Source organism: Eupeodes corollae, chromosome 3, assembly GCF_945859685.1.
Source record: "Eupeodes corollae chromosome 3, idEupCoro1.1, whole genome shotgun sequence".
Taxonomy (NCBI): Eukaryota; Metazoa; Arthropoda; class Insecta; order Diptera; family Syrphidae; genus Eupeodes; species Eupeodes corollae.
The window spans coordinates 62,160,830-62,305,008 of record NC_079149.1 but is presented as its reverse complement, the minus strand read 5'-3'; the positions used below and the strand labels follow the sequence as shown (position 1 = coordinate 62,305,008).

The 144,179-nt window shown below is 33.0% G+C and overlaps 11 protein-coding genes across 19 annotated transcripts in view; 6 read left to right on the top strand and 5 right to left on the bottom strand.

Annotated features, from left to right (window-relative positions):
• The window catches only part of LOC129951052 (sodium channel protein Nach), a 6,195-nt gene extending 3,357 nt beyond the window's left edge, over positions 1-2,838 (top strand). Inside the window, exons 7-10 of the mRNA XM_056063052.1 lie at positions 1,474-1,616; positions 1,946-2,084; positions 2,139-2,349; positions 2,420-2,838. Coding sequence (XP_055919027.1) covers positions 1,474-1,616; positions 1,946-2,084; positions 2,139-2,349; positions 2,420-2,662 — 736 coding nt within the window. The 3' untranslated portion in view covers positions 2,663-2,838. The remainder of the gene's footprint in view (positions 1-1,473; positions 1,617-1,945; positions 2,085-2,138; positions 2,350-2,419) is intronic.
• Positions 2,839-8,875: 6,037 nt separating this feature from the next.
• LOC129952283 (phosphatidylinositol glycan anchor biosynthesis class U protein) lies at positions 8,876-13,336 on the top strand. Its single transcript, XM_056064796.1, has 6 exons — positions 8,876-9,083; positions 9,146-9,345; positions 9,403-9,827; positions 9,901-10,172; positions 10,239-10,381; positions 13,073-13,336. The coding sequence occupies exons 1-6, from the start codon at positions 8,951-8,953 to the stop codon at positions 13,181-13,183; spliced, it is 1,284 nt and encodes a 427-aa protein (XP_055920771.1). The 5' UTR covers positions 8,876-8,950; the 3' UTR covers positions 13,184-13,336.
• Positions 13,337-25,910: 12,574 nt separating this feature from the next.
• LOC129949555 (uncharacterized) lies at positions 25,911-39,835 on the bottom strand. 8 transcript variants are annotated; one of them, XM_056061087.1, is made up of 4 exons: positions 39,712-39,835; positions 30,119-30,247; positions 28,209-28,701; positions 25,911-28,052 (listed from the first exon to the last, which is right to left on the bottom strand). In XM_056061087.1, the coding sequence occupies exons 2-4, from the start codon at positions 30,119-30,121 to the stop codon at positions 26,014-26,016; spliced, it is 2,535 nt and encodes an 844-aa protein (XP_055917062.1). In that variant the 5' UTR covers positions 30,122-30,247; positions 39,712-39,835; the 3' UTR covers positions 25,911-26,013. The 8 variants fall into 8 exon arrangements, with proteins under 8 accessions (XP_055917062.1, XP_055917061.1, XP_055917063.1 ...); XM_056061086.1 differs by having other exon boundaries at positions 39,665-39,775; XM_056061088.1 differs by having other exon boundaries at positions 30,119-30,259; positions 39,712-39,762.
• Positions 39,836-43,961: 4,126 nt separating this feature from the next.
• On the bottom strand, positions 43,962-49,373 carry LOC129951183 (sodium channel protein Nach). Its single transcript, XM_056063215.1, has 9 exons — positions 48,941-49,373; positions 48,677-48,874; positions 46,207-46,318; positions 45,821-46,141; positions 45,581-45,699; positions 44,938-45,152; positions 44,705-44,817; positions 44,534-44,648; positions 43,962-44,255 (listed from the first exon to the last, which is right to left on the bottom strand). Exons 1-9 carry the CDS (start codon positions 49,060-49,062, stop codon positions 44,140-44,142), a joined length of 1,431 nt encoding a protein of 476 aa, XP_055919190.1. The 5' UTR covers positions 49,063-49,373; the 3' UTR covers positions 43,962-44,139.
• A 6,085-nt stretch (positions 49,374-55,458) lies between these two features.
• LOC129951098 (anaphase-promoting complex subunit 11) lies at positions 55,459-55,967 on the top strand. The gene has a single exon (XM_056063110.1). The coding sequence runs from the start codon at positions 55,700-55,702 to the stop codon at positions 55,955-55,957; it is 258 nt and encodes an 85-aa protein (XP_055919085.1). The 5' UTR covers positions 55,459-55,699; the 3' UTR covers positions 55,958-55,967.
• Positions 55,968-56,104: 137 nt separating this feature from the next.
• Positions 56,105-58,109, top strand: LOC129951097 (uncharacterized). The gene has a single exon (XM_056063109.1). The coding sequence runs from the start codon at positions 56,123-56,125 to the stop codon at positions 57,134-57,136; it is 1,014 nt and encodes a 337-aa protein (XP_055919084.1). The 5' UTR covers positions 56,105-56,122; the 3' UTR covers positions 57,137-58,109.
• Positions 58,110-63,811: 5,702 nt separating this feature from the next.
• On the bottom strand, positions 63,812-64,875 carry LOC129949778 (uncharacterized). Its single transcript, XM_056061424.1, has one exon. It carries the CDS (start codon positions 64,660-64,662, stop codon positions 64,129-64,131), a length of 534 nt encoding a protein of 177 aa, XP_055917399.1. The 5' UTR covers positions 64,663-64,875; the 3' UTR covers positions 63,812-64,128.
• A 10,742-nt stretch (positions 64,876-75,617) lies between these two features.
• On the top strand, positions 75,618-92,932 carry LOC129951075 (insulin-like peptide receptor). The gene is made up of 9 exons (XM_056063084.1): positions 75,618-76,166; positions 76,244-76,388; positions 78,758-78,838; positions 78,919-79,076; positions 79,137-79,259; positions 90,362-90,709; positions 90,766-91,075; positions 91,187-91,317; positions 91,378-92,932. The coding sequence occupies exons 1-9, from the start codon at positions 75,931-75,933 to the stop codon at positions 92,603-92,605; spliced, it is 2,760 nt and encodes a 919-aa protein (XP_055919059.1). The 5' UTR covers positions 75,618-75,930; the 3' UTR covers positions 92,606-92,932.
• Positions 92,933-93,179: 247 nt separating this feature from the next.
• LOC129951076 (chymotrypsin-like protease CTRL-1) lies at positions 93,180-117,947 on the bottom strand. 2 transcript variants are annotated; one of them, XM_056063086.1, is made up of 8 exons: positions 117,893-117,909; positions 117,646-117,825; positions 104,559-104,888; positions 104,376-104,484; positions 103,377-103,561; positions 102,956-103,159; positions 93,543-93,640; positions 93,180-93,404 (listed from the first exon to the last, which is right to left on the bottom strand). In XM_056063086.1, exons 2-8 carry the CDS (start codon positions 117,731-117,733, stop codon positions 93,291-93,293), a joined length of 1,128 nt encoding a protein of 375 aa, XP_055919061.1. In that variant the 5' UTR covers positions 117,734-117,825; positions 117,893-117,909; the 3' UTR covers positions 93,180-93,290. The 2 variants fall into 2 exon arrangements, with proteins under 2 accessions (XP_055919061.1, XP_055919060.1); XM_056063085.1 differs by having other exon boundaries at positions 117,646-117,947.
• Positions 117,948-125,665: 7,718 nt separating this feature from the next.
• On the bottom strand, positions 125,666-127,018 carry LOC129952026 (geranylgeranyl transferase type-2 subunit beta). Its single transcript, XM_056064447.1, has one exon. It carries the CDS (start codon positions 126,824-126,826, stop codon positions 125,828-125,830), a length of 999 nt encoding a protein of 332 aa, XP_055920422.1. The 5' UTR covers positions 126,827-127,018; the 3' UTR covers positions 125,666-125,827.
• Positions 127,019-130,290: 3,272 nt separating this feature from the next.
• On the top strand, positions 130,291-140,951 carry LOC129951469 (SUZ domain-containing protein 1). The gene is made up of 3 exons (XM_056063619.1): positions 130,291-130,570; positions 138,798-139,147; positions 139,209-140,951. Exons 1-3 carry the CDS (start codon positions 130,517-130,519, stop codon positions 139,468-139,470), a joined length of 666 nt encoding a protein of 221 aa, XP_055919594.1. The 5' UTR covers positions 130,291-130,516; the 3' UTR covers positions 139,471-140,951.
• Positions 140,952-144,179: the final 3,228 nt, after the last annotated feature.

The window sequence follows — 144,179 nt, the reverse complement described above, 5'->3', positions numbered from 1 at the left end:
CCATCTTTTCATCGATTTCAAGACCGCATATGACATACAGGGACGAGCTGTATAGAGCCATGTCTAGTTTTGGCATCCTCGTCAAACTCTTCCGTTTGTGCAGGATGACCATAGAGAATTCACGCTGCTTCATAAAGGTTTTAGACAAGGTGATGCGCTGTCATGTGATTTTTTTAACATTGTACTTGAAAAAATAGTGCAGAGCTAACACGTCAACATTAGAGGCACTATCTTTCAAAAGTCTGTCCAATTACTAGCATATGCTGATGACATTGACATAATCGAAAGAACTCAGCGTGATGTCAATGGGGCTTTTGTGAGTATTGAGGCAAAGAAGGCAAAAATAGGTTTAACGGTTAATGAGGTCAAAACATAATACATGCTGTCGTCAAGAAAGGACATACAACACCGACGTCTTGGTCAAAACGTCACCATTGACAGACGTAACTTTGAGGATGTCAAGGACTTCGTCTATCTAGGCTCCGCTGTAAACGCAGAAAACAACACAAGCGCTGATATCAAACGAAGAATAACTCTTCTTAACCGCTGTTTCTTTGGACTAAGAAAGCAATTGAGTGATAAAATCATCTCTCGAGGGACCATAATGTTGCTATATAAGACCCTTATCATCCCGTCCTACCATACTGTTCAGAAGATTGGACTATGACAAAAGCGGATGAAAGCACCTTGGGTCAATTCGAGAGAAAAGTTCTTCGTGTGATCTACGGTCCCGTATGCATCGAACGGGAGTGGAGGAGAAGATGGAACGACGAGCTGTACGGGCTGTACAGTGACGTAGACTTAGCCAGAAGGGTAAAAGTCTAACGACTAAGATGGCTGGGTCACGTAGAGCACATGGAAACCAATGCTCCGGCCCGGAAAGCCTTCGAATCCACACCCACAGGACAGCACAGTAGAGGAAGACCACTTATCAGGTGGCACGCATAAGTGAAGTGACACCACCCAACTTGGAGCGCAAAACTGGAGACATCTAGCTAGGGACTGGCATGATGGTTAGTGCGTTCCGATTTGGCTTAAAACTGTAGGTCCCCTCCATCCCTGACAACAGTACTGGCACACAAGAATGGTTGAGAGTTGTAAGTCACAAGGCCCTAGTTCTCAATGGACTGTTGCGCCACCCAATTTATTTATTTATTTATAATTGGAAAGAAATTTTTTAGCAGCTGGCCAATCAGCTAATTGCATTTCTTTCAATTCTCTTATGTCGCCTGAACCTGCTGAATATTTGTTGAAAAATACAATTGAGAACTGTTGACTTTGACGTTCAATTTTGTTACTTTCAAAAACGGAACTGCCATTTTTCCCAAGTGAACACTTTGAGAAAAACTTAAAACCTTAAGTTTTGACAAGTTTTATATTCATGTTTCAAGGTTTCTTGCTTTTATTTGTACATGTACAAAGTAAATAAATATCAGTTTAATTGAATTAAAAATATTTTCTTTTTCTTTTTAGTCAAAGAAAATGTATCTTTTCGGATGAAGTTAAACTTTCATTTTTCCATGAAGAGTACACATTTACCGCTTGCATGAAAGATTGTCGAATGAAGAAGTCTATTAAACTTTGCAAATGTATCCCTTCATTTTATAGACCTGTGCGTAAGTATATGCTCTAGATTAATTTTGTATTATGCAATTTTTACCATGCAAATGAATAACATTGTTCTCAAATTTCATGAGAATGGTGAAGAAGGACATACATTTTGTTTTACTTAATACTTTTTTAATTTTCTTAAACAACAAAGACTTTGATAAGACTTAACTGAAGTTATACATTTATTTTCTAAAACAACAAAGACTTTGATTAAACTTAACTAAAGGTTATATGTTTGAATGGCAAAGTCTTCCAGTAAACACTATTATAATTATAACAATAAATTTATAACATAAAACAATGTTTGCTATTTAATTAAATAAACAATTTCTAGCTTACGTTCCCACTTGCAAAGTCAGTCAATTCCCTTGTCTACAAAGGTTTGCTGCAAATATAACAAACATCAAAGATTGCCTCCATTGTGAACTTGGATGCTCCCAAACAGTCTACAACATTGAAAAACTTAATAAGAAGTACGAACACTTATTTGTTATTAACATGAATCTAATAAATAAAATTTAACATAGCTATGGCAATCCAGAAGACCAGACAGTAATTGTAGAGTTCTTGACTTGGCCGATAATTTGCTTCAAACGAGAAGTACTCTTTGGATGGGTGGACTTGCTGGTATCTTTTGGAGGAATTGCCAGTCTTTTCTTGGGGTTCTCTCTTCTATCAGGGGTTGAAATATTGTATTACTTCACAATGAGAGCATGCTGCATGGTTTATAGAAACAAAGTATTTATTATATTATTAAATTTGCTTTTCACTCCTATGTATTTACAATTAAAAAATGTATTTATTACAGGAAGAGTTATATAAAATTGAAGAAGATATAAAGAAAAAACCTCCACCAATGATTCAAATGTCGTTGATACCGAAAGCGAGAAAAAGCATTCGAAACCAGAGTGCAGTTCTTCAACTTGACAAAATGAAAAAGCAGGCTGAAGATTCTAATTTAGCTGTAGTATCAAATCCTTTGAGTCGACGCCGACCAGATAAAGTAAATTGGACATCAAGGAACGTACATAACGGTCCCGGGTACATATAATTCTGTGGGACGGATTGTGTTACTATGAATGTTGAATGAATTTGGTGTGAAGAAACTTTTAAATGAATGGTTTATTTGTATGTCTACTAGCTAAAGGTGCGAAAGTGTTTGGAAGCGTTAGGTAAGGTTTACGATATGATTATAAATTATATGAACATTTATTGTACACAACAGAAAGGGGTTTATAAATAAAAATTAAGTTTTTGGTAAAATTTGGTTTTATGACATGGTTTCAAAACAAGTGAGTGGGTTTTTTGAACCTATTAATTAATTTAGGTTCGTTAACCAGGACTGTCAGATTGAAAAATTTGAATGGAGTACGGATATATTTCCTTATTTTTTGATACCAATTGGACTATGATAATACAATCACAATTAATAAATCTATTATTTTCTAATTCGTATTGTTCTTCTTTTCTAAAATCTTATAACTACTTAATATCTGCGTAAAATTGACAAATCTGCTTAGCTTATCTCGGTAGAAGCGAATTGAAAAATTGGTATGAGAGATAAATATATATCTCAAAATTGATGCAGAAAGTGGAATGATAACCACAGGAAAATTATTTCTGACTTTGATTTTATATTGTTCAACTAAAGAGAAAACAGTTTTCTTTTATTATTGAAATATGATAATTGAGGCTTATTTTTTTGAATCCTTCAATTGTGGACAGAAAAGTTTTTAAATTTTAAATCGATTCCTAGATGCTCAGTTAAATTTTTTGAAATATCAAATATTGCATAAAAACATAATATTATTGTCTGCCTATGGATAATATTGAATTGGTGAGTAATATATATGTATTTAAGAAAATCAAAACCCTTGTTTACTATACAATAAAAAAATATTTTAACAATAATAAATAATAAAACATTTAAAACCGAAGAAAATGAGAGAAAATTAATCTTAGAATGTGTTTAAAATCTATCATCTTTTAGGATATAAAGACCAAAGGACTGTAGCAATTTTGCAAACTAATGGGCCAAATACATAAACGATAGTAAATGCGTTTACTGGTAAATTTGCATAGTACAAAGTCATATGGCTAAAAACAAAGTAAATAAAAAATTGATCTAATAATTTTCACAACGCTCGACTTTTGTTTATAACTTTTTTATTTATGCAGATATTTCAACGATTTTAAAATAATAAAATAGTTTAATTAAAAAATTATGAATATCAAAATTCATATATGTACTTACTTTCATTTATTAAAAAATGAAAAAAGAGCACTTAATCAATTTGTTGACTCTGTGAAATTTAGGTTGCTTAATATTTTGTATGGCTTCCTTTTGCTTTGGGTTGCCAAGCAGTTTGAGTTCTTTGCCATAATGCTTGTAAATCGCACGTTTGCCATAATGCTTGTAAGTCGCACGTTTAACCTCAACCCATAGATATTCGATCGGGTTGAGGTCAGGAGATTGTGGTGGCCAATCAAGTGTCTCAAACTGATTGCTTTCCAGTCACGCTTTAGTAATTCTGGATGTGTGTTTCGGATCATTACCTTGCTAGAAGATGATGCCCGGCACACTTTTGTTCCATTTTTCAGGCTTCTTGGGAGTCCTTCTCCCAAAATGGTGATATATTGTTCCGCATTCCCCGACCCCTTCTGTGCACATGCACCCCCATATCATAACTTTTCCTCCTCCAACTTTGAGTGTTTGTTTCACGATCCAATAGCTTATTCGTTCACCAGGTTTCCTCTAAATCCATTGACGGCCATCAGATCCAAAACGGTTTATTTTTGTTTCCTCCGACCATATTACCCTTGCCCAATCAACAACACTATAATTTTTTTATTTTTTCGCAAAGTCCAACCTCAATTTCTTATGACGGTCTGCCAACAGTGGCTTCTTTATTTTAGCTCGTCCATGAAAACCGCTCTTGCGCAAAACTTTTCTCACAGCTTCAGTTGTTCCTTTAATCCCATCATTAAGGTTAAGTCCTTTATTGATCTGAACCTCATTACCATGTACGCCATACTTTATTTGCCTCACAATACGCCTTTGAAAGGTGGAATTCAAAATTGGTTTTCTTCTAAATTATTAAATTTTAATTAAAAACAATAATAAAATTTCGATTTTCACTACACTTGAGTCACATTTATAGTCAACCACAATAAGGTCAACAAATTAATCACATGCATTCCCTCAAAACTTTTCACTATACTCAGGAAATAACGGTGCATTTTAACTTTCCTTTTTACACTTATTCCTAATGACTCAATTTGTTTTGAGTACAAATTAAGTTGCTCTAACAGCTAAAACTATAAAGTTACAACAAAAAGATGTATTTTATATCGATCACTAGTACTTACTATAAGAAACAGTATTTACTAACTTCGGATGATTTTTTCCAGTAAATACTTAAAATGGTTTACTTCAAATTTTTCGAGGAAATATAAACTAACCTTGATATTTTATAGTAAAAAAAATGGCAGCATTTTTACATTTAGTTTAGAAAAAGTTTACAAAGAGCAAACATGGCCGGAAGTAAGTAAGTAATTTCAAAACGCTCTACCGTTTTGATAAAGAAAACGTTGACTTGAGATTAAGCAACGATTATATCGGTAAGCAATTTAATTTTAAAAATTATTGCAACCAATATTTATCAGTAGTGACTATATAAAACATTTAACAGGTAATTAACATTTCAAGTTAGCATTGACGAAGACGCAGGATTTCATCAGAGTACTGTGCTAAAAGAAACAGCTTTTGCGATAGCAAATTCTAGGTGGCACAACTTACCAACATGCGCAGCCACAAAACTCATATGGCCTTTACTGGACCTAAAGCGCTCTAAAGACTTGTTATCTCAAAGCAGACTTCATATTAGCTCCCTAATAGGTGTCCTTACAGGACACTGTCTTATAGGCAGACACGCAATACGACTAGGCGTAGCCTCAAATGACTTCTGTAGGAGCTGCATGGACGAAGAAGAAGAGGAAACAATCTCTCATCTCTTATGCACCTGCCCTGCTCTTTCACTCAAACGCAAACTTCATCTGGGGGACTACTCTTTTGATAATCCCAGCGAACTAGCTAAAAAGGATATTAAATATCTTCTTCGCTTTATAAAAAGTTCAAAATGGTTCTACTAGTTAGAAGTAATTCTCTAGATTCATGTGGTATCACAATGGGCCTTTCTCTTGGCCTAAGTGTGTGGATTATAAATCCACAGCCACGTTAACCTAACCTAACCTGTGTGTAGAACTATGTAGCAAAAATTATTTTCCAAAAATCTTTAATCTGGATAAAGTTCACTTTTAGTTATGAGGAACTTTTTGCTGCTAAATATGACTGGTTTTTAAAATACAGCACCCATGTAGAAAAAGAGAAACAACATTTACATTCTTAGGAATATATCAATTACTATATAATTTATTATTGGAATTATTATTGAATGGCTTTAACTCTTACAAAGTCAAAACTAAATTTGTTATAAAAAAGGAACGGAACAGTAAATTACATCTTACCAATTTACTTTAAAATATAGAGAATAAGAATAAATCGTTAGTATTACTATTCCAAAGTACGTAAACACATGCACTGGTGATTCTGAATGAATTTGTAGTTTTTACTTGGATAAATCCAGTATTTACTGGTAAGTAGTACGTACTTCAGTTTTATGCATATCACCCAATGTTGTGAGTTTGGCAATCCCTTAATGCAATCATGTCAACTTTGATCAGGGAAATACTGAATGAATCAATCTTCATACAAAATTTTAACAAGTTGTAGTTTAATAAAGTTTAAAGTGTAAAATTTATTTGTTTTTTATTCAAAAGAAATTAAAGAAGTTAACCGCGATCAACCTAATAATAGATGAGCTCATATAAGGAGTACCTATCGAGCTCTCTATTAGTATCTAAAGGCATTGTCAAGCTAGCAACTCTAAATATAGGATAGCTCTTCGTACCTTGATAAAGCTAATTTGCTTGCAGCACAGTTTGCTGTTAATTCGACGCTACCGGAAAATGAGACCTCCTGTTCTTGAGAGCGTAAATGATTCTATGGGACGAATCTTCTCTCGAACTCGTGCAGTTGGAAGAGTACTGAAAGACCTTGACATACACAGATTCACTAGCCCGCATAGTATCTCCCCAATTGTTCTGAAGAGGTGTTCTTCAACGCTAGCAAAACCACTGCGTAAACTTTTCCAACTTTCCTACTCTACGGGTCTCTTTCCGAGCGGATGGAAAAAAACATTTGTTCAGCCTGTCCCTAAAGAAGGCAAATCCTTCTCTCCCTCTAACGATCGTCCCTTCTTTGCAAGGTCATGGAAGCGCTGATTAATTATCAGCTCAAGAAATATCTTGAACAATGGATGCTTCTTTATGACCGACAGTATGACTTTCGTTGCAATAGGTCCACTGGTGATCTCATGGTTTATATCACCGAATAGTGGAACAAAATCTTTACATCGTTTTGGGGAATTAAGATTATTGCAATTGATATTTCAAAAGCATTTGATAGAGTTTGGCATCAAGCCTTCTTAACGAAATTGCGTGCTTTTGGTATTGATAAATCTCTTATTCGTTTGATTAGAAATTAATTTACTTTTTAACCATTCAATATAAGTTGTATTAGATGGTTTCAAGTCTTAAATTCATAAAATAAATGCTGGTGTTCCCCAGGGCTCCGTTTTGTCTTCGACTCTCTTACTTATATTCATAAATGATCTTTTATCTACCACTTCTAATCCATTAAACTGTTTCGCCGACGACAGTACCCTCAGCTTCTCATACCCGTTTCTAGATTCACATCCTTTTCTCTCGGATGTGGGATAAGCTTATTAAACTGATATTGACAGCATTGTCCAATGAGGAGTCAGAAACCGTGTTCAATTTAATGCTTCGAAAACTCAATTTTGTCTCCTGTCGTTAAAGCGTAACACACCCCCGATGCCGCTATCTATGAGTGGTACTTGCATCCAGGAAACTAATCAACTGTCAGTACTCGGTATGTGTATCACAGATCACCTCTTATGGAATGATCATATATTTGATATTGCCAAAAATGATGCCAGGTGCTTAGGATTTCTCCAACGGTTTAAGAAATTGTTCAATCTTTCTACTCTGGCTGTAATTTACAAAGCCTTCATCCGTTCGAAGTTTGAATATAATTCGCATATCTGGGCAGGTGTACCTAAAACAAGTTTAAATCTTTTGGATAGAGTACAAAAAAGGGCTTAAAAAATGATAGGAGATGCCTTTCGTTGTTTTGTCCATATTTTTACAAACAATGTTCTGTTGAATTAGCCAAATGCATTCCGCTCCTTTAACAATACAGTCGTAATACTCGCACTTCCAGGAATACTCATCAGTTTACCCTTGAGCTCAATTTCAAGCGTAAGTATAGAGATTCTTTCTTAAATCGCACATCAAGAATGTGGAATCCTTTGACCAACTCTGTTCTTCTGTCCCATTTTGATGTTAATAACTTTAAGACCAATGTCCCTTAAATCCTTCCCTATTTTCCAAATGCTCGCCCTGTGTTTAAATATAAACATATAAAGGGTACTAATAACCTCTTGAGTGCCTGTAAATTATATATAAAAAAAAATTCCCATAATATCTAAATATGCGTCAATTATGTGATGACATAAATTATGACAGCTAAAAAGAGTTTTGAGTGCATTCAATGTTCATTTGAAGAGAACTTTTCATCTGTGTGTGCATTTAAAGGACCTTTTTTAGAAAAGGATATTATTAATTTTAACCAACCTATTGTTAGGGGCTTAACATTTTACTTAACAGCAATTTTCTAAATACTTATCAATTTAGTAAGCGACTCCAAAATTTTAAACTCTTCATTAAGTTTTCTAACTAGTAAATTACTAAATTTCATTTTAAGAAATTGGCATCCGAACATATCTAAAAAGTGACAATTCGTCAAAATAAGTAAACCAAACACGCTTAAACGGACCTATTACTTAGAATTTATAAACTGGACCATTTCATCCAATTCTCTTATAAGATTAATTGTACAGATGTCATATGGATTTAGCAAATTGATAAATAGCTTTAATATTTTACTAAATCGTTTTGAATTTAACACACTTTGGAATGGTGGAATGATAAGACAGCACAATTTCACAGTTCCTAAAGTAATTATCTTCAGCTTGGCAACCCAGACATCAAAAAGATTAAGATAATATTACATCACGTTACGTTCTACGTTTTGACGTTTGGAAATGATGTTTTCTTCAGTTTTTGTTTATACCACTGTCGTAGAAGAACCATTGCTGGATTTTTTAAAGAAATACAATTTTAATAATCCGATAAAATGAAAAACAAAAAACTCCTAGCCCTTCTGGTTTTGGGAGGAACGATGAGATATATATTAATGTCATCAAAATATTCGTCGGCTATCAGTGGACGGGTTGAAATTTCAACTCCCCTAAACTCTCATAAAAGAGGTTTGCATTAAAATATTGATTCATCATTTTGCAGCCGGTGTTAATTTTTATAATTATTAAAGTTCAGGAAGGTGTTCATCTGTACAAAAATCAAATTGATCCCTATCTAGGAGATATGGTTCATGAAACGCCCCTCATACTAATTAGTCTAGCGTGGGCCTACTCCACCATTCCGCAATTAGTTCCTTGGATCTATATTATGATTGATCTCGCCGCAGCATTTATTCTTTTCAAAATGAGCAAAGAATTTATACATCAAATGGTAAGAAACAACTTTATGAGAATGTACTTGTTAAAATAGTAATTAATTTCGTTTCAGTTTTCCAAGCAAAGTAAAGAGAAAGGAGAATATGCGGATGAAACTGATGAATTGCATCTTAAATATCACGACACAATAGACATTCCAAAATTTGTGTTTATTGCTTATTTATTGAATCCCTTTTCGATACTTAACTGCGTCGCGCTTTCGTCGACTGTCTTCAGCAATTTCTTTTTAGCATCTAGCTTTTATTTTATGGCAAAGCAAAATTTGTGGCCTTGCATTGCATTTTTGTCTCTGGAAACCTTAAGAAGTCTCTATCCTGTTGTTTTTATTGCACCAGTTTTACTTGTGTTTGGAAAAAGCTGCAAGAAAGACTATGCCAGAGTCGCTGGGAGTTTCATACTCACATGTTTCGCATTTTGCTATATTAGCTATTCAATCATGGGATCTTGGACCTTTATTAATGGAACTCTAGGATTTGTGTAAGCAATAACATAAAGCTAAGGTATAAGAAAACAAATTCCAAACGTATTTCGTCGCTCTTTTTAATTCCAGGTTTTTCTGCCGTGAACTTCAGCCAAATATTGGATTGTTTTGGTATTTTTTCATGGAAATGTTCGATCATTTCCGCACTTTGTTCCTGATCACTTTTCAAATAAATGCAACGATTCTTTATTTGATTCCTTTGACATTCAAGCTGCATAAAGATCCCTTGATGCTTACGACAATTCTTATTTCGTTGACTTCAATATTCAGATCATATCCGTGTCTAGGTGATATTGCATTCTATTTAGCCTTTCTTCCTTTATGGCGGCGTTGTTGGAAGTGTAAGTAACAAACTGAGTTAACATAAAACTATGTCTTGATATTAATTATTATTAATTTGTTTACAGTTATGGCACACAACTTTGTTGTATTTTGTTTCTTTTTGATAACGTTGTTAATCATGCCTGCACTTTGGCATCTATGGATGTACGCGGGATCTGCCAATGCAAATTTCTATTTTGGAGCAACCTTAGCATTTTCCACTGGACAGGTAGGTGTACCAAAATATTAATAAATAATATTTCTACGTTAAAGGAAATTTTTTATTATTTCATACGCCATCTAATCAATGGTATTTTAGACCAAAAGTACTATGGTTCATTTAAGTACCACCAAATTATAGATTTAAACTAATTATTCTTAATTCAATAATCAAATTTTGATAAATTCAAAAACCTTTTTCAACACAATAATCTATTTGACGGTATTGTAAGCACCGGTTGTCATTAAAGCAAAAATATCTATGCAGAGGGTATGGTTGGCAGGCGTTGGTTGGGACGAGGAGATTCCAAATGAGCTCCTCCAAGAGTGGTCAGTTCTTCGGCATGACTTGTTCCAATTGGTAAATCTGACAATTCCACGACACATTGGAATGCATCCATCCAGAACTCTGCACGGGTTCTGTGCGGCAGCTATCTATGTGCGCATCGTCGATGAGTTTGGCCAGGTGACAGTCCTGTTATTCGCATCCAAAACCCGAGTAGCTCCGGTGAAGACGATCTCAATTCCTAGGCTCGATCTTTGTGGTGCTCAATTATTGGTGACAACAATAAACACGGTACGAGAGGCGATGGAAATGAAGAATGTGGAATATTTCTTGTGGACTTATTCAATAATCGTTTTGGCATGACTACGACAACTCCCAGTCAGATTCAAACCATACGTAGCGAACGGGGTGAATTACGTACAAAAGCATAGTAAACCGTCTACATGCCATCATATTCCTACTGCACATAACCTAGCAGATTGTGCTAGTCTAGGATTAACACCTTCGCAACTACAGGCTCATACACTCTGGTGGACGGGCCCTGGTTTTCTTCAACATGGCAATCTATACAGTACGTCAAGTGAACCATTATGCTCACAAGATGATCTCCAACACTTACGACAGGAAGAGAGGTTACCGGTTGTGACACATACCCTCATAGAACATACGGGCTTGCTCATGACGCGACGACGAGATGGTCTGGCGATTAATTTACTAGATCGAACGAATTCCCTCACGAAGATAAAACGGATTATGGCTCACAATCTTTACGCACTTTATGCTGGGAGCAAGAAGCAAATAACATACGGTTTCGACATATGTAAAGCAAGTATTGACACGTTTAGATCAAAGGCAATGGTACAAACGTGATATAGAATCATGCAATCAGGCGAAGAACTTACCAGGCTCCAGCACACTCAGTTCATTGAATCCATTTCTCAATGAAGGCAACATTTTGCGAGTTGGTGCCGAATCAAACGGTCTGCATTGGGTGCGAATCAAAAGTGTCCAATTATCCTATCGAGAGAAGGCAAACTAGCGTATATGATTGTTGCTGAAGTACATCGCACAACTTTACATGGTGGTGTGCAATTAATGTTGCAGATCATTCGACAAAGGCATTGGATCATAGGAGGCCGGGCACTTGTAAATCATATATTCACAAATGTGTCACGTGTCGCTTACAACGAAATAAGGTAGCAAGGCAGCGATTGGGTGATCTACTAAAGTATCGTGTTACTCGACATCGTCCATTTCTCATCACAAGCGTAGATTATTGTGGTCCATTCCTGCTACTTCTAGGCGCAAAACGATCAAGGACTCCAACTAAAAAATACTTTGTTATTTTTGTTTGTTTAGCGACTAAAGCGGTTCATATTGAACTAGCGACTAACTTGTCAACTGATACATTTTTAAACGCCTTCGCAAGATTCACAAGCAGAAGAGGGCCGTGTGAGCAACTCCATTCAGACAATGGCACAAATTTGAAGGGTGCAAATGCACGGGGAGCATGTGAAAGAAAAATTGACGCATCGTGGTACAACGTGGCTCTTCATACCACCATCAGTCCCCCATCAAGGTGGCATATGGGAGGCAGCTGTGAAGTCAGGAAAAAGGTGATGGTGGTGGTGGCATTAACACCATGCAATTTTCTTACGGGTGGTCCAATCATCGCTCTACCTGCACCCACAGTCATGGATTTACCATTGAATCGCATTTAGTTAAAATATGGACTGAAGATATATGGCAACGTTGGCAACAAAAATACCTAACAACCCTACAACAAAGAAGCAAGTAGCGCAAACCAGAAGAAAATGTTAAAGTGGATGATATTGTGGCAACTAAGCAAGATAATATACCACCGACGCATTGATGACTCGGTCGAGATACTGTGGTACATCCAAGCGAAGATCAGTGACGACTCAATATTATGACAAGGCAACGGGTCGAACTTTTACAAGACAACAGCCAATACAAAAAATCTGCATACTGCTCACAGAGGAAAATTCAGAAACTGGCGTTTCAGAGGAGGCCGGTGTGTTACGAAAAGAAGACACCAAATAAAGTTGGATTCTCCTATAAAGTTCCTAACATATAGTAATATAGTTTTCATATAAAAGGTTTTGCCGTTTTTTCTTTTTATTATTAATTCGAATGTTGTAAACGAGGCGACAACATAAATAAAGAAGAGTACAAGACACTTGTGGATCTTCAAGAAGTTGTTTGTAAATATTTAAATCTTTATATCTCTTCACTTGAAACTTTTTTAACGTCACAAATACAGTGGGGTTTATTTCTTTGATAGAGTTTTAGAACTGAAAAACATTTGAATAAATTATAAATAATACTTAACTCCTTACAAAGCTAAATAAATAAAAAAAATACATTACAATCTCATATTTTTACTACTTTCAGATATTTCTAGTCACTGATTTACTGTTTGCCTACGTAAAGCGCGAATTTTGCCTCAAGTACGGACAGAAAGTGTTTATCGATGGTAAAGAAGCCAAAATCATCCTTGAGTAGTTTCTAAGGACCCTTACAGTATAATAGAAACTATTTAATAAGCAATTGTATAAGTGTTTCTTTTTTTAATGGATTATCTTCTATAACAAAACAACGATATTGTTTCAAATAAAATTATTTAATATAATTATAAACAAAAGCATCAAAAACAAATTAGTGAACTTATTTATGAGGTAAGAAAATTAAATATTTTCTCTACGTGAAGAACTTGATCAAGAAAAACCAAAGCTTATTGAGAAAAATAAAAACTCATCATTATGTAATGTTAAAAAACTTTAAAGGATATGCATTTATGTGCATGAACATCAATATTGATAATAACAGATATCAATAGTATTTAAATTGAAGAACATTAAGATGAGCCCAATCTACCATTTGGTACATAATATTGTGAGAGTAATATCATTTTGGGTATGGCCCAAAAAAAATTGAAAGCAAGTATTAAATCATTGTATAGCGACAAGTCTCAAGACCACCGGAGAATTGAGATATGATTAATTGTTTTAAATTCTTTTTAAGATTTTCTCCTTAAGGTATTTAAAGAATTTGCATGATTTTAACACCAAATTCGAAAAGGCAAAAAAACAATTAGGTTAAAGAATCTATCCCTCAATGTTAGTAGCGGTTATTTATATTTTTATGATTTTCTTTTGCTTTCAGTTAATAGCTCTCTAATTGAATAGAGGTGGTATTTGTGGATATGAATTGTTGGTGAAAAACTGAAGTTTTAACTTACCGTTTAACGTAGAACTCAGTGGATCAGTTTAATTTCAAGCTAGAAATGTGAAATTCAATCCAGAGAGAAATGTAATCATTCGAAAAAAAAGTGATCTTAGAATACTTGTAGTTGATAAGTTTCCCAATGCTAACGTGCACGAGCTTATCATATACTGCATTTGGAGTTCCATATCCAAAAGAAAAGGTGGCAAGTCTATAAGTTAATCTAAAAAAAAAAACTGAGAGCACTTTCTTCAGGGAAATTATTCAATAGATTATAAATTTCAAACAAGATAGTTGAAACTTATAAATAAATTTTTTTGTTGAATTGCTGACTAAATACAATCTAATACGACTCGTTTTAAACGGTCAGAAAAAAAAAATGCATTAATATTTTCGTTACTGTTTTAACAAAGCGTTGGAATGTCTTTATGCGACATTCTAGCTGTATGCACAAAAATTGATTTGTGTCTTCATAAGAATTTAAATCGTCATCTATTTATTACTGATGCATCGTAGAATCTTAATAGTTCTTTGTTCTCCTGACAACGAGATCCCTGAGTTTTTTAATTTAAGGGTATGTCTCCCGCAGAAGCGAACTCAGAACTCATGTAAATGAATTTGAATGTATTAGTGAAAGATCGTTACTCTCTTCATTATCAAATTCAAAATTTGAATTTCCAATTACTCTATAATTGCCTCTTGATCTTTTTTGTCTCTCAGAGCGAGGGATATATTTCCGCACAAGCAGCCAATCAAAGAAATAAGAAATAGAACAACGTTGCATGATAAACCGGTTTTTTTTGGTATGTCTAGTTAGGTAGATTTGTTGTTTTCTTTTGCATATGGTTCGAATTTTATAAAGCAAGTGGATATTTTGCTATCGAAGGAGATGTTTTTTTCTTGAATTTCTTTTTTTGGTCGACATTTTCTAATTATTGAAACTATCTATTTTATTTTAATATTTTTTTACTTCCCATTGGAAATTATTGTAATGGGTCCGATTTGTCAAATTGAAAATTTTGACATTTCTCGACGTTTCAAGGTCCCTAGAGTCAAAATAAAAGGTTTTTAGAAACATGGTGGTGCGTGCGTGTGTACGTACGTTCGTACGTCCGAACTTTCGCGACGTTTTTTTCGTCGTCCATAGCTCAAGAACCAGAAGAGATATCGACTTCAAATAAATTTTGTTATACAGATAATAAGGCAGAAAAATGCAGAAAGGGCTCTCCAGAAAATTGCGTAGGTATTTTTTTTACCATAGCAGTTTAAAAAAAAGGTGAAAATTTTGGATAACCCTAAATATCTCGCGAACCAAAAACGCTAGAGACTTGAATTAAATTTTATATAATATATTGTAACGTGATATCAACCAAGTTTTTTTTTTGAAAAAAATCCATTTAACGGTTTTTTTATAAATCAAAAAACTGAAAAAAAATGTGTCACCTACCAAATTTTACGACTTAAATATGATTTCATCTCCAAAACAATTTTGTGCAACGAAAAATAATGTTTTTCAAATCTGATAAAATTTTGAGAAAAATCGAATTGACAGTTTTTTTATAAAAAATAAAAACCTAAACAAAAATTAATAAAAGTTGGTAAAAATTGACTTTCGACTCAAATATCTTTTCAAAACTTTGATATATTGGCTTTAATTTACTTTTATCTTTCAAAAAATATTGTTGTCAACATTTAATAAAATTTTGAGAAAAATCGAAATCACAGTTTGTTTACAAAAAATTAAAAACCGAAAAAAATTAACAAAAATTGGTAAAAATTGAATATCGATTCAAATATCTTTTCAAAAAGTTGAAATTTAGGCATCAAACTTTTTTTATCTTATAAGAAATATTGTTATCAACAATGTTGAGAAAATTGAATTGACAGTTTTTTTTATACAAAATAAAAATCTAAAAAACTTTACTCAAAGTTGGTAAAAATTGAATATCGATTCAAAACTCTTTTCATTTCATTTTTATATAAAAATCCAACAGTCCGTTTTGTCATAAAAAATAAAATCTACAAAAAATAGTACGCAAATTTGGTCAAAATTGATACGAGTACATATAGACAAACTTTTATGCAAGACAAATTGACAGACGGGATGGGAAGTTATAAGTGTGGGTCACATCCTAGCATCTTTTTTGAAATAGTTTGACAGGATTGTGCACACTGATAACTTCGTATCACGTCTGTCGATTTGTCTTGCTTAAAAGATTGTCTATCAATTTTTAGCAAATTTGCGTTTTATTTCTTGTAGATTTTATTTTTATGAAAAAACGGACTGATGGATTTTTATATAAAAATCACTAAATATCGAAAACAATATTTTCTGTGAAATAAAAAAAGGTTTGAAGCCAATATTTTTAATTTTTGAAAAGCTATTTGAGTCGAAAGTAAATGTTTACCAAGTTTTAGTATTGTTTTCTTTTTGAGTTTTATTTTTTGTAAAAAAAACTGTCAATGAGATTTTCTTCAAATTTCTATCAAATGTTGAAAACAATATTTCATATAAGATAAAATTAGTTTGAATCCAATATTTCAACTTTTTGAAAAGATATTTGAATCGATATTCAATTTTTACCAACTTTGAGTAAAGTTTTTTTAGATTTTTATTTTGTATAAAAAAAAACTGTCAATTCGATTTTTCTCAAAATTTTATCAAATTTCAAAAACATTATTTTTCGTTGCACAAAATTGTTTTTGGTTGATATCACGTTACAATATATTATATAAAATTTAATTCAAGTCTCTAGCGTTTTTGGTTCGTAAGATATTTAGGGTTAACCAAAATTTTCACCTTTTTTTCAAACTGCTATGGTAAAAAAAACACCTACGCAATTTTCTTGAGAGCCCTTTCTGCATTTTTCTGCCTTATTATCTGTATAGCAAAATTTATTTGAAGTCGATATCTCTTCTGGTTCTTGAGCTATGGACGACGAAAAAAACGTAGCGAACGTACGGACGTATGAACGTACGTACACACGCACGCACAGATATCTTTCTAAAAATCTTTTATTTCGACTCTAGGGACCTTGAAACGTCGAAAATTTTCAATTTGACAAATCGGACCCATTATAATAACTTCGTATGGGAAGTTAAAAAATGCAATACCCAGGAGTGATAGTACGCAAAAAAAATCAAGAAAACAAAATATATGACAGCGAATTCACGATACCTCTTTACCCTTTGTTATACCTACACTACAATGTGCAACAAAACTTGCCGAAAGTTGAACCAAAAATCAAATTCTGCTTTTACGATTGACTACGTAACACCCAAATCACGAGTCCATGACCTCACATCATACCACATACTAGAAATAAAAAAATATTTCTAAGAAAAGTCTTTTTTTGTTGTATTTTCTGTTATTGTATACCGCAAGCAAAACAAAGAATACAAAAACTAAATGAGCCATGAGACCAACAACAAAAAAAAAATCTGAGAGAGGATGGGCGGGCGAAATTCTTTTGCAAAGAATTCTCTTCTTGAGCGCTGAGATGCAGTGGCATTCTTGGGAACTGAAAACTTCATTGTGTGCGTTTACAAAGAAATTTGTTGTTAAAAAATGCAAAATAGACCTCTTTTATAAAAATTAAATTAAATAAACAGTAGACGCAAGAACTTTTTACTTTTTTAAATAGAATAAACAAAATGCCAAAAAAAAATAAAAAAAATATTTTGCAATTATATAAACTCCCAATCCCTCACAATTGCACCACAAATGTTGTTATATTGAAATGCATTTTTAATTATGTTGCGACAAATATTTTTTTTTTCAAAATCGATAGTAAGAGTAATATATATGGTCCTTTTTTTAAAAAAAAAAATTAAAACTAAAAAAATAAAAATCAGCTCGCCCCATGAATTCGCAAAAAATATTGGAAAAAAAAGAATGCATTTTGGATTTTTTGTCTAAAAAAGTTACTATAACTATTTTTAAAAAAAAAAAATTTAAAAGCAAATATCTGAACATATATTTAGAATTTGAAAAAAAGTTAAATTGACTTAGCTAGCTGTTATACTTTGGAAGTTTTATCAAATATTGCACCTATGCCACAATGCAAATTTGCCCTATTTTTCATAGTTTTCTACAATTTTTCTTGGAATAAATAAATAAATTAAAAAAAAAATAAAATCGATACTATTTATAAAAATTTATTGTTTTTTGGAAAAAAATATAAAAAAAATAAAAAATTATATTTTACACACTGCCCCATTGATTTTCGCAAGTAACTACCTGAATTTAATGATTTTTTAGTGATTCTAGTGCTGTTAACGAACAAACAATTTTTTTAAATTTTTTATTCCTTTATAAATATTTAGCCCAATATATTTTCAATCAAAACCCGTTTATTTCGTTTAAATATTTAAAAAAATGTGAACGCTACAAAGCTAAGCGCAAAGCACCAATCAATTTTTTTGCATGCGACATGCCCTTAACAAGACAACTTGAATATTATTTAGATCATGAAAGGTGACGCACACCAAAAGAAAATTGCGTTTGATCCACGTAAATTGACCTTCGTATTTGTTAAATATGTTTTTTTGTCATTTTGTTGGGTTTAATTTGCAAGTAATATTAAAGCAACATGGTTTTTGGTAATGAAATATAGTATTGTATATTGTGAGTAGAATAATGTAACGAAAGTTTGTCACAAGTTGGAAGAATATATGTACATACATATATCAATGGATAATATAGTAGGGTTCATTAACATCCGTCTATAAGAGTTTTTTTATTTTCGTTCTTTTAAATTACCAAAGAGTGGTTTTGAATATCTTGTACTTATATTCAATTGCTGCATTAAGTTTCAATACTTCCCTATATCCTGGGAAGTGGCTAAAGTTGTACCAGTTTTAAAACCCGGGAAACAATCAAATGACCCAAAGAGTTATAGACCTATAAGTCTCTTAAGTTGCACAAGCAAAGTATTTGAAAGACTTATCAAATTCAAATTAAATGATTTTATTTATGAAAATAATATTTATCCACCTCAACAATTTGGCCTTCGTGAACAGCATAGCACTGTTCAGCAAGTAAATCGAATAACTAAGCATGTTCGTTCTAATTTCAATTTTCAAAAATCAACTGGCCTAGTTCTCTTAGACGTGGAAAAAGCTTTTGATAGTGTTTGGCATAATGGTCTGATCTATAAAATGATAACATTTAATTTCCCATTATACATTATTAAAATAGTACAAAGTTTTTTGACAGATAGATATTTCGCCGTTTATGTAAGTGGTGATTTATCTCAAAAGCTATGTGTGCCAGCAAGAGTTCCACAAGGATCTGTTCTAGGCCCTCTCCTCTATAACATATATACTGCTGACTTTCCTCAGTTGCCCAATTGTGAATCGGCTATATATGCCGATGATACTGCCATTTTTTCATCTGATGTACTTAGTTTCTGTATTGAAACTAATCTACCATCAGCTTTGAACATTTTAGACAGCCAAATGGAAAATTCAAATTAATGCTTCAAAGACACAGGCAATCTTTTTTTCAAGAAAAAGGAAGTCCTGTTTTCTTCCCAGCAATAATCTGATGTTAAACAATACGAATATAATTTGGGGAACCTCGGTAAAATACTTGGGAATACACTTGGACAAAAGACTCACTTTCAATGAACATGTACAAAAAACAATATTAAAAGTTAATAAAACAATACAAATTTTGTATCCGCTAATTAACAGAAAATCTCTTTTGAACAATGACAATAAGTTGATAATCTTTAAAGTAATTTTTCAATCAATTATGCTATACGGGAGTCCAGTTTGGGGAGAGTGTGCAAAAACGCATATAAAAAAATTACAAATCGCTCAAAATAAAGTTTTGAAGTTAATGCTCAAACTTCCATGGCACTTTTCAACTAGCAAATTGCATAATCTTACCGATGTCGATTATGTTTCTGACAGAATTTTAAAGCTAAAAGAAAATTATGATATTCGATGTCAAATTTCAGATAATGTTCTTATTACAAGTTTAATTAATTCCTAGCTTCTACCATTGCTGTTTATTAATATTATGTACAGATTGTATTATTTTTTTTTAAATTTATTTATTATCTTATTCATTATTGCATATTTATGTTTTATTATTTATTTACTTATTTGTTTGTTTATTTATTATTTATTTATTTATTTATGTAATTATTTATTTATTTATGTAATTATTTATTAACTTATTTATTTATAAATTTATTATTTGTCAATTTATTGTTTTTATTTATTAATTCTCTTATTTATTATTAACTTACGAATTTATTATTTATTAACAACTTATTCAATTATTTATTTATTCACTTACTTATTTATTTAATTATTCATTCATCTGTCAATTTAAGTAATTCCATGTTCTTGTTTACTTCTTTTTCTCTTTAGTACCTATAAATTCTGTGATATTAATTCTAATTAAAAAAAAATATATATATCAATATATACACATAAATATAAATATTTTTACCTTATCTTTAGTGAAACTGATCACAGTACATACTTTTTTTTTTATATATAACTCTTAAATAGGAGGTTTTCATGACCTTTCCTCCTCAAACTAAACTATATCTTTAAAATTCAATAAATTGTGCGTTATTTATAATATTTTTCAGAAGTAAGGTAGTTCTAACCATAACTCTGTAAACTGGGCGATAGCAAAAATGTAATAATTGTATAATTGTATAATTGGTCAATAAACAAACCTACGTTCTTTTAAATTCAAGTCGAATTGTATTGCGTTAATGGATATGACCCCGTTGTAAATTAAATTATTTATTTATTATTTATACACAAATAAAATGTTTGTTTTAATTTTTTCCACTTTTTTGTTAAAAGTGCTAATTTTAACTGAGAACTGGACCAAGAACACAATATAAATCGGAAAATCTCACTGCTGAACATTGCTGATCTTTATAAAAGGAAGCAGAAGAAATTATACGCTTTCTTTATAGACTTCGGTGCAGCTTTTGACTCTGTCGACCGTCAAGCTCTCTTTTACAAGCTCTCTGTATCAGGTGTGTCAAGTAAAGTTATAAACGTGCTATGAGCGATGTACGACAACAACTTAGCTTACGTTTGGGATGGCGAGTCTATATCCGAGGAGTTTGCAACAGTAACTGGTCTTAAGCAAGGCTGTATTCTTAGCGCCCTCCTATTTATAATTTTCATAAATGATATTACTGATGAAGTGAGAGGTGGAATCACTGTAGAAGGATTGAATGTTCCAGCCCTTTTGTATGCAGATGACATCGTGCTATTCTCCGAAACAGTAGATGGCATGCAGCTGATTATAAACAGGCTTGCGATATATTGCAATCGATGGAATCTGGAAGTTAATTTGCAAAAATCGAAGATGATGATTTTCAGAGGTGGGGGTGACAGATATTCAAGAAATGAGCAGTGGAAATATAACGGACAGACAATCGACATTGTGCGCGAGTACAAATACCTAGGAGTTTTGGTAACCTCAACCCGGAATATGAGACAACATCTGGAGGGAAAATTGGCGGAGGCCAAGCGCGAAATCTCTTCGTTATGGGAAAGGTGCTTCAGAAACAGGTATGTTGAGCACAGTGCTAAGCAAAAGTTGTTAAGCTCTACAGCCCTGTCAATCCTGCTCTACGGAACGCAAGTTTGGGGATATTCCTCCTTTGAATCTGTGGAACAATTCCTAAGATATTTTGTGAAAAGAATACTTTGTCTACCAAAAACTACCCCAAACTACATGGTTTACCTAGAAACAGGTACACCACCTTTGATTATAGACACCCTCACAATACACTTCAACTATATTGTAAAGGTATTTGAAATGGATGGTAATCGGATACCAAAAAAGTTCTAAGAGCAGGACTAACCTCGCCGAAACATGTGGTACAACCATGAACATATCCTCAAGGGAACAACCGTCAATGCTAAGGAGAAAGTTCAATGAGATAATCGAAAAGTTTTTAAGCATCTTGTTTGAGAGATATGCATCGGAAGCCAGTTCTTCTCTGTCTAGATGCTACTATAATCGTCTTAACTATAACCTTCAACAGAACTCGTACCTTCTAAATAAGAACTCATTAAATAAAATAAATATTATTTTCTAAGCAAGAAATGCTCAGCATTCTCAACGGCGACCAGGGATGGGATGGACTTTACAACTATGTTATCACAGCACTGCGTTATAGAAAAGCTATTATTAAAGAAGATTTTTAATTATATAAAATAGTATACAAAACAAATTTTAACAATTTCTGTATTTTTTCAATGAATTCATATTATAATATGTCACTCTGGTAGACGGCCAAATAGGCCATACCAATTAGGCTTTACAAATTAATATTATGTAATGTTATTATTCTAAGAAATAAAGAAGTCAATTAAACTAAAAACTAAACTAAATCGGAAATCCACGTCTATTGAAATAAGATTTTTCCGGATTCCAAATTGATTTTCTATTAAATACCAAAAATTTAAGATCTTAATTAATTGAAGGAATGTATTTTTTGAAGGAATTTGCTTTGGATGCTCAAGACTTGAGAATTAAACATGAATTTTAAGAATATAAATATCTCGAAAGCAGCACAAGTAACACTTTGTTTAGACTAATGGCTAATTTAAATACATAATGGATGTTTCGTATCTATTTAAAAAAGAGGCAAGGAATCGACCCACATTTGTTTTTCTTAAAAGTTTGTAGGTTTTCGTGTTTTGTTAAAAAAGTTGTCAGTTAAATTATTTTTAAACATTTCATAACTACCAACTAATTTTGTATATAATGAAATAGTTTTATTTTTTTTATGAAATAACCGCCAATATTTCTGTAAGATAAAATAAGTTTGAAGCCAATGTTTTTCATTTTTGAAAAGATATTTAAGTCGAAAATCAATTTTTACTGACTTTTATTATTTTTTTTTGTTAGGTTTTTATTTTTTGTTAAAAAAAAACTGTCAATTCGATTTTTCTCAAAATTTTACTGAATGTCGAAAACAATATTTCTTATAACATAAAATTAGTTGGAAGCCATAACACCAAAGTTTTGAACAAATATTTGTGTCGAAAATTATTTTTGACCAACTTTGAGTAATGTTTTTTTTTAGTTTTTATTTTGTATAAAAAAAACTGTCAACATTTTATCAGATGTTAAAAACATTATTATTCCTTACCATTTGGTATCGAGTTAAAATATATAATATAAAATTCAAGTCTCTAGGGTTATTGGTTCGTTAGATATTTGGGGTTAACTTAAATGTTGACCTTTGTTTAAAATTGCCATGGTATAAAAACCACCAACGCAATTTTGTTCATAGTCCTTTCATTAAAGACATCTCTCTTTTATTTCGACTCTAGGGACCTTGTAACGTCAAGAAATGTCAAAATTTTCAATTTGACAATTTGGACCCAATACAATAAATTATTATTCTCTTTTAAGAGCTATAATACTGCATTGTTTAGTGGGATAAGTTAGCATTGGGCAAGTTCAGAAAACATAAGGGACTTCATCAGCAGTCAACTGCATTCTTTTAACATACATTTTGACCGAGGCAAATATTCAGTTTTTCAAGTGTCATAAACTTCAAACTCGGAACTTTACTCCAGATGATCTTGCAAAAACTACCAAAAACATAATTGTCAACAAAAAACTCCTCAGACAAGGTCCAATTCAATCTCGACTTTTTTTGAATTTTGAGTGAATATTACTTATTACCTTTTCAATTTGTCAAGGAAGCCTTTTACATAAAACATCAAAAAGAAATATGCAGAAAATAAATAAATCACGATGTTATTTTAGCTTGAAAAATGAAAAATTACGATTAGTTGTTATTTTGACATATGTAAGTGAAACTGACTTGATAGTTTGGGAGATTTTTCTTGACTTATGTACTTTCCAGTCCGTAGTACCCGTAACGTGATGGGAAGTGCGTTTGACTGTCATGCAAGAGGTCTTGGGTTCGATCCCTGCCTATGCCATCTAAAGTTTTTTTTCATGGGTACTTCCTTTTGCGAGGAATTGACAAATTACTGTTTTTTTCTTTCTACTTTTTTGTTTATTTCTTTTTACTTTTCAGTCAACTTTGACAGCTGGCCAATCAGATGCTAGAAGCTTGCCTTACTTTCAAGTCACTTAAGTCGTCAGAACCAGCATCGTCGGTCGCTTAAAAAACTGGTTTGTACTTCACTATTGACCTAAAAACATTTAGATATGTACGAGTACATAAATTTCAGATTAGAAATTCTTTGTGGTGATTTGGTTATACCCAAATTGTTAAAACCATAATGTGCTTCAAATGTTTTATATGACAGAACTACTTATTAGGTGGACTATACTTTTTTAATTGTTCGTTAAGTTTAGTATTTTTTTAATTTATGGTTTATTGATCATTTCTTTCCTCAAACATTTTATTGATACAAATTAAAAGAAACCGTTGACATTTTTGGACTTCAAACACTTATTCATAATAGGTCTGTTGCAGATATTTCTCGAACTTAAAGTTGGTCAAATTTCAAGTTTTTGAGGAGTGGATATGAAATGCTCTCAGAGAGAACGCAAACTTTAAGAATCTCTGAAACGATTTTTGCACCATTTTGCAGGTGTTTGGACTATGACTAGTTTTTTTTTCTCAAATATCACTACAATTTTCAATAAATATTGACAATACTACAAATTTCTTCTTCAGTAACAGTTTTAAAAAAAAATTTAAGTTTTATGAAAATTATTTAATTAATTAAAGGAAATAGAAAATATTATCAATATTCACATTTACCAAAACTAAAATGAAAAAAAAAAAAGAATTACTTGGGCTACCCTTGGTTAATAGTTTTTTTTTTCTGTCATTACTTTCCGAATTTGACAGCCAGCCCAGAAATCGGCGGAAGAAATTTCTCGGACTAAGGGGGCAGTTAGGCGCCAGTTAAAGCTATCATTGAAATTGAAACGAATCGTTCCACTGATTTGTGTCAGTTTCACACAATTTAAATGACAGATTTTTGTCAGTAAAAGTTTTTTGGTGGATTTCAATCAGGACATTTTTTTCAATGACAGAAACTGAAATGATGGCTATAAACGACCTGTCAAGAAAATTCTAATTTTTATTTTCAATGATGAAAACCAATGATAGCTTTAACTGGCGCCTAAATCTGGCAAAAAGGGGAAATGTTTTACTTCTCGTGCACGCTCTCTTTTGTAAGATAAAATAACTAAAACTTTCAATAAGAAACTGTTTGAAACTAGATGTGGAACACACTGAATATCATTGCATACTTGCATGTGAATATATGCTCATGCATTTCAAAAGTGAGCACAGTTTTTTTAAACCTGCAGGACTTCATGACGGTTTAAGACCGATTTAAGACCTTTCCTAAAAGTTTTTCATGTAAATTTCAAGTGACATTTTTTCTTGTCGCCAAACTTATTTTCACTCCTTCCTCAATTTCTGTTTTGTAAATTTAGTTTTGTTTGGAAATATTAACTTAACTTAGTAGATTTTTTTAATTTGCACAAATAAATTTGTTGTAATGACAGATTTTATTCCTGAGAAAACGGGCAGGTTCGGGCGACATAAGGGACTTGAAAGTAAGGCAAGTTTCTAGCATCTGATTGGCCAGCTTCCAAAAAATTGCCTTCCAATTAAGGCAACTTTATTGGAAACTTGACTGGAAAGTTAGTCAAAAAAAATATCCCTAACTATCAAGTTAAGTCAACTTATGTCAGAATGACAATCGATCATATTTTTTTAATTAACTGAAAGTTGAACTTCATTCCTCTACGATTTGTTTAATGTTTTGGTTTTTTCTGTACGGTAAACTGAAGGTAGAAGTTAGGGAAGTAAAGTTCTGAGTTTTAAGTTTATGACAATTGAAAAACAAAGTAGTTGTACGTAGTTGCAGAACTTACCCAAAATTAAAAAAATAGATGATCTCAATCTCTATCAAGCCGAGTATATTTAAATAAAATTACCTTTTCAAGTAAATAAAGTTATTTACTTTTGACAGCATATAATTTTCTTAATAAATGAAAAAGAGATTTATATAATTATTACAATAATATAAAGTATCTTTATTTTTGAAATAAATAAGTGGTAAGTTTTATCACGAACCCTGAAAAAAAATTACAATAGTTATACATATTACACAAATGGTCCGGCGAAGTAGATTTTTCTCTGTCTAGGCAAGGGTTTTGTACTCAGTCCAGAGCTGTCAATAAACTTATCGAAGCTAGCAGTTTTCTTCCTGAAGCAAGGTGTTGTTTCGGTTATAATAGGGAATTCCTCACTCACTGTCTTTGGTGATCCTGGCTGCTCATTTAGTGGATTAAGCGATTCGTTGTCATTTGATTTGATTTCATCAGGACTCCCAGGTAAGGAGAACTCTTCATCCAGATTATATTCGACTCCTTGAAGTCTTATAAGAACATCTTTTTTCTTATCAATCATATTCGCATCATTAGCAGCACAAATTACATCCGGATGATTGGAAGAGGACTTTCCATATTCAGCGTCCAAATTATACCAGTCAAACTCAGCTTGAATGGGAAGATGTTTTTCTGGTACTACAGGACTTGAATTCAATGAAGACTTAATCAATGGTGATTGAGATTTATGTGGAGGGGTCGAGATATGAGGCACTTCAATGGGAGCACTATTAATGCTTTTTGTGGGTGTCGTTGGAAATGAACAAGACATTCGTTTATTTATTTCGGCTAAAATGTTCGGAACGTGTTTTCGTTTGAATTGACGTGGGGAGCGTTGTGATTTTGAAATCACTTCATCGTGGCGGGATTTTATGGGGTAGTTAATTTTTGGGTGTGTAGGTTTTGTTGTTATGGTTGCAGCGAATGTTGAAAGCTTGGGAATGTTTGCGAAAATCTGCTCAATTTCATCAGTCTTCGGGGATTGTTTATCGCTAGGCAGACTTTCGAGATCTACTGTATTTTCAAAATGTAACTCCTTGTGTACATCTGCGACAACTTGGACAAATGTTGAAGCTGCGTTAACCTCGGAGATCGAGCAATAGTCCGGTTCCGATGAAACTGACTTATCATCGGGGGTTTCAAATATCTTGGATTCATTTAATTCGTTGACCTTAAATGCTTTTGGGAATTTTAATAGGTTTGCCGGTTTTGGAGGTAGAGCAGGTGGTTGCTTTGGATGTTTAGTTTCAAGGCTTATCCGATCATCGGGACTGAGTTTTGACTCCATGTCCACATACAGGTTGGAAGAGTTGTTTTCACTTCCAATCGGTTCGTATTCATTGCTGTATATACTCTCATAGTTAAGAATGTTGTCCTTGATTTGATCAGCAATTATAGGTTTATTTGGTGAAGAAAGTTGCAAGGTTACATCCAGGCTGAGGTGTTCGTGATCATTGCTGTTTCTGGGAACATGAGCCATACTGTTTTTTGTTGAAAAGTGCACTCTTTTACGAGAAATACTTCCTGTATTTCCTTGTTCACTAGAACTTTTATTGCTGATGACATCGAACGGTTTAAGTTGACAATCATTGTTAGGCTCCTCCATTGACTGTTGCAGTAGGATCTGATTGACGCACTCCAGCACTGGATTTACAGCAACATTAGAGCCATACATATTGGTTTTTACACCTTGGTCATCTTCTCCATCACTAGCACTGGCATACCAATTATCGGTTGACAACTCGAACTTGTGTTTGGGAGGAGTTTCTAGGAAGTCTTTTGATCTACTTAAAGAATTAGTTTTGCTACTATAAGGCGACAATTCAATCTTAGCTGATGAAATTTTAATATCCTCAGCGGCGGCGGTGGTGGCGACAGCGGTGGTGTTGAAAGATACATTTTCTTCTTCAACTCCCGACGAGAGGCTTTGTGTTTTTCGATAAGAGCTATTATCGTATTCACTATCATGGTCACCTTCGATTGAAGACACCCTTTTAACACCATGTAGCTTATCAATTATACTGGAATATATATTGATTTTTTCGTACCTTTTCTGACTATCGTCGCAGCTTATTGTGCTTGCATTTTCAGCTAAGCTATCGAAGTTATCATCTATGTTCATAGAACGGGAATGCATGTAATCTCGAAATGTGCCAAATGTTCTTTTACTAGTGTAGCGAACACATCGTCGGGCACCATAAAACGAAGATGAGACTGTGTCATCACTTGAAGAGCCATTATCACTTGTGGGATGATCTAGAAGAAAATATGAGAAACTGTATTTTACATTTTAAGCTAAGTTATTAGATTTTTAATGTGATAAATTCTCATCATAGAAAGACCATTTATTCTCGCCTTCCAAATCCATAACCAAAAGTTTACCTTAATTCATAAGCTTAAGTTTAAACTCACCATTTAACAATATTCCATCTTTAATAGTTTGGCTCCAATTATCTTTCGTTTCTATAGCGTAAAACTTTTTCCTACAAGTGTTACATTGCAAAGCTTCTAAGACAAAGCATTCGTCTTTCGTAACCGCAATTTCATTTAATTTCTTTCGCAAAACCCGATTTAGACATAGTAAACGGCATATTTCCGTGTCACTCTTCAATATTCGTTGATTGATAAGTTTTTTGTCTACTTTTAATTTTGATTCCATACGAATCAATGATTTAATAATGAGCGAAAGTTCCTCATTGCGACGTTGTTTTTCGATGGCCAACTCATTTTGTAGACGCTGATTTTGTTTGTCCAGGAATGTTACCAATTGTTGGAGTTTGCATCGATCAACGCATTCTGCACTTCTCCCCGAAGTGGGGGAGTAGAAGTGTCTTCGTTCCGTTTCGGGACTATCATAAGATGATGAATAAGAAGGGTCATTTGATTTGATTGACTGAATAGATATCTGAAAAAGAGAATTACAAAGCTTAATTCGTGATAGTTTTGAAAAATGTAATGTAAGAAATATGTACATATATATATTTTTGGTGATGAGTATGGATATATCTATGAACATAAGCATGCATCAACAATTTTAAATTAGCTGGACTCAAATACAACTTATAGAACATTGCTCAATCTGATGAAGTTTTAATATCGTTAAGCCTAGATTGTTCAATCTTACATACGTCGTAATATATTTGAGGAATTGAGATTAAAAGTAATGTAATCTTAAAAGTAAAAGATATTGAACTGATACCGGATAAAGCGTACAACATTCGTGTTGTGCGGATAAAAGTAGAATCTGTGTAGGTAATTGGAAATACGCTAGATTTCGGGTTTTATGGTATATGAATTAATGAGCATCCCTAGAAGTATGGATATTACGGTAAAATTGTGTGGGAGGATAAAATGTAACTGTACAAAACATGGAGTAACAAAAAACATGCAAATTTTATCTAGGTCAAAAATAATCTTATCTCAGGTAAACTATCATTTTACCGCATATTGGGGCATTATTGAAATATTGAATGTTACAAGAATGAATGTTAAAAGAAGAGATCCTGTTGGAACACTTTTTGTCACAATAAGAAAAGTCCGTGCAAAAAAGTCAGGATAAAGCACAGAACTCTGAGGAATCGGCTAAGGTGATTTTTTAAATATGACTAATCAAAATGAACGAATTTGATCTATATAAGATGATGGTCTCATTAATAGCTAAAAAGCTGTGACAGCAATAATATGATATAGAGCTACCAGAAGATTACACGAAACGACTGCGACACTTTCTAAGTTACCTTTTTTAGTTAAAAAAGCATTCTAAACGACATTCTATAAAAAGACAAGAAAAGTGATGTTGTTAAAACACAACCAATTTGATACTTTTATTAAGATATTATATAGGAACCAATTTATAATTTCACCATGGCAACAATGAATTTTGACAATTCTAATCTGAATTTGTTGAATCATCCTATACTGACGGAAAGCTCGTAACAGCCAATTTGACTGGCAAAAATGTGATAGTCATTTATCACCTTAGCCGATTTCTCACAGCAATTTGTTGACAAAAAAGTTTACAGAGTTCCTCTTAAACATCAAAGAACCTGACCTTGAAAGCAAGTACATAGTCCTTAGCTTTTGAGCTTATGAATGCAATTTCCATTTTTTATAAAATTAATAATTTTGGCCTTATACATTGTATTAGGCTTGTAGTTCATTAGATTAACATGACATATAGGATTATTTTCGTATGCAAAATTTTGAGTCTTTGTCATTTTTCGTAATGATACCTTGCATTTTATTCGGAGTAATTATTTATTGTTAACAAATTAAGTTTCTTATATTAAATTAAAAAAATAAAAACAATAAATTGAACTTACCATTTCGTTAGTATTTCCCTCCAGTTTCAAACGAAACAAGACTATAATTACTACATAATATTTATATACACGTTTTGTTTATTTGTGTCTTCGATTGGGATTGTTCTTTTTCTTTAAACTGCTGTCTACCTGTAATATTTTCTAGACAATTAAATTCATGTTAACAATTCGTTTTTTTTTTAAGTTTTTTAATAAAATTTTGATCAAAAATAGAAAAATATCAACACCTGAAATGAAAACATTTTTTGAAACAAAATTGTGTAAATGAATTTGTTGGATAGAGCAGAAAATTACTTCAATCTGCAGTTTTAGAAATGAATCGTAAAGTTTTTCTAAAAACGAAGAATAAACTTATAATAAAGGGTATTTTTTTAAAGTTATATAACTTTGTAATGGAATACAACGAAGATTATTTGTTTAAATTGACATGAAGTTTTCTTTATTTGAAAGCATTATAACTTAAATATAATTTCACGGTTACCAATCACTTCTTTTACTTAATCAATTGTGGCTTAAGCTGTTTGAGATGCTGTGCTGACTTTTTGAATCCACTGCACCTAAGGTTTGCTCTTTTTTAAACAATTGTTAACTATTACTTATGTAAACAAAATTTGTATAAAATTGTTGGAATTTGTTAGATTCATTAAGGCACGACAATTGCTAGAAATTGTTGATCTGTCAAACTACCAATATCAAAAACTAAAAAAGTATTGTTTTTAAATTAAACGCAAATTGAAAAATGTAATAATTGATAAAAAAAAAAAACAATACAATAGCCTTAAAAAGTATTTTGACAAACAAAATATCGTACATTTGTATTCAAATATTTTATTTGATCAGTTGACAAAATGCAAAAAAAAATTCATAGTAATGTTAACGCCATGAATTTTCAAAAGAACTTTATTAAATTAAATTCAATGTTATAGTTCTGCAATGAAATATGTGATGGAAAAAGTATTGTGACAAAATATATTATGAGGAAAAAAAATAAACAAAAACTAAGGAATAATTTATATGAAATTTCCGTTGACTTTCTGCAATTGGCATGGTATAGATTTGACCAAATTGTGAAGAGTTTGTGGAGAAATTTAATTTCAAAGGCTTTCGACCTCAGCAATTGTCTTTTTGCGCGTTCTTGTTAAGCATGGACTCCTTTTTCGTTTTCTTTATATGGGCCCACACATTGTCTATTATGTTTAAGTCGGGGCTTTGAGGTGGCCAATCTAGTGTATTTACACCCACTTTATTTAGGTGCGTTGTTTTGCTGCAAAATAAACGACTGTCCAATCAATTTATTACGAGAACTAAAAGTGTGGTTATTTACAATATCGAAATATTGTTGTTTGTTAATCATTTCATCGATTGCTAGCAAGTCTCCGGTGCCATTAAAGCAAACACATCCCCAACACATGACGGTGCCACCACCTTTAGGTACTCGTTTACACACAGGTGCTACTTTGCTTCACATTTTCCTAGGGATCTTGCGAAAAGTTTGCTTTTTTGGTCCGCGGTACTCAAACCAGCTTTCATCAGTCCACAATACTTTTTGTCAAAATAATTAAGGCTTGTTCACAAAAACTTTGACAAAGACTGCAATTACAGACGTTTAAGCTTATTTTTTTGGGATATTTGGGGTATTGTTCTGTCCATGTACATACATAAGTAGCAAAGTCAGTCCTTCGAACGATTTCTTAGTTCTGTTCTGAATTTTCAATTGCATACTCCTTTTTTATTTCAATCGCTACAGATTTTAGGGTGTCAGCACATTTTCTTTAAACTTTCTGACTATCAAATGGTCATTTTTCTTGGAAGTCTTGTCTGGTCGCCCTGAACGTGGAACATTTCGCGTGGATTAATTTTTTTTGTCTTTTTATTTATTTGGTAATAGATGGTTTGACGAGGAACTTTATATAGTTTGCTTAACTTTTCCACCGAAATAACAGCATAATACTTGGTCAACATCTCAATTCTTAAATTTTGGCTACCTTACGACGTCTTAACAATTATTATTAAGTAATTGTTTGTAAATGCCATCGAAGTTAATAAATTTTAATAAAAAGAGACAATGTAAATAGGAAATCTCAACTCTGATAGCATGCGACACGAAAGGAACTGCAAAGATTACGATGTAATAAATCATAATACTTTTTCCAGTTAGTAATGGCTCATTCTATTCATTAAAAGGGTCCCAAAAAGAATGCATGAGAAAAATAAAATATTTCTGGTTTTTACCGTTGCCTAGGTGCTTTGTTTTTGGGTTTGAGTAGAAAAAGATTCCCATTACATTTTTCAGTTTACCATATCAAGTGGTCTTGAATAACAAATAGTATTGTCAAAATACTTTTTTACATAATTGTATGTTTTTAAAACATATCCTGTTATAACTATTTTTTTAAGCAATCAACGAAAAACAGTTCAATTCCATTCAATTCAATTCAAAATTATATGATAAATTACTTCTAAGTTCATTATTTTTTCCCAAGCCACAAACAACAGTTACCTACTTGTTAGTAAAATCATTCACTTTGACAGTTTAACACTTTCAAATCATATACAAATCGTAACTATTTGACATTTTATCAATGAGTTTAGGAACGATTTAAAGACGTCAATGGCTGCATTCAATCTCGTTTTGGATAGGGTATCTTGGATACGTGGATTTTTTAGATACCTTGTTAAAAGAGTTGGATAGCTGTATTGAGATAGCTGCCAAAAAATAAAAACAACATTTAGCTGTTGTAAGATAAAACATTTAATGGACAATTCGACTGATTTGTCGGACTATGATGAATTCATAGGTGCGTAACAATTTAATAAATAAGAGATAAATTTAATCTGTTATCTATGTTAAATTTCCTCTTAGTTCAATTTGAATTTTATACGATTAATAATTTACTTGCGAAATCTCGGAGACAAATAGCTTCTGCATAGTCTATTATGTACAGGACATCCTCGAATACAACTTGAACTAAGATTTTGTATCTTTTTTTTACCAACAAATACAAAAATCTGAAATTCTTTTTTAAGTTTCTTGAAATTCAACCATCAGCTGTTTTGTCAGATACCTATTTGCCACAGAAATTCTTGAATACCTTTGGATTCCTTTTGTGACATCTCAGCTGTTTTTGATCAGCTGTTATTTTTTACGTGCAACACTAACAAAAAGGAATCCGGATACACTTTGTGTCTGAGATTGAACACAGCCAATCTTAACGTTTGAGAACGCCCATAGTTAAGGATTGTTAAAAATAGTTGACAATAGTTACTAAAGCAAAACACCCCTGCAAATCATGGCTAATCATCAACTTATCGCTCTATATCGGTTACCATTGACAATAACGTTGGAGCCAGCTCTGTTTTATAAGATGTACAACAAATACTACAGTTTTGTTTATTGACGCATCAATTGAACTAAAAGTGAGCTTCATCACGAAATCTAATTCGTGCGAGGTGTATTGCGAACAGAACCATCGTTTTCAAAATAAATTTGTTCAATTTAGAAGCGTTGTTCAGGCGGAGGTCTATAATAGTACGTAATATATAATGGGTTTTTGTAATTTCCCATTAACGCCGTTAAGATATCATTGCATTTGAAGCAGTATTTTTAAGCTCAAACATTTATTTTATCTTTTTGTTAATAAGTTTCATTATTTAAAAATGTTTTTGTTTCTTCGGCTTTGATGATCAATCAGTTGGTTATTTTGTATTCTTAAAAGAATTTAATTGAAGCACAAAATATAAACAAATTGAGTATTTTGTTCAACTTTAAAAAGTTTTAGCTTTCTTGTTTTGTATTTCTGTTTTATTAAAACTCATTCCATTAACAATTTTAAACTTAAGGAATCAACCTGCATTTTTCGTATATGAATATTAAAAGATATTTACACACTTCAATACACAGATTAAGAAAAGGAACTAAAAAACATTCCGTTGTACCTACATATTAAATGTATAGCTGATATTTTAATAAAAACTATATATTACTTTATTTAAAGAAATTTGCAGTATCCAACAAAATAGTTTGTTCGAGTATTATACTTAGTTGTTATATTAATCATATTTTTTTTACAAATTTCCCCTATCCATTTCTAGAACAAAATCAAAATTCCTGATACAAATGACAAAATTAGTCTGCATTAGGCATTTTTATAATATTATGTTTAAACTGTTCTCCAAGGTGATGCATTATTTATCTTATCTTGATAATTTAATCTATAAAGTATATATTTAGAATTTATCAGATTATCTGCAATTTCCGTACTGCCATTTTTAGATATGAAATCTTTTGAAGTGTTTTGTGATATCTACAATTTGAAAATAGTTTAGACGTAGCTGCTAAAATGTTATTTCAGCTTTTTTATTAAAAGTGACACCTATTGTTTCTAAGATAAATAAAACAGATATATTTCAGCTAATGAAACAAAAAGATACATACATACATTATTTTTTAAATAGAGCCCTGACACCTACCTGAATGATTGAACGTATGTGAAAAGATTAGATGAAATACATAAAAGATTAAAATAATAACAAAAAAGTCATTTTGCAACAAACAACGAAAAGGAGTAAGGCAATTTATGCATTTTTGATGCAGAAGTAACAATTCATTTTGATAGCATTTGTAAGATATTTTATAATATGTTAATACCTAAGCTAATCTTAGTTTCACCTTTGATTTGAAATAAATTATAATGACATTCATTGACTTATTATATATTATACTTTTATTTGTAAAATTTGACCCTATTAAACACCTATAATCCTCAAAATCGAATACAAAACATAATTTTTAAATAATTTTCTGTTCCTAAACCAATGAAACCAAAATCAACAGGATTCGACTACGCAATACATTTTTTTTTTTTTCTAAAAAAGTTTAACACAATTATTATTAATGAATAAGTTTACTTTTACGACCAAATAATTTGCACATAGTTCTTTATTTAGCCAATAATATATTACCTTTGCAATAGCCTGATATTCACTTGTGAAAGAGTCAAATTTCTTTAAAATTGTAGAAAAAAACATTACTTGTAAATACTATCCTTGAAAGGACAGGAAATAGGCAGTTTTTTCCCTTAAACTTGGCAAATATTTTCGCGACCATTTAAAAAATTAAAAAATAAAGAAATCCTTTCATTTGACTTTAAATATCTATCTTTTTGTATTTAGTGTTTTATTACAAAAAATCATTAAAAAACCATTAATTTATATCACCATCGTTAAGTGCCTTAGTAAAGTGACAATTTGTTGTTCTTTTTTAGACAAAGTGCAGTACTGATAAGTTCCCATCCGTGCTCTTCTGTCGATTGTTCTAAAACTTCTACAACAAAAGTAGGAATGATGTTCGAAAGTTTTGTTAACTAGTGAAACGAAATTCACAAGTACATATAAAACTAGAACCAAAGGCTGCAAAGACGATAGTGGAAACATCATTGTGGAAGCGCAGTCAATGCTGAGGATATGATAGGACCACTTCTGCAGACTGTATAACGGCGGCGATGAACCGAATTCCACTTTCAGGCAGAATGATCCATTCAACATAGACGACGAAAGCCAACAATCCCGTCCTCCCGACTTAGACAAAGTAGAATAAAATAGAATAGAATAGAATAGATATGACTTTATTTATATACAAAATTCAGTTATACAATAAATAATTAGAAGTCTTTTAAGACCTAGTTATAAAACCGTAGGTTCGATTGACAAAATATGAATTCTGATAGCAAAAACAAACAAAACAATAAAGATAAAAAGTAATATTAAATGTATTAATAAAATTAAATTACTGGAAATAACTTTTAAACAAGTTTATATCAAACAATTTTTTTTTAATTTCAATGAAAAGATATTGCAAAAATAAAAATAAAAAAAAAACAAATAAATTTAAATGCACTGGAAGAATTAAAAGCTCTCTGTCAGAATTCTTTATTTTGTAAGCCATTGCGCATTGGAGGAATTTATAAAGTCTATCCCAGCCTTTTGCTTCATAAAGGGATTGGATTACTTCTTCAGCTTTAAATTAGTTCTTCCCAAAAATGTCCCGACGTATTTCTTGGATAATTGGACAATATCCTCAAAAGTGTCCGATATTCTCTCTCGCATGGGTGTAGACGAAGTAAAGATTGTTATATCTAAGCTAAAGTCTAACAAAGCTACTGAAGTGGATAGCTTGAATGCCGAGCTCTTTAAAGCATCTGGAGATAAGTTGTTTAGGAGCATGCACCAACTTATCTCTAAGATATGGTCGGAAGAAAGCATACCAGATGAATGGAACATGAGTATTGTTTGCCTGAAAAAGGAGACCCTCTAAACTGCACCAACTATAGAGGACTATAGAGGCTCCGCCGAAATGCGGCCAAAACAATGTACATGCTGTAGTGAAGAAAGAACATGCAACAACGACCGACTTCTTGGTCAAAACGTCTCCACCGACAAACGTATCTTTGAGGTAGTAAAGGACTTCGTCTACGTAGGCTCCGCTGTAAACGCAGAAAACAACACCAGCGCTGGGATCAAACAAAAAACAACTCTTGCTAACCACTGTTTCTTTGGGTTATGAAAGCAATTGAGTGATAAAGTCATCTCTCGAAAGACCCAAGTGTTGCTATATAAGACCCTTATCATCCCCGTTCTGCTTTACAGTGCAGAAGATTGGACTATGACAAAAGCGGATGAAAGCACCTTGGGTTGTTTCGATAGAAAAGTTATTCATGTGATCTACGGTCCCGTATGCCTCGAAAGGGAGTGGAGGAGAAGATGGAATGACGAGCTATACGGGCTGTACAGCTACGTAGACTTAGCCAGAAGGGTAAAAGTCCAACGACTAAAATGGCTTGGTCACGTAGAGCGCATGGAAACCAATGCTCCGGTGCGAAAAGTCTTCGAATGCACACCCACAAGACAGCGCAGAAGAGGAAGACCGCGGATCCGGTGGCGCTCACAAGTGGAAAGTGACCTCACACAACTTGGAGCGCGGCACTGGAGACATCTAGCTAGGGACTGAGCTGTATGGAGAAGTTTGTTGGGTGAGGCCCTAGTTCACACAGGACTGTAGTTCAACAAAATATCAATAACAATATTTTGTATGGGATAAGAACATCAATCATAACAATCATTATCCTTTAACACTTCAGTCCAAAACCATTTCTTATAAGTTCTTTGTTGTTTTGGTAGGTTTGCGTATTTTTTTTTAAAATAAAAAGGTAACATAAATATATTGTATATGAAAAAATAAGTTTAATTTCAATACATGAGGTATTGAAACACTGAAATTGTTCAAATGAATTGAATTAAGTTAAATAAACTTTTACAGACGGAAAAGTCGGTGATATTCGATTTGAATATCAAAAATATGATAGTCAATTACCACCTTAGCCGATTTCACCATTGTTTTTGTTCCAGACATTTGTATTCAAAAGTCATTTTTGACAATTTTGACAATATTTTTTGCAAGTTTGTTATTAAAAAAACGGAATAAATTCTCAATACCTTCATCTATTCTTGAAATATTCGAATGGAACACTAGTTTTTGCCAATTTTGCGTAGTAAATCTTTAATTTATATTCCAAGGACCTTGAAACTTCGCGAAATGTCACCATTTTCAATTTTACAATTTAGACCGATTACAATAACTTGCTATGGGTCATTTTTGTACACTTCAGAAAATAGTTATGTACCTATGTAGCTTATAGCAAGCGTCAAACTACAAAAACTGTAAAAGATATCTACACAAAATACTAAGAAAAATATAATTGACAGATTTTTTGCAATAAATAAAACACTACAAAAATGCCCATGTATCTCAAGTAATTCCATAGATTATCATAAGCATACTTTTCATTTTTTAAATGACATCTTTTTGACTTATTGCAGAAAAATGTCAGGTGCAAGTTTTAAAGAGTGGGTCACATATCACTCAGCCTATTTTTTATTTCCAGAGTGGGATTGGATTATTATTAGCTGCAATTACAGCAGTTTGTAGTGTGAATGCACTAGTGTTTTTAAAGGCACGCACTTTCACAGATTTTTGAGGATGATATATGTGAAAGTATCTTTAAATGTTCCTTTGGATTGATCAAGCATAATGTGATAATATGGTGTAGTCTATGAAAATCACTCAAACTAAATACAACAACATAAAAAAAGACACTTCACTTTCGTTAAAAATGCACAATTCTTGGTGCCCTTAAAACCTATTTTTAAAAACGGCACTCCGTCAATGGTTTGATGCATCTGTACTGTATCTATGACTACGCACACAACCTTAGCAACTGACTCACTTTTTCGCAGAAAGGTCGTTTAGTATACTTCTCCTACCTTCTTTGATTGCATTTTTCTGTATTTTGATCTGACTTCTCAATAAAACATTTTCTAGATCAATTTTTCAAATCAACCTTCAACATTAATATTTTAAAATACGCTGCCAACATCATCACTTGTATTTGTTTTTTTTTTGACATTTCTTATCAAAACACTTTAACAGACATTTCTGGCACAAGTGTTTCAGGCAGAAAGCCTGAACCAAAACATACAAATGGTCAAACGTCAAATCATCGCTTCTGGTTTCGTTATTGTGCTTTGTTTTTGCTTTGCATTCAAAATAAAGAAAACTTCCACCAAACAGGAAACTGTGAGAAATTCAAGAATCAAGTCACAATCGCCCTTTTTCGGACTCGATATGTTACCTGACACAATTATTTATTTCTTTTAATCAACACATAAAAAGTATGTCACATTACTTTCACAGGTAGGTGATGGTCACTATCAATTCTTGAATTCATTTACCCATTTACTAAATATACTCAAACACAGAATAATGCAGTCGGGTAGGTATAAATATGGTAACACAAAATTTTCTTAAAATAAAACAATAATGTTGGTTAAAACAATTTCACTGACTGAACGATTAAAAACACAATCTTCAATAAAATAAATAAAATAGAACAAAAGAACAGCGCAGCACAGGTAAAATATCCGTTGAGTCAACACTTATTTTATTTTTTACTTTATACGTCAAATTTGTTCGTTTGATTGAACTATTTTTCTCTTTACTCATTTACCAAAAACAAAAATAAAACACTTTCTTGAACTTTGTATTGTTTGAATAAGAAACTGGTTTTTGCACAAATCTTAAATGTAGGTAGTAGATATGGAAGGTGCACTAGGTATAGTAAAATACAAGGTATCGGGGAAATAAGAAAATTTTCTAGATTTGGTAGAGTTGGCATGTTTATAGGAAAATTATTTAAATACAAAATATATTAGAAACCAAACAGCAATGCTTTATAAAGTCTACCAATTCAAAATTTGTAGTTGAAATGTGTGTTTATTAAAATTAATGAAACATATTTTCTTTCTCTGTTTCTTAAGATTGTTTATATTTTGTAAATATCTTTTGATTTATAATTGGCAGGTATATTTTGGATTAGATTAGTGTAGTATGTACTAGCGACAAATTTAAATTTTCTATGTCAACAGAAGTTAACTCTGATGTCTCTCGAACGTAGCTAATAGCTCATTGGGAAACTGGTAATAAATATTTACGAAAATCGATGAAAAATAGTCCACCAGGTAGAAGAAAATCACAATACCATCACGAGCACCAACTTGCAGCTTGTACCACACACCCGCACTAACTGACTTAAACTGACTGAAATGTCGATCTTCGTTCGGTTCGATGGTTTACGTTCAGACTCAGTGACATGCAGTGTTCACATTAACCAATTTAACTGACAAATGTAGTCGAGTTATTGTTTGATTTTATTTTTGTATTTGAATGTTGGTAACAAGAATTTAGACAGTTGATGATTGTGCAACATCGTAGAATGTAGAATCTGAAAGCGGTCTTAGATGTTATGTTTTGTTTAGAATTTTCTTTGGATGAGTAATGTTCTACACAGGTTGAACAAAATTCCGGTTGTGTTAGGACGTGTTAAGACATATTACTCATTGGTTTTAAAATTTTAGGGGCTAATATTCCCAATAACGTTTTTCTGTTACGGATTTTGTGTTATACAATTTTCTTGCCATAGAAAGTTCATTATAATTGATATTTAGAATATTGATCTTTTATTAAATTACGGATTTTGTGTTATACAATTGTCTCACCATAGAAAGTTCATTGTAATTGATATTTAGAATATTGATCTTTTATTAAATTATGTTATGAAGTTTTGAACACAATATTTGTTACCAAACATACCTGAAAACTCTGCTTAAATTTGGGGCATCGATTACATTTATTTATTCAGTTTATCTCAGACAAGATCCAGACTTTTAAAATTAAAACTTAACAGAACATTAAAGCTTAGTGTACACGATTGCCAGGTCTGACAATCATTGCCAGATCTGCAAACGTCTGACAATGTGTGACAATGAGATGACAATGAGCTGAACATTTTAATTTGTGTGTACACGGTTTGCATATATCTACAAACATCTGCAAATCTATTGCCAAATATTTGTCTGACAATCTCGACAAACTAATTTGGCCAAATAGCTAGCAATAGATTTGCAAACATTTGTATTTTCTGCCAACCGTGTACACACCAAATCAAATTTTGGATCTGCAAATTTATTTTCAGCTCATTGTCACTAGGGATGCAAACGATACATCGATTTTTTGATGGCGACCTCTTGCCATAATAAGTTTTCAGGCGACGGTGACCGTGTAAATGCCTCAACCGTAATGGGCTGTACATGTTCAGCACTCTCATTTTCAATATAAGCATCCATATCTGAAAATAAATGTTAACGTTTTTATACAAAAAAAAAACTTAAAATTTACCTTGTAGTTTTCTCCAAATTTGTCTGCCAATGAATAAATTTGCAAATGTTCCTCAAACAGCATCTGCAAATTTATTCATTGTCAGACGTTTGCAGAAACGTCAGAAAATGAAAAAAATTTGGTGATCTCCCAATGAATTTTGTGTACACACGATTGCCACATCTGCAAATTCATTTGTCTTCAAAATGATTGATGAACAAAATTTTTCTGCAAATCAATTTGGTGTGTACACGGTTGTCAGCTTGCGTGTACACGATTGCCAGAAATCTACAAATTAATTGGCAGATATTTGTCTGCAAATTAGGAGCCAAACCATTTGTCTGCAAATTAATTTGGTGTGTACACGATTGTCAGCCATTCGAGACAAATTTTTCAGTGGCAGATCTGGCAATCGTGTACACTAAGCTTAACTTATTTCAAGAGCTAAAGTGACATCTTTAATTTTTTAGATTTGTATGTTTTTTTCATGGTTTAAATTATAAATTTTATGACTCCCTACATGTGAAAGCATGCCAAGGTTCCAACAGTTTACAATAGTTTAGAGAGATTTTGAGTACATATGTACATGCAGAAATGTTTGAAACTATGCTGCAAAGCAGTTTTTTTAATAATATATAATAATATTGTTGCCATTCCTAAACATAAGAATGCTACAAAAATATCGATGGAAAATGACAGAAAATGAGAAAGTTTCCCAATTAAAAAATGGGCAGGTTCAGACGTCATAACGGCTTGGAAGTAAGGCAAGTTTCTTGCAAATGGAAGGGAAAGTGGACTGGAAAGTAACTAAAGAAAAATCTCCCTAACTATTAAGCTCCTGTCAAAATGACAGTTGATCATGTTTTTTTTTTTCAGCTGAAAGCTTAACTTTATTACTGTATGATTTATTTATTTTCTGCACAACTGCATTTCCTTGTCAATTTGACAGAGAAATAAGTAACATGTCCTTACAATACGAAATACAGATCATGATGGACTTGTAGCTTGATTGAAAGAAGTGTTTTGTAGACAATAATGTTTTTAATAGTTTTTGCTAGTACTATGAACCTAAGGTAGGGGTTTGTGAAGTAAAGTTCTAAATTTGAAATTCATGAGACTTGAAAAAGTAACTAGTTGCCTGGGTCGAAATATACGTTCAAAGATTGAAATTGACTGCAAAGGAAGTCCTTTATGTTGTCTGAATCTGCCCATTGTCATTTTTTTCTTGGAAAACAAAAAAGAATATAATATATAGAATTGTCTGGACTTTTCTTGGCGTGTTTTCTTCTGAAGCAATTTCCGGGAAACTTCTTTTTCAGTCTGCTGGCTCGTACATTCGAATTGATGCTAGAAGAAAGATTCTAAAAATGAGAATGATCAAACAAAGGTTTAACATTGGGAAGAGAAAAATGGTAGTTTCTTGAATTTAAGAAAATAGGTGCATTAAGGTACATACTCTCTTTAAACCTTGAAAGCAAACAAACTATGGTAAGACAAAAAAAGTTGGGAGGAAGCTATAGTGTGACACTCACAATTCCCACATAAATTCTCAAAGCTTTTTTATTTAATTTAGCCATTAGTTTAACGTGTCACTTTTGCGGTATTTATGGACATTTATATTCTTGAATTCATGTTTAAATCTAAGTTCTATAGCATCCAAAGCAAATTCACTTCAAAAAGTAGTTTTCTCAATTTATTAAGATCTTAAAAGTGTTTGTAGTAAATAGTTAATTAAATTTAAAAAAAAAATTAAAAAAGCCTAACACTCTTTATCTTGTGATAAAAAATAAGATGGAATTGAAGACGAGTTTCAGAAACTTTAGTTTGTGTTAAGAAAATAATAAAATACACGACTGGGTCGCATGAACTTGCTCCTGTATACAATATATGATCCATTTTTGAGATATCGAATTTTGAAAAAAAAAAATCAATATTTTTTTTTAAATTCAAACAATTAAAAAATTTTACTTTTGATAATCAAATATTGTTAAGGCAATATAAGACCTTATTGAGAAAAAAAAATCATTGAAATTAGTTCATAAGTTGCTGAAAAAAAATGAAGAAAAACGCCTAAGGCAAATCTGCTCAAAACCTTAACTTACAAGTTTGGACTTTTTCGACCCAATGGTTTAGGCTGTAGGAGCGTGGACAAACAGACAAAACAGACCGGACGGAATTGCGGGACCCACTTTTTTCGACTTCTCTACCACCGTAATATTATGTTTGATTAAAATCTCGAGTTGGAAATTTTGCACGAATGCAAAACTTGCCAAATAGTTCATATATGTTTAATCTTATTCAAGGTTTCTTCTTACAAATATTTGTTCTTTCTCTAAAAACGTACCTTATTAAACAAATGTTAAGCATTACTAAAGTTTTTCTTATTTTGAATAGGTACCTATAAGATTATTATAAATATTTTATTTTTTAAAAAGAAAACGGCTTTGTTGGTGAATTAAATTACTAAAAAATCTGCAGATGAAATCCTCGCTTATACAACCTAAACTGTATGATCTTTATGGGTGATATGACATCCCCCTGGATCCTCCATTTGTTAAAAGTTGAATTTTTGAAAATTTTTGAGGCGTGATTGGAATTGTCCAGATCTCAGGTAAAAGTAGCACTTTTAGCTACAAGTTTGAAAGCAATAAAATACAAATTATATTTTCATATATAAAATATAATAAATGCAAGGTGGGTTATATCCTTTAACGCAATACGATTAGATTTGAATTCAAGGGAGATTTTTTGCGAAATTAAAAAAAATACTCTCCATTCATGCCTCCACTGGATCCGCCATTGATCTCAGAATTTTAGATGTTTTCAAGAAAATAAATAAAATTTTCAGATAAATTTCTTAGCTTTGCCATCAAAAAGATCAAAATCTCTACTCTTAACAAAATATATTCACAAAAAAAGTTTTAATTACCAATTCACGAAACAACCTTCATAAATTATTTGTCAAACTAAAGATAGTTTTTATCCAGGCCATCCTGTCCCTTCAAATCAATCTGATGTTTGATTAAAAAACAGAATTTAAAGATTACTCTTTATTATAATAACCTTTATGCCGACTTTATAGTAAAATACAAACATTAATTTATTGATAATTTATAATAAGTACATAATATGTAGCTTTTGAATATTTTTGATCGGAAAATTTAATAAAAGTAGTGACTTCGTCAATTCTAGTAGGTGTAGGTGGTTAAAATGTACAAAATATAAATTTGTTTATTTAATTCTTTTATAGTTTTTATTCTTCAAAACCCAAGCAGTGCCATATCCAACGAAATGTGAAATAATAAATAATCTCCACAACACTCAAAACACTAGAGCCAAGGAAAAATCCTGCAGTACCGCCAATAGATACTAGAAAATATAAACATTAGTAACAAAAAAATTTCAAAACTGTAGTTTTAACCCTAAACTAGTATTAAAATGGTTTCGAGTTTTAAGTTTATCTAATGTTTGATTTAAATGCCAAGCAAATCAAAATAGTATTTAAAATATAATAATTTAATAGAATTACGAGTTTTAACTTGCTTAAAACTCGAAAATAATCTAAAACTTGTTTTCCCATGAAACTGGTTTTAAGGAAACTCAAAAATACGGACGTTATAGTATTTTTATACACAAATTAAACAAACCTAATAAATCTGTCAGTGTAAAAATGATCTGTCTTCTATAACGGATATTTGGATACGTTTTCATTATTACAATTATTCCGTTTTTTGTTATAAGATCATCCGATTGTGTTAGAGGCTATAAAAGTTTAAATGGTTAAACAAACAATGCGAATCATATTGAACTATCATTACCTTCCATATCTTTTCAAGAACTTCTGAGCTTCTGCAGTTTTGTAAGCAGTTACATTTGATCGAATGAATATCCAAAGATAAATTCTTTATTTCATTTAAGTTTTCAAATATTCCTGAAAAAAAAATTATATATTAATACTTCGAAATTGAAAGAAAAAAGAATTTAAAGCAGAACCTAAAAGCTTAGATATATTTTCAACAATTACCATAATATTTTTTTTATGATAACTTACTTCCATGTCGGAAGAGACAATCTTTTAGGACTTTAAAGTGGCACACTGGCTTTAATGCACCACGGTTTGGATAAAAGTGAGGGATGCATTTGCATAATTTATAAGCCAAGTTTATTCGACACTCTTGGTAGCAAAGATTTCTCGTGTATATGGGGAAATGTGTTAAGTTCGTTTCATGTGGAAATCGGCATTTTCTCTGCTCAACTGTTGTTGACCTATATTCAACGATAAATTTGGAAGTTAATTTTTCATAATTATTAGATTTTGTTATCATTGGTTTTTAGATCGGAAATCTGTTTCAATAAAACCTTTAACTATAAAGAGGGAACCAACAAATTAATGCTGATAACGTTCAAATAATTTGCGAAGCACTTCTTCTGATATTACTGACATAAAAGATTATAAACAAAATTACAGATATTTATAAAAAAAAAAACTTAGTTAAAATTAATTATTTCAGATCCCGAACAAAATACAAATATTCCAGACTCAAATGGAACGGTAGGCAACTGCCTTAAGTTTGAGTTCGGAAAATTCGTACACCATGGTGTAGTTTTCCTAATCACTGTAGCTGAAATTACTAATTTTAACTATGTTTTCTTCATAAATACGGGTGATAATGTATTTATTGTACTAAACATACTTTCCAAAATCATCCGAAGCTGTAATATCATAAACCTGAACTGTGACTTCGAAGGGTATTTGGGTTGGACCTAGCCGTCTCTCGAAATTCATCACTTCATATGCTCCATGAACATAAATCTAAAAAATGTTTGTTTTATGCAATTAAAGATTTAGCAGAAAATTATATAAATATTGGTAACTTAAGAGATAGATTAGCGTTTAAAAAGTAACACTTATATGCTTCTGTTAACTGTCTTACCTCGATTGATCCTTTAAATCCCATAAAATTAAATGTAGCCTCTCCATCAAATACATTCATACTCAGTGTTTTGTGGAAATTTTCAGTATCTTCATAAACATTTTTAGGGGGTTCTTCACCAAATAATAGATTCGTTGTTGATAATTTTTCTATAAGGTAATTATTTGTGGAATAGCAGATTCCCCACTCTGTTAGGATTTGCTGAGAGTATATAAAAAAAGAATCGGATACGGTCTTGATATTATCAATTGGTAATTCAATGTAGTTTTCAGTGAGATTGTAAATAAGTTCCATGTAGTCCATTGGATCGATATTAAGCTTCTGTTTTGAAAAATATGTGTAATTTTTTAACAAAGTATTTGAAAAAATAACTTTCTTAAACTTACCTCAATACTGGGATATTCCTTTATATTATTAAAATTAAAATACGATGCATTAGCCAGTGACTCAAGGAAGTCAAAAAGTTCAGATTTTTCTACATCCGTCATGTTTGTATCACTTTAAAAATAGATTGTAGTATTTTACTTTTTATACAAATAATGGGGAGGACAAGAACAAAGTTAGATTGTTTCCTAGATAAAATATGAATTCAGAAGCCTTCGAACTTAAGCCTCACATAAATTACATGGGATATAAAACTAAAGGAACACACCGACACAAATTCAAGATTAAATATACATTCAACTTTATTATAAACGACTTCATGTTTAAATCGTGGTCCCTTCAAGTAAAGGTAAAGAAGTGAAAAATGTATGGCCTGACCAAGGGGTCTACGTTTAGAGCAGTGTTCTAAGGTACCATCCCTAACTAACTTGTGGGGACAGCTTTAGCCCTATTGCTATGTAAGTATACCTTTAAGAGCACACTTTAGCAAGATGGCTCTGTGGTTTTCGCGAAAACGCGAAAATAGAAACATTGGAAAATCAAACTATCATCAAAGACTTCTATTTGATGGGTTGGGACGGCCAGAAATAATCGAAAAAATAAAATAGTTTTGGAAGAGCGCAGGTTGAGAGTAAATAAGATAGCTGAGACATGTATGTAGAATGTAGATGTCAGTTGAACTCGTGCAAAATACTTTACACAACCATTTGGGGATAGAAAAGATGTGGCTTGGCGGTTAAAGTTTTGGGGGAAATGAAAAAGCGATCAAATCTGTAAATCAGTATTTCAGTATCAGCTTGATGAATCTACGTTTAAAACTGGTGTAACTAACCTAGAAAACCTTTAATAGAAATGTATCGGTCTTAATGGAGATTATGTTGAGAAATAAAGCAAAACGGAAAACATCGTTTTTCCCGGTCAGGCTGGAAACTTTTCAGCCCACCTTCGTATAAACAATTGGATTTTAACTGAAGCATTCGCCATAAGAGCCATATCTAGTTTTGGCATCCCTGCCAAATTCGTCCGTTTATGCAATGTAACAATGGAGAATTCACGCTGCTCCATAAAGGTTGGAAACAACTTAAAAGAACCTTTCGATGTCAAAAAAGGTTTTAGACAAGGTGACACGCTGTCATGCGATTTTTTTAGCATCGTACTTGAAAAAAAATCTGTAGTACCCGTGGCATGATGGTTAGTGCGTTAGACTGTCATGCCAAAGGTCTTGGGTTCGATCCCTGCCTATGCCATCTAAAGTCTTTTCACGGGTACTGCCTCTTGCGAGGAATTGACAAATTCTCTAAGAGTAATTCTTGTCATGAAAAAGTGCTTTCTCAAATTTGTCGTTCGGATTCGGCATATAAACTGTAGGTCCCCTCCATTCCTGACAACATTACTAGCACACAGGAATGGTTGAGAGTTGTAAGTCCCTAGTTCTCCACGGACTGTTGTGCCACCCAATTTATATTTATTACTTGAGAGAACAGTGCACAGCTCACACGGCAACACTAGAGGAACTGTCTTTCAAAAGTCTGTCCAATTACTATACCGTATGCTGATGACATTGACATAATCGAAAGAACTCAGCGTGATGTTAATGGGGTTTTTGTGAGTCTAATGGCGAAAATGGGTTTAACGGTTCATGAGGGCAAAACAAAGTACATGCTGTCGTCAAGAAAGGACTAACAACACCGACGACGTTTTGGTCAAAACGTCACCATCGACAGACGTAACTTTGAGGTAGTCAAGAACTTAGTCTACCTAGGCTCCACTGTAAACGCAGAAAACAACACCAGCGCTGAGATCAAACGCAGAATAACTCTTGCTAACCGCTGTTTCTTTGGACTAAGAAAGCAATTGAGTGGTAAAGTCCTCTCTATATAAAACCTTTATCATCCCGTCCTGATATACGGTGCAGAAGCATGGACTATGACAAAAGAGATCTTCGTGTGATTTACGGTCCCGTATGCATCGAAGGGGAGTGGAGGAGAAGACGGAGTGACAAGCTGTATGGACTGTACAGCGACGTAGACTGAGCCAGAAGGGTAAAAATCCGACGACTGAGATGGCTGGGTTACGTAGAGCGCATGGAAACCAATGCTCCGGGCCCGGAAAGTCTTCGAATATACACTCACAGGACAGCGCAGTAGAGGAAGACCGCGGATCAGATGGCGTGCACAAGTGGAAAGTGACCTCACCCAACTTGGAGCGCTAAACTGGAGATATCTAGCTAGGGACCGAGCAAGATGGAGAAGTTTGTTGGGTGAGGCCATAGTTCACACAGGACTGTAGCGCCACAGTAAGTAAGAATTCGCCAAAAGTGGTACTATTAGTAATACATATAATAAATACTAAAAAGGTGCAAAAAATAAATCGGATTTGTTCTTACCTATTTAACTATTTTCGATTGCATTGGTAAGTAATAACAACTATAAGCAAACATTTAAAAAAAAACTTTTTTTCTTTCTTACTCACCTGTAAAACGCATTGAACTTTTCCAAGCTTATTCTTTCCATTGGACAAATGGTTGCACTGGGAATGGTGGTATTCCAATAATGATAGTCCCTCTCAATAGATATAACTGTACTTTTAGTATTGAATCTATCTAATGATTCTAATGCCAAATGTATTGAGCAGTAAAGTGCTATCAATGGTAAAATCAGCCATACAACTCTTAAAACAATACAACAAAACATCACAAAAGAATTTTTAGTTAAAACAAATAAACGGAAATTCTACCTTTCTACTAACGTAAGCGTTGCTTTACCAACATAAGGTAACCCATGAATTGCACCTTTCAAAAGGAAAAGATTCAAAAATTTTGAATTCCATCTTGAATTATCAATTTTCTCTGCACTCATACTGTCGGTAATTAATAGCTTTAATATAATCTGTGCTTCAACTGACTAACTTTTTAAAATTTTAAACACAAAGGTATTTATAGGACACAGACTTGTGCATAATTAATGTAAACATATGTACGAATGATTTCGATGAAAGCATTTTCATGCTCTTGAATAAATAAATAAACTTCTAATAATATGGGAAAAATAAATAGGTTTATAAAATTAACAGATGAAATTGTTTTCAATATGCTTTTTAGTGTTAGGCAAGGTGCATTGTTCTGTTTGAAAACATATTATTTTTAAAAAACATTTTTGACAAGGTGTTGTTGGTTGTTAGCACTTTAACATCCTTCCTTGCTATCAAACTCAATAAAACAAACTAACTTACTTCGTCGTTCTTAAGAAGACTTCGCTGCTACTACCGGGATCCGATCCGATCCGCTCCTTGTTAAAATGATTCTCCCCCCTTTCCCTGTTGTTGGCCGATGCCATTGGAGGCATGGTCTTCCCTGATGTCTTCTACCATAAATTGTACCGGAAAGGACTTTCCAATCCGGCTTTCTTTGCTCATGAGTGCTATGTATCCAGCCACAGGATTCTACCAATCTGTTTGTCTAAGCCACAACAACGCGTTAAGTCGGTTGTGCTTTTGGCAGGCTTCTTACCACTTGACGATAAAGCGTGAACTAAAAATTTGCAAAACGTAATGTTGTGTCAAACCTCGGGACTTGAAAGGAAAGTGTACTTAAGTTTACTTACACTTTTGAATTGAATTGTTGATTTCTTTTATTTTATTTTAAAATTGACAACAGAAAGGAAGACACTGCTGCTACACACAGAATCTCAAATAAAACAAAACAAATTGCAATGATAATATTGTTGTCAGCAGTCAAGACGTCACCTAAATAGAAAAAATATCGATTGGGGCGTTGCGGTCGGGCTTAAGATATAAACGATCTAAAGCGGAGGCAAAGCCTATTGTGTCTGTTCGATTCGTCAAAGTGGGCGTGGTTGTGGCTTAGCTATTATATTTGTAGCCAAATCAACTTAGCGGTATATTTCATATTACTTTTGTTATGTGTGTTTTATGAAGTATGTACATATTTATAAACTAGATAGATATAAGCTTGTTTAGTACCCGTGACGTGACGGTTGCGAGGGATAGTAATGCTGGAGGTCTTGTGTTTAATTCCTGTATTTGCCGCCTAGAGGGTACTGCCTCTTGCGAGCAATTGACAAATCCTCCAAGAATAATTCTTGTTATGAAAAGTTCTTTCTGAAATTAGCCATTTGGATTTGGCATGAAAACTGTAGGTCACCTCCATCCCTGAAATGACAGGAATGGAGTTGTAAGTCGCTACGGATTATTGTGTCACCTTATTTGTTTTAAGATATAAACTAGCCATTAAATTTTAGTGCATTTGCACCATATATATATATTTACCCAATAATTGTTGATCTGGGTTAGATTTTGAGAAGTATGTTGTCTTTAATCTATGAGTATAACACCTTTTTTAACAACCTAGGTAATTTTTTGAAGCTTGAAATAGAGTTACGCATATCGCTTATCAAAGTAATTTCTTTGAATGAAGAGCCCAAGTAAATGTCAAAAACACAACTCTAATGTTAATCTTAGGCTAGTCTGTTCATAGTGGATTAAGTTTTTTAAAAAATTTGCTGAGTAACTTAATGAGTAGTTGACGTCTCAAAAACCGAATTCTCTTATAAACATTTGGAGCCAAAACTGAAAATATTCTAATATCTTAAACTCAGTTTATTGACAAACTATAACTTCATTCAATTTGAAATAGAACTTCGATTTATTAGATGGAGGTCTTGAATCTTAGAACTCAGTTATACATGATTAAATGTGAAGAAATAGTCGACGATCAAATATTTTTTAAACGAAGTACGAAAGATGGAATCTGTAGATCGAATTTTAAATTTGTGTTTGTACTTCGTGAAGAAAATTACAGTAGGGGAAGGCCATATTTGTTATGTTGGCTACAGACAAGAGACATTTATTTACTTAAATCTAAGACACCGATCAGCAAAACAATTTCTTTTCATACACAATTTTTCCTAGGACAAAAGTTCTTCCATTTTTGTTCAAGCAAAATGCAGTTTACGCTTCAAGCTGCCAAAAAAGGAAATAAAACTATTTGTCGTGATTGTAACTTCAAATATTAAAAAAAAAAAACATTTTTGTTTATCACTCGAACTACTTTCGCGGATCTTGGAAATGTTTTCAGAAATTTATTTTTACGCTATCTGATATATCAATATGATCAAGATTGCAGTATACAAACCAGTTAAATTAATTTGTCGCTAAAATTCACTTCTACATTTTCGATAACTCAAACGAACTCATTTCAAAATTTACGAAATTAAGACATTAACTGGCTTGCAACAATTCAAATTTAATACATTTTTGATCGTGAACAATTTGTTTTTAATTTAAAAGCCATGAGCAGCGTTGCCACAATGTTACAAGTGTAACAAAAGTGTTACACTTTTCTTAATTTGTTTGTATTTATTACTATGTTACTTTTTTTTTTGTTACACTTTTCATTTCTTTAAAAATGTACTTTATAATTTTTTTAATCAGTGTGAAGTGCGCTGAAACAACACTCCCACCTATTTGTACACCTACGTCCTAAATAAGGTTGAAGTCACCTTCATTCGACTCGATCGAACTCCTTCACAGTTTAGTCGAAATCTTGCTATTTCACTTCAAATTCAAACTCGATCTCTCAATGCAGCATATAAACTTATGTTCCAGTTAAAAATAAAAATTGAGTTCAAGAGCATTCTTTGTTTTAAATCATTTTTATTAATTTGTTACATTTTTTTCGCTTTTGTTACGTTTTTTTTTTAAATGTGTTACACTTTCGTGAAGTCCAGCGGCAACGCTTTCCATGAGATCTTTGTATGTATGTATATGAAACATAAAGTACTATCATCGTCGGTTTTTATGGGGCGGCACCTGGTGGCTACGTCAAAGTTAGCTATCTCAGTTTTGTTGGCTTGCCTTTGTATATAAAACTTGCAACGCCACCTAGAGGCTACGGTGAACGTAACAAAAACAGCTCCATGAGAATACTATGAATTTCATATACAAAGATGAGATTCAACTCGACAAAATATATTCGCAGGTGTGAATGATACATTTGAATAAAAGTCTTCCAAAATTTGAAATGGTATATAATTAAAAGTTCACTACTTTACTTTTCAAAAATTTTTTGTAGATCATTTATTTAACTCCATGTAATGTACATGTAATGTACATACCCTATATATAAAAATGAATCGGAAAATTTGTTGTTAAGCGCATAACTCAACAACGCCTTGACCAATTTGGTCAATTCTTTTTTTTAAATGTTCGTTGAAGTTCAAGGATGGTTTTTAAGGCGAGAAAAATAATAATTGCCCGAAAACCATATAAACAGCCCTTTCTGTTCCCATACAAATGTTTTCTAACTAAACCGTAGTTAATTTGAGCTTTATTGCTTGTATAAAGTTCATATTAAATTACAAGCACTCACTGTTGTCTAAAATAATGTAGGTGTGTTCCTAACGTCAAAGATCATATCTATCAAAACAGTGTGTGTTGCAGCACAGAATACATCGTTGGAGGAGTTTAATGTCGCGTTCCGAAACTCGTGCTGTAATATCATCGCACGCTCATCAAATACGAACATTGTTTTCTATAATCATATCTATGTACATACATGCTTCCCATCAAACCCAATTGATTTGTGGATCAAGTACAAAGATTAATGTGGGATGATATTTAGTGTCAAACTAACCAAGAATAGGATCGAGAAAAACTGTAAAAATAAAAAAAAAATCTTCCAATGCTGAATGAACAACAGAAGTATGCATTTGATACTCTTAACGCAAAACAATGAAACTATAACCTGCAACATTTGAAAGAACTCTGCATTTGCAAAGGTTTTGCAGCAATGTAAATTGAAAGTTTGGGATGAATGTACGATGGCACATAGAAAATCTTTGAAGCTTTAGACAGAGCCTTAAGGCTAGGCGTGCACATGCAACTTTTAGTTTCGAAACTGTTTGGTTTCTAATCTGAGCACTATAGACTTATACGAAAGTCCGCGCACATGCAGAAACCATTCGGTCGCCCATTCGAGCAACTTTTTAGTTTGTGTTTTGACACCAATTCCTTAGTTTGTGTCACAAGGAATTATAGGTAACTGCGCGCACATTCAACTAAATCGTTGGACAATTTTCTTTAAGTGCAAGAAAGAAAAAAATAAATGTAGTCAATGTTTTCCTTTCACAAAAAATTCTGAGGGAAGAGTACCACCTTACATCTCAATTCCACTAGATTTCTCTTTCATACATTGATTGCGAAAATTTATTAGTTGCTTAAACCCATAAAAAATGTCTGTATCCTACTATGATACACGTAACTGCACGCACATGCAACTAAATAGTTTCTTTTGTATGCATGTATTAGTGCATTTCAGTCGAATGATTCTTTAAAGTGTGGCAATGTTAGTAGGATACTTCCAAGGGCGCAGAATAATATATCCTTCTCGTAGGTTTGTTTTCATGATTCAATTTGCTACTTTTTAAACGTCAAATGTACTTATGTACTGAAAGGCGGTGGTTATTATCATTTGTATCTCAAAACAAAACATATTTTTTAATTTGTTTTTATTTTCGTCGAAGTGCGTCATCGTTTAAAAAGTGGAATAAAGCCTAAGACCTCATCAAACGTCACCATTATTTTAAATGAAATTTTGCCTCTCATAAATTAGAATGTCAAGAGTGAAACAACGCTGTCGCTGTCGAATGCTATTAACCAAACTGCAAAAGGAAATGTTTAAAATAAAGAGTAACATAAACAACACTGCAACGGAAAAGCAGCCACAGGAGCAGCAGTATCAGGAAGAGGAGGATTCTAAGATGATCCTAATCGGAGCAAATCTTCATTCGAAGAGGTCCCTCTAAACACAGCCTGCCTAAGATATCTTGGCTTTTGCCTGCTCATGATATTGGGCTAGAGAAAGTAATCGAGAGGTAAGATGACGATTTGAATCGATTTAAAATCCACGAACTGACTGACTGAGTAGGAAATTAGATTTGTTTTCAGGGTTATGTTACGCTTTACGATGCGTTCGAGAGCTTCTATTCACGCTATATCTATCGAAGAGCTCGAGGCATTTTGGGGGCATTTTGTTTCGATATTCATTTAATTACAAGTTAATTAAGTGCCAATTAGTAAAAATCCATATCCAGACATTTGTATTGACTTATGATATCAAAAAACAAAAAATGTATTTTATATAATCTTGTATTCCAACAATATATCTACTCTTTTCTTTCATAAGCAAAAGAATAGGACAGATTTTAAACAATTTCGTTTCGTGAATATGAGATAGAAAAAGTGAATAAATGTTTCCTGTGTATTGGTTTATTTGTGTATGTGCGCGATGTTTGGGTAATTAACGATCAAACTATTTTGTTTCGAAAAAATTGCATGTGCGCGCCTGGCCTAAAAGATCTACGAAGCAATAATAACAGATTTGGTGGTGCAATGATTTTATTGGCAGGAGATTTTTGTCAAACATTGCCAGTGATTCCACGATCAACGCTAGCTGATAAAATCAATGCATGTCTAAAGTTCTCCAATTTGTGGAAATATGTCAAAGTACATCATTTAAGCAAGAATTTGCTTGTCGAGTTGCTAAATGACAAAACAACTCATTGGCATTGGTAATGTCAAATTTCCTATAGACATGTTGACTGGCTGCATTAACTTTCTTTAAAGTTTTTGTCAGTTAACGCAATCAAAAGATGAACTTATTTAGGTTTTCCAGATGTTTCTCAAAATTACAGAAACCATGATAAAATAACGACTATAAAATACCAAAATATTCAACATTGCTATATTAAAAAACTTAATTCTAAAAAGAAAGTTTGAAAGTAAGCTACTCTCCAGAAATGGTGAATTAAGACACATTCACACAAAATCAATAGGTTGTTTCTTAAGAGCATTTTGTTTAACTTACAATCTTATTTATATTTAGACTTTTGTTTGATTTTTACACCAAAATCAGTGCTTTGAACATACTTCTCATTACTCATTATTAAGAGATATAGAAATCCAGAATTGATAAATAATTTCGTTTAAAAAACAGTACTTATAGAATTATCAGTTTTGGGAAGTAAATAGACTGACCTTATTTCATATTATTAAACAAATCCTTCAACGGAACCTTGGTTCAATTTCAATCCATGGAACACAACTATTTACTTCAGCTAAAATATGTCTGTTTGGCAAACTGAAGAATTCACCAAGTTTCACATAACTAACTTTTTTTTTGTAAGGTTTTTGACAGCAGATTGTGAAAATTCTTAATAAATTACAACTTGCCGAACAGACCTCTTAAGCGTTGGTGAATGGTGAATGGCGATGGCGAGCGATATAGGGGTTGGATTATTTCTTTTGGTTCTTGCTTGACTAAAACATGAACACGGTATCGTGAAAGTGAGAAGTGAGTGAACATCTTTGTAAGCGCACGTAAATTGTGTTCGACCTATTTTCTATTACTCCAATTTTCATAACAAGAGTCATCTCAAGCATAGTATTATATTCAATGGATTTGTCGAAACTTATGCAATGAAAGTTAAAATAAAATCATGGATGGGCGTTGCATCTTGGCGCTGGATTGCTAATGATGAAAATTGTGGTATTTGTCGTATGTCGTTCGAGAGTACGTGCCCAGAGTGTTCACTGCCTGGCGATGATTGCCCACTCGTTTGGGGTGTTTGTTCCCATTGTTTTCACATGCATTGCATTGTAAAGTGGCTCAACTTACAACCCTTAAATAAGCAGTGTCCAATGTGCCGACAAGCTTGGAAATTCAACATTCACTGAATTTATAAAAATGTCTAAACTATTTTAATAATTATTATATTTTAATTACATCGTGTGCTATTTCAGTAAGTAATACTATAATATATCTTAAATAAAAGGACAATATCAAGATCAAAAAACTATATACTTGAAACAACTATAAGTGAATAAGAAATTGCCACCGTGATGTCTTATCCTGACTTACCACCTCTACCAAAGAGCCTCGCTGCTGCTGTTTTACCAGAGGGCTCTAATCTTAATCACGTTGACACACCGAGTACTTCTTCGAGTGCACGAAATTTGCCTCAAAGAGATACCATCGATGGGCCCAACAGATACGGTAGCTTATCATCGACAGCTGATTCCGTTAGTAGCGGAGAAGCAAGCAAATCCCCAACGGTATCATCGACAGGAACAACATCAAACGAAAGCAACATGGACACACAATTAGCAACACTTCGGCAAGAAATGCACAATTTACGACAAATGGATCTATCATTACTCACTCAGTTGTGGGCCTTGAACGAATCGATACAAGGTTTTCGCGCTCGTCTGGAAGAGAGTAAATCGTCTCGGTCACCATCACCGAGGAAATCGTTCGGCTCAGAAGGCGAGAATGATTTCAAGAGCATTACGACGGCTCCACTGAGAGAGCCTAGTTCTAGCAGTAATCGTCACATAACACAAGGAAGCCGGGGAAATCGGCCAAATACCATGCCGACAAAACCCAGAAACGATGGGGCACATCTAATGATGAACGCCAACCATTTTCCCGAAAAGGCTGTGCGTAAGTCTCGACCCAAGAAAAATCTATACGATTATCCATACGAAGAAAATCATTTAATATCTGAGACCAACAACCATCAACAAGCGAACGTTTGCTCACGAGCCCGAATTTCGAATAATATTCCACAGCAAACGTGTTCAAATAACGATCTTCCACATTATCCAATTCCAAGTGTTCACAGCTTGCAATCGCCTGGCGGTGCTGTGTTGCATCAGCAAATGGCACAAAAGCCGCATCAGACTCACATAAATCATAAACACCCCGTTCAGTGGGTACCACCATCATCAAACTCCCACCCAAAGACATCTAAGGGTGCTATTCCTAAGATTCTTTCCATATTGCAACGCAAACAACGAGCTCCTCCACCACCACCGCCATTCCTACACAACAAGTCACCACAAAGACCCGTCTGATCATCAAAGGCTGAACAAATAATTTTCCTCAACTTCAATTAAAAATTATACTTTTCCTTCAAAATGAATAATTACATATATCACCCTCTTCATTGGGCACTTGTCAATTAATCCTACTCCTTAAAACGTTCCGTTACTTATTTAAAAAAAAAAACAAAAATAATAAAAAGTTAGAATTCTTGAAGAAAAAAACGATAATTGAACCGCAATTTAATTGCAGAGCTACAGAATATATTTTCTTTTCAAAATTACCTATTAACACGTATTGAATAAATAAATAACAAATATAATAATTATTACAATAATAAGGTATAATGCAGTTGAGTTTTTATACCCAATTAATTATTATGGTTGAATACAAAAATTATGAAATCTTATATAACATTTTTGAAAGCTTCATCATGTTAAAATAAAAATGTAATCAAATTATAAATAACACTAAGTAACATCTTTAGCATATAGCATTGTTAAATTCTCATTACTGTTTAAGCTAATTGATATTAATATAATGAAACAAAAACAAAAACTACCATAATAAGTATTTAAAAACAAAACAAAAAAAAACAATAAATTTATTTAATATTTAAAGGCAAATAAAATGAAAACAAACAATAGTCATCTTTATTTCACGATCCATCGCATCGCATGACAAATAAATACCAAAAACCAAAACCAAATACACAACAATAAGATTGCGTTTGGGTCGTGTTATGAATTTGACTATGGACAAGTCCAACTCAGGTTTCAGATATTTAATTCAATTGTATTTTGTGAACTTCGATTGGGCAGATGTCCGCAAATTTGCATTAACATCTGGTCTATCGAGCAGCAGTTCGTCGGTTCTATACTACATTCTTTGAACTTGGTCGAAGAATTCAAAAATGTATGTTTAGAAGATGAACTGGTGAAACACAATTGATTGGTATTTGTAATTCGTTGGACTTGCCTGCATCGAAATATCATAAAATCAAAATGATGGTGTTATTTTTTTCAATACTCACTAAGTAGATGGGGGCTTTAAGAATCGAGCTATTCTGTTTCTGTGTACAACTTTTTAGTCTTATTTTAACGTGGAAAGAAAAACAGTTCAGATGAGTAAAGAGTTCCTATCGAAGCTGTCCAATTCAATAGATCTTAGGTCACTAGTAACACACATACATACGTATATTACTTGAAGTTGTATTAGCATCAAGCTAAAAATATTCATAATGTATTGATATAAGAACTAACTGACCCGACAAACGTTTGTTTTGTCATATAAATAATGTCTAGAGAATATTTTGCTAGAGGTAAATAACTTTTTGTAAGTGTAAAAGGATGTGGTATTTAAGTGGGAGAGCTATAGGGCACATTTATAAATAAATAAATTAGGTGGCGCAACAGTCCTTGAAGAACCAGCGCCTAGTGACTTACAACTCTTAACCATTCGTGTGTGCGAGTAATTTTGCCAGAGATGGAACCGCTAATTTGAGAAAGCATTTTTTCATAACAAGAATTACTCTTGGAGGATTTGTCAATTCCCGGCGAGAGGCAGTACCCGTGAAAAAAGTTAGGTGGCACAGGCAAGGATTGAAACCAAGACCCCTTGCATGAGAGTCCAACGCACTAACCATCAAGCTACGGGTACTACATTTCCAGTTGTAAATTATGCGGTGGCATGTCTGTTAAATCCAATGAGTTCAAAACTCAGTTGGATTATTTATAGCTTCGGTAGCATCACAAACTTTATCAATAGATTTGTAGTACACCAAGTCTCCTGGTAACAAGTGTTGTATCTTGAGATTTAATTTGTGATATCCACATTTTTGCTGTTAAAATTGGTCTTTGCCAGTCACTAATTATTTTCTATATTGTCTGAATATATGGGCAAATATCTGGTCAATGAAAATTTCTTGTGAATCAATAATCGTGCAGAAATTGACCGGTAATTGTATGCATCCAGTTTCATCTATAGTTACATTTCCGACGTTTTTATATAACAGTTGTTTTGAGAATGTTTCAGCGGATGCATCTTGGAGCATTTGATCACGCTTATAAACTTTCAGTTGTACTTTTTCAGCATTACGCTACAGTGGCGATGATTTTAAGCACGCGTTGATCTCATCAGGTTACGTTGTTGAACGCGGAATAACGGGAAGTGTTTGTCTAAAATGAACTTAAAGGAGTAACAGAGTGCCGCAAAATAGTCCGTCCTTGTTTTTTTATATCCTGTTCAACTCCCCAAGCGAATATTTGTGTACCATAGTGCATTCGTCCCAGATGATAATTTTACACTGTTTCAGCTCTGTTGCCATGGATGATTGTTCTTTTTATGTTGCAAACCGCGTCTGGGTTATTTTGAATATTTAGTAGCACTTTAAAGACTGAGTGAACTGTTCTGCCTCCATCCAAAAAAGTTGCCACAATGTCAGAAGAAGCAACAGCCAATGCGATACCATTTTGATTGTATTTTAGCAAGAATTAGCGAAATAAGGAATGTTTTATCAGTTCCACCTAGTGCATCCAAAAAGAAATTGTGGTCATAAATGGCTCTTTGTTCTTCATTCATTAGTGGGACGTTGCGAGCAACAATCGCTGCCGTTTCTTTAATATTGTATTAAAGTTCACGATTCAAGACCTACCGAATGTATCACAAAATTGATCACACTTTTCTATGAAAAATGAAAATATTTTGTTTCAAGCCTAAAAAGTAAATGAAAAACTTCAAATTTCTTATGAATTTTTTATTTCAAATATTAGAAATCTTAATATCAACTTGAATAATTGCATTTTCTATTTCAAAATAACAAATATAAACAAAAAGAAATGTTCAAAGCTTGATCGATTTTAAGTGTTTTCTTTTTCAAAAGCGTTGGATAGTTAATATTTTCTTATTCCCCCTCTAGCATCAATTACCGCTTGTATTCGATTGGGAATACTGTCAACCAAATTCTTACATATCCCTGGGCTTAAATTTTCCCACGCTATTTTTATTTTTGGCCAGAACTTTGTTAAATTTGCAGTTTCTCCTGCAATGGACCTTTTTAACACATGGCCATGTCAACATTGTGTAGCCGTGGTTTGTTAACAAATTTTGAGTGATCTTGGCAGTATGATTCGGATCTTGCTGGAAGACAATGTCCGAAGCTTTAACACCGAATTTTGCCAGCGATTCAATCGAATAACAATTCAAAATCTCAATATAAGATGACGTCATACGTCCTTGAATATTGTGTATACTTCCCACTCCTCACGCCATCATACATCCCCAGATCATAACGGATCCCCCACCGAACTTCAGAGTAGGTTTAACGTGACGAGATAGTAACTTTTCTCCTAGTGTTTTCCATACCCATACTCTTCCATTCGAGCCCAAACGGCTAAATTTGCTCTCATCCGACCAAACCACTCTCCCAGTTATCCGTTATCCAAGAAGAATATTTTCTTGAAATTTCCAGCCTCAATTTTTGGAGTCGTTTAGTAAGAAGTGTTTTTTTTTTTTACTTTGGCTCTTCCTCTTAAACCAGCGGATCTTAGTGTCCTGCGAACTGTTTCCGATGAAATGAGAATGTTTTGGTCTTAGTCCAAAGCTCGCTTGATTTGAACAGCATTTTGAAATTTGTTCATTCTTAAATCTCGAACAATTTTCCGTTCTTCGGCCGAAGACAAGATTCGCTTTGCCCAGCTTTGTTTTTCTAGGGTAAATTTTCGAGGTTTTGCCGAATTTTACTGATTGATCCTAGTGATATAGCGTCAATTTTGCAATTTTCCGGTGTGCTATTCATTTTCTCAAAAATTCTTTAACCTTCTTTTTTTTGGTTATTTAAATTGGTTTATTGTTCGATCCCATTGTAAGAAATCTGAATCAAGGAATTATAAAATGTTCACTTAACAAAACTTAGCAGAGAATTTGTATTTTGTTTATGATAAGCGTGACCAATTTTGTGATTCACTGTATATGCAAAATTTCATTGAAATTGGTTAAGCCGTTTCGGACGAGTATGGCAACTAACACTGTGACAGGAGAATTTTATATATTAGATATATTTTATATAAATTGCTTATAAGACAAGAATGTTGACTCGTAAATGTTCAAATCTTATTCATCCCGGTAAAATAAGTTGAACCTTTTAAAATCACTTTTTTAAGTGTACTGTTTAACTCCTAATGTTTTCTAATTCCTTTGAGTAATTTAATGAACTTGACCCAACCAAGGCACTTAAAGAATGTTCAATTTTTTAAGTTGTCATACTATGCATTCGTGATAGAAAAAGCCCATGACTTCGTCTATAGAAAAATTAGGTGATATTTTTCACATCTCAAGTCATCTACCAAAAATGTATGTGAAACTTTACTCAACTGACCATAAACATATTCTCACATTTGGCTTTTATTGGGTCATTATAAAACTTTCACAGCGGTTCGGCCTTTTTGTTGTGCATTTTTTGAAACTGACAGAAAGTATTTGTACCACTACTGAAAAAAAGAGGATCATAGGTCCAGTTGCAACTTAGATATTGAAACGGAATTGCAAACGTAAGGTACTACTCCAAATTCTATGACAATAATTTTGTTAAGAAAGGTGCTATTCTACTTTTTTTGCATTCATTGTAAGAATAGTCCCTGACGGTGACTGTGATAAGACCGTTTATTCGGTTAGAACGGCAAAAGTTCAGTCAGGTTAATTTTAAGAGTTTAGAACGCTTTAACATCCTTGCTTAATGTTCATCAAACTTGATAACAAAATTATAGGAATGGCTTGTCATGCTAACTTGGAACGAAGTTTTTGATAGTAGCTGCATATATTTAATTTTCTAGCAAACACTAACCAATATGCGAGTGGGAGCTAAGAGATGAGATGCACAAAGAATAGGCAAATGAAAGAGACGAAGAGTCTTAAAAGTTCATTGGGCAAATGTTTAATATAGATGTGGTTATAAAGATCAGACAAACAACAGAACCTTTATGTAGATAACTAAGTATGATAAATCCTGCATTTTCTGATTTCCCCAAAATTAAACATAGATTTTTTTTTAATGATGTTGTTACTGGTTGAGACCTAGAACCTACGGATCGTGTCAAGGTAGACTTAGTTGAACCAATCCTTGCATCAATTTATAGAAATTAGATCGTTGCACGTAATATTTCAATGGTTTTGTTGCACTTGATATTTCAATGGTTGAGTTTGGACAAAACGTCACCATCGACAGACGTAGCTTTGAGGTAGTCAAGGCTTCGTCTACCTAGGTTCGCTGTAAACGCAGAAAACAACACCAGCGCTGGGATCAAACGAAGAATAACTCTTACTTACCGCGGTTTCCTTGGGCTAAGAAAGCAATTGAGTGATAAAGTCCTCTCTCAAGGGACCAAAGTGTCACTATATAAGACCCGTATCATCCCCGTCCTGCTATACGGTGCAGAAGCATTGACTATGACAAAAGCGGATAAAAGCAACTTGTGTCGTTTCGAGTAAAAAGTTCTTCATGTGATCTACGGTCCCGTATGCCTCGAAGGGGAGTGGAGGAGAAGATAGAATGATCTGTACGGGCTGTACAGAGACGTAGACTTAGCCAGAAGGGTAAAAGTGAAACGACTAAGATGGCTGGGTCACGTAGAGCGCATGGAAACCAATGCTCCGGCCCGGAAAGTCTTCGAATCCACGCTCGTTTTTAGATTCACATTCTCGTCTTTCTGATGTGGAAAACCAACAGCAGCGCAACATAAGCTTATTGTATTCTGATTTTCACAACATTGTTTAAGTGGAGAACTATAAACCGTGTAGAATTCAATGTTGTCTACTATCGCTAAAGGGTAACCCTCTCCCAATACCAAATTCCATGGTTGGCATTATCATCGAGGAGGCTAAACAGCTTTCACTTCTAGATATCAGCATCACTGATCATCTTGCGAAAAGTAAACATATTTTTTGAACTCGCCAAAAATGCTGATAAGTGTCTTAGCTATTCTCTGATGATGAAAGAAGGGATTTACGCCTTCTGATCCGGTCATTATTTATAAAGCTTTTATTCATCCGAAACTCGAGCAAAACTTTCATATTTGGGCAGGTGCTTCAATAACTCACTTGAGTCTCTTGGATAGAATTTAACAAAGAGCTCTACAAATAATAGGCATTGTTTGTCTAACTAAAACCTTTGCAATTCTTGTCTTTCGTCCCCTAAAACAATTCAGTCAAGTAAAGAGATTCTTTTTTTTTGTACGCACTACATAAATGTGGAATACTTCACCAGCCTCAATATCCTTTCTAATCCCTTCTACTTTTAATGATTGCTTTCATTATAAGGGTACTCATAACCAAACCCTCTGAGAGCGCCCATAATATAAAGGACATTTGGTAGGAAACGTCAGCACCTTTGCACTCCTTGATAAGGAGAGCTTTGAAGCGTATTTAAGAAAAGGTCGAACATACATAATGTAGAAGAATCAGGTCGCTATAGAGTTCTTGTAACATTAGTTTACAAAAAAAATTAATGTTGTAAGTAAAGAAATTAAATTATTTTTATACACAAATGCGTTTAGTGCTTCAGGCAGCGAAGATTTAGGCATTGATAAAGTTTTTAGTATAATATAAGAAAAATCAAAGACCAAGTTTTTACAATTGATCCTTAAGCTCACCCTTACAGCTCAATCTTTCACTTAAAACATTAATTTAGAAATTATACACAATAGTAACAAGCCTATTTTTTGATACAATAACACAGCTTTATTTATGTCTTTTATTTCTTTCAAGCATTACAAACAGTTTAATAAGAAAATATAAAATTCAATATTTAGTTTCAATTAAAAATAAAGAACTCATTTCAATAGCTGTTAAAATAAATAGTTTTTTTTTTTATAAATTTAAAAGTGTTGCATTGAATGCGCATATAAATAAATTTGTCGGTGCTCTTCTACAATTTAAAAGTCTGTAGGTAGTTTGTATTATATGTATGTAGTAAGGATTCTCAAGGACGTAGACAGATAGTTATTTATTTGATAAGGAATAATACTCTTAATTAATACAAACTAGTTTTCTTCATTATTCTTAGAAACTCCTCCTGACTGACCTCTCCATCGTTGTCTAAATCGGCTTCATCGATCATTTCACGTAACTCTTCATCTGTCAGGTTCTCACCCAATTCGCGAGCGACTCGCTTCAAGTTCTTAAATGAAATCTTACCAGTGTCATCATCATCGAAAAGACGGAATGCCTTTAGAATTTCTTCCTTTGTATCCTTTTCTGCCATTTTCATGGTCATCAGTTGTAGGAAGTCAGCAAACGACAGCTTGCCACTACCGTCTTTATCGATTTCTGCAATCATGCGTTTGATTTCCTCCTTCTTTGGCTCGAAGCCCAAGGCCCGAATGGCAACTTTAAGTTCTTTTACCTCAATAAATCCCGTGGAATTTGTATCGAATAAATCAAATGCCTCCTTTACGTCAGCTTGTTGTTCTTCGGAGAGCTCAAACTTCGGTCCAGATTTCTTACGCCCTCCGACAGACGGTTGCAATGGCTTCTTGCAGTTTGTCTTTTCCATGGCGTTTGGCATTTAATTGTGACTACTTTTAATTAAGTTCTGTTTCTGCTTATTTATATTTCCAAATTAATAATATTTTGATAGTGTTGTTAATAAAATGATTTACAGTGTTTTCATGAAAATGATAATAATTGTTTGCCATGAAACTCACAGTACACAGGTGAAATCGTTAAAGCAAAGGAAGCAAGAAACCTCTGGCCTTGTTTTGTTGTTTGTTTGTGGTTTTTGGAAATTTGATTTTTCGTAACCTTGTAGTGTATACGTTCCACCCTCGAACTCCAAATATAAATTGTTTATTTTGTTGTATTTGTTTATAAGGAAGTGGACTATGATGGCGATGGGGATGAAGAACAGGCTTGCCAAACGTTTTTGATATAATATTGAAATATATTTTTTAAACAGAAAATACCACTTATATAAAAATATTTTTATTTTTTACTACAAATTGGCATGTTTTCTATGGAAAAATTTTGTAAATTAACAAAACCGGAAGAATAAATATTATTGCACATTGAAAAAGTTTTACTACTTAATTGATTTTTAGTAAATTTTTAATGAACTAGGTAATTTTTTATTCATCCTGAATGGAGAAAAGTTTTCGTATATATTGAGGGCTGGTTATAGCTATCAATAAAATCCATAAGTAACGTTTTTGAACATGTTACAGATTTATTTCTAGCAATAGATTGATGCAATAAGATGAATCCTTTATTCAAGTATTTTTTTTCAAAAAGAAACAATGCATTTAAAATTGTATTTAATTTATAAATGCATTTAAATTGTTTTAATGATGAAATTTCATTTTACACAACAGCTGACTGCAAAAAGCCAGAAAAGTTCCATTTCCTTTACTGTTGGTGTTCCAATTTTGTACTGTACCTTTCACACCATTCAAAATTTGACTGAAGAAAGCAAAAGTAAAAAAATTGTCTGAGGTACAAAAGCGAAGGTCGATGTTATGATCGAAAGAAAACATCATTTTCCTAACAAAGTGACATTTAATTGAATGACGTAAATTTGATTCCTATTAACTCTCATCAGTAAAACATTTCATAGTCCTCCTGTTCCAAATTTTACTAATGGATTTACTGATAGCTATAACCGGCCCCTTAGAACTGCAGGTTCCAAACGTATTTTAGATAGGGCCTATTATTTTCTTGGGTTTAGTTTTTTCAAGTTAAATGAGATATTTCACTGAAAAATAAATAAATACAGCAAATATTGCTCAAACAATGAGACAACATAAGACTAAATGTTTCGACTCAACTTCTTAAAAAATATCACGCGTTTAGCGAAAAAATCGCATAATATGGCAAGCCTGTTTAGAATCATGAGAATGAACCATGTGTGCGTAAAAGAAAACCGAAAATCGGTTCTTTAATCGTTGTCATTCGAGAGAATTTAAATCTTCACTTTGTTGACTCTGACATTTTAGTTCATCAAAAACTGGCCCCGTTCATAAAAATGAATTTTAAGAGACCTTAATCTGAAATTTCAGACATAAGTCGATGTGTGTTCCAGAGTTAAGAAATAGAATGCTTTAAAGAGTAATTTCACAAAGATGAACAAATTCGCCCTTCCATTTACATTATGGCACTTCCTATAAACTCTTTTTAAGAAAATGTTTGCATTCTTGATTTACTTTCTCTATCCAATTAATTTTGGTCAATACAAAACATAATAAGTCCATGGTTATTATTAGAATATCAAATTGTTTAAACGCATATCCCTTCTCAAAAGGGAAAGCGTATGACGTTAACGTTACGGTGGGGCTGCTTCGAGGTTGCTTTGAATGAAATTTATATTATTTCATCAATCCAAAGAACAAATATTTTGCTTGTTGACATTTTTTTTACAGCTGTTGAGCTGTCAGACAAAGCAAATGTTCAGATAATTGAACAAGAGCTTCCGTTTGGAGTCACATTACGTTCTTTTTCTTCCAATTGTCTAACGAAACGTGAGGTCAAAGCTCCATTGTGATGTAAACATCAGGTGAAGCCGAAGCTGAAGCATGTTTGTGATTCAGCCATAAATTATGAGAGCAAGATTTGCTAGAATTGATTACCTTATAACTGTGTTTTTCATTGATATTTTGGGTTCCATTTTTTTCTAATAATTTTCCAAATGTGTCCTTGTTCACTTATTTATAGTTATGCAAAGAATCAATGTCCTCAAAATGCAGTTCTTTGATATGGAGCTCTGAGTAATCACATCCATAACTTCGCAATTTCCTGTTTCACAAACCTGGTTCTTTTTTATGATTTTGTTTTATTTTTTTTTAATCAATTCTGTTACCATTTACTATATTTTCATCCATTAACAACTAAAGTAATTTATTAACTTCCCATAGGAAGTTATTGTAATGGGTCCGATTTGTCAAATTAAAATGTTGACATTTCACGACTTTTCAAGGTCCCTAGAACAGAAATAAAAGATTTTTAGGAAGATGTCTGTGTGTGCGAGTGTACCTACGTTCGTACGTCCGTACGTTTGCAACGATTATTTCGTATACATTTTGTCGTAGAGATAATAATGCAGAAAGATGCAGAAGGGCTCTCAAGAAAATTGTTTGGGTGGTTTTTTTTGCCATAGTAGTTAAAATAAGGTGAACATTTTGCTTTACCCCAAATATCTCACGAAGCACTGGCGCAAGAGATTTGAATTAAATTTTATTATATATTGTAACGAGATACAAAACCAATATATTTTTGAAAAAAAAAAATTAACGTTTTTTTATAAATCGAAAAAAAAAATGAAAAAAAAATTTCACCTCGGAAATTTAAAAAAAATGATTTCATTTCCAAAACAATTTTGTTCAACAAAAAAAAAACGTTTTTAACATCTGGTAAAATTTTAAGCAAAATAAAATTTACAATTTTTTTTTTATAAAAAATAATAAAAAAAAACATTACTCAAAGTTGTTAAAAATTGAATTTCGATTCAAATATCTTTTTAAAAACTTGAGATTATGGCTTCAAAATTATTTAATCTTATAATAATAATAATATTGTTTTCAACTTTCAGACAAATTAATAGGAAAATCAAATTGACAAAAAATAAAAACTTTAAAGAAAATTTAACTAAAGTTCTTAAAAATTTATTTTCGAAACAAATATCTTTTCAAAACTTTGAAATCATGGCTTTCAACGTATTTTAACTTATAAGAAATTTTGTTTTCAAAATTCGGAAACATTTTGAGAAAAATCAAATTGATAGTTTTTTTTACAGAAAATAAAAACCTACAAAAATTAACAAAAGTCGGTAAAAATTGATTTTCGACTTTAATATCTTTTCAAAACTTTGAGATATTGACTTTAAGTAAATTCAATCTTTTAAAAATATTGTGGTTAACATTCGGTAAAATTTTGAGAAAAATCAAATTGACAGTTAAAAAAAAAACTAAAACTTGGTAAAAATTTACTCCCGACTCAAATTTGAGCGTTTCAAAAATTAAAAATATTTTCTTCAAACTTTTTCATTTCGCAGAAATATTGTTTTCGAAAAAAAAATTAAATCTAAAAAAATGGAATGCAAATTTGGTAAAAATGTATGTTCTGTTCTTGATATCTCTCAAATTAATTCCATTCATCCAATTTATACAAATTTAAGAAACGCTACTAAAATTGATTAACATTTTTTTCGACTTAAAATCTATTTAACAAAACTTTTTTTAACCCAACACGAAAACCTACAAACTTTTAAGCAAGACAAATCGACAGACGTGATGAGAAGTTATCAGTGTGGGTCGCATCCCAGCTTTTGTTTTGTGTTTATATCATGGTAACGTGGAAACCAAATGTGAAGTCATAAACGTGGAAGGCATAGATAAATCAAAACGGCAAGACTTGACTTGAAAGGACAGCTTATTTGTTAAATCAAACAAAAAATAAGATGACAGGTCAAAAGCCTTCTATTATTATTGTAAAGTGGCAATAAAAATATGAAATAGAAAGTATTACGTTTTCTAGTGCCCTTAAGGTAATGATCTGGGGCCCGGTCATGTTAAACGTTCTAAACTGACCGAATTTTTTAATGATGAATAATGCAATCAGCAATTCTGAAGTTCAAAAATACCTATCAATCTCAGTAAATTATATAAAGGAGGAAAATAGTTCCACAGTTAAATATCAGGCTAATAAACAGCAATTGATGAAAATATCATTACGTGCGTTTTGTTCGCATTTCATTATAGTAAAGTGAGAAATTCCCAAAAAACCGATCCACAGTGGCCAGATTTTTGTATTTAAAAATTGGTACAACTTGAAGAAGATCTGTCAAAATAATAATAAAAACTTCAAAAAGGTGGTTTGTTCGTCGGCTACTACATTAACATTGAAGGTGTTGAAGCGAGCTTCAAGCTCGCCTCAATTTTTTATATACCTGAATCGAGTTGAGATTTATCTATTCTAAACTGAGATAAACCTTTTTTGGAAACATAGCAAAACATAAATATCTTTTCAATTGTTTTTTCTTGCATAATAAGCCCAGTTAGTCCATTTTCACTAACAAAACTAAATAATATCAACAGCAATAGATTCGTTTTTTCCGCAATGGAAAACACGCATGATTCCAAATGCAGAACTACTCAACTAACAAGGCGATCGAGATACAAATGCAATATCAATCGTACCAACATTTGAGAACGAAATCACATAATTTCCATTCGAGGCTCGTATAAATGTCAAAAGCCTATCCATAGTGAGATTCTACTCTAACTTTTATCGGTGTTATTCTCACTATGGATATTGTTTTTGTTATTCGTGTAAACCAACTTTACTATGGATAGATTTCCCAACAAAACACGGGTATTATCTATAGTAATTTCAAAAAAATTAAAGTATGTCAGTTAATTTGTGTGTTGGTTTTATTTATTAAATTCATTTTGTTTATTTCTTTTCTAAGTTTTTCCATGAAATTATAGAACTAACACGTTTATTGATTTAGTGGTTTGAAAGAATTAAAAAAATAAAACAATTTAGTTTATATGACAAAAAATCTTTTGACGTGACAAATTTGCGCGAGAAACAACAGCGCAAACTGTAGAGTTTAATTAATAACAGTGAGTCTAATGTCTATAGTTGAGTTTTCCAACAAAAAAATTTAACCGAGTGTAAGGCCTTAAACGGACTATTTAAATTGTTTTTAGCATGGTGAAATATTTAAATGAGCTTTAATTTTGATTATTGGTTAGTCCTTGTAACAATTAAGGCCAAATTTGTTCACACTTCATCATATTAAATCAAGGTTTACTCTATTGGTAATCATAGAACGTTTTTGTTCACATACATTTTAATCAAAAATTACAGATTTTTATAATCTAATTGGAAATTTCAATAATTAGCCAATTCAATTGAGGATGTAATGAGATCCTCAATTCAAGCACTAGTTTGGTAAACCTATTAATGTATGTACATATGTATGTATACCTTTTTGGTACATGGTATGGTATGGAAAGACAATCGTCTTTCACTGTCAAGAGTGGACGTAACTTATATTTTGATATTAAGCAATTCAAGAAATCCTTTTATGTCAAAAGAATTTTTAAAAAATGTAAACATTTTAAGAGAGAGTAGTACCCGTGGCATGATGGTTAATGCGTTGGACTGTCATGCATGGGGTCTTGGGTTCAATCCCTGCCTGTGCCACCTTAATTTAAAAAAAAATAATTATCGCGGGTACTGCCTCTTGCGAGGAATTGACAAATCCTTCAAGAGTAATTCTTGTCATGAAAAAGTGCTTTCTCAAATTTGCCGTTCGGATTCGGCCTTAAATTGTAGGTCCCTTCTATTCCTGACAACAGTACTCGCACACAGGAATGGTTGAGAGTTGTAAGTCACTAGGCCCTGGTTCACAACGGACTGTTGCGCCACCCCATTTTTGAAACATTTTAAGAAAAAACAATTTAGTTTATATATGAACATTTTTTATAATAATTTTAATTGGCAAACAAATTAATTAAAATCCGACTTCAAAAATTACTTTATCAGATACACCAAGTCTTTTTAAGGTTATTTAAATGCATGAAGTAGCTCTTTTTGTGCCCCAGGGCTCTTTTCTCTCTACAACACTCTCGCTTATTCAAAATCCCGATCAATTACAAACCCGCTTTTCAATATCCCGTAAAATTCCGACAACCCCGATTTTTTTTACAAAATACGTGCATTTAACTAATAACTATAGGAAGCAAATGTTTGAATGTTAAATTACTAGACTAAAATATAATAATATCGTAATTTGTTTGGTTTTTACTGTACATAAACATTCATTTTTTTTACAATCTTTAACAAACAATATGCATCCTACCGAAAATCTACCTCTAACTGCTTTACCGATATAGTTGACTTTGTTAATTAGTTTTGAGTTTATTTTTTTGATTTGTTTTACTTTACATTTTAATTTTTTGATATTTTATAATTGTTAAAGGTTGCAATAAAATAAATCGTTTAAAGTTAAACAACTAGTTTTGATTGCGAAATTGGGATAATAAAAAACTGGATTACGAAAAGCGGGATTATAATAAATCGGGATTATACAAAGCAGGATTATAAAAACGGTATTTTGAAATCGGTATTTTAGGAAACGGGAATATAAAACCGGGATTTCGAACCCAACCCATACCCCCTTGCCATTATTCATGGATGGAGTCCAACTTCGGTCGTACTGTTAAATACAGAGCTTCATTCTTTAGACGTACTAAGCGAATTTGTAGTGCCTTACCACACTATGTCTTTCCCAGCCATTGCAATATTCAGAAATCAAAACCAATGTGCCCCGACATCTCCTTTCAAACCTTCTCTCCTCTTCCTAGTGCTCAAACTATGCATCTGCATAATAAAGGTACTAATATCCGCTTGAGTGTGTGCTTATTATAAAAAAGTAATTTATAAGATTTTCCACAAGTCTCCATAAGTTGTTAGATTTCATGTTTCTCAAATCTAATAGAAATGCTGAACCATTTGCGCTAAAACGGTTTCCAACAGAAAAAACAAAACGGAATACCTATATTAAAAATTAATAGATATGTTATAAAATATAAGTGTTGAAGTTTTTAGCAGATAGTAAAAATCAAATATCGGATTTTAAATTAGCCCTAAAATTTACTCCGAAACGTGGAACTTCCTACATGTATTCAGATAAAGACTCATAACTTTTGAAAATTTACAGAAACTAAGCTAGATAATAAAATGATTCGAACTGTATCTGGAACACAAAGACAAAATACGAAAATGTCTTGTATCTTCAAAGTATTGTACATATGTTATGTATGTATGTCTCTTTTTTTGACGTACAAATATAAGTTGAAACAAATAAAAAAAGACAAAATTAAATTTTATACCGAAATAGTTATTGATTAAAGGGTTAGTTATTGGTTTACATTAGTGTTTTTCAAACTTTTACATCAAAAGAACCTTTTAGCACGAAGAAATATTTCAGGACCCCCAATCCATTGCTTTTTTTTTCCGAACCGTCGAATTTCGATAGCTCGAGCTTCGATAACTTGAATTTTGTTTAATTAAAATAATGTAGCAACAGTCTTAAGAGCTTTTCTTTCATACATTTTAACTTTGGCTTCTCGATATTTTTTACTTCTATATCTTGAATACAACTCTTTAAGGGCGGGATGAAAATGTCATCACTGCTAAATACAAAATCCATGACTTTGCAAACAAAATTAAATTTTGGTCATCATCTATTAATCAAAACGACTTAGATTCATTTTCCTTGACACAATCTTTTGTTGAAGAAGTCGGATGTGAGATAAATATCAAGGAATTTATACCTGCTATGAGAATGGTGTTAGAAAAGTTAAAAGAAGAAATTTATCATTACTCCTCAATAGAAGAGTTATCCTAGAATATTGGGCCAAGGTGGATCTTTAATCCGTTTTTAAATACAGCTGTAAATGAGTAAAAAAAATGGGAATTAAGCTCAAGGAAAGTCTGCTGGGTCTATCTGCCGATAGAATGCTGCAATTGAAATTTAAGTCTTTCAATTTGGATACCTTTTGGTTAAAAAGGAAATAAGAATATCCTGCATCAACATTAGAGGCTTTGAAGTGTTGATTCCATCTGTCACCTGTGCATTAATGTCCAAAATCAAAAGTAAGGTAGGAAATCGCTTACATTTGAAAAACGATTTAATTCTCAATGTAGCAAAAACGGATTCACGTTGGGAGAAATTGATTTCTAAAAAAAAGCGCAACCCTAGCATTAAGAAAACCTTTTTGTTAATTTGATAAAAAAGTTTATATTTATTTTTTGTTTATCTGACACAAATTAATATTTTTTTTAACTATCATTTTTTTTTAATAAACCTTTTTTAACTTTATTGGTTCGTTTAACTGCTGTATTTTCTCAACCTTTTGGAATTCCTCGTAGGTATCTTCGCGACCCCTCTTAAAATGCGCACTTGTTGAAAAACACTGGTTTACATCATTAAAACGTAACAATAAAGAACCACTGTATTTGAACCAAGGCTTGATGAAGAAATGATACACATGGTAACCGTTACATTATTCCCCTCATGTTTTTAATTTCAAATAGCTAGTTCAAATATATGTATGTACATATGTGTCTTGTAAATAACCCGACCATGCATATATTTATACAAAAATGATTGGATCACCTTTGACCCTTGCTACCCATCGGATTACTGAAGAAATCTTTCGATATACAAATTTATAAAGATTTCAATTTTTTGAAATTTCATGTCACAATAATTCTAAACTTAAATACCGTTAAACGGATAACATTTTAATTCAATTGCGTACATTACGGTATCAGCTTTGAGTTCAAAATCTATACTTATAGTACGATATTGGCAATGCATATACATATATTGTATATGTATATAGACATACATACTTAGACTTTCTTAGATGTAGAAAGTGTGATAGAAAATATTAATAGATGACGATATCGTGGCAATGAATAATGATTGAAAATGGAAATTAAGCTATTGACCTCGGTCGATTTTCAAAGTGCGATACTCGTATTGAGTATTTTTTTAATGCGTAATGCTCATCTAACTACGATCCAGACACTTGTCGTCACATCTTACATGTGCTTATTCTTATATACATATGTATATATTTATATAAATACATATGTATATCGAAGGGAAGAAACAACTGCTCTACATTGTACTTAGTTATACTTAAAACACAATGACCAATCTTCAATTAGACACATAATATAAATTGACAGACCTCCTCGCTGTGAAAAATAGCAAAATTTTGGGCTCTAATACAATCCACGTCGATAATATCTGCATGGACGCTAGTAAAAAATAATTTAGAAGGGGGCTTACCCTTTAATCTTAATATCTAAACATTTTTATTTAAGAACTGGGGAGTCATTCCGCAATTTTCAAAACAATAATCGTCAAAACGATTATCATTAACGATATCGTCAATAATTTGCTTCACGTAAATTTGTCAAGATCGTCTCGTCTATCATTTTCAGTACAAGATAACTGAAATGTCAAAATGAACTCAACGAAAAAAACGCTTGTTTGATAACTTGAAAATGTTAACAAACTTGACGCGGACATGGTGTAGACAAATATTGGATATTGTAAAAACTTGCAACAAATAGCTTTTAACCAAACTTACAAACTATTTTGTGGTGTTTATTCTTCCTGTTACTGTTTTTATTGTTTTGCCGCCGATGATGTAACTATAATTTCAACATGTACATAAGTTATTTATGTCTGGAACTATTTAGGATAATGTGCTTCGTGCAAGAGCAAAGTTTTAATAGTTACAGCAAACCGTGTGGCAAATTTATTGTTTCCAATATCTCTACAAAGGCCTCTTTTGAAAAACTTCGAAAAAACCTATAATTGTTTAAATTATTTTACGACAAGTGATAAAGAAAAACCAAAAATGCTTACATATAAGGTGGAAGAGATAGAGGTTCTGATTTATCACTTGTTTGTTTCCATAACCGTTTTCATTTTGTTTTTGTCTGAGTTTTAATTTCCATTTTGTAACAAAACTCAATTACACCGTAAAATTTTTATTTCAATTTCCTTATAGTTAGTATTTGGAAATCAATGACAGACGATACCTATTTAGCTATCGTGTAAACGCTATCGTTTTGGCGATATCACTTTGACGAAAATCGTCTTACTTGGAATGAGATTATCGTCAAAACGCTATCGTTTGACGATAATCGTTTTACGGAATGACCCCCCTGCATACTTATTTCGTCGTTCTTAGTACTAGTGGCATCAGGATTAGTGCGTGACAGTCCATGCCAGCGATTTTGGTTTTATAACTGCCTGTACCATCTAAGTTTTTTTTTTGCACGGGTACTGCCTCTTGCGAGTAATTCACAAATCCTCTAAGGGTAATTGTTGTTATGAAAAGTGCTTTCTCAAATTAGCCGTTTGGATCCGGCTTAAAACTGTATGTCCCCTCCATCTTTGACAGCACTACTAGCACACAGAAATGGTTAAGAGTTGTAAGTCCATAGGCCCTATTTCTCAACGGACTGTTACGCCGCCTAATTTATTTATTTTTTAATCGTTCTTAGTTAAAATTGTACGATAAAATATTTTCAGGTTTTTTATTCGGTCTCCATTTATGCGATGATCCGCCGACACGTCTAAAAGGAAGGATATGACATACTTCTGTTTGACTAGCTGATTCACACCACAAATCATTTAGTGAACTTAAACATCTATTGAAACACAATAATAACTGTTCACATACGTCAATCTAAAACACAAAATTAACGGTTAGTGTGGAAGTTTGGCACAATTTTTAGATATTTAAAAAAACTGATTTTACAACAAATAAAATATTTATTTGAAATTAAGTTGCACAAGTGGAAAATTTAAAAAAGTAGAACTATTCGTTCTTTAACCCTCTCTTGTTGCGCGCGTGTTTATAATTTACAGTTTCGATGCTGTAGATACTGAGCAAGCAACCTGGAGGAGAGTAGCCATAACACAAATCACCGAATTAATCCCTTCACCAAAACAGGCCGAGCTTGTGCTGCTGATAAAAATATAATAAAGTATTGATCGACAATCGACTGACTGCGAACGGCGGGCGCGTCCCCATTTCTGATTCTGATTGTAAAAACGTCTCTCAATCAGTTAAATTCAATTATAGTGATATATTTGTTATTGTTTTTGTTTTTATTGTTTAATTTCTATTGGTGTTAATTTTATACTGTTTTATAATTGTTAAATGCGACTATTCATTTTTAGCTGTGGTATAATTATTTACGGAAGTGTCTTTCGATTTTTTTTTTAAATAAACATTTATAAATGGCTCGAGTGGCAGTTTCGAGCCTAATTCTCGTCGCCCTTGCATTGTTTTATATTCGGGATATACCTTGTTTGATAAGTGCTCGAGAATGTAAAAGTATTGACATAAAAAACAATGCGGCTAGTTTTAGGGTACTAGAGGGTTGCCATGTTATCAAGGGCTATTTAGTTATAGGCTTAATTTCTAGAGAATCATCACAAAGTAATTTCAGCAATTTAACGTTTCCAGAATTAAAGTAGGTCTTTCTAAATATATATTTTCCTAATTTAAATGCTTAAGACTTCTTTCTTATATTGATTGTTACTATTTCAGAGAAATAACGGACTTTTTTTTGATGCACGATGTAAGGGGATTAACGGATATGAAAAAGCTATTTCCTAACCTAGTTGTTATTCGTGGTAGGAGGCTTTTCTTAAGCTATGCATTATCAGTGTCTAATATGCCTGACTTAGCTGCGGTAAGTACTAAAAACATTATGCATTACGTTTGAATTTTATAGGTTAGGTGCACATTAGGGTGAAACAGAAACATAAATATACGTTATATTTGTTAAAAAAAAAGTCTCACAAGAAGTGCGTGGAATCAAATGGACGCCAGAAGTTTTTTTGTGCCAAAGACAAAAAGTAACCACTTCTCTAATTTTTAAAAAGTTCTTTTTCAATAAGTCTACAAAATAAAATTAAATTAATTATTAAATTAACTTCTGTTTCCGAGGTTAATATTTAGAATACCAGCATCTTGTTTTAAATCGCTCTTAGTGTTTGTTGGTGTGACTATAGGGTTAAAAATGAACTATGCTAAGCCTCAATATGAAAATTTTTCAGGAGAGCGAATTTAAAACTTGAAAATGTGTTTACTTATGTTTATGTCGTAAAATTAAAACTGAAGGATCAGCTGAACGTAAAAACACGGGTATTACAAAGAAAACAAATGGCTTTCTTCTTTTAACAAAAAAAAACGAAAATTAAAATTTTTTGGACTAAGGCTTCTCAAGCATTTATGCGACGAGATTATTTTTTTAAAATATCCAAACTTCAGTATACGTTTCGGGAAGCTTTTATCGTCGTCTATATCTCAAGAACCAGTGGAGGCATCAAGGTCAAATACATTTTTTTACAGATATTAATGCAGAAAGATGTAAAAAGGGCCCTCAAAATTGAAAATTTAGGTTAACCCAAAATATCTCACGAACCAATAACGCTTGCGACTTTTATTAAATTTTATATTATATATTGTGACGTGATACTAAACATATATTATTTTTGAAATAAATTCAATTAAAGGTTTTTTTTTCATAAATCAAAAAACTTAAAAAAAAATAATCGTCACCTTGAATAATTTGCGAACAAAATATGATTATATCTCCAAAGTAAGTTTTTGCAACGAAGAATAACGTTTTTGACATTTTGGGAAAAATCGAATTGGCAGTTTTTTTTATAAAAAATAAAAAAAACATTAGCAAAAAGTGGTTGAACTTGAAACTGATTTTCGACTTAAGTATCTCTTTAAAAATGTAAGATATTGGCTTTAAGCTAATTTCATCACATACAAAAAAAAACTAGTTTTAAAAATTCAGTCAAATTTTGGAAAACATCGAACCGTGTGGAAAAATTGATTGCTAAAAAGCTATAAAAAAAAACTTGATAGACATTTTCCAACTAATACATACATATGTCGTTTTTGAATAAAGCTGCCAGGTTAGGTTAGGTTAGGTTAAAGTGGCTGTCCAAGATGGAAACGGACAGACTTAGGCCAGTTTAATGGCCCATTGTGATACCACATGAATCTTGAGGCTTCCTCTTAAGCTCAATGGAACCAGTTTGAGTCCCTTACGAAACGTGAGAGGCTGATTATACTGATATAATTTAGATCGTTTAGATCGTTAAAGAAGAATTCTCCTGGGTAATTCTTGCGTTTTCGAGCCAGAGCAGGGCATGTGCAGAGAAGATGAAGAACTGTTTCTTCCTCTTCCTCATCCATACAGCTTCTGCAAAAATCTCGTGGCGCGCTTTCCTATTAAACAGTGTCCGGTTATGACACCTATTATCGAGCTTAGAGAGAGCAAGCACCTTGAACGTTTTAAATCCAGTGTTGGCCAGATGTTTTTTGTGATCTGACACGTGGTGATGTTAATCCACCTGGTGCCTGCCCTCCTCAGAGCGTCTTGCATTAGCAACAGTTTACAAGTAGCGATTGGTATGCCAGTACTTGCCAAACGTGGTAGGATGGGCTGTATTGTACCGTTCCTGGTGAGTTCATCTGCCTTACAGTTACCTGGAATGTCTCTATGGCCCGGCACCCAGCAAAGGTGAATATTAAACCATTGTGCCATCTCCATTAGAAATGATCGACAGTTGTAGAGACAGAGTCCAGAGATTTGATAGCTATACAAAGAGCTGACAGACGTTCACACAGACGAGTGGAAATGCCAACTGCATTTGACTTTTTCCAGAATTTTTTTGTATTGTGTCAACCATGACTTTCAAGCCATCTATCCAGTAAACTCTGCCTTAATTTCTTATTGGTAGCCACTTTTTTTTGAGTGTCAAAAAAATACCGCTTTTTCGGATTTTTCGGAAGTGAAGCCGTTTTCGTATCCATACTTCCATTTTCATTTTCAAGACATTAAAGGCGAACCGGAGCACTGTTGCCCTTGTTTGGCCTTATTGGTCTGTTTACAATTTAGCTTACTTTCCTATTTGTCATTGATCCTTAATTTCGTCCTTGAGTTTTTTCTTTAATAATAAATGACTTTTATTTAAACAATATTTGTAGTTTAAAATTCTTGTATTTGTATTTAATTTGTATTTTTTTTTTTTTTTTCAGATTGAATTTAGAAATCTAATTGCAATACAGCGGGGTCATGTGTTTATAGCAAATTGTCCTAAAATGTGTTTTTTAAAGAAGGTAGTTTTTAACAATTCTAAAATAAGTTTATACAATTAAATTATTTAATAAATAACTTTTTTTATAATTTTAATAATCAGATCAATTGGGATCGTTTGACCTTAACATCAGGAGAGAACCATATTTTCCCAGTAGAAGGATCCAAGTGTGATTATGCAGAATGCAAGGGATGTGACTATTGTTGGTCTAATAATTATTGTCAAAAGTTTGAAAATGTTAATTTAATTAACTTAACACAGTAAGTAAAATAAGAAATAAACATATTGCAATATTTTACATTTTTGTTTTTATCTTGCAGAACTTCTCTTCATTGTGATCCACAATGTCTTGGTGGATGTTATAATAGTTCTAATACAGGATGTAATATGTGTAAGGGAATTAACGATCATGGAGCATGTGTTGACAAGTGTCCTAACAACACGTAAGCTAAATTAATTGCATGAATTTAATTTAAAATTGTTTTTATTTACTTACTCATAATATGGATTAGGAGTTTTAACTTGGTAATCTATAAGTTAGTATTAATTTAGCAATAGCACCATGGTTTGTATGTATAACCACATCAAAAATATCATATATTAACTAAATGACATTTTTCACAAAGTTTTTGCTTTAATGCTGGTACTTAAGGACTAAGTAAGTATTCAGATTGGTATGAACACATTAGGGCATATTCATAGTCATATTTTAAACCCGAGTCTATTTGAACTGAAGTCTTAATTTAACACATAGGTTAGAAACAGGTTTAAGGCATATTTTACAACAGTTTTGAAACATTTCACTTAAACCAATACAAAATGGATTGTAGAGGGTAACACAATAAATTGCGTTAGCTGGAGAGCCAAAATCTTTGAAACCCTTTAAACTATTTTTTTTGATATTAGTTGAGAAATTTTATGAAGTCGGGCTTGTAGTTTAAAGACTTGGAAACACGCATATATTAGCAAACATTTCATTGAATTTCGATTTACAATATTAAGAAAAACTTGACAGTTTTTTTTTCTCAAATAGACACCTTTCATACAAATCGTCTTCATGTATTTCAAAGGGGTCCAATCGGGTTAAGCAGAGCTTTCAAATAGTTTAAAATATTAAATAGCCCAAAATGTTAAAACCAACATCAATTGAAGATATTATTACCGTATTATAATTTTGTTATTTTATTAAATTAAATTGTATTGATGTTTTCAATTTAGAAATTTTAGAAAAAAACATTTAGTTTTAATCAAAATGGGGCGTATTCATAGAGAATTACTAAAGTCGTGATTTCTTGGACCTTACCAATAATAAATCGCTGAACACGCGTTTAGTGATCGTTGAGTTAAATTTTAACAGCGAGTTAATTTGCGTGTTTACTAATAACCAAAATAAACACGTCTTTTACTAATTAGCCTTCTAGTACAATATCTAAATTGTGTCCCAAAATTAACGCAAGATTTGAATTAAATAGAAAACGCCGTTTTTAGTCTTTTGATAGTTATATTTTTATTGACTCGTAAAGTACACCTGTGGTACCCGTGGCATGATGGTTAGTGCGTTGGACTGTCATGCTAGAGGTCTTGGGTTCGATCCCTGCCTATGCCATCTAAAGTCTTTTCACGGGTACTGCCTCTTGCGAGGAATTGACAACTTCTCCAAGAATAACTATTGTCATGAAAAAGTGCTTTCTCAAAATTAGCCGTTCGGAGTCGGCATATAAACTGTAGGTCCCCTCCATTCCTGACAACATTACTCGCACACAGGAATGGTTGAGAGTTGTAAGTCACTAGGCCTTGGTTCTCAATGGACTGTCGCGCCACCCAATTTATTTTTATTTATTTTTAAAGTACATACTCGTAGGATAGGGTTATGTATGGAATAACACATGGGACAAATGGCCTCACTCTTTTGTTGAAATTTTCCATGACCATTCTGCATAAATGTGGCTGAATTTCGTTGATGCAGCGTTGAATCTGTGGGCGTTGGTTGTGGGCTTGTTGACATAGACTTGTGATTTCAAATAACCCCATAAAAAGAAGTCTAATGGTGTTAAATCACACGATCTAGGAGGCCAATTTTGATCACCGAAACGAGAGAGTACACGACCTGGAAGTGTCTCATGCAGTAATTGAATTATTTCACGGGCTGTATGACATGTGGCACCGTCTTGTTGAAACCACATATTGGACACATCAATATCATCCAATTTTGGCAGAAAGAACTGTGTGATCATGTCGCGATATTGAGCACCAGTAACAGTCACTGCTTGACCAGCATCATTTTCAAAAAAATATGGCCCAATTATGCCTCCAGCCCAAAATCCACACCATACAGTCACGCGTTGTGGATGCATTTGTTTTTCGACAATCACATGTGGGTTCTCCGAACCCCAAATGCGGCAATTTTGGCGATTGACAAAGGCATCAAGATGAAAATGTGCTTCATCGCTTAGGATGATTTTGCTCGAAAAATCAGGGTCCATTTGTTGATATTCAATAATCCATTCAACGAACTCTCTTCTATGTCCATGGTCATTATTCTTCAATTGTTGTGTTAATTGAATTTTGTAAGCATGAAGACACAGATCTTTGGTGAGTATACGCTGTAGAGAGGTTCTTGAAATTTGCAATTCTTGTCCACGACGTCGAATTGAGGTTCCTGGATTGTCAGCAACACTCTCACGCACTGCTTCGACATTCACATTTGAACGGCTTGTTTTTGGACGACCAGTGCGTTTGGCGTCTCCAACGGATCCAGTCTCCATGAATTTTTCAATTAATCTCTTCACAGTTGACGAAGTTAAAACACTATTCCGACCATATTTTATATGAAATTTTCGAACTGCAGCCGCCAAGCTTTCACTATTTTTGAAATATTCTTTATTAATGAAGACACCTTGTTCTATCGTGTAACGCTCCATTTTTAATAGCCCTATACTGTTAGCTGTCAAATTGCTTTTTTTTCAGGGTTGCCAACACTTCACTGCACAAATGGCGGCAAATTCAAATCTTGCGTTAATTTTAGGACACCCTTTACATTCTCTGTCAAAAAGACAGCATTGAATTGACATTAGTAAGTTGTGCAAACATAAACAAAACAAAAATATTTCTGTAAAATAAAATTATACAATATTTCGAAATTTTTGAAAGAAAAATAAAAACAAAAAAAAATGTTTCAGTAACAATTATTTATTAATGACTTTTTAAAAAAGGTACACACGTTGGTTTATGTTTTAAAACTAAATTAAATAGTTATTCTACTTAAAATGTCACAAAGAAAATCACAAAAAAATAATCCAATTAAAGGCATAAATCTCGTCCATTGGCAGATAAATTATCCATACAATTCAGGTTCTAGTGGATTTGATGGGGATGGTATATTTTGTTTGGAATAAAATATTTTAAAAACAATTGCGAATCATATCGAGACAATATTCTACTTGTCATCATAATCATCAAGCTATTTTGCATCACAATCAAATTCCACAGTATCTTCAACAAAATCTAAAGTGAAAACTTAAGAAATTTCCACCGCCGGTCTCCCTCTGAGATCGATTAAATTAACTTAAACTAGTCCGCACCTGCTGCTTGTAGCGGCTCCATATCGGTCCCTTACTTGTTTCGGCGTCAATTTAAAGCCACTAGGCTGAAACGATGCAGTAATATTTTGCCAGGCTATAGCCTTGGCTTTTAATAATTTGCCATCATTTAGCTTAGAATCTATTACATGCTCAAGTGGTCTAGCTGCTGCGACCAGTAGCTCCTCCATTACATCGTTCAATTTGACGATATGCCCAATTTTAAATTTTTTTTTTAGCCATTTCTAAAATGATGCATATTTTTTAAAACAAAATTACAATTATGTATCAAAACAAGTATTATTCGACTTACTTTTTTATAAAATATTGCCAAGAACAATCAGCAGACAACAATCACAAAAAAAAGTCAACTCTTGTGACCTAAAAAGTATTTCTTACGTGTGCTGTCAAAATGACAGTGGAAACCATGGAGTTTAATTTAACTGTCCGTTTATAGTTGAGTTTCCCAACGATAAAATTTAACTGTGTTTTAGCCCTTAACCTAACTATTAAAATGCTTATTGGTATGGCAAAATATTTAAAACCCAGTTAAATATTTAAGTGAGCTTTAATTTTGATTATTGATGGTAAGGGATCAATGAAGCCGCTACAAGCAGGAGGCGCGGACCAATTAAGTCGATCTCAGATGGGAACCGGTGGTGGAAAACCATCTAAGGAACCTTCTGAGATCGATAATGAAATTGCTGAAAATTAAACCCCAGGTTAAGATTGTATTCTACTACAATTATACTTCAAATGACAGGTCAAAGCAAAAAAGTACTGCTATATTTTCAAACTTGTTATTTTGTGTTGTCATTCCTCAAATTGGATGCATAAAATAAATATAATATAAAATAAATGTGACAGTTTCTTTATCCAAACGATATCATTAGTAGAAATCCTTGTCGCGTAATTCGAATGGATTAACCCGTGTTTTGTATATTTTCCTTTTTTTTTGGTGGCTTATTTGAAGATCACCAAATGACTCAAACTCCTCTACGATATCCATCTCTTCCCCATATCTTCATAAATTGCGATACCAATCGACATTTTTCTAGACAGCAAGTTTATTTTAAATGTATTTGATATAATTTACTTTTTCAGCTTTTCAATTCACAAACAAAAATCAAATATAAAATTTGTCTGTGATAATAACTACTTAAACACAGCAAATGTTAATAGTTAAACCACAGGTTTATCCCTAACTTAGGTTTAAATTTCTTCATAAATACCCTAAATTCTGTACTAGCTTAATAACAACTTAGAAAGTTCTTAGCAAACACCTATGAATATGCCCTAATGTGTTTATAATTTTAAGTAGTTTTTGAAAGGTATTTTGTTCACAAAATCATCATTTCAATTTAATCTCTCTGTTAATGTTGATATGCTTTGGAATCAGTTAATATAGCTTATATAACCATAAGGTTTCAAGTTGACAGCACTAGCATTTGATACCTGTCAAGCTTATCTACCATTTGAAGTGTCATGATTTAAGTTAAATATTTGTTATTTATAATAATGCATCGCTTAGCAATCGAACAAAGTGTTAAAAAAATATATTCTAATAAAAAAAAGTGGTGATTCAAACATATCATTTGATTCACAAAAGCTGAATTTTTCACATATGACAATATTACATCCAAACGACGAACAATCTTAATTGAACAATAAATAGAATATATGTACAAACGAGGGTCGTTTGAAAAGTCCGTGCAAAGTCAGACAGATGGCACTACTGGTGCATATCGAGGTTATTTACAGTTAGTAGCATGTCTTGAAAGAATACACACCAAGTTTTTGCAAGGTCGGTCTATTGGTTTGTGTTTGACATTCGTTTGAATTGAGGAAGTCAACAAAATTAACGAAAATAAATTTCATGTGTTGATTTAACATTACTTTATGAAAGGCAAAACTCCTCAGCATACTAAACAGAAGCTTGATAAACATTATGGTGACTGCGCACCTTATAGTAGAAGAGTTTACAAGTGGTTTCAAAATTTTCGGAGTGGCCATATGAGCACAACAGACGCTGAACGTTCTGGACGTGGGCTGGGAAGGTTATAAGGATAATCTTCATTGACTATCTGGAAAAGGGTAAAACCATTACAGGTGAATAATTTTCATTGCTATTGGATCGTTTGAAAAACGAGCTGAAAGAGAAACGTCCACGACTGGCCCACAAAAAAGTTCTTTTCCATCACGACAAAACACCAGCTCATCCTATTATTCGGAAGGGATCAACAAACTAGAGCAGCGTTGGACGTAGTGTATAAGCCTGAAAGGAGACTACGTTGAAAAATAAAAAAGGTTTATCCAAAAAAATTAAGCAGTTTTTATTTTCGCATTGACTTTTCAAACGACCCTCGTATATGTTTCAATTCGCTTAAAAAAGAAGACCAGATCCATTCCCACGAAAAAAAGGACACCTTTAAAATTCTCCAATAAAAATTTGTGTAGCAATATAAAGGATAACTTAAAGGATGGAAATGCATGCGGCTATTAGAAAAATACAAATTGAACTAATAGATATTGAATAAATAGTTTGAAACCCACTATTTCTGCTTGCAATAAAATACTAAAGGACCTTACACATGAGAGCGTACAACGAATGAACGAATAGACGAACAAAAGTGATTTTAAACATTTCAAACAAAAACACATTTAAATTATAAGAAACCAATTGTCACTTGTACTAGAATAATATAATTTGCATTTTGTTCTCTAAAACAAGACAATTTTGTAAAAACAATTAGGTTAGTAACGAATTGCAGTGTGGTTGCTACGAACTGTCAAACTCTATTCGCGTTCCACATACAATCCACACGGCAACGAATAAATTGTTCGCTCTCAACTTAACCTCAAAATTATACCTTTCTTGTTTTGTTTGTTGAAAAGGGTAATTGTAAATTTACAATTCGTCGCTGTCTGTGAATAGAAACAAAGATCATGTGAAAGACAAATCAAAATATGCGAACATCCACAGTTCGCAGCTTGCAGTTTCTAGCTCATTAGAAGGATTCTGAAGGGTGTACCCTAAAAATTTTAGGAAACGAGAAAGCCTTCTTAGCATGTCAGGCTGAAAAGATTACAATGCCTACTTTCTTGGTTAAAAAAAACCTTATGTTATTACATTTTTGTATATCCTCCAAACTCAAATTTTATGATTTAACAAAAACAACCCTTAAGTCAAAAGTGTTGAAGTGATCATGAAGCGTTTCATGTTTAAAAAATTGTGTGCTTTACAGTTTATACGAATGTGAATACAAAAAAAATGAAACACGCAGAATCAGAAGTTGTTATAGAAATACCACACCATTTACAGAATTCGAAGAGAACACAAGTTTCATAACTAACAAGTTTATCTTAGATTGGAAACATTTAATACCCTTCATAAAATGAACTTTTAAAAAGCAAGTGAAGCGCCAGAAATTCCAGATAACCAAAACTTTCGGAACATATCAAAACAAGAAAATGAAGATTTTGCCTGTGAAGAAAAGGCTGTTTTCTCAACTAAAAGGGAAGAAGACAAATCAGCGGATTTCGATGACTATGATTCTATTTGTGATCCTAGTTTTGTTCCTATTATTTCTGACAACGTAAGTAGTGAAGCTTATGTTTCTTTAGAAACAAAAAACTCTAATCGTCAGCTATAGCAAAACTTATTGTTTGGATATTGCAAAACTATTTCGGAGAATGACCAAAATAACGAAATGGCTACCGCAAGACAGTCAACAAATATGCGCAAAAAGAAACTCTAGCAAAAGCTGTACAGGAACGAACTCTACGCAAGTTAGATACAGCAGTATTTAAATGAGGGCGACCAAATGACGAATGAATTACAAACTGTGAGTCTATAGACATATTTCCACACAAATTCTTCGCAGAACGATAGCAATATAGTTTCTATTTAATCTATGATGCATACTTTTACTTTTCAATGTCATATATTAATACATTTAAAATAACAAATTTATTCGTCGCGAAAAAATTATAGTTGATATGAACTGTCAAACTTTATTCGCGTTCCACATTATCCACACTCAAAACGAATAAAATAATCGCGCGTACTTAATTTTAAAAAATCATTCTTGTTTTGGTTTCGGTGGCGAATGGTGTTCGGCTGTGGCTCATTCGCGACGAATTAAAAACTCTCATGTGAAATAAATGTCAAAATCGACGAATATTTGTTCATTCGTTAGCGTTGGTCGTGTTCTTGTGAATAGTGCTTAACTGTCGCAATAAATGTAAAGAACAAACCTCTTATGAAAACCAACATTTTATTTTTACAAAATATTGGGAACTTGGTTCTTATGAGCTGAGACAAGCGTTTGCATCTGGGTTGAGGAATTTAAATCTGAAAGAAAAGACAAGAGTCTTACTAATCCGAGGATAAGGAAGCACTGCATAAACACTTTTTGGAAGTTAGTGGTGAAAGGATTTCGGTGTGTGAAAATGTTTCAGATATAACCTTTTTGAATTAGAGCAATTTATAAAAAAAGTTGTCAAAAAAAAAGAAATGCCATGGAACATCTACAAATGGTAATATACAAATGGTGATATGCTTGGAAGACATCCTGATCCTATAAAACTTTTACCTGAAGAACTATATAAAATAATTACATTTATGAACAGTTTCCCATCTTCGAGTCCCACTACGCTAGACGAGAAACTTATAAAAGACATTTGCTCCGGTTTCACTTTCAAATTTCTCAAAAACTTTCAAAACCCTTAACTTAAAATTAAAAAAATCTAAATTAGACACACAAGTGTTAATTTCTTAAAATAAAAATAAATGTCGCTTCTGATGAAGACAGCGCGAATCTCTTAAAAGAACAACAAAATCACCACCTAGAAGCAGAGGTTGCTTATAAGTCATAAGAATTAGACAAAAGAAACAATAAATCTTTAAACGTTCTAACACTTGACCTGCAACAATGTCTAACAAAACTTTTTTTAAGGTCCTCAGTTTCAATCTATAAACATCCATTATGGACCTTTAATTTAACTGTTCATGACTGTACAACAGGGCAGCCAGTATGTTACATGTTGGATGAGGCAGAAAGAAATCGTATTGGAAATGAAATTTCTTTAAGACCTCCCATCAGACACTAAACACGTTTTGCTGTATAGTGACGATTGTCCAGGACAGAATAAAAATTCTTGCATTGCTTCAATGTTTAAAACTTTCTTGCAACTTGAATACAATTTGCAGATCATTGATCATACATTTTGTCTTCCTGAACACACTCATTGAATTAAAAAAAGAAAAAAAGAAAACGCGCCCAACAGTTAAAATCCACCATCCTTGTGATTTTTACCAATTCGTGAGAGCTGTGGGTGTTAAACACAAATTTCATTTTAGCTAATATCTAAGTGTATTAAATTTGCATTCATGCAAAATTTCGAACTCGAAATTTAAATCAAACATGATATTACGATGATAGAGAAGTCGAAAAAAGTGGGTCCCCCGATTCCGTCCGGTCTGTTCTGTATTCTCCTACAGCTTAAACCATTGGGTCGATTAAGTTCAAACTTGGAAATTAATTTTTTGAGCAGATTCGCGTTAGGCGTTTTGTTCATTTTTTTTTAAGATTAAAACTAACAGTGGCCCCCATACAATTTCTTTGGTCTAAAAACGAAAATTCGAAATTTCTCAAAAACAAACCGATCGGTTTTTTTTTAATTTTCTCTAAAATTTCAAGTTGGCCTCTTTTAGTAAGAAACACATATTTTTGTATTGCTCCGGAAAGGTACCGCGTTTTTTTTTAATTTTCCCAGCAACTTATGAACCGATTTCAATAATTATTTCTTGAAGGAGCTCTTGTATTGCCTTAACAATATTTGATTATCAAAAATGCAATGTTTTTGTTTGGACTTTTTAAAAAAATATTGAATTTTTTTTTCATTGAAAAATTTTATATTTAAAAAATCGAAAAATCAAAAGTTTTTTAATTTATAAAACGGCATTTAAATTTTTGAAGAAAAATTTATTTTTCAGGTAAAATTTTGAATCTTAAACTAGTTTTTTTTTTATTATCTTACCTGTATTAAATGTAACAGGCTCCCATCTCACCAGATCAAATCCTGTGCATGATTCCCGAAAGACAAATTTTTCATTAAATTCCTATCTTTAATCCAAATTAATGCATTTGGTACATATTTATGTAGTTTTATAACTATAACTATTGTAAATACCAACGATGGCCGTTTAGCCCCACTGCATCGGATTAACGAATATGACATATGTATATTGGTACCTTTGTATACATGATTTTAAAATATTATTCTTTAGAAATAAGGTTGTTTCCCACATATTTTACTTGCTTTTGTCTATATAAAAGAATAAATACTTAGAACAAGTTAAAGAAACGGGCCGGAAAGAGTATATGTATTTTCTATTAGAATCACTTGTTCAACGTATACACAACGTCTCACTTCGTAACTAAAATCCAAAACGCACAAGAGCCTGACTGTAAAGAACACATGAATAGCAATTTCTTGTACCTGTTCGTATGCTTGTTTTTGTTTTTAACTTTAACGAAAAAAATAAACTGAACGTAATACCTCCATGTTTGCGTTAAAAACTTTTAGGAAAGAAGGAATGTGACTGGATTGTAGTAAGTACCTTCTACCTACTAATAACATTCTTTCATTATCATCCTTAACATGACTGAGCACGCCAATGAACTATTCTTTATTCGTTTTAGACACCTGCCTAACTACACATCAAATAGGTGATTGCATTACAATCTAAACATACATGTTCTGCCTCTTTCTTATCTTCAGATAATTAATTTTCCATCCTGGTTCTTCTTATATGAAATTAAAAGCTATCCAAAGAAAAAAGCTTTGAACGAACTAGTTGAATACACAAACAATTGTTTTCGTTAAGTATGCTTACAAGTATTTTCCATTTCCGGGATGAGTTGTGTCTTGGGATGAAACTAGCTTACCGACAAAAAATGGTGTGTATTCGATAAGTTCATTTAAATACACAAAACATCTCCCTTACCATAATATTTTGCCAGTATTTCATATTTGTATTGTAATAAAAAGTTAAGTTTTTTCAACAAATTATAAATTAATATTCAATCAAATACAATTCGTTAGTCTACGGAAAATTCTGTTTGTTTTGACAGCCTTCTTTGTTAAAATTAGTTCCGTATGAGAGCCAAAGGTAGACATGCTAACGAAATAATATATGTTTATGTATGATGATGATTCGTCCAGACTAAATTTCTATTCAATTACTAAATAACTGCACAAACAAATAAAAAAGTCTAACGATTTTCAAACAAAAAAATGAGAAATGGAGGTTTTTTGAGAAATCAAATGGCATTTATATCTTTGAAGACAAACTTATTTTACATATTACATATATTATATATACATATATTATATATTCATGTCCTTTTTAAACAGACTCTTTGCATGCAGGAGCAAGTTAGCGTGACCCAGTCGTTCGCAAATCTTATAAATTGTGTATTTTTTTGTTTTAAATGTATTTTTCTAGTATAAAATAAGTTTTTCAACTTGAAATATTTATTCCAAATAAATCGCAAATATCTTATTTCTATTTGTTTTATGTTTTAAGATTAGACATAAGATCGTAGGTCCACTTAAGGAACTTTTTTAACCTTTTAAATATTTGAAAGAACAACTTATGTTACTTAAGACATTCTTTTTTTCAATTTGGTTTTGATATAACATTTTAAGTATGAAACGGAATTTTTTCTACATTCCTACTTTAAGATGTCGACTTAAGCTACTCTGTCTTATTGCCACAGACATATGTATGAGAAATTATACTTCTTTACTATATTCTACATATTTATTACATGACAAGAAATAGTCAGATATTTCTTTATAATTACCTCAATTTATCTAAATACATACATATTTCTTTTCCTTAATAAAAAGAAAGTACCTTTCTACACACTATAAATGTTTTGTATTTCATTTCATAGCTTCTTTTCTGAAAATTATCAGCGATGTTACACAAAAGAGGAGTGTTACAAATTAAAAAACTATTTATTCAACGACGAATGCAACAGAAGATGCCCTTCCGGATATAATCATAGCAGAAAAGTTGGGTCATGCGTAAAATGTACAGAAGGCTGCATTCGAGAGTGCTTCCCTGACGAACATGAAACCGAAATTACAGTAATAAGCTTAGCTCACGCTGAATCATTAAAAAATTGTCAACATCTCAGGGGTAGCTTGTTCATTTCAATTCGACACATAGTTGAAGAACAAGACTTAATTGCATCTTTTAAAAACTTGCGAATAGTTGAAGGATATATAAAAGTTTACTAGTATGTTATGTTTTTGAAAGTTCAAATAAACAAAATTATAATTGTTATATTCTTAGCTCACCCTTCTTGAAATCGTTGGATTTTTTAAAGAATCTTGAAAAAATCGAAGGAAAGCCATTGGAGAATGAAACATTTGGATTAGTTTTATATAGCAATGAGCAACTTGAAGAACTTTGGACACCACCAGCAGGAAAAAATGTGGAATTCATAAACGGAGGCATCTATTCATTTGCCAATAAGAAACTTTGCAACAAAAAGTTGGCGGAATTCAGCCGAAATATAATTCACAACAATGAAAAGGATCTATTGCAGTTAAATGACCAGGATGTTCTTTGTGAACCAGTAAGACTTTACGTATATGAAGAGGTAAGCTTAAATAACGTTTGAAGTTATTTTTCTTCAAGTAACCTTGCGATGACTAAATTATTTCAAAGTTAAGAGACTTGATTTATTGAATCTTCTGTTTTTCTCCTTCAGAATATTACCCACAACAGTGTTATGATAACTTGGACAAAGAATCAAACAGCTGACGAAGTTGAAATAATTTACCGTGAGGCTAAGTACGATGCCGGCGAGCAAAGTGAGCTTGACGATGATATTTGCTTGAGGTTTTTGAATCACTTTTCTGATTTTGCGTTTACGTACCTTTAAACATTTCTTTTTTACAGAGTCCACTGGCACCGAGAGCTAATGTTCGACACAGATATTTCTGAACAGAACTCATCTCACTATATGTTCACAATATCCAATCTACTGCCCTATACAAACTATGAATACCTCGTGAAGACTTTTAGAGGAGAAGACTATTACTCAGCTAGATCTCCAATTCAAAGATTCCAAACCAAACCAGATCTTCCAACAGCACCACAGCTTGTTACACTCCGAAAATCCTACAGAAATATCACACTCAAATGGTTGCCAAGAAACAAGACACGTGAAGTGGTAAAATATTATCTTCTAGAAACATTTGAGCAAATTGTAGACTTAGATACCCTGGATACAAGGTCCTACTGTGAACAGCCTTTTGAATACTATGCACAGAATGTTTTGGAGGATTTTGATGATTGTTGTCAAAGAAAACGGGAACAAATAGATGATGAGGAATTCAAACTTGACATGGAAGCAACATTTGTGTGCAGTATTGACCAGAAGGACAATTGTCACAGATTGGTCAAGAGCGGTCATCGGACAAACGTCTCTGTAATTGATGCTAAAATGGAAAATTTTACAATTAACGGTCTTAAGCATTTCACCAGATATACTTTCTTTTTGTTTGCATGCAACGATGTGGGCTGTGGATCATATTTTATGCACACTGACAGAACCGCAGTTGTCAAAGAATTCGATTTAATCACTAACGCATACTCATGCAGAGAACAAAATAACATCACTTACATGGTCAAATTTGCAGAACCTCCAACTCCAAATGGGGCTGTACTAAATTACCTCATACAGTTTCACAATACCCAACGCGTTGTTGTTCCTACGGTTGACATTGGATATGCTTACTGTCTAAGTCGAAAACAATTTGAAACTGGAGATAATGAAATCTTTGTTCGTTTTAAGGGCACGTACATGTTTAATAAATTTTCTGTAAGAGTTGTTACAACTGGAGGTGGTGCGCTCAGTAAATGGTTTGACGTTGATAGCAATACTTGTACTCACAGAGGAAGACTAACCGCACTAAGGATCGTGGTGGCATCCGTTGCTTCCACGTTATTATTATTGCTCATTTGGTTTTGCTTAAAAAGACGTTGGTGGGCTTTTGAACGCCTGCATGGGTGGAGAAGGGGAACCCGGAGTTTACGAAGCGCCGTGGGAATGGAAGACCGCCAAGAACTTGTCCCCAGTTTGGATACGGTTACATTTAGAAATTCACGTGAAAGCGTTTTTTAAAATGATCAATAGTAAAAAAATGTTTCAAATTCTTTTATTTTAATACAGACATCGCGTCGTCATTGTATTTTAGAAAAGCGTTGAAGAAAACTTGCTCTCCAGCTATTTTGATAAGCTCGCTAGATTTATTTGCAGATTTCAAGCAACTGTCGAGAAACTTTCCTGCTTAGATCCCAAAAATTATGGATCAACTACATATACATATGTGTTTTAAATTTATTTTCAAGATTATAATTGATAAAAAAAACTTTCCTCAAATTAAAACCAAAAATACGAAATTATAATCACCATACAAAATTAAGTAAATAAAACTTTTTTATTAAGAGATCCTTCCCTTTTAGTATTTCTTACCTGTATAATTGAAAGCAATACGAATTTTCATTTGAAAGGAATGAACATTTTTAATTGCTCTTCAATTAAACTAAAGACAAACAAATGCATAAACTAAATAAATAAATAAGGTGGTTCATAGAGAATCAGTGACTAACGTCAGGGATGGAAAGATTGATTTACAGTTTATATACCGAATCCGAAGGACTAAATCGTTTTGTTTATTAAAAAATGTACAAACATATATGAACTATTTTAGTTTATTTATTAATCAAATTTAGAACCGAACTTAAATTTCATATCACACTCAAGACTTCTCTAGGAAATAATGCTCAGATGAACAGCTTATAATTTATCAATCCAGAGGTGTATTATCATGAATCCAGTCTGAAAAATGCGATACCGAAGTATAAACACTTGGTATACGTAAACCACCACAATTATCCGATCCGAAGGACATTATGCCAATCTATATTGAATATAAATAAAAGATGCAATTAAACATAAATAATTTGTTTTATAGTTTTATTTTCAAGGTAAGTAAGCGTTTTTAAAGCAAAACAAAATCAAACTTTATGTATTATAATAATTTAAAAGCTAAGTTCACCTGTGAATAGATTCCACTTTCTTGGATAAACAATGGAGCACCTCCAAAACCCTGACAAACGTCTTTTCCTTCGCCTCCAGCGCACATCCACTGGCCTTCTAAAAATGAAAATTGTTGAATAGAATTTAATTGACAAGTAGTTAAAAATCGGCAATGAATTAAAAATAAATAATAGACTTTTATATAAATCAATCAACCCAAAAGAAAAAATAGAAGTTAACGATAGCAGAATTTTTAAATCCAAATCACAAAATAGATTTGAAATCAATGGCGGATCCACGGGGGGGGGGGCGTAGGGGTCATGATCCCCCCCCCCTGAGAGATAATTTGTTTGCTTTTCCGTAAGAATTCCCTTCAATTCAAAACTAATCGTATTGCGTTAATGGATATGACCCCCATTATATTTTGAATTATTTATTTGTTTGTATATGAAAACAACATTTGTATTTTACTTCCTTAAACTTTGTTGCTGCTAAAGGTACTACTTTTGACTGGAGATTGGACCAGGAACATAATTAGAATTGGATATTCAACCCTATTTCAAAAACACAGCACAAATTGACGATCCAGGGGGGGTCATATGAGCCAAAAAGCTTATACAGTTAAGTTGTATAAGTAAAGATTTCCTTTAAAGATTTATTAGTAATTTAACGACATTTACCAAAAATTGGTTTGCTGTCAAAAACAACTCAAATTTTTATTTTCGCTCAATTTAGAACTTGAAAAAACTTTAGTCATTTTAAATTATTTTCATAAGAAATGTTTCTAAGAAAAAGAGCAATTATTCAAGTTCTTAAGAAGAAACCTTGAATAAGAGATCATCAATTTTATATTAAGTTGCCTTTGAATTCCTTAAACTAGCCTTCAACTTTATTATTACATTTTTTTGACACACAAAAATAGTAATTATTGAAGTGATTTTTACTGCGAACTATAGGAACTATATAGCAAGTTTTGCATTAGTAAACAATTTCAAACTAAAGTTTTTAATCAAATATGATATTACGACGGTAGAGAAGTCGAAAAAAGTGGGTTCCTAGATTCCTTCCGTCTGTCTGTCTTTCCTGGCCCCTACAGTCCGAACAACTGATTGAAATTAAGATTTTCAGCTGATTAGTGCAGGGGGTTTTTATCATTTCCTTAATACAAAAAATAACACAAATTTTTAGGTTCAAACATGTGAATTTTCTAAAACTTTCTCAAAATTTTATGTTCTTAATTTGGCTTCTTTCTACAAAAAAAACATATTTTCGTATTGCTCCAGAAGGGTACCCCTCAAAAAAATCTTTATTTTGTTTTTAAGATTTCTCAAGAATTCTCAAGATTTCAAAATTCTTCTCTTTCTGTGCATGCTCTTGTCAATGATCAAATTGATGATGATTTTTTATGATCAAAAATGTATTTTTTTTATTTTTAATAAAATACTAATTTTGTTTACAAAACTTGATATCTCAGAAAGGGGACAACATTTTTTTACGAAATTTAAATTTAAAATGTTCATATATTTATAAGCTCTTTATTTAGTGCTTATACCAGAAATATTTTTAAGTCAAAACTTAAATGATTTTTGAAAAAATAGGTTAGGTAATCTAGATTTGTTGACAAATAAAATGGCATTTAAATTATTGAGAAGAACTTATTTTGGAGGTATGTACATTTTTAAATCTTAAAATAAACAGACTTTTTGGAAGAAATTATCAAGTTCTTGTGACCCAGTCGTGCATTTCATTTCTTTCAGACGCGTTTTCTGTTGAATACAAAAGATCTCAAAAAATTCAATAAATCTACGTTTTGAAGTGAATTTGCTTTGGATGCTCTAGAACTGAGATTCAAACATGAATTTCAATAATACAAATGTCCCAAAAAATCAAGTGACACTTTTGTTAAACTAATGGCTAACTGAAAAACATAATAAAAGTTTCATATCTATTGATATAAAAGCTTTGAAACGTGTAATTTGTGAGTGCTACAAAACTTTTCTTCCCAACTTATTTGTTTGAATTTATTTTGTTTAAATACAACTATTTCCTTGAATTCAAGAACCAAACTTTTTTGTCTCTACAATTTTTAAGTTTTGTTAACGCCTTTATAAGATCTTAATAAGCAGATTAATAACGATAGTAATGAGAGATTCCCGGAAATTAAGTTCGAAAAAGCTACGTCAAAAAAAGTCCGACATTTTTACATTCAGATCTTCTCTCATTTTCTGGATTTATAAATTTTTGCAGCGTTCTTGGCATTAATAGAAATGAAAACAAGAAAAGTGTGTATTGTTTTTGGAATAAAGCACCGTTTCAAAACAATTTCCTTCGGCGCGAAATGCACCAAAAACCCTCTAAGCTATTGTATTTTAGCTCTTAAATATGGCATATTTAGACAACTGTTCGAATCTTGAAATGCTTTCTAAATAATTTGATAGCTAAAGTTGTCATTTTAGCAATTATTAAATTTTGTTAGCATCCTTTACAAAACATTAGAGAACATTTTTAAGCGGTGAGTAAAAACTCATCTAAGTGTGTGACCCCCCCTGATGAAAAGTCTGGATCCGCCCTTGTTTGAAATACTTAGAATTATAGATTGGATGAAGGAAGATCGAATTTCTCTCCTCTTAGAAACATCACGTTTCAGTTTTAGTTACTGATTAAGCATTTAAAAAACGTAACTTTGCGGAAAGGGATGTGTGAGCTTTCTGTGCAAAATTATGTAAACATAGTTCATGTATACCAGGTAATTTAGAAGAAATCATCCAGAGCGATATTTTTATTTAAATATTTCCAAGATTAGCTCTTACAAACAAAAAGATAATATTACATTGGTGACCGATAATAACTTCCATAGGATATTTTTAATAATATGTAAATTTTTTTGTATCTAAAGCACTTAAAAGAGTTATTTGATGGACATCAAATGACAACAAGTCTGGAGAGAGAAGCAGAAGTTGTGGGCTGAAAATTAATTCCAGCAAAAAAAAATTATCAGCCTCGGAACCCGACCATCCTCTCAAATAAATATTTCCTAGTAACCGGTGGAAATAGTGGAGAGCTTTCAACACCTTGAAAGTATCATCTCCATCGAAGGCGGAACAGAACAAAACCTCATCTGTCGCATCGGTAAAGCAAAAGCGGCGTTCGGTATGTTGTCGAAAATTTAAAGGAATAACTCTATCGGCTTAAGAACAAAGCTACATCTGTTTCGCATAAATGTCGTATCTATGTGTGCAACACTTGGAAGGTTACTTCAGCCATTACAAGATACCTGCAAGCCATCGTGAATAGATGTCTTCGTAACATCCTAAAGAATTTCTGGTCAAACCGTATATCAAATGAGGCCCTTCATAGAAGGAAAGGCAAGGAACCTATAGACTCTATAATACGAAGGAAGGTGGCAATGGATTGGATATAAGTTTCGCAAAAGGTAACGACTGCATTGCAGGCCAAGCAATTCAGTGGAGTCCGCTCATACAAGAATTAAGAAGAGCTGGATGACCGAGAAGCACATGGCGCAGAACAGTCGAGCGGAATCAGCGCCACTAGGCAAAAGTTCGAGGGAGATGGCGTAGGCGTAGTAGAGGCCCTATGCCCCTTAAGGTGTTCCCAACGGACTTTACAGGTCTGAGGACCTAAGTTAAAAGGGTTACAACCAAATAATTATGTTTAAGCTTTTTCGGTCTTTAAATGTAACAAAATATTAAAATCAATATTTCTATGAGATGAAAAAACTTTGAAGTCAATATCTTTCTTTTTTCTCAAGATATTTATGTATGTATGTACATATGTAAGTTAGAATTCAATTTTTAGTCCTTTTTGGTATTTTTTGTTTTAGTTTTTTTTTCTAAGAAACTGTTAACTAGATTTTTCTTAAAGTTTAACAAAATATTAAAACAAATCAACATTTGACAAATGAGCAGAAATCCAATGTTTACCAGTTTTAAGTTATTTTTTTATTAGATTTCGTTTTTGTAATAATAATATAATCTATTCTATATATATATATATAAAAATCAATGACACTTTTCGTTGTAATGTTATAACTCAACAATGCCTTTACCGATTTGGCTAATTTTAGGCTTGAATTATTAGTGGAAGTCCAGAGAAGGTTTGTACGTAGAGAAAATTAAAAAAAAAATCTTGAAAAGGTGGAAAATCAACAACTTTCTATGCTCTCATATACAAATTATTTGTACTTATACTAAAAGAAATCCCAATTTGTTGATTTCCTTATAAATTTACATACAACGAAGCTGTAATAATAGTTAAGATATGTGTCTAACGATTGTAAATAAAGCATTAGCACAATTGGGTATGATCGCACCAAATCGTGAGATACACGATGTTTTTGATCGTGAATTGCAACGTGAGCATAAGAGTTCAATTCTAATGATGAAACGTTTATTTGTACAATCGAATATAACCAAATTGAATATTCAACAAAACCATGTGTAAGACACAATCATGAAAGCCGTTTCCAATAATACAGGTAGATTATACCTTTTGGATGTACCTGGTGGTACAGGCAAAACGTTCGTTGTATAATTGATTTTCGCGACTATTTGATCGGAACCGAAAATTGAATTGGCACTTGCATCGTCGGGAATTCCTGCTACATTATTAGATGGTCGCACCGCACACTCTGTATCAAAATTGGCATTGAATGTACGATTGATTAAAACTCTAACTTGCAATATTTCGAGAAATTCTGTTATGGAAAAAGTTCTGCGATTAACGTCAAATATTTTATGGGATGAGTGCACAATGTCGAATTTAATCGAATTTAGTAACATTGCCTGTCATTTCTTGATCAACTTCTACTATGCGTATGCACCTACATAACGATGCAACTGCTCATGAGTTATCAAAACAATTGTTAGAAATTGGTCAATGCAAATTACCAATCGACAGTATCAACGGATTGGTCACTTTACCGAACAATTTTTGTACAATTGCGCTAGCTATAGATGAGTTTATTGAATGTGTTTTTCCGAATATTCTTCAGAATTACAGAAATCATGATTGCTTGAAAGAATGCACCATTTTAGCACCGAAAAACATTCATATCAATGCTATTAATTTTCAAATTCAAGCGATACTGCCAGGTGTAGTCACCGCGTATAAATCAATTGACAGTGTTATGAATCAAGATGATGGCAATGAATTATCCAATTGAATTTTTAAATTCATTGGAACCAGCTGGTATATCAACACATTGCTTGAATCTTAAAATTGGTTCTTTGATTATATTATCGCGAAATATTAATCCACCAAAACTGTGTAATGGCACCAGATTTGCAGTGAAAAAGTTATTGCCAAATTTGATTGAAGCTATAATTTTAAATGGTAAATAAAAAGGAGAAGTGTGTTTGATACCGAGCATCCCTATGATTCCAACTGATATGCATTTGAATTCAAAAGATTACAATATCCTATGCGTTTATCATTAGCGATGTTCATAAATAAGGCCAAAGGGCAAACCTCACGTTTGTGGTGTCAATTTGGAAGAATCATGTTTTCCACATGGCCAACTTTATGATGCCTGTTCCAGATTGGGTACACCCAACTGTTTATTTATTTATGCTCAAAATGGAAAAACTAAAAATATTGTTTATCCAACTGTTTTAGACTAACCTATATACATAAACCATCACCTTAGTAAGAGTACCCAATTCTTTTTTTATTTTTTAGTTTTTACTCTTTGCTGACAAATATAATATAAACAATATATCATTTGGGTCATTTAAACTTTTAAATAGCTAGCAATTTAAAATATTTTTTTGTTTAAATAAATTAACTTAATAATCTTTTCTTATTACTATGCCTTATGCGTAGCGAACGTAGCACGTACCGAGCCGCTAGTTATATAATAAAGTTAATTTCAATAACTTTTCTGTTTCCGAGATATCGGGTTTTCCCATAAGGAATTGACAACTTTAAATTATTTGTTTGTGAACCTTGTATTTTTTTATCAAATTGTCTTTGTCAATTTATTGGCTAAACGTAACAGTTTTATCATGGTAAAGTTCACCAATAAGGAACGTCTGCAAATTATAAAAAAAAATTCTACTGAAATTTGGTGTCGCAACTTAAAGAGCTTATTTTTGGCCCAATGCATTCGTCAATATACATTTGGTTCATAAATGCCAAGTTTATCCACTGTTTGGTGCGGTTTGCACCATATTGGGCCATATTGTTTTCTTGACTATGACGATCGTTACTTACATATATGTATGTATGTAAATGGCGCCAAGATGACCGATTATATTTAGTCGGAATTGGAAACTATAGGTTTGGACAAAATGGGGTTTCACCATGAAAGCCACACCTTTAACTGAGTAAGTTTGATTAGAGGGGGCTAAATTAAGTAATTAGTTTATGCCAACAAGCCAGCGACGTTCCGGTCAAAATGTTCAACGAACAAAAATTTGGTTTCAAGTCCATAATAAAGTTTTTGAAATATCTGAAATGATTCTATATTAGAAACCCCTTTATTTTAGTCCATTTCCAAATTTTAATAACGTTTTTTGTCAGTTTTTATTTTTTATACAAAAATGTCAATAGGATTTCCCTAAAAAAAATTACCTAATGTTTAGAACAATATTCTGTATAGAATAAAATAATTATATAATTAAAGTTCTTATTTCCGAAATATTGGGATCAAAAATCAATTTTTACCAATTTTTAGTAGGTAGTTATTTTTGCATGCTTTTTTTTTTGTTGGCACAAAAGTAACTGCCAATTTTATATTCCTAAAAATTGTACTAAAAGCTGTATTTTTCGTTTCATCTTTCTAAATTTTAAGCAACTTGACGTACCAGTTCATTCATTTATGCTTGATTGCATTAAGGTCAGGTGACTTTTTCTACATTTTGAGCATCTTAAAGCATTGTTGGAGGCAGCAAACGAGAGAGGGGGAAGAGGTATTTCCACTGCGATATTTACTATGGTGACTGCTACCGCGAAAACCAACAGCTATTATTTGGATGCGGCATTGTCATTGGAGCCAGACTAAGGCAAGAAGTCTTAAGCTATAGGTGCATCAACGAGCGCCTCATGACTATACGCATCAAGGCTAAATTCGGCAACATTTGACTGATATGCACGCACGCCCCCACAGAAGAGAAAGATGACAACACCAAAGATATGTTCTTCGAGCTCTTAGACAAATCATATGAGCAGTGTGCTAGCTACGATATTAAAATTGTCCTGGGCGATTTTAATGCCATGCTAGGAAGGGAACACATATTTGGTGGAATAATCGTGAAAAACAGCCTGCACGTCAACACTTCCGACTTTGGATTCAAAGATTTTGCTGCGGGGCGAAATGTCATGGTAGACAGTATGCGTTTTCCGCACCTCAAAATCCATAAAGGAACTTGGAGTTCTCCAGATCAATCTACCGTCAACCAGATTGACCATATTGCGATCGACGCCAGACACGCTTCCAGCATCATGAATGTACGAACTTTTCGAGGAGCTAATATTGAATCGGACCACTACTTCGTTGTAGCTAAGATAGCACTTCGGGTTTCCAGACCCAAGGCAAAACAGTTAAGTGCTGCGAGAAGGTACAACGTCGAACCGCTACAATCGCCAGAGATCGCCAAATCCTTTTCCGATCGAGTTACAAGTAACCTCTCTCGAATTTCTCTGCCGCCAACACAATGTATCGAAAACCAGTGGCAACATTGCCAAGATGCAATCAGAGAAGCCGCCTCTGATGTGCTGGGTTACAAGCAGCCCCCAACAAGGAACCCCTGGTTTGATGAGGAATGTTGGCAGGCAAATGCAGCCAAACAACAGGCATGCAAAGCGGCGCGCACTGCATAGAAGAGGCGAGAGGAACACCGACTTTTCAGAAGGAAAAAGAGAGGGCATAAGAAGCGTGCGGTCGAAGATGTTGAGAGGTTTAAAAGCAGGAATGAAGTTTGAAAGTTTTATGAACAGGTGAAACGAAATTCACAGGTACATACACCTATAACCGAAGACTGCAAAGACGAAAGTGGAACATCATAGTCGAACCGCAGTCAATGCTGAGGATATGGAAGGACCACTTCTGCAGACTGTATAACGGTGGCGACGAACCAATTCCGCTGTTAGGCAGGATGATCCATTCAACATAGACGACGAAAGCCAACAATCCTGTAATCCCGACTTAGACGAAGTAAAGATTGCCATATCTAAGCTGAAGTCTAATAAAGCCGCTGGAGCGGATGGATTGAATGCCGAATTCTTTAAAGCAGCTGGAGATAAGTTGGTTAGGAGAATGCACCAACTTATCTGTAAAAAATGGTCGGAAGAAAGCATGCCCGATGAATGGAACCTCAATATTGTTTGCCCGATCCTGAAAAAAGGAGACCCTCTAAACTGCACCAACTATAGAGGAATTACAACACATAGTCTACTAAACATCGCTTACAAAATCTTCTCTGCCGTAATATGTGATGAGCTGTCATTCGATTTTTTTAACATCGTACTTGAAAGGATAGTGCAGAGCCCACACATCAACACTAGAGGCACTATCTTTCAAAAGTATGTCCAATTACTAGCAAATGCTGATGTCATTGATATAATCGGAGGAACTTAGCGTGATGTCAATGGGGCTTTTATGAGTATTGAGGCAATTGAGTGGTAAAGTCCTCTCTCGAGGGACAAAAGTGTTGCTTTATAAGACCCTTATCATCCCATAGTCCTTCTATACGGTGCAGAAGCATGGACTATGACAAAAGCAGATGAAAGCACCTTGGGTCGGTTCGAGATAAAAGTTCTTCGTGTGATCGACGGTCACGTAGGCATCTAAGGGGAGTGGAGAAGAAGATGGAACGACAAGCTGTATGGGCTGCACAGCGACGTAGACTGATCCAGAAGGGTAAAAATCCGAAGACTGAGATGGCTGGGTTACGTAGAGCGCATGGAAACCGATGCTCCGGCCCGGAAAGTCTTCGAATCCACACCCACAGGACAGCGCAGTAGAGGAAGACTGCTGATCAGGTGGCGCGCACAAGTGGAAAGTGAACTCACCCAACTTGGAGCGCGAAACTGGAGAAATCTAGCTAGGGACCGCTAGGGAAGTTTGTGGGGTAAGGCCCTAGTTCACACAGGACTGTAGCGCCATCTTAAGCAAGTAAGTAAGTAATTGCTTAATTTTCTAAAAGTTCTTTCTGTATCTTTTGATGTTATTGTCTTTAATATAAAATGTATTTGAAGTCAATTTCGATATTGGTAAACCACAACACATATTGACACCTCCCTAAAAACCTTAGATTTAGATTCAAGAGCATTTGAAACGTTTGGAAATTTCAAAATACTCCTTTGGAATTATTGCACCGATTATAATACATAAGTTTCTATGAAAAGTAAAAAATGAAAGCCTTTCTGCTTGGATTCATTCTTTAAGACTTTTTAAAATGCAAATGCTCTTACCAATTGAATTTGGAGATTCCAGTGCACCTGTAGCTCCATAATTTCTAAGACACATATCCCAACTAGTAAGTGGTACATCCATTTGAACCATATCAGAGGCACGTTTACTCGATGTTGATATCTTTCCCCACCCAGCTATTATCGCCCTCTTTCCAACAACTAAATTTGTTCTTGATTTAAGTAAACAAATAGGTTGTGTTGCAACTGTGTAAAAATAAAAAAAAAAACAAATTTTAACTTTTAAAGATCATAATTTTTATTTATCAAGTCAAAACAATAACTAGTAATTGAAATGGACAAATATCATATTGTTTTGTATGTTCTATGTGTTCCAATTTTCTTCATTTTTTGAAAAGCTAAATTTGAAACACATTTGTAATGGTAAAACAATAACAATTTTAATAAAAACTTTTAAACTTACCCGAATAATTAAACGGTGTTTTTAACACAAGCAACGCAATGTCGTGATGGTACTGACCCTGTTTATAATCTGGATGAACAATCACATGACTAATTGCATGGTTCACCGCTCTTGGAGCACAAAATCCAGTACTGGCACAGTCTGGGTCTGTAGAAGTGTCATACTCCCCGACACGAACTGACGATCTTTGTAAAAACAAAAATATATAAATAAAAGAAAATTCAACATGATCGACGGTGATTTAAAACAAAATTGATTAATTACTTTATAATAGTAGGTATTGTAAAGTATGTACAATTATCTCTAGCATATCGAAATGTAATTATTATGTTTAAAAAAATAGATTTTAGTAGATACCTAATTGTTTTTCAATTTCGTATTTACTTTTTATATGAAGTCAACCTACGTAAATTTGATAGGATTCTGAAGCACCAAATTTAAGCCCCAAAAATTGTTATCCAAATTTCCTTTTTTAACTTATTTATTTTTGAGTTTCAAGAAATGAAATTATCACATTCAAGACCTGATAAACATCACATTCAAGTGTTTTTATAGGTTTATTTAAGAATCTTATGATAGTGTAGTGCTACGATGCATTCTGAAAAACACATCGACTTGTTTGATTTTAACAAAATAAGCCGCTCATGCTCTTAACTTTTAAAACTATGAATTTCTACCTTCTATGTCCTTGCAATGTTTATTAGGACTTAAATCCACTGATGTATTAATTAGAAGCATAAAAAAACCATTGTGCAAACATCACCTTCAATTAACCTTTGTTAGGCCTCAAAGACTTAGTTTAGTTTTCTCTACTCTAAAAAATGTATGTTTTCAGACAAGATACAAATAAATGTCCTCTTCAACTAATTCCCCAGAATGGATAGCTCCTTTTCTAGGACTTCTTTCAAAACCTCCGGTATTATTTTTTAGTTAGTATACTAAATACGTTAAATATAATCTATGATGCATTAAACAAATATTTAATTTTTAAAATCTTACAGCCGATGACCATCAGCCTTGGCCAAAGCACAATGAGCAGCTGTTAAAATAACTCGACGAGCAATGATCGATCCAGCACAAGGATATGCAAAACTTCCCGTATTAACATCTAAAAAATAAAATAAAATATTTAATTAAATTTGAAGACCTAATAATTGATTAAAAAATATAAAAAATACTTACGTTTAAATCCCACTCTGGCAATAAATGGATATGAACCTAAACCTTTATAGAAATGGCCTTGTACCAATGCCTTACCACAGACTTGGTTCTTTTCAAGTGGACTGCTGGGACAACACACGTAAGGTGTATCCTCTCCACTGCCACAAAATAGAGTCTTTTCTCCGTAGAAACACATCTTTGCAACTTCATATATGACCAAAGGGCATTCGTGCATTGGACTGCATTCAGTTCCGGCTGCACATTCAGTAGTAGAACCATAATAAGATCGTTCCTTAGGTAGATCACGAGTCAAGTAGCTTGATCCTTCGTTGGAGTGAACGAGAAGACTGTCTTAAATTGAAAAAAAAAACATATCTCACTTAAAAATTATGCTTATAAGAACAATAATTTTGATCACTTGTGAATTTTACAAACAGCAATTGATTAAAGTTTAACAGTTTTGAATTTATTTAAATTTTATTGTTTTAACAGCAATTACATTACTCAAAATTAAAATTTTATATTTGTTTTAAAATCAATTGGACCAATAATTTTAATTGTTATGCTATAAATTATTTCAATTCGTTAATTGCTAACCTTAACACCTAATTTTTATCCAAACTATTATAAAACAATATTTTAATTTTACAAAGTTTAAAATTGTCATTTGGTAAACTTATTAGAAAATAAAATGCATTAAGTAATTCAATTAATATATTGAGGGGGCTTTAAACACCATAGTTCGAATTAGTGGCCTGTAGAGTGTAGAGTCTTATATTAGATCTGACTAGAATTTAATTCAAAATGAATAATAATTGCTCCATTTATTATTACTGCTTCTATTACTATTTTCTATGGTTTGTCAAAGAAGGAAGGTTAGTAAAAGTATGCCTATGAGAATAAGGCGGCAGAACGTTTCCAGGAAAGCAAGAGTGGAAAGGGAGGTAAAAATCCAAGAACTTTTTCTAAATCAATTTAATTCTTTAATTTCACCTGTAATTATTCCAGACAGTTTAAATTACTCGTAATCTGTTTCCAAGTTGGATTAAGGGCACCTTTTTTTGTCATTAGGAGACGTTAAGGAAGGGATTTTAAATGTTAAATCAAGTCTAACTTCAGGTCCGGATGGTATTTCATCCTATTTAATCAATACATTTTTTTCTTTAGTTGAACCTCTTCAAATTTACCATTTGTCTCTTTCAAACGGAGTTTATTTAGATGACTAGAAGTTTTCGTTTATAAAACCTATTTTTAAAGCAGGTCAAAAACATAATATTGAGAATTATCTTGCAATCACCAAACTTTCTGCTATACCGAAGCTTTTTGAGTTGATTGTAATAAACAAAATTTATTTTCATGTTAAAGAATTTATTTCTCCATGTCAACATGGATTCGTGAGTGGTAGATCTACTAACACTAATTTGTCGCTTTTGATACAACATTTGTCAAATGTCTTGAAATCCGGTTTTCAGGTTGATGTAATTTATACTGATTTTCGGAAAGCGTTTGAAAGTATTTGTATACCATTTCTTGTTTAATACATTATAGATTCGGGTTTCATTCAACTTTTCTCAAGTCGATTTCAAGCTATTTGGTTAAAAGTAAACAAGTTCCAAAAATTTTTAACTCGCTGTTAAATAAATAATTAAATTCACATTATACAATATGTTTGTGTTGAATAGTAAGATACCAATAACAAAAGCTGTTTTCAAGAATTAACCTCACAAACGAAACAAATCTCTTAATGAAGCCAAGGACTCTATTTACTTTTTAGCAACAAGACTAAAATGCACAGTAAATGGGCAGGTTCAAACAACATAAGGGACTTCGTTTGCAGTCAAGTAATTGGTTTTTGACGTTTTATGAATTTCAAATTCAGAACTTTACTTCTCAAACCTCTATTGTAAGTTCATAGTACAAAAACTACTAAACGTTTTTGCCTACAAAACACTTTTCACTTGACTTGATAGTTAGGGAGATTTTTCTTGACTAACTTTCCAGTCAACTTTCCAATAAGGCTGCCTTATTTGGAAGGCAATTTTTTGGCAGCTGGCCAATTAGATCCGAGAAACTTACCTTACTTTCAAGACCCCTATGTGGCCTGAACTTGCCCAATGTTATTGTCGAGTCTTAAACTTCTCCCAAGTCAGTCAAAATATGTAGGTTCTTTACTTAAAGAACACGATTTAAATACATATGTCATCTGAAATAATTAAACATTTGTTGCGTGTTCAACTCATCGTTTGTTAACATTTAAAACAAGACAACTTTTATTCTTGTCTTTATTAAGTCTTCTTGCAAAAAAAGGTTTTCAGATGTTGAGTTAATTCTTTTGAAAACTTTAATATCATCCGTCTTTAAATATAAGTGCACTTTGTATGTTTCAAGTAATTTATAAATAAAAATTGTCCTAATTCACAATAAATGGACTTGAACATTCATTACGAAATATTAAACTACATTTTGTTTTTCAATAATGATGCAATCCAATTTAAAAAATTAGGTAGGTTCAGACGACATAAGGGAGAATTAAGGCGAGTTTCTGGTATCTCATTGGACAGCTGCCAAAAAATTGCCTTCCTATAAAGGCATCTTTATTGGAAAGCTGACTGGAAAGTTAGTCAAGTCAAGTCTACTTCTTTTAAAATGACAGTTGATCAAGTTTTTTCATTCAACAGAAAGCTGAACTTTATTACTTACTTATTTATTTATTTTATACACAACTTCATTTAATGCTTTCTGTAAAAGGATTTCTTGTCAATTTGGAAAACAAATGAGTAATAAATAATATATATAATAATAATATATACATATAATATGAAATTCAAAATCGTGATAAACTTGATAAACTTGTAGCTTTCCTGAAGAGTTTTTTGTATAGACATTTAGGTTGATAGTAGTCTTTGCACGATCAATGTCATCGACACATGCTTGTAATTGAACCGGCTTTTGAAAGATAGTGCCTCTAGTGTTGACGTGTGAGCTCTGCACTTTTCTTTCAAGTACGATGTTAAAAAATCGCATGACAGCGCATCACTTTGCCTAAAACCTTTTTTGACATCGAAAGGTTCTGTTAAGTTGTTTCCAATCTTTATTAATTAGAGTGAAATCTCCATGGTCACCCTGCACAAACGGACGAGTTTGGCAGGAATGCCAAAACTAGACATGGCTCTATACAGCTCTTCCCTGTAGATGCTGTCATATGCGACTTTCCTGGTCTAAAACCACACTGATAAGGACTTATCAGGTTGTTGACGATGGGCTTAAGACGTTGATATATTTTGGCAGAGAAGATTTTGGAAGCGATGTTAAGTAGACTGATGCATCTATAGTTGGTGCAGTTTAGAGGGTCTCCTTTGTTCAGGATTGGGCATGTTTTCTTCCGACCATACCTTACAGATAAGTTGGTGCATGCTCTCAACCAAATTATCTCCAACTGCTTTGAAGAACGCGGCATTCAAGTCATATACCCCAGCGGCTTTATTAGACTTCAGCTTAGATATGGCAACCTTTACTTCGTCTAAGTCGGGAGGACTTGTTGGCTTTTGTCGTCTATGTTGAATAGATCATTCTGCCTGACAACAGAATTCGGTTCGTCGTCACCGTTATACAGTCTGCAGAAGTGGTCCTGCCATTTCCACTATGATGTTTCCACTTTCGTCTTTGCAGCCTTCGGTTCTAGGTTTATGGACTTGTGAATTCCGTTACACCTGCTCATACAACTTTCGAACTTCATTCCTGCTTTTAAACATCTCAACATCTTCGACCACACACTTCTCGTGCTCTTTCTTTTTAATTCTGAGAAGTCGGTGTTCCTCTCGTCTACTCTGCTCATAGACCTCATAAGCAGCTCTCCTCCTTCTATGATATTACACCATAAAGATTTTATTTGTTTAAGATTGCAAAAGCATTTAAAATGACAACTTGAACAACTTTAATTGGTCAAAGTAAAGAATTAATGGAATCAATAATCAAGCTTGGAAAACAAAACAAAAGAACATTATACAATGAATACAAAGGAACTTCCCTAGTGGCACTATTCCTTGAGAAAATTTTCAATAGCTGTCTTTTTCTGGTCCATATTTCTTTGGTATGGAGAAAAGTGAAAGTTGTTTTCATACTTAATGCAGGAAAATACTTCCAAGTAAACCATAAAGATCTTAGATCTATAAGTCTATCGTCATTCCTCCTTAAAACCTTAAAAAGACTGATTGTTACATTCAAAAGCTAGTAGTACGTACAAGTCAATGGAAAAGGCGTTAGAAACCTTGGTACGCACCATCGAATACTTCATCCATCATAAAATATTCAATAAAAAGACTCAAAATTCAACAAATTAGAAAAAGCAGAATATTTTTTGACAAAAAAGTTCGTGTCATCATATATGGTTGAGCTTAAATTTTAAACATTAAACGTTATTATTTAACTAGATATTGTTTAATATTCATGGCAACTGCGAGTACATACACACTGACTGCTCTGGACTCAGATAGAAACTGCCTTCAGTCTGAACCAATAATATACTTACTCCATGATGGGAAAGGTTTCTTGAACATGGGAGTTGAATCAAATGTTGTGTGCGTCAAAATACACAGAATGTCCCACGGACTTCTATCAAGAAGAAAACCAAGTATTATGCCCTTTTGATTAGTTAGAACAAAGCATTTACAATCCGTCAAACTTGATACACAGATTTTCTATGCGTATAACGAATTTTATGCAATCTACATAAGTGCGTAAGTTGTTCATTTTGACATTTTCATTTCAGTATTATTCAAAAAAAAAAAATACGTGATTTAGTATTAATTTCCACGACGACGTTCGCTGATAAAAATGTAACTAACGGAGAACGTGAAATTCATTTTTCTACTAGTAGTACAAAAAACTCTGCATAAGGGTTGTGTAAAATTACAATACCCCAAGCACAAAGTCATTTTTATAAAGTGTTTGTACCTTTGAATAGAAGCATACTAACCTAAATGCGTTTGAGAGTTTTTTTTTTTCAAATACACTTTTACGCAAATTTAAACACATTAATAATACTGGTCAACATAAGGTAATGTATGTGGCAATCAAATTATACTTTTTTTTAGGGTTGTAATGGCTTTATTTTGAACACCACTACAAAATGAATATATCACGCCTTGTTTTTAAAATCATCCTGTTATTATTCGAAAAAAAAGGATACAATGCTTTTTGAGACTATTTAAATTCATAGGTTTTTGTTTTTTAAATGAACTTCATGATGATGATGATGTTCCAAACCTACAATCCCTTTTTCTGTATCTTATTTATTTTTTAAAAACTCCGTTGTAGGTCTTCACGTGCCATACATCGATTAAAAAATATTTCTGAACAGAAAAATGTAAAACTGTAAAAGCAAAATTTGATACGAGTTCGTAGTCTTGTTATAACCTTAAGTGGCAAGAGTATGGTAACTCAGACTACAAGATATTATAATGGATTTTTTTAGAACATTAAAGAAAAGCATTTTTACTATTTTCAAGAACAAGAAGACATCAAATCATTTAGTTTTCAGTTTTTGATCAAAAACAAATAAGAGTAATGAGTTATAAAAAAAATACAATAGTAGACAATCTTAAACTTTTGAAAAATTACACTTTAAACCTTTTTTAACTTTTGTTTGCCCAAATTTAGAAGTAAAAAATGCTTGTTTTTAACTGTTCTATACAAATCCGTCATTAAACTTTGTCGCCTGAGTTATCGTACTCTCCCCTATTAAGTTTTTGGAACATATTAAAAATGTAAGATAACTAGCTTTTACCCGCGACTTCGTCCGTATTGGATAGTTTTTTTTGTATAGTAGTATGAAAAAACCTAAGCTGTACTTTTTTGTACGTATGTTTGAATTGTGCTGAGATGTGATGAGGCTATACTTAGCGTGATTCTCATAGGTTAGGTTAGGTTAGGTTAATACATTTTAAGAAGAAGATAGGTTACTGCAATACATTTTTATATGCGACGTTTTTTGTTTTTCCTTCCTTGGCCAGAACGTAAAGATTTTGTGGGTTTAAAACTTGTGAACATGCTACATCTGAAAAACAGTTTTTTTTTCCAAATTTGCACCTGAAATTTTCAGCGTTTGCCCCTGAACTTTATTATAAATGTAACGCAAATGCTGCTTTAAGAGGAAACTACACTTTTTTAAACTGAAAAGTCATGATTATAGCTTTTATAATATTTCATACTAGGTGAATAATCTGTAGCAGTGTACCTTAACATAACTTTGGTGAGTCAAGATTTATCATTAACAGGACTGAAACACCAATATTCAATCTCAACTTATGAGAAGGCGGCCCTGATAATTCACTCTATGGGGTATGATGTTACTTGCTCCATGTCCATAACGTTGTCTACTGAGAGGTATTCGATGATATCGCCCTCCACGTCTGACATAATTTGTTCGTTTATCTGGCTTACTATCTCAACTACCTCATAAGTTGGATCTAAAATTGCCCTCTCACACAACCAATCCCTATTGCCCATATTTGTATGCAGGTTTGGGTAGACATTACATTTTAATTCATCTGTGCTACAGGCAATTTAACAGAATTCATGACTCAACGTAATCGAGCCGTTGAGGTCAAAAGTAACTCATGTATTTTCTTAAGTCTCAAACTCTCTCTTTACCAAATTTCATTTAAATCTGTTCAGTAGTTTAGGCGTGAAAGCCATCGGCCCACCTGAAGTTTCCCATGGGAATGCGTTATTTTCCCAGGATAAAAAGTAGCCTATGTCCTTTCTCGGGTATCAAAATATCTTCATACTAAATACCTACAGATCCCACTGGAACTCCCAATACACCTCAAATTGTTGCCTCAGATTTAGCTTCCAATAGTGTCACCGTTACAGGAACTGTAATAAACAACGTCATCCCTATCAAAGCTGTCTCCAAACCAAAAATAATTTTTATATCTCGTCTGGACGCAGTTACTACGCCAGAAGATATAACTTCCCACTTAGTATCTACCAAGAGCATACCTTCCAGCTCATCTATCAGATGTACTAAGATCAGTAAACCAAAAAGGTTTGTTTCCTCTTTTAAATTAATAACGAATCCCACTTACTTTGATTCTAATTGCAATCCAAACATATGGCCCGCAGAGACTTTAGTCAAAGAATTTACTCAAAGTCAAAAACAGGGTTTTTCTTTGAAAAACAAATCAAAAAACTTAAAAGGCTTGCGCTCTTCTACCAAAACGTAAGGGGACTCCGTAGCAAGACTACTGACATTTTTCTTAACTCCCAATCATTTCCACACGACGTATTCGTTTTGGCAGAAACGTGGCTTAATTCAAGCTTTTCCGACACAGAACTTTTTAGTCAAGAGTTCGAAGTTTACAGAAACGATCGTCATGTTGGTAATGCAAAGGATTTAGGTGGAGGTGTTCTCATAGCGGTAAAAAATACATATTTCTCTTCTTCTGTATCTTTTTCATTTGTATGTACATTTTTTTTGACTTATGTAATCACCTTACTAATCACAGTAATTCCTTTGATTGCTTATATAATTTTGATTTCAGAAGAGCCAATTTCCAGCAGTTGTCTGAAGATTTAACCATTTCTGGAATTGCTGATACACTAGCATTTTCTAACATTGACGAAGCAGTTTCAACTTTTTATAGGATCCTTAATTTATGTTTTGAAAAAAATGTATTGATAAAGAAATCAAGAAATACAAACTTTAGCCATCCCTGGTACACGAAAGAATTGCGTTTACTGCGTAACAAAAGAAATAAGGCATGGAAAACGTATCTCAAAACTCTGTCTTCAGTCAACTTCTCTTTTTAAGTTGAACTCTTTAACCAATTTAAATCTCTTTCTAATTTTGTATATGCTTGTTATGTTACTGATATGGCCACCTCTTTGAAAGAGGTGGAATTATGGAATTTTGTAAACTCAAAGAAAAAATCAGATGGCTTTCCAGTTAACTTCACTTACAAGAACCTTTCGATAGATAAAACTTTTGATATCTGTAACGCTTTCGCAACGAATTTCCGTGAATCATTTGTTAATAGCCCTCAAGAAGTTGATGAAGTATATTTTCATAATCTTCACACTTTTTCGCAAACTAGCTGTAGTCACATACCTGTGCTACAGAGTACTAAAAAAATGTAGTAATGCTTTAGTTGAACCCCTTACGTTTTTATTCAAACTTTCTCTAAAAACAGGCAAATTTCCCAGTATATGGAAGAAGTCATTTCTAACACCAATTTATAAGAAAGGTAACAATTCAGATATATGCAACTACAGGCCCATTGCAAAGCTTTCTTGCATTCCTAAAATATTTGAACAAGTTGTTTGTGAAAGCGTAGCATATTTTAGTAAAAATATCATTTGCGAACAGCAACATGGTTTTGTGAAAAAAGATCAACCGTTACTAATCTCCTCACATTGTCAAACATATGTTCAAAAGCTTTAGAACGAGGTTATGAAGTTGACTGTGTATACACTGACTTTTCTAAAGCTTTTGACCAACTTAGCCACGGAATTATATTATTTAAACTTAAGGCTCTTGATTTCCACCATTTTTAGCTTGGATTAAGTCATACCTTGGAAACAGATCCTACGAGGTAAAATTTAGAAATTGTCATTCTGAACCTTTTGTTGCTCAATCTGGTGTTCCACAGGGAAGCCATCTTGGCCCTTTTCTATTCATCCTGTTTATTAACGATGTATCGTCATGTCTACGCTCAAGTGAACTTCTCATTTTTGCTGACGATATGAAGATTTTTAAAATAATAAAGTCCAACCATGATCGTATTCTTTTACAAGCCGACATTGATAGTTTCACATTTTGGTATGGGAAAAATAGCCTTTTACTCAACCCTTTAAAATGCCAGACTATAATTTTCACTAAAAAACTAATCAGTAACGTATTTGACTACTGTATATCACAGCAAAAACTCTGCCGTGTCTCCACATTTAAAGATTTAGGTGTACATTTCTGTTCAAACTTAGAGTTTACACATCACATTAATTTTATTGTTAATAAGTCAAGTTCTATGCTTGGTTTTATAAAACGCTGGGCAAAGGAGTTCAATGATCCCTATGTTAATCTTTCTTTGTACAATTGCCAAGTTCGTCCTCATCTATGCATCGCAGGTATGGAATGGACTTCCTATTACGAAATTCATAGAAAACGTATTGAATCAATTCAACATAATTTCATTCGCTTTGCCCTAAAAGGTCTTCCTTGGGAAGATCCCTATGATCTGCCTCCCTATGAACATCGTATTCTACTTCTTCAAATGCAATCTCTCCATCAAAGGCGTGTTAATAATGACTTAGTTTTTTTTCATCAACTCATTAATGGTGAAATTGATGCACCTTATTTGCTATCTTGTGTACATTTGAATTACCGGGTCGGAACTCATCACCTGCGCACATTTGAATTTATACATATTGACTTCCATAGAACTAACTATGGCAAGAATGGAGCTTTAAGTCGAATGAGCATTTTATATAACTTAAACTGTTCATCGATAGATTTAAATTTAAATAAGGTGGGATTAAAATCATTGTTTAGAACCAGTGCTCCACTATCGTAAACGTTCTCATTTTATTTTTTGTTCTGTAATAGTTAAATGCTAATTTTGTTTTGTATTTTGTGCGTGTGTTAGGCTATATTTGTATTATTTTTTACTAACAACTAACACATGCACTTATGATGAGCCTCTGACCGTAGTTTGACGCTTGTTATAAGCTTACTACTTTCTGAAATTCTGAAGTGTAAAAGAACTAATGAGATATTGCAAAAACTTAGTGATTTTCTAAAACGATTCAAAACGTATCTATCTTAGAGATGAAGATTTTTATTTTGCAAAATCATATTACAATTTAAATAAGCCTTAAAAATACAGTTTTTGTTATCTTCAGCATTTTGAAAGGGACATAATTTTTAAAATTATGATGTGAATTGTGATATTCCATTTAAGGATATCTTAATTCGTTAGAAACATAATTTTGTCGCCCAAAATATTTGCTTACATTAGTTATTCAGCAGTTAAGAGCTGTTTAAACGAATATATGTATTTAAATACTTTATGCATATAACAGGAAATTTGACTGAATTTACGCGCTATTTTTGTAAAATCACTTTTATTTACTAATAAAAACTTTGACTTTAAGTGCAAAATGGTGAAAATTAAATTTCAGATACTTTATAAGCCGACCGATTCACTTTTTTGTTGTTTATTTAAAAAGAATGTTAGAAAGAAAATTTTGTTTTATTATTGAACATTTTTAAAAATCTAATCACTTTTTTATCGTACCAGACCTTATTGACTTTATCGTAGTTAAAGGTATTAAACGAAATCATATAAGTGTCGAAGGTAATTACGATTTATCATCAGATCATACTCCAGTAATTTTATCACTGAGCGAAACAGAAATAATAGAAAAAAGTAATCCCAAGCTCGTGAATAACAGAACAAACTGGAACGAATTCAGAGACAAACTTGAAAATTTTATAAACCTAAGATCCCCTATGCAAACAATTGAACAAATTGATCATGAAGTAGAACAATTTATTGCTGATGTGCAGCAGGCTGCAGAAGAAAGTACTCCAACTATTTCGAATGCGAGAGAAAAAGAAATAAAATATCCTATCGAAATAAAGGAGTTGATATTGGAAAAAAGAAGAGCTAGAAGAAAATGGCAATCCACGAGATTCCCAGATGATAAGGTAGTTTTTAACCGTCTTAACAACGAATTAAAAAAAAGAATCTGTGAGTTTAAAAATGATTCACTAAGTAGATTCCTGAAAAGTGTGACGACGGATGCTTCTACAGAATACTCCTTATGGAAAGCCACTAAGCGCCTAAAAACACCTCAGACACAAAACCCGCCGATAAAATCTCAAGATGGTAAATGGATCGGAAACCCGAAACAAAAGGCTGATCTCTTTGCTGAACATCTCGCGAATGTTTTCAAGCCATTCCCAGCAAGCCCTTACAGTTTGTTGACAGAAACGACGAATGTGAAATACCTTTTGTCACGCTCAAAGAAGTAAGAAGCATGTGTCAACATAAGTTGTCAAACAAAAAATCACCAGGGTACGATCTTATAACTGCACAGGTTCTGAAAGAAATGCCTCTTATAGCCTTCAAGAAACTCCAATTTATAATAAACGCATGCCTTAAACTAAGATATGTGCCACATCATTGGAAAATTGCGGAAGTCATTGTTATACCTAAACAAGGTAAGCCACCAACAGAAGTTACATCTTACAGACCAATATCGCTTATACCAATCATGGCAAAAGTTTTTGAAAAACTGCTACTTAAAAGGCTTAACAAAATAATTGAAGAAAGACTAATTCCGAGCCATCAGTTTGGATTTAGAAATAAACATTCCACGATAGACCAAGTGCATCGAATTACGGATGTTGTGGAAAAGGCACTTGAAGAAAATAAAGTATGCTCGTCTGTATTCTTAGATGTTGCTCAAGCTTTTGACAAGGTTTGGCACTTGGGACTTGAGTACAAACTGCATAGGGACTTCCCCAGGCAGTACTACGAAATACTGAAATCCTACGTTACGAACCGACTCTTTAGAGTACGGTACGACCAAAATTACTCGGAACTTAAGAAAATTGAAGCCGGTGTACCACAAGGAAGTGTCCTAGGACCAACCCTGTTATATACAGGGGATATTCCAGTGGACATCAACGCTATCATGGCCACCTTTGCTGATGATACTGCAATATTGGTGCCAGATAAATCCGTTACGAAGGCTACACAAAAATTGCAAAATGCAGTCGAAAAAGTTAGTGATTGGACGCACAAATGGCGTATCAAATTAAACGAAACAAAATCGACGCATATAAACTCTACAAACAAAAACATAAACAATGTTCCAATTTTTATAAACAGTACAGAAGTACCTTACTCCAATACCGCCAAATACCTTGGAATGAATTTGGATGCAAAGCCTAAATGGAAAGAACACATCAAAAAGAAAAGAGAAGAACTAAACTTGAAGTACAGAAAAATGTACTGGTTAATAGGAAAGAACTCTGACCTATCTATCCAGAACAAACTAATGTTATATAAGCAAGTATTGAAACCCGTTTGGACATATGGCATCCAACTATGGGGCTGTACAAAGAAAACAAATGCTGAACCCATCCAAAAATTCCAAAGCAAGGTCCTTCGTGGAATAATAAATGCCCCTTGGTATATAAGAAATAGCGATCTACATCGTGACCTTCAAATTGAAATGGTTACAGAAGTGGTTAAGAAACACACTGTATCACACAATCAGCGACTGCAAAGTCATACTAACTCTGAAATGGAGACCGTATTAAATGTACGAGACAATGTTCGGAGATTAAGAAGAACCAAGCCTCATGAGCTGATGGGCTAAAAGCTACGGGAAAGTGTTATAACCTTAAACTTCCCCCAATGCGATTTTAAAAATTAAGAAATAAAAATCATTTGTCGATCTTTCATAGATTGGTCCTGATTCACCGGTGGTTTTAGTGCGGTAAGAGTCCCACACTACTCGGTACCGATTCTTACCGAGTGTCTTTTGATTTCCATCGGATATAAAAAAAAAAAAAAAAAAAACTTTTTTATCGTGATAAGCAAAATAAATCAGTTTCCAAATATAATGTATTTTTTTATATTGAAAACTGCTAAGGTATGTGTACGTATTTATTTAACTTACATATTTTCACTTTTTACTAACTTTTTTCTTCGGTAAAAGTTTAATTAAAATAGGTAGATGCACTGCTCAACAAGAACTTATTTCATTAGAAATTTAGATTATTTTGAATTAGCAGTTTTGTTTATTTAATCAAAACTTGATAAAATCTAAACGATATTGTTTTTAATCTGCCTTTTGTTTTTTTACTTATTTACAAAAGCAAAAATTGATTTTAAACAACAAACACATAGAATTTTGAACAGTTTGGGATATTTTTGTTCTAAATTTTGTTATAATTTTCAATAATTAAAAATATTTATAATTTTCAATATTTCTTTAATTATTTGTTAAAAGTATGTAATTTAATTGTTACAAGTACAAAATGTCATAGGTTCAACATAAATACAAAATAAGTACTAAAAGAAGGATTATTTACCGAAATCGCCTTTTTCACAAATGCCGCCGATAAATAGAGTTTGAAACGTTACAATCCATATTAAATTTAATTTTATCCAATATTGCATTCTGTATAGTTTTAAAATTAGTGTTTTAATTTATTAATAACTTATGAATTTGTCCTGTTCTGTTCAACTACGTCGATCACTTTAAACTGAAACTGAATGAATACGTCAAACTTTAACTGAAATTAAAATAAATGTATCAACCGATCGACATAAAAATACCTTCGTGTATTAATTGTCAAAAGTATGGAATCTAACTAATCCATCAGTATTTGAGTAGAAAAAAACAAGAAGATGCTTCCGGATGATATGAATGAACACCTACATTATATTTCTATAGGTGGCTAGTAAATGGACAGACTCTCTATACTTTATTACTCCTATGGGTACTCCACTCTCTGCTGAGTAAGCAAGCCCGAATTAGAACACATTGCGTGCTTGCAAACAATGGTGTTGGGCTTTGTATACTTTGCTATAGGAATAGGAAGGTACAAATAGTTCATATTTAGTCAAAAGCTTTAACGTCATTTTGTTCATATTTGATGATGACAGATTAAATATTATGTGTGTGTATATGCAGGTATCTATCTATTCATTATCTGACCTACTGATCGTGGTCTAATGACTTCACATCAGGCACTCAGCCAGTAAGTCACATTGGTTGTGTAACACGTCCACCACAACTCATAAAAAACAAATAATTCTCTATGCCGCTAAAGTCTAGCTTTACCCCAAAGTTGTCAAATTTTAAAAACTTTAATTTTACTAGATTCGAGTATCTGTGAACATATAAATGTACATACATACATACGTACGTATTTATTTAATTTTTAATGACATATGTTTTTTGAAGGTGAAGGCTTTTTAGCCATTCTACGAAAAGGGGTGTGTCAAATAACTTAATTTTAAAAATCACTTTGATATTCGTTTGAAGGTCCCTAAGGTCATATTTCAATGATCAGTTCATTATATATTTTTGAAAGAGTGTGTTGGTCATACAGCTGTGATCAGTGGCATAGTACTGCCTGCTGGTGAAATAAATGTTACTAAATATTTTGTATCCTAAATTAATGAACTATCATATGCAACAACTCTGATCCTGCATTTTCTGTTGTAAATTAAAAACTTTTTTTTGTTTACAGCTTATTACTCGTATATTCCGATATTAGAATTTTCTATGTAAGCAATAAAAAAGTAGCAAGAAGTAAACTTATTAATAAAACAAATAATTTCTATAAACATATATAATTTATTGTACAAAAAGTAAGTTTATTATTGTTTTATTTGTTATATTATATTGTTATATTTTATTGTAGCAGTAATTATTTACATTTTTTCTTATAATTATATTGCACAATTTACAGAGATTTAGTATAACCCTACTTTACTTCTGAAAAAAATAACAATTTTGTATAAAATTATCACAGTTTAACATAACTAACAAATCGAAGGAAAATGCTACAAAAAAAACCTTCTTCAAATTTTTATGAAACATAGTTATCCAAGATTGGAGAGAATAGGAGGCTGAGAAGCATCGAAAAACGCTAATCTCAAAAATGCTTCACAAGTAAATAATTAAATACAATCAAAATAGAAAAAGGAAATATGTTAACAACCAAAAATAAATAAATAAATAAATAAATACATAAATAAATAAATAAATAAATAAATAAATAAGTAAATAAATAAATAAATAAAAAAAAACAAATAATTACAATAATATTTAAAATAATAAACAAATAATCAAATAAACAAATGCATAAACATTTAAATAAATAAAAACAATAAAAAAGTAAATATGATAAGAAACAAAAATAAATAAATAAATAAAGAAAGACAGAAATAAATAAAGAAATAAATAAAAACATGTATATATTAATAATAATAAATAAATAAATAAATAAATAAATCAATAAATAAATAAATAAGTACCAAATTAAAGCTTTAACCATTTTTTTTTTAAAGTTTTTATTTTCACATTTTTTTAACAGTTTTGGGTTTTTTTTTTAATTTCTAAATAGCCAAGTTTGAGATAAGGTGGTTTTCCGATAGTCTGCAAGATGCATTATATCGTTCAAAAAAATAACTTATTCTAAATGAAACTTTTTCAATTTTGGCAAGTAAGTGGAGATCTTCCGTAGAATAGTGCCATGGCAGATTTAACATCATTTTTAGTATTTTATTTTGGGTTCTTTGTAATCGAAGTAAATGGCTATTAGCACATTTACCCCAAACAGGTGACCCATATAGCATGATACTTTGAAAGATAACCTTAAAAATGATGAGTTTATTTTCAACACTGAGTTTTGATTTCCGGTTGATAAACGGATATATGATTTTTATAGCTAAGTTCACCTTATTGATTGCTTCTTGAATATGAACACCAAAAGTAAGTGTTTTGTCTAGGTGTACTCCTAAATATTTAGTACTCGATTTCCATTCTGTTGGAATACCATTAATTTGAAGCATATTGGTGTGTAAAAAACAAGCTTTTCTTTTTCTAGTGAAAAAGACGGCTTGAGTTTTCCCAGCATTTATTTTAATCTTCCAATCATTAAAGTACGTTTGCACAATATTCAGCGCAGATTGCAAGTTGGTTTCGATGTTAAAACCAACTGAATCTGATGAATACAAACACGTATCGTCTGCAAAAATAGCTGATTTACAGTTTGTTAACGTCGGGAAATCATAAGTAAATATGGTATACAAAACAGGACCAAGAGCTGATCCTTGTGGTACACCTGCAAGGATTTCATATAGATCAGAGTAGGAACCGTTTACTGAAACTTTAAAAAATCTTTCAGTTAAAAAGGAATTTATCATTTTTATAATGAAAATTGGAAAATCCAGAACTAAGAGTTTGTGGAGAAGGCCTTTATGCCACACAGTGTCAAAGGCCTTCTCTACATCCAGTAAGACCAGACCAGTGCTTTTCACCTTCTGCAAAATTACTTTTTATGTCATTCGTTATTCGATGCACTGTGCTATGACAACTTCTAAAACCAAATTGTTCCGCTGGAAGGATATTATCTTCGTCCAAATGCAAAACTATTTTATTTTTTATGAGTTTCTCAAGACCTTTACTCAGAGAACAGAGTAAACTAATGGGTCTATAGCTAGAACTTATACAAGGATTTTTTCCAGGTTTTTGAATGGGAATTGTTTTTGCTATTTTCCATTGCCTTGGAAAATGACCTATTTTAAAGCAAGCAGAAAAAATGACCTGTAAAAATTTTATACCTGTTCTGGGCAGTTTTTTTAAAATTATATTTTTCAAACAATCGAGTCTATTGCACAAAAAGTAAGTTTATTATTGTATTATTTGTTTATTTAGCCAAAAATTACATTACAATGTGACGAAGCTAACATTGTAGCAAATAACAAACGAACTTGGATTCAAAGACTTATTAAACAAGGTAAAACATTCTCGTACAAGGAAGGAAGTGGAAAATCTCGTCGGTTGTTCAGCCACAATGATAAGTATTGCAATAATTAACGAAAAGAGTGGATTGTTTCTGAGCCCACCGTGCGAGAAGGTGCGAAGTGCTGAAATAAATTGACCGACAATGTTGATTGTGGAAATACGCGAGGAGTTCAATTCTAGCCTGTGGTGTTTATACGATAAGATAACGACTAGGAAAGCATAAATTAAACAAAGCAATAAGCTTATCATGCGCTGCTGTTGGTTTTCCACATCCGAAGTACGAGAATGTGAAATTAAAAACGAGTGTAGATTCGAAGACTTTCCGGGCCGGAGCATTCGTTTCCATGCGCTCTACGTAACCCAGCCATCTTAGTAGTTGGACTTTTACCTTCTGGCTAAGTCTACGTCGCTGTACAGCTCATACAGCTCGTCGTTCCATCTTCTTCTCCACTCCTCTTAGATGCATACGGGACCGTAGATCACACCAAGATCTTTTCTCTCGAACCGACCCAAGGTGCTTTCATCCGCTTTTGTCATAGTCCATGCTTCTACACCGTATATCAGGACGGGGATGATAAGGGTCTTATATAGCGACGATTTGGTCCCTCGAGATAGGACTTTACCACTCAATTGCTTTCTTAGCCCAAAGAAACAGCGGTTAGCAAGAGTTATTCTGCGTTTGATCTCAGCGCTGGTGTTGTTTCCTGCGTTTACAGTGGAGCCTAGGTAGACGAAGTCCTTGGCTACCTCAAAGTTACGTCTGTCGATGGTGACGTTTTGACCAAGACGTCGCGACCCCCAAGCAATTCGCTACTTAAATCATTTAAATAGATTGCGAACAAAGTTGGGCTTAGCTTACAGCCTTGCTTTACACCTTGGAGGACATTAAAAAAGTTAGAACATGAGGTACCATCCCATACTGCTGACTCAGTATCACAATAAAGAATTTTCAAAAGCCTTACAATTTTATTTGACATACCAATTAATCTCAGTTTAAACAAAAGAGCATTTCTTGGAATCGCGTCAAAAGCCGATTTAAAATCAACAAAAAAAGTGGAAACCTTCTTGTTTTGTTTCAAACAAGAGTAACCTTTACGAAAACCGGCTTGATACTCATATAACACATGATTTTCTTCCAGCCATTCATTGGTGCGATTTAGAAGCAAGCTAGTAAACAACTTGAGTAGGTATCCGACATAGATAAACCACGATAATTAACAACTTAGTATGTTAGTAAGTATTCATTTATTGATTCGTTGTTTAGATACATTTGTTAACAATTGAATGAATTTAAAGCTAGCTATGGCATTGCCGTCAGCTCGGTTAGCAATTTGATAAATACGTATGTATGTATATACAAATTTTTTTATTACAAAATAATAAATAAGTATAACTATTCAAATGCAGATATTAGCAATATCCTATACTTGGAAATATCTTTCAAGAATGATGCGAGGTGTTTCCAGTTCGTTTCGTTCAAAAGTTGTATTGTTTCTTGCATTGCTAATGTTCTTTGTCCGCAATACGATATCCGTTGAGACGCAAAAATGGGACATATACTGATAAAATGAAAGCAGTCTTCTTTGGATTTAAGATTACATAAGGAACAAAATTGGTTGAAACTTCCATTGTAGGGTCCTCCGTTAAGTCCTTAGAGTTCGCATCTTGCTTTAAAAATTAAGGATATTTCGTTGAAGCTTAGTGAGTCTTGGAAGTAATTTGCTTGATTTAAGCTCATATTGAGTTGGGAGTACAACACTCTACTGAGGGACTCGCGAGCAGTAGCTTTAAAACCATCCCGAACAGAGTTTTCGTGTTTTCCAATTATGCGATAGAGCTGCTCCTTTAAATCAACCAAGTTTTTTTCTTCCATCAAAATTGATTGCCATATTTTTACATTTCCTCATCCACCAATCCTTATTTCTTATTTCGTAACTCAGCTTTTTTTTGGATAGAGCTCATCTGGTTGATTCAAAATTTTTACGATAGAATCCGCTTGAGTCTTTAATGTACTGGTAAAAAGTTTAGGAAGACCTGTTTCTATATATAAAGCATAGCTTGGAGTTTTCAGAAGCAGGTTAAAAAGTTTTTTTTTTTTTAAATTTCGGTGGAGTTTTTCAATTGCTTCGTATTCTTCCATACCCCATACTTGAGCAGCATAGCAAAGTGTAGTCACAATAGCGTTAAAAAATTTGGTTTTTGGCAGAGAGTGGGACTTGTTTGTTTGAGAAAACATTTTTCCATGATATATTTAGCATACTTTGACAACTATTGGTTTTCTCAACTAAATGTTCGTTAAAGTCCATCTTCGTATTAAGTTGCACTCCTAAGTATTTATATTCGTTAACCACTTAAAGGAGGTTACCATTGAAGTACCAATTATAACGAATCTGACTCCTAAAAGATCTGGAAAATACCATGATCATGGATTTATCAGTGTTTATAAGAAGATTGGGTGACTCTGAGAGTAAAACCAAATCGTCGGCATACAACAGTACATTTATTGACATTCCAGCGATTCGAATTCCACCAGGAAGGAAATTCAATATGTCATTGATGAAAAGTGAAAACAAAAAGGCACTGAGGACACATCTTGTTTGACACCATTGTCTGTTGGAAACCATTTTGAATAAACTGACCCACCCCAGACAGATGCTTGAGAATCAAAATACATTTCTTTTATAACATGGATAAATTTAGTTGAAATGCCTATTTGCGAGAGCTTATAGGAGAGAGCATTACGATTCACCAAGTCAAAAGCTGATTTTAAATCTACAAAGAATACGTAAACCTTCTTGTTCCTGGCTTGGAAAGCTTTGACAATCGAAGTAATTGAGAAAATGTGGTCGGTGGTTGAATAGTTCTTCCTAAAACCAGCTTAAAATTCGGAAAGGATATTGTTGACGTCAAACCATGATTCCCATCTGCTTGCAAGAACTCCACAAAACAATTTCGCCAGGACATTCATAAAAGAGATTCCGCGATAATTTTCAACCAAGTCCAGGATTCCTTTTTTGTGAATCGGGAAGATCACTGACTATTTAAATGAACTGGGGATGTCCTCATTTTGAAACGCTTTATTGAAAAGGATCCTCAGTTGGTTGATGAAGCTCGGAGTACCGTTCTTGAAAAATTCGTATTGAATTCCATCTTCGCCCAGGGCTGAGATTTCCTTGTCCAAGCAAATCGTTGGTTACCAAAGGATCCGCAAAGTTGTAGTTTAATAATGATTTACCGTAAAGGAGATTTTTGAAGTGCACCGATAGGTCTTCAGCAGAAAGTTCACTGCCTATTGCAAAGTTGGATCCATTTATCTCTTTTGTAATCTTCCAGAATTCTTTAGAACTTTTAGTTTGACCAAGTTTACATGCTTGATTATTTTCATATTCACTTTTCTTTTTCAAACACATTTATTTGTATCGTGAGTTTGCTTCAACGTACGATTTTCTTAAAGCCTGGCAGTTGGAGTTCCGCATAGCATTAAAAAGAGAAAAGGATGTTTTATGACTTTACATGCATTCATAGTCAAACCACTTTTGTTTGAACTTTAAGATTCTATTTGATGCCATAGATGATGCGGAATTTCTAATGTAACGGACAAGTTGGTTTGATAGTAATTCAGTTGAATCATAGTTAACATCTACCGTTGATAGTTGGTGTTCTAAGCTTTGTGTGTATTTTCCCACATTAATTAATTAACAACTTCATTTAGGTCACCTTTTTTAAAAATAGAAACAATAACCGACTGACGAAATGAAGTTGGAATCTGTTCAGTTTCAAAAATATTATTAAAAAATAGCAAAATCTCATAAATAAAACTAAAGGGTGCGTTTTTATAAAATTTGAAAGGTATTCGGTCTCAACCTGGTCTTTTAAACCGGATAACACTGTACACAATTCTGTTAGTGAAAACTTTAATTCAAGAGCTGCAGTTAGCGAAGTATATATCTGGTGCTAGCTGCCCTATAAACACAAAACCTTCAGCTTTATAAAAAGTGTTTATTCCATTATGTTTCTGAAAATTATTTTCGAAATCATCTTAACTTTTCCTGAGAACTTAAATAAATCGCAAATCCGTATCATGTCCAGTAAGGACAATCTCAATCACAAATTAAAGTTTCCAAAAATATGTGCTAGTTGTTAAAAAAATGTTTTTGGTAACTTACGACTTATTGCAAATACCCCCTAGCAAATATTTTTCATATTTAAACTACTTAACTGGCCCTCACAACAGATGTATTGAGAACGATTTGAACGTCTGATATTTATGCGCCAACATGAAAGCGTTTTAATATTAAGTAATTGCAGTCGAATTAATTTCTAGAGAATTTAGTACATTTATAAATAGATAAAACGGAATTATTTGCATAAATTTAAAGATTTAAATATTTCTTTATTTATTTTATTTATTTCATTTACAAGTTATTTCGTTTTAAATTAATCGTGCTTTATATAATATTTAATAGCCATTATTTCCGTGCAACAGTTTCGACGTACTGTTAAGTTCAAATGGCGATAGATTATTGCGATACTTATGGAATAAGTTTATTTAAAACAGTATATATATATGGTTATATTATTGAACAAAAATGTTTATTAATACATAATTTATACGACATAACGTGACATTTGGTAATTTACGATTTATGCCTGCAATCAAAACTACTAGCATTACTCAATTTCAAATGTTGGAAATAATTTTATAATCACATAACAATTGCATTGATGATCGTCTAAGGACACCAAACTTGGGCTCGAACATCAAGGCGATCTAAGACATGCTGCGGCATACAGAATGTAGGATTTATTTTCTTCAAATTCGGATAGCCAAGAAGCGACAGTGCACCTAGGCCAAAGAGCGTATGGAATATATCAGGTATGTTTCCGGTTCTATCACTGAAACCACCTGTCTCCGAATCCTGACACGATAATATGAAACACTTAAGTTTTTCAGAAGAAATCCAATGCAATCGTCCCATGATATTCAAAGATGCCAGCACCCACCAAGAATAGCAAACATCCGGGAGCTTTTCGGGCCGGCCGTTAAGTCCTCCACTGGGAAGTTGCCTTTCACATAACCACCATGACAACTTATCACAGTCTAGCCGATGCAGTTGCTTTGTAATCGAGAAGAAACCGACACAACAGTATATAAGGCCAGCATGCGACTCGGCAAAGGGTTTCGATCCAAATCCGCCATCAGCATTACAACAGGAAAGCACAAAGTCTATTGCTTTCGATAACTTGATAGCATCCATGCGATTAATGAGTGTAAGGATAGCAACTGCGCAAAATGAGAATCTGGTATCGGCTTCTCCCCACTTGTCACCGAAGAAACTGCCATCCGGCTGCTGAAGACTGGTCACATATCGTGCTAGAGCATCGCAGTCAATTTCATTTAGACAATCATAAATGCAAAGAATTTGTACAGCAGACAAGGAATAAAGGATATGCGGATCATGTCCCTCACAAGCTGATATTCCTCCCGTATTAGGACATTGACATTTCTTGATAAAGTTTACTATCGAGTTCTTGTCCAGGCGAGATAGCTGGTTCATGGTATCGATTGCAGTTACTCCCCAGTAGATTCCCGACATCCGCAGGAACTCCGTTATACAATACTCAAAATCGTTTTGGTCATTTCCATGGTTAGCAATATACTCGACGTGTTTGTCATAGAAGAGATCCTTTGGTTCTGAGCTTATCTCCACGTCATTTACAAAGAGTGGCATGTTGTCTGAATTTAGGAATTTGGTGTTAGAATTGTGCTACACAAATTGGGTGGTTTAATAGCCAATAATTGTATCCGTAAACCGTAAACAAATTATTTTTCTAATAATTAGTCGGGCGTTAACTTTACTTTACTTTGATTTCGTACCTCCTTGTTATTATTTCGAACTTAAGTCTTCAATATTTCAACTTCAAAGAGGTTCATATTGCATGTAAAAATCCAAATTTGTAAGTTCCCGCTCCATCTAAGGTTGAGAAGTCAGCTGACTCATAAGGGACTGACCACAATAGGCCGCGCGTCGATTGCATTTCGTTTACCAAAAACTACAAGAAGAAGACCTATATATATACTACAAACATACCGCTCTCGAATAAACAGGCCTGCGAGTGAAAAAGTAACACACATGTTTCGATTCTATAGTTTTTGTGCATCTATTACAAATTCCTTGCTTGTCGAATTTCTAGCCACTAGAGTTTTTCTTTTATCAATCAGTCACCTGTTATTTAATTGTGTCAACGTACAAAGAAAACGTTGTTCAAAATTATGATTTAATGAATAAACGAATGATCAACAGCAATTTATTCTTTATGTTTTCATTATTGATTTGTCAAATTATTAGTAAATATTCACAAGTCTTTACCTTTTTAATATGTCTTGCAAAATCCCCTACAAACCTGAGCTTATATTTTGACAGAACAACATTGTGAATGAATTCTAAATTGAGGAATGTTGACTCATGAAAAACCAAATCCTTTTTCGGCTCCGAAATTCAAAAAATATGCAAATAAAATACAATTTATTTCATAACAGAACCCTTTCAAAAATGGGAACTGAATTGATCGTAGTCATTTCTATGGGGGCCGTTAAGAGACTTATTTCTGTTGAAAACCCCTTGTTAAAATTGGCCAGTTAATATTTGTAAGATATCAGAGATTTTCGTATTATCATAAATATAAACAAAATTTGTTATACAATTTTCTCACTTCAGCGGTTAAAAATCTTAGAAGAGAATTTTTATGATTCGATTTCTTAGGAATTATCTATTGAACAATTCAAAAGGATTAAAATAAATGCAAAGCTAATTTGTTTATATTATTGTGTTTATATTTCATTCTCCTGTTTTGTCAATCCATTTGACAAAATTCTCAGATATTTTAGATATACAAACTGGATAAATATGTTTTCTTTTAAGTTTTATAAAAGGTAACATAACATGTATTTAGTATAATTATATTTGAAATATCATTTTAATTTGTTAAAACAAATTTTCTGATTAAAATCAACCATGAACATTCCCTTTTAAAGCTACAGCCAGCGATGATCTGCAAAAATTGAGCTGTATTTTGACAGATTAATAATGGATATGTTGAAATAAAATTTGAGGTAAGGCTGCGTAGCACTCAGATGAAGCCAAGACAAACTAAATTTCAAATTAAGCCAATCTGTGCAAATCAGTCTAAATTGGATAAACTAAAACAAAATTTAAGGCTAAATTGATTATTATTTGGGGTATCCATTGAACATTGCCGATGACAGAACGATTACCTGTCATCAGATAATCCAAAAGAGACCAACAATCCAACATCCAATCCAAGATCCGGTCATCGCAGTTTGGATTTTTCAAGCGGATCAAAATCCTGTCATCAAATTTGACGTTGGTGTTGTATGTAGTGGTGAGCGTCCAATTTCCGCAGTATGTTTTAAAATTAAAATTTTATTTCGTTTATATTTAAATTCTTATATTGTTGTTGTTTACTACTACTGAAAAGCATTTTTTTATAATTTGCTTTAATTTTATTTTGTAAAAAACAAAAACTACTGACACAAAAGGTAATTAAACAAAAAAGTAAACAACAGATTAACCATTGTGTCAAATCTGACATTTGAGGTTGCTCGTGGCCAGATATAATATGTCCAGTCAAAAAAAACACTGGATTGTGGATGCGATTGCGGAAGAAAAGTAGGACTGGATTTTACTCTTGTGGAGTTTCAGGGTTAGTATAAATCCTCTTTCAAGTAAAAAATGACAATCTTTTATCTATGTTCATTCCTTTCCTGAAAGTAAATATATGTCCAGAATTTTTGTTATTCATTTTCAATTTTTATGGATGCCAAAAGTAGGATAATTACCTTTTTTTTCTTATTGTCTTCTATTTAATTAAATCGCTTTAAGAAATTTAAATTGACTTTGAAGGAAAACATATGGTTTTGACAGCTGTCGTGACTTTATAGCAAATTATAAGTACTCAAAACGAGCAGTTCTTCGTTTGTTGTAAAACATATTACTAAACCACTATATTTTTATTTATGTTAATATACTTTAATTCAAGATTTGTTTTATCGTTTTAAAATTATAAAAAAAAATGTATTTATGTTAATATACTTTAACTCACATATTGTTTTATCGTTTTAAAATTGTAAAAAATTGCATGAGATTTGATAGGCCAATTTTAAACAAGTAGCAATATAAAAACATTCACTTTTAGGCTCAACTTTCCATTACCGCATCACGAATTTCGTCACTCGGTTTCTTATTTGATATTTTTTGTTTGACTTAAATGTGTTTCCTAACTTTAATATTTAAAACATGTTCTTTTGAGAAGCCTACCTAACCTAATTGTAAACAAATATCAGAAGGAAATTCGTGCTGCGGTAATGGAAAGTAGCACCCATTTTTTTCATAACACAAATGTTAATTTTTAAGTGAAATATATTTTCCATTTATTTTTATTAGCATATTCATACATTTACTGCCATTGCAAGAAAATTATGTCATTTGATGATTAAAGTAATATTCACATGAGCGTGACCAACGAACCACGAATGAATTACAAAATGTGAGTTTATATACGTTTGAAGAGATATTTCCACACAAATTCTTAACAAAACGAAAGCAATACAGTTTATATTTGATTTATGATGCAAACTTTTACTTTTCAATATTATATATTAATAAATTTATGAAAACAAATTTATTCGTCGTGAAAAAATTGTAGTTGATACGAACTGTCAAACTTTATTCGCGTTCCACATTATCCCCACTCGCAACAAATAAAATAATCGCGCGTACTTAACTTTAAAAAATCATTCCTATTTGGTTTCAGTGGTGAATAGTGTTTGGCTGTGGCTCCTTGTCAAACTTCATTCGTGACGAATTAAAAACTCTCATGTGTAAGGAATGTCAAAATCGAGTATCGACGAATATTTATTCATTCGTTGGTCGTGCTCATGTGAATAGTGCTTAAAAGTTCTATTTATCATGAAGTGAAAGACAAATCGTTTCATCAGTTGTTTCTCCAAAGTAAGGGCAGTCACTTTATATTTTGACAGTTTCATAAAGATCCTTATAGAGTTGAATCAAAATCCAAAAGTTAACAAAAAATTCCAACTCGATCTCTTGATTTTGCATGTAACACGTGAACAAGATTCAAAAATTTAGCATTCAAGTCGACCTTCCATCTTTATATAAATTATTTGTCTTTTTAAAGTGCGCTGACGCTGGCCTGTCAAAATTCTAGCAAAAATTACAGAAAGTCAAATAGCACAAAAACGGGAAACTATGTTCATGAATTTATTCAATTTCGTAAAAGATTTGTAATTCTTAATCTGGTCCCGAGTTTTTGTTGTCCACATGGAATATTTATGAGTTATTGGTGCTACCGTAAGCTGTTTGCGGGCTTTTCCAAAAATAATGTCCAATGGTGATGATGTACTAGACAACTGGGAAGAAATCGACGAGGCTGGGGTAAGTTCATTCTTTATTGTGTTTCGTTTTCGTTTTTGTCGCAATCGCAAGTTGCAAACTCTTCAAGTTTATGTTTCGTTGCTATATGCAAAATCGAAAGAAATTCACGTTTTCCAGAAGAAAATGAAAGTCGTCCATATTTAGAAAGTTCTAATTAACCTGGGATTCCGTAGTTTCTTTAATTTCTTGGAAATCATTTTCCCACCCACGTGCCACCCGCAATACCATTTTGAACTTCCTTTCTTCCTTAAATATCGTGCGCAGCTGTTGACGTGTGGACTCTTATAGCTTCCTAATGTTCATAAGAAGACGTTTCATAAAACAAAAATATTTTTATTATAACCTTACGATCAATTGGAAAATATAAACTTATCGAGTTTAATATTTACGGTTTGCATACTTGGCATAAGAGTTTTAATTGAAAATTGTCTTTTAGCATATTTCTCGAAAAAGTTGAAAACTAGTTAACTTTGTTCATGCAAGCTGCTTAGTTGAAACTGAGACTACAAATGAATTCTGCTTTATGGTTTATGCAACTTTCATTTCTTCTCATTCAGTAGACAATTCTTATATTCTTATGAAAGGTATTGTTAACAAAGCAATAAACATGTACTTTATTGTAAATAAATGAGGATGGGCATTTCGGTGTTCCTACTGCCAACGAATGAGGCATATGTCGTTGGTAAGCATAGCCTTAGTTAATATTGTTTTTCTTGCATTCAAAGTTATAAAATATGCAACCAGAACAAAAAATTTTAATTATGGAAACAAAATTTCAAACTTTTGGGGTTCGTGTAAGATAAACAAAAAATATTGTTTTCTTTACAAAATTTTGCATGTGGTTTTTATGTAGGGCCCGACTTCAAAATATGTGCATACTCACATCTGATAATGTAAACAACGAAATTTTTGATGAATAATTCATGTAAAATTAAATCATAAAAAAACAAATTAATTTTTCTTTGTTTGATCTTGTAAAGGCGCTTCTATTGTCATATTCGTAAGTCTAGTTTCTAAGAACTTTAAATAGACGAGGTTCAATATGCCCCCTCAACTGTAACTCTGTACTTAGTATCTACTCTATGTCCAGCAAAATTTGTCAGTACAGTCCTTATGGCCGAGCTTTTTCCAAAAGATGGGCGCCTGATGTACCCTCACTATACTGAGATGTGAAAAATGCCCATCAAAAAATAACCAAGCCACTGACATTCCTTAGTGGATTTTATTAAGGAGTTTTTGGGTTTTGAAAGCTTTTAAAAACAAAACCCTGTCAGAACTTTAAAAAGCGACACGCATTCAAGCCAATTCAATCAGATTAAGAGGCAAACGCCACTCTACACTTGTGTGCGCCAACTTGCACTACCGGGCTGTCTTGTGAACGTGGATTTGAAGACTTTCAGGGCCGGAGAATTTCTTTCTATAAGCACTACATAAGCCAGTTATATTAGGCTTTGCGATTTTATGTTTCTAGCCCCGTATACGAGGTGTGTTTACAAAGTACCCGGGATTTTTAAATTTAGCGTGTCTGGAGAGTCAGGAGGTCAAAATTTGTTTTGTATTGTGTTGGTACACATGTCCCTAAAGTAAAATGCTATTTTTGAGCTATATTCACTGTTTACTTTGTTTGTGGTAGTTGCTACGGTTCGACATGTTTTTATGAGCTCGGCGATTTTTGCTTGTTTAAACAATGTTTGACCAAAAAAATAATCTCATGAACATCGCTCAGGAGCTGTTAAATGATGCCAACAACCAAAGCACAATCGTCTACCTGGAAGCATCCAAAGTTACCAACGAAAAAAGCACGTCAAGTTCAATCAAATGTAAAAAAAAGCTCACATTTTTGGAAAAGATTCATGACTCTTGCACCACGATAACGCAACTGCTCACTCGTCGTTGCTTACGTAATTTTTTGGCCAACGACAATACCGTAGTCCCAAACTCCATATTCACCAGATATTTCTCCTATGACTTTCCTGTTTTCAAAGTTGAAGGGAACCATGAAAGGACGGCGTTTTTCCTCGATTGAAGAAATAAAGGCCGAATCGCTGAGAATGCTCAAGGATATATCAAAAAGTGAATATCAAGAGTGCTTCGAAGATTGGAAAAAACGCTGGCATAAGTGTATTATACCTGGGGGACTACTTTAAAGGGGACCACAAAAATCGAAAATTCCGGGTACTTTTGAACACAGCTCGTAGTTCGTCGTTCCATCTTCTCCGCAAACTCAACTTCTATGCATACGGTTCCGTAGATCACTACGAAACGACCCACGTTGCTTTCATCCGTTTTTGTCATAGTCAATGCTTCTGCATCTTAAAGCAGGACGGGGATGTTAAGAATCTTATATAGTGACAATTTGGTTGTTCGAGATAGGGCCTTCCTACGCAACAGCGCTTAGGAAGAGTAATTTTTTATTGATCTCAGAGCTGGTGTTGTTTTCGCGTATAACGAATTTCATCGTAATCGGAAACTTTTACAAATCCCGAAAAAGCTATTGCCAAATACGTTCGTAGTGGAAAATCTCATACAATTTTACATTACGAACGCATTTTACAATACGGTTTTTCGGAATTCGTAAAAGATTACGATTACGATGGAATTCATGATAGGTCTGAGTGCATCTAGTATTGACGTGGAAGCCTTAATTAGTGTCAATTTATTACGTTATCATTTTAGTTGAACAAAATGAATTGCGTTAAATAAAAAATATTTGAATCTCCACCATTTTAAAATTGTATCATTTTTCTTAAGAGAACAACAAAATTAATAAACAATAAAGCGCCACCAGCGATGACTAAAGTCCTAAGAACCATCTTAATAGATTCTTTTATTGAATTTCAGTTAAGACAAGCACATATAGTGTGCCAGAAATTCACTCATGTGATTGGTCAACTATGTATATACACTTCCTTATTCCTTGCGTTGGTCTATGCGTTATACAAAATTAAAAAAAAATTCTAACCTTATGAGCTTAGTTTTTCGGTGATCAACTTTGTTTATTGTTGTAATGCGACTTCAGGACATTTTTTATTCGTACCCCCTTCGAATTTCAGATCCTTCATTAATTAGAAATGAAATTCATAGGCGCATCATTCACATGTGTTTTATTTATCGTAGCCAAAGTCTGGATAGCAATTCGACTTCAAACGGATTCGCTGCGCTGTCCGACTCTATCCAGAGTATCCCATTTTTAGCACAGTGAGATCGTTGTTACGCGATTTCAATGTACACAATTCTTGTGGCTGCGCTTTTCTTGGCAGACAACATCCGAAGGAAGGTATGCCGAGGTTTTTGCTGAGTTAAACCACCAGTTAGTTGACGAGCCAACTTGGATTCCTAAAGACCAGAAATTACGGCAAAAAATTCTACAAAGTCCCGAAGGTAGTAAAAATGTCTGCTCGCTCGCTTCCAATGACACTCTTTTGTGAGCTCGATTGATAAAGCCAATTTGCTTGCAGCACAGTTTGCTGCTGATTCGATGGTGTCAATGAGTGACATGACTCCTCCTCTGCTTAAAAGCGTAAACTATTCCATGAGACTACTCTTTTTTCGATTCCGTACAGTTGCTAGAGTACAAAGATCTTGACATTCACAAATCCGCTGGCCCGGATAATATTCCCGCTATTGTTCGGAAGAGGTGTTCTTCAACGCTGGCAAAACCACTGAGTAAGCTTTTCCATCTGTCCTATTCTACTGGTCTCTTTCCAAGTGAATGGAAAACTGCATTTGTCCCTAAAAAAGGCGAATCATCCTCCCCCTCTAAATACCGTCCAATTGCACTTATATCCCTTCTTTCCAAGGTCATGGAAGCGCTGACCAATTTCCAGCTTAAGAAATATCTTGAAGAGCGGAAGCTTCTTATTGACCGGCAGTATGGCTTTCGTTGCAATAGGTCCACTGGTGATCTCATGGTTTATCTCACCGAACAGTGGAGCAAATCTTTACATCACTTTGGAGAAAGTAAGATTATTGCACTTGATATTTCAAAAGCATTTGATAGGGTTTGGCATCAAGCTTCTCTTATCGAAAATGCTTACTTTTGGTATTGATGAATCTCTTCTTTGTTGGGTTAGAAATTACCTTTCGGACCGTATTATATTCGTTTTTAGATTATCATCCTTGTTCTTCGGATGTGGACTACCAACGGCAGCGTATGATAACCTCATACATTTCTGATCTTGACAGCATTGTTCAATGAGGAATCAAAAATCGTGTAAAATTAAATGTTCCGAAAACTCAATGATATCTACTGTCACGAAATCGTAACCCTCCCCAAATGCCACTATCTATGGGTGGTACTTGCATCGAGGAGATTGAACAACTAACAGTATTAGGTTTGTGCATCACAAACCACATGTTGTGGAGTGATCACATGTTTGACATCGCCAAAAATGTTGATAAGTGTTTAGGTTTTCTCCGAAGATGCAGGAAGTTTTTTACCCCTTCTGATCTGGCTATAATTAACAAAGCTTTTATTCGTCCAAAACGTGTGTGTCTTCTGGATAGAATTGAAAAAAAAATAGCTCCAAAAATGATTGGAGATCGTTCTCCAATCATTCGCATCTGCAATTTCCAAGAAACGAATGATCTATTACTAAGCTTTTTCTTCTCGTTCCGAGAGGATGGAACACTGCATTTGTCCAGCACATACCCAAAAAAGGCGAATCTTCCTCACCCTCTAATTACCGACCGATTGCACTTACGCCCCTTCTTTCCAAGGTTATGGAAACGATGATAAATTATCAGCTCAAGAAATATCTTGAAGATCGAAAGCTTCTTAATGACCGGCAGGACGGCATTCGAAACAATAGGTCCACTGGTGATCTCATGATTCATCTCACCGAACAGTGGAGCAAATCTTTACATCACTTTGGAGAAAGTAAGATTATTGCACTTGATATTTCAAAAGCATTTGATAGGGGTTGGCATCAGGCTCTCAAATCGAAAATACTGGTGTGCCCCAGAGCTCTGTTCTATCTCCAACACTCTTTCTCATTTTTATTATTGATCTCCTGTCTGCAACATCTAATCCAATACATTGCTTCGCTGACGATAGTACTCTTAGCTTTTCATATTCGTTTTCAGATTCACATCCCCCTTCTTCAGTTGTGGAACTGCAACCACAAAATATGATAAGCTCATTAAATTCCGATCTTAACAGCATTGTTCAATGGGGATTAAAAAACCGCGTGGAATTTAATGCTTCGAAAACGCAATGCTGTCTTGTATAGTTAAAGCGGGTTATACCCCCATTGCCATTATGCATGGATGCCACTTGCATCAATGAGACTGAACACCTTGATATTCTCGGTATGTTTGCCACCAACCACCTCTTGTGGAATGATCACATACGCGATGTCGTCAAAAATGCCGCAAGGTTTCCTTAGGCGATGCAAGAAATATTTCACCCCTTCTGGATGATATACGTCCAAAGCTTGAGTACAACTCCCATCTCTGGGCTGGTGCTCCTGCAACTTACTTAAGCCTATTGGATAGTATTGAAAGTGGAGCATTTAAATTAATAGATGATAAAATCATCATAAGTTCATTTACATCGCTTGAACATCCTCGTAAAGTCTCATGTCTGACCCTTTTGACCGTTATTTTAACGGCTTATGCTCTTGTGAAATAGCCAGTTGCATTCCTCCCCTTAAACAGTTCAACCGTAATACTCGCGCTTCTAGGAATGCTCATCAGTATACCCTCGATCCCAATTTCGGCCGTACTGTCAAGTACAGAGATTTGTTCTTTAGCCGTACTATGCGAATGTTGAATGCCTTACCACACTCTGTCTTTCCTAGTCATTGCAATATTTAGGAATTCAAAACCAATGTGCACCGACATCTCCTTTTAAACCCTCTCTCCTCTTCCTAGTGCTCACACTGTGCCTCTGCATATTAAGGGTAGTAATTCCCCTTGAGTATGTGTTTATTAAAAAAATATATACTTTCTTAATTGACTTCAAGTAAGCTTTCGATTCAATTGATCGGAATGCATTGTTTTACAAACTAAGCTGCTTAGGTATATCCACAAAAATGTTGAATACGCTGAAAGGACTCTACGTTAGCAACCAAACAACGGTATGAAATCGTACAGAAGATCAGAATGGTTCCACAAGACATCAGGTGTTAAACAAGGCTGTCTTCAAAGCCCAGTTCTATTTTTTATTTTCCTAGATGATCTCACTACATTTTTAACTGTTGGTGTTAGTTTTTCCGGCGCCAAAATTAAAGCACTGTTATATTTAGATGATGTTGTGAAGAGACTCCAATCATATTGTAACCTATGGAATCTGACTGTTAATACCAATAAATCGAAGGTTATGATTTTTCGCAACGAACATAGACCCAGCAGTGGCACCACTCTATATCTTCAAATTGGAGATGCATCTGCAATGTATATTAAAAGTTACAGAGCTACCAAACCATCGGCTACCTAACATAATCGTTAGACATCTGCTTTCTAGAAATTTCCCGGCTCCAACGAGAACAATCGGTTCACATTATGTAATCTCCAAGAAACCGAAAATGTAACGCATTTCCTAGAAAGATGCCCTACCGTTCAGACAATCCGACGCGCTTTCTGGGGAAAAAATGTCCTCAACAATGGTGATATCATATTAATTCTCAATAGTGAAAAGTGGACCGCATTGTACAATTTCGCCCGCACGGTGCTGAACTATAGAAAACAAATTATGAACCAAGCTTTTTTTTTTTTAAAAAAAAAAACAATTTTTACAGTTTAGGATTGACTTACTATTTTTGGAGTGTAATTTTGAATTTAAAAAGCTGCTTGAATTTCGAAAACGTAGTAACTAGTTTAATGAATGCGCCCAATGTTCATTCTTTACCCTAGTATTATTCTTTAGAATCAATATTTTCTCCTTTCCGTGAAAAAGGAATCTAAAAATATTGACACCAAAACCATTCCTAAACTATGTAATTCTGAAGAATGTGATTCATTTGTTTGTTATGTACAGTGGTGGACAAGAATTTAGAACACCATAAAAACCATTCAATTTTCAATTTTTTATTTATTATGAAATTAGTTATATTTTATTAACATTACATATACATTGCACTATGTTTTAATAGTACTTCATCGAATATGTTTAACATCTGTAGGAATAAAAAAGTATGGAATGTAGAAACATCAATTTTTCGCCTTGACACGAATTTAACACATTCAACAGTTTCTTGATAAAATTTTGCTTACCGTTATCAATTCTAATTTTTTCTTGGTTTTTGGTAGGGAACCCTTTATTTTGCTGTACAGAAGCAATTCTTCTTGGCAAACTTTCAACCAAAACCTCACATCGTGACTTTGGAATTACATACCAAGTATTTTGAATCTTCTGCCACAATTGTGTTAAATTCGTTGATTTTTTCTGATCAATGTGATGTTCAACATTATTCCACAAATCCTCGATCGGGTTAAGATCGGGTGCTTGTGCTGGTCACTTCAAAATGTCGATTTAATTCACCTCTAAGGCACACTTCACTAACTTTAAAGTGTGCTTAGGGTCGTTGTCGTGAAAGAAGAAGAAGAAGAATAATTCTATCTTCATTTGTAGTTGTCTTTTTGGCCCAGGGGTTTTGTTTAACGTTTTTAATCAGTCCAAACTTTTTGAAATGACGAAGGGCATTATAAACCAGCTTCCTGGAGCGTTCAAACAACTTAGAAATGTCTGCTACCGTCCGCCCTTTTGACTTCATTTTCAAGATCAGACTTCTTTTTTCCTTTGAGCACCATTTTCCTTTTGCCATGACTAATTCGTTTTTTTTTTATATAGATCATTAAAGGAATATTTAATTAACTCAAAAATTATTATTTTCTTTTTAAAAAAACACTAAAATTACAAATACACTATTTGATTGCAAAACGGGCTAAATTTATGTCCAGCTAAAAACAACGCAATTCACAAAAAATCTTCATTTTACGCAAAACGGTATTTTACTTTTCAATCATTGAAACATTTTTATTACCATATAAGGTAGTCATAATAACTACGTAAAAATGAACCGTTACTTACAAGTAGTAGAGAATTGAAAGTAGAAAAATTCCTGTACTCTTTTCAATGTGCTAAATTTGTGTCCACCACTGTATGAGTCCAGGCATTCACTAAAAATAAACCAACTCGATTTATTCAATTTTAATTTTATTTACTTTTTTCTTTTATAATACGTATTGCAATTATTTAAAGAATACATTATTTTTTACTAATCAGCTCGACAGCAAATTAAACCAAATCAACAAAATTCGAAAAGAACCTAGCAATCAGAATCAAGAGCAGCAACAAAATATGAGCGATTTGGCAATGTCTTTCCATAATAGTATTCCAATGATGATGGTTATGCAACAGACAGAGAATGAATACAAATCATCCAACTATACGACCGAAGTTATGCCGACGGTTAAAATTCTTAGAAGACCCGTGCAAAACAATTCTGTTGCAAACAGAAGCAATGGCGTACGACCAAAACAACCAATTAAAACTCTTCAACAGCGTGAACAGGAATATGCAGAAGCAAGACTGAGGATATTAGGTTCTGCTAAAAACCCAGAAGATGATGTGGAGTAAGAATTCATAATTAATACAAAAAAAATTGTATAATTAATTTTATTTCTGTATCTGTAGAACATCTTCCCAGAGCACCGCAGCCGCAACCGTTGAACTGTTGGACACAACCATATCGCTACCAAATTCAGGCCATACTTCTAATATCTCCACCAGTTTCACAAAACAAGCCGATAGTGGTAGTGGAAGAGTCGCCGAATCCAACTACTTTGCCCCGTCCTCTTCGATGATGGTCGGTGGCATCAACATGCGGTATAATGAAAACGTTTTGCGCATGCCTAAAGGTCCAGATGGGACGAGTGGATTCCAAATGCCACGGTAGTGCCTTCAACATCAAAGTGCGAGCTTAATTTCTGTTTTTAATTCTTTATATTATATTAGTTATATTATATTTTAATTTAGATATGTTCTTATACAAAAAAAAAACTTTACGCATTAAAACGTTCAAAAACAGAATACTCGATTTTCTGTAATCTTAAAATTTGATTTTGCTTTATAATAATTATTTAATTAGAAATACTAATGCAAGTATAAATAAAAGGCAAACATTGTCTGGATGAAAGAAAAAAAAAACAGAATAACTTTTTTGTTTTTAAAAATTTAATTCATATTTATTTTTTTAAATAAATCTAAATGTAACTTGTAAAAATTATAAAGTGCTATTGGCACATTCCCAATATAAAAGATTCTTTGTAGTAGTAATTCTTTTTCTCGATGGAGTTAGCTTAAAGTTGATACATTTTGGTGGCTCTATTCTATTTCTTTATTTGATTGAACGTTTGACTTAACGTCACTTAGTTTTTTTTTTTTAATTAAAGAAGCAAACAATTTTTGTGTATCGTATTCAATTTGATTGTAAAGCAATCGTTTCCTTTTGATAGAAGATTTCCGTCTTGGAAATTATCTTAACTGTGATAATTTCACTAGTTTTTGATATATGAATTGAAGCATGGAAACATTCCCTCGTGGATTCATTTTGACGTCTTAGAAGTTTTATGGGTATCGGGAAGGAGTCCCACTTCTCTTTACATCTCAAATTCGCATGAAATACACAAGTGAAATATGACTATCTGTTCCCCAACAACACATTTTTCTCCTATATTTTCTAAATAATTTATCGTTTAAATCAGTTCTTCAACCATGCATAATGTAAAAGAAAAAATAATCTAATATATTATTTAATGAGGGTTATTACTAACACAAATTTTCATTAGACTTTTTTGCTTCCTCGAATTTCTTCTGAATGTAGTTACATGGTAAGAAAATCCAGAAAAAGGTTCAGAGATTTTCAATAGCAATAAATGTTACCTAAGAGCTTTTGGTTTCTTTTTTAATTAGTTAAAGAAATAATTTTAATATGGGTTTTTATTTTAAAATTATTAGTTTATTTCATGTAAGATTCTTAAAAATGAGTCCTCAATTCTACTGCTTTAATTGGTAAATATTCTTTTCTCTGGAAAAGCAAATTTACCTATTTTAAAAGCACTTTCTGCTATCACTTTAGCTTAAAGATTTTACGAGAATAAGACGTTACATGATCCAAAGCCAAAATGTAACAACACAATTTGTAAGCTATGCTTTTCGTACAGTTTCAAGAATTGTTAATATTTCTCGAAAAAAAAGAACGAACTACAAACAAGGCGCTTAAATGACAACCTTATATTTCTCCCGCATCCCCAAACAAACCCATTGAATTTGTAACTTTTATCTTTTGTATGCTTTTTAAATTAATTTTATACACTAAGTTATTTTCGGAACTGGATCTTTATTAAAGTGATATAAATATGTATGTATAACAAACAATTTGTTTAATTCCTTAGTTTTTTTTTATCTTATTGTCTTATTTTATATGATTAGTGCACATTTAGTGCTTTGTTCGTATCATTGTTTTGATCGGTTAACGCTTAACCAATAAGCAAAAGTGACTTATTTGTTGAAACCTTTTTTAAGTATCTCCATTAGCAAATTCAGATTTCATCCAAGTTACTGGAAATGATGATATCATCCCACTTTTATTAAAAGACTGGAGACACTTTGGCATTTTCCCTTTAACTTTTGAATAAAGCTTTGGACTGTGTTATTTCTGCAGATACATGAAAGTGACTCGGTTTCAGAGGAATTGCAATGTTATCCATATTTCAGTGTTGTTCGTAAATTGAATATGCACAAACATTTTTGAAGATACTTTGTATTTTTTTCCAGATATTAATGTGCCATCTGTTGATGTTAACTATCCCCTTAAGATGTTAAGAAAAGAATTTCAAAAGTTTTAGAACTGATCAAATTTTCAAAAAATAATTTCGGAATAACAAACATTTTTTATTGAATAAATTAACAAGAAAAGTGGTCTCTTGTGAAGTACAATAATGAGTGATTCGACCGACCGAAGATTTTGCAAAAGGCAAACCAAAAAATGGTCAGTCTACATAAATATTAGATATCAACTAGTGAGGCAAAACATTGAATTTGTATTAAAGATCATATTTCGTCTGGTCCCACGCTGCTGACGGAGTTGGGTGGAATATGAGTTGTGGGGAAAGTATAAATTTGGATAACAAAAATAAATAAAATGATAAAGAGATCATTTCCCATCTTGTCAGCATTTATTGAATGTAATATGTGTGATAATAATATATGTACATATAAATAATATTCCACTAGTTTTTCTTTCGCCCATTTGCAAGTCATTCTTCTTGGAAAAATTGGTTTATTATTATTTAATTAGAATAGATACAAACATTAAAATTGTTTTTGGATTGAAATAAAACAAGTTTTTTTTTAAAAGTTTGGTTGGTACTTCCAGAAGGAAAAAGAGAAGCGTGCGGTCGAAGATGTTGAGAACTTCAAAAGCAGTAAGAAAGTTTTATTAACAGGTGAAACAAAATTCACAAGTACATAAACCTAGAACCGAAGGCTGCAAAGACGAAAGTGGAAACATCGTAGTGAAGCCGCAGTCAATGCTGAGGATATGGAAGGACCACTTTTGTAGACTGTATAACGACGACGACGAATCGACTCCTGCTGTCAAGCAGGATGATCCATTCAAGCTAACAATCCTGTAATCCCGACTTAGACGAAGTAAAGATTGCCATCTCTAAGCGAAAGTCTAATAAAGCCACTGGAGCAGATGGCTTGAATGCCGAACTCTTTAAAGCAGATGGAGATAATTTGGTTAGGAGCATGCACCAACTTATCTGTAAGATATAATATGTGAACATCTAAAGTCCATTGTCACCAACCTGATAGGTCCTTATAAGTGCGGTTTTAAACCAGGAAAGTCCACAGTCGATCAAATATTCACATTACCGCAGATCCTGGAAAAAATCCAAGAACATCAAATCGATACCCACCATCTTTTCATCGATTTCAAAGCCGCATATGACAGCATCTATAGGGACTAGCTGTATAGAGCCATGTCTAATTTTGGCATCCCTGCCAAACTCGTCCTTTTATGCAGGATGACCATGGAGATTTCACGCTGCTCCATAAAGGTTGGAAGCAACGTAACAGAACGTTTCGATGTTAAAGGCTTTAGACAAGGTGATGCGCTGTCATGCGATTTTTTTAACATCGTACTTGAAAGAATAGTGCAGAGCTCACACGTCAACACTAGAGGCATTATCTTTCAAAAGTCTGTCCAATTACTAGCATATGCTGATGACATTGACATAATCGGAAGAACTCAGCGTGATGTCAATGAGGTTTTTGTGAGTATTGAGGCAGAGGCGGCAAAAATGGGTTGAACTGTTATTGAGGGCAAAACAAAGTACATGCTGTCGTCAAGAAAGGACCTACAACACCGATGTCTTGGTCAAAACGTCACCATCGACAGACGTAACTTTGAGGTAGACAATGACTTCGTCTACCTAGGCTAGGCTCCGCTGTAAACACAGAAAACAACACCTGCGCTTAGATCCAACGAAGAATAACTTCTTTCTTTGGGCTAAGTAAGCAATTGAGTAGCAAAGTCCGCTCTAGAAGGACCAAAGTGTCGCTATATAAGACCATCATCCCCGTCCTGATATACGCTGCAGAAGCATAGACCAATAGGAAATATATTATATTACATATTAAATATATTTCCTCTATGGCATGGACTATGACAAAAGCGGATAAAAGCACTAGTTTACACAGGACACTAGCGTCACCTTAAGTAAGTAAGTAAGTGGGTACTTCCATCTTTACTTCAATCACTTCGTTAATAAGTTTCAGCGTGAATCATTAAGCCTTTAAATATATGTGGAATGTTTAGTAAAATTTCTATCCAAGAATTTCTTATACCCAACTGTAGTAATTTATGTTTGATAAAGCGACCTCAAGTTCAAATATTCCATATTAACTGACAGCTCTCCATATTAGAACACTGTCTTAGTTGGGCCCATTAGAGCCATTGAAATTTAATTCTTTTTCGTCTGAAAAAACACTTGATACCATTCTTACATATCTTCAAAATTGGTTGTGCGTATGCAGCTGACGCGGAGTGTAGATTTATATATGCATGTTCGCGATGTTGCCAAAAATACCACAAGTTGAACTTTCTGAAACGATGCAAGAAATTGTGTCTCTCCTGATCTGGGTACGATTTAAAAAACCTATATAAGTCAAAAGCTTAAGTATAACTCCTTCTCTGGGTTAGTGATCCAGCAAATTAAAATTATTGGCGACAATAACATCATTAACTCCATTAACTTGAACTTTGTCGTAGTTTCTTCTCTCACACTTTTCGTTATTTTAACGGACCATGCTCTAGCTGCATTACTCACCTTAAATACTTTAAACATATACCAGCTACCCCCGAGCCCAGCACATATCGTACTATGAATTACTGTTTCGTGTTGCGCGCTCTTCCTTCCCTGTCATTACAATGTTAAGAACTTCAAAACTAATGTTGTAGCTTTTAAGATATAGGAAAATATAAAATATTTCGTATCTATCAAATAGAAATAATTAAGAAAAATTGTGTGGTTCATGGCGAACAAAATATAAAATTTGTATTTTTGTCAGCTCCCGCTCACAAGGTCTGTTCTAACA

What these genes read in the sequence shown, in the direction of transcription:
- LOC129949555 (XM_056061087.1), bottom strand. An exon ending in AGATGGAATATTGTTAAATG is followed by an intron (nt 28,053 to 28,208) that starts GTGAGTTTAAAC and finishes ATTTTCTTCTAG; the next exon opens with ATCATCCCACAAGTGATAAT.
- LOC129951076 (XM_056063085.1), bottom strand. Translation starts at nt 117,733, where the DNA reads ATGCAATATTGGATAAAATTAAATTTAATATGGATTGTAACGTTTCAA. An exon ending in TGCCAGAGTGGGATTTAAAC is followed by an intron (nt 104,485 to 104,558) that starts GTAAGTATTTTT and finishes TTTATTTTTTAG; the next exon opens with ATGTTAATACGGGAAGTTTT. An exon ending in AAAGTGGAATCTATTCACAG is followed by an intron (nt 93,405 to 93,542) that starts GTGAACTTAGCT and finishes TATTCAATATAG; the next exon opens with ATTGGCATAATGTCCTTCGG.
- LOC129951183 (XM_056063215.1), bottom strand. Translation starts at nt 49,062, where the DNA reads ATGAGTGCAGAGAAAATTGATAATTCAAGATGGAATTCAAAATTTTTG. An exon ending in ACGCTTACGTTAGTAGAAAG is followed by an intron (nt 48,875 to 48,940) that starts GTAGAATTTCCG and finishes TATTGTTTTAAG; the next exon opens with AGTTGTATGGCTGATTTTAC. An exon ending in TTGTCTCTTCCGACATGGAA is followed by an intron (nt 44,818 to 44,937) that starts GTAAGTTATCAT and finishes TTTTTTTTTCAG; the next exon opens with GAATATTTGAAAACTTAAAT.
- LOC129951469 (XM_056063619.1), top strand. Translation starts at nt 130,517, where the DNA reads ATGTCCAATGGTGATGATGTACTAGACAACTGGGAAGAAATCGACGAG. An exon ending in AAGAAATCGACGAGGCTGGG is followed by an intron (nt 130,571 to 138,797) that starts GTAAGTTCATTC and finishes TTTACTAATCAG; the next exon opens with CTCGACAGCAAATTAAACCA. An exon ending in AACCCAGAAGATGATGTGGA is followed by an intron (nt 139,148 to 139,208) that starts GTAAGAATTCAT and finishes CTGTATCTGTAG; the next exon opens with AACATCTTCCCAGAGCACCG.
- LOC129951098 (XM_056063110.1), top strand. Translation starts at nt 55,700, where the DNA reads ATGAAAGTTAAAATAAAATCATGGATGGGCGTTGCATCTTGGCGCTGG.
- LOC129952283 (XM_056064796.1), top strand. Translation starts at nt 8,951, where the DNA reads ATGAAAAACAAAAAACTCCTAGCCCTTCTGGTTTTGGGAGGAACGATG. An exon ending in CCTAAACTCTCATAAAAGAG is followed by an intron (nt 9,084 to 9,145) that starts GTTTGCATTAAA and finishes TAATTATTAAAG; the next exon opens with TTCAGGAAGGTGTTCATCTG. An exon ending in ATGGCGGCGTTGTTGGAAGT is followed by an intron (nt 10,173 to 10,238) that starts GTAAGTAACAAA and finishes ATTTGTTTACAG; the next exon opens with TTATGGCACACAACTTTGTT.
- LOC129951075 (XM_056063084.1), top strand. Translation starts at nt 75,931, where the DNA reads ATGGCTCGAGTGGCAGTTTCGAGCCTAATTCTCGTCGCCCTTGCATTG. An exon ending in TTAACGTTTCCAGAATTAAA is followed by an intron (nt 76,167 to 76,243) that starts GTAGGTCTTTCT and finishes TTACTATTTCAG; the next exon opens with AGAAATAACGGACTTTTTTT. An exon ending in GACAAGTGTCCTAACAACAC is followed by an intron (nt 79,260 to 90,361) that starts GTAAGCTAAATT and finishes TTCATTTCATAG; the next exon opens with CTTCTTTTCTGAAAATTATC.
- LOC129952026 (XM_056064447.1), bottom strand. Translation starts at nt 126,826, where the DNA reads ATGCCACTCTTTGTAAATGACGTGGAGATAAGCTCAGAACCAAAGGAT.
- LOC129949778 (XM_056061424.1), bottom strand. Translation starts at nt 64,662, where the DNA reads ATGCCAAACGCCATGGAAAAGACAAACTGCAAGAAGCCATTGCAACCG.
- LOC129951097 (XM_056063109.1), top strand. Translation starts at nt 56,123, where the DNA reads ATGTCTTATCCTGACTTACCACCTCTACCAAAGAGCCTCGCTGCTGCT.